This window comes from Cetorhinus maximus, chromosome 5, assembly GCF_964194155.1.
Source record: "Cetorhinus maximus chromosome 5, sCetMax3.hap1.1, whole genome shotgun sequence".
NCBI lineage: Eukaryota > Metazoa > Chordata > Chondrichthyes > Lamniformes > Cetorhinidae > Cetorhinus > Cetorhinus maximus.
The window spans coordinates 43,769,506-43,913,684 of NC_135883.1; the positions used below are offsets into that span (position 1 = coordinate 43,769,506).

Consider the following 144,179-nt stretch of genomic DNA (forward strand, 5'->3'; position numbering starts at 1 on the left):
GTATTTCGCACCATTTATCATTTCAGTCATAGGCTGTGCAGTCAATTTAATTTGAATGCAATGAAAGACTGGAAATGTTTTTCAACCAACGATTATGAACTTAAAATAGGCTAAATTCCAAAATTTCAATCTAAAGCTCAAACACATGGAGAACTGATGAGATCTATGTTCAGCCCCATCAGTCCCAATAAATACAAGGTATGAATGGACAGACAATGGACTGTGCAAAGTGATGGAAAGATGGGATGTGCAATTTATTTGTGAGAAAAACAGCATCTATGTTGGGTCGAATGAAATTTAGATTTTCCTAACTTAAACTCATCTAAAACTCTGCTTCGCCTGTACCCTAACTCACACCATGTCCCATTCAACATCACCCCCCTCCCCTCCCCTAGTGAACATTGACTTATATTGGCTCCTGGTCTGGCAACACCTCGATTTTAAAATTTTCACCCTTGTTTTCAAATCCATCCATAGCTCAGCCCCACCTGTAACGTTCTCTGTATCGTTCTCTATTGCTACAAAATTGAAATATCACCAACAGAAATATTTAGAAGGATAACTTAATTTGTTTCAATTGGATTTTGAAATGATAAATTACAGAACACAATATTTTCCAAAAGAAAATTTCAGGAATGGCGTTTTGACACGGAGGAGGCATGCATCAGAATTATGGTAATTTCTTAACCATATTCGGTTGTGTGTATATAAGGACAATAGTTCAGTAGTGGCCTTGAGATGGCCACTTTTTAAATTTAAGGGAAAAATCTCTGCAATATTCAAATATGCCTGAGAGGATAGGAAGACACCTTTGCCCTCTTCCTCACTAATGTTCCATTGAACTATCATTGCAGCTGTCAGTGCTAGTGCACCTCTTCCCTTTTGTTCCGTAGCACCTCTTCCTCCCTTTCGTTCCATCTGTTTAGAGAAGCATCTGATCACCATTTCAAGCTTTTATAAAGCAACAATGAACAATGTGGGGCAAATTGTGCCTGCATCGCATAACTCCAGCATACAGCGCACTGCTACTTCACCACACTGCTACTGTGTTCCTCAGAGAATTCCCCATTTAATGGAAAAATGTAAACCCAAAATCCTAGGGAGACAAGTACCTGCATGATGTGACAGAAAGATGGGAAGTAGGATTTATTTACGAAGACAGGACAGGATTGTTGGGTCTAATGGAGTTTTATTATCTCTAACTTGAGCCCAACCCACACTTAGCCCCTATCCTCACTCGTGCCAAGTCCCATTCACTGATCACTCCTGTGCTCACTCTCCCACATTGGCTTCCAGTCCATCAATGCCTATCCCTGTGAAGTTCTCTACCTTCCAAGATCTCTTTGCTCATCCAATTCTGGTTTCTTGCACGCCACCGGTCTTCATCACTTCACCTTTGGTGGCCATGCCTTCAGCTGCCAAGGCCCTAAGCTCTGGAATTAACACTGCCCCCCCACCCCGCCAACCTCGTCTCCCACCCACCTCCCCCTCTCCAACAAACCTGTCTTTCGTCCTTTGTGATGTTTCTTAAAACCTAACTCATTAGCCAAACTTTAGGTCACCAATCTTAATATCTCCTTATGTGTCTGTGTCATTTTTTCTGTTAATGCTCCTGTGAAGCACCCTGTAATGTTTTATTATGTTAAAGGCACTATATAAATACAATTTTTTATTGATACTTCAGTGTTCATAATATAACAAGAGTTTTTTTTAGTATAAGAGTGGCTGGATACAAGGTTTCAAATTTGAAATGTAATAGATATTGCTTAGCATTTTAATTTCCTTTGAGCCAAGGGTGAACACTGAACTTATTGGAACAATTGACGTTTACTGCTGTGATGGGATTGTAAAAACAGCAGTGGTTTACTCTCCAAGTCATTTACCTTCCATTCCTTCAGGACACATGCAGGTAAAGGAGTTGAGAAGGTCAGTGCAAGCGCCATTGTTCTGACAGGGGTCGCTGAGACACTCATCCACCTCAATCCCACAGTTATTGCCTAGAAAGAAGCAAAAAGATTCACTTCTTTCGGAATTTGTCAATGGTGACTCACCAGCACAACTGTCAACATGAAGATCAAATAATTACACTGGATTATATACAGAAACATTGCCAGGGCAGGTCAAGGGAATGATTAAAGATGAGTTGCAATCAGTCTTAAGAGGAAAAGCTCAATTGCTTTACGATAATTGCTTAGCAAATAAGCATGTCCCCTCAAATTGTCCAAGGTCATGAAGGTGAGGTTTCCGCCACATAGGAGGGTTGGTGGTAATATGAAAGAAGCAGGGCATGCACTTCAGGCCTTTTAAAATTATAATAAATTCTCTAAGAAGCATGCATCAAACCTACCAACAAAGCCTGGTGCGCAGTAACAGGCAAAAGAATTCAGACCATCTTCACAAATGCTCAGATCACCACAAGGGTCAGTCTCACATTCATCAATGTTGACTTCACAGAAACGTCCTTCTAATCCTGGAAGGCAGAAAAAAGAGAAAAGAATTATCTGGTTTATCTGGAAATTAACAAGTCAAAATATGAATATTACTGAAAAGAGAGGTATGTTTCACCTTGCACTCATCAGGACAAACACAAGAATGCCAAATTTCAAATTTATACCACAGGAGAAAAGCGGTGCTGATTGGTTGGAAATTTGACTCTGATTGGCCAACGCATTGCCATGGAAAAAGCAACAAGGAACTATAGGCTACCTATGCTTCCGGCTAATTCAAAAGTCACAAGACTTGAACATATTCCTTTTGTTTGCAGAGAATGGGTCCCTGTATATACATGTATGCTGCTTCTAGCAAGTCAAAATGTAAACCAAACATCATTGTTCAAATGACAAAATCTAAGAGACTGTAAAAGTAAAATAGTCACTAATAAATAAAATAGCGTATTCAGGAGAAACTTTTTTATCCAGGGAGTGGTTAGAATATAGAACTTTCTACCATGAGGAATAGTTGAGACAAATAGCATGGATGCATTTAAGAGAAAGGCATTGAAGGATATGTTGATAGTATTAGATTAGACGACAATCGTATGGAACATCAACACTGGCACAGATCAGTTGGGGCAAATGGCCTATTCCTGTGCTGTACATTCTATGTAATACCATGTTCCAGAAGGAGGAGTGGTCCACAACCAATCCAACACTATCTTATGTTATGAAGATGTGTTATATAAAATAATAATTTATAATGTCAACAGCTGGTCATGCCTATGTACTGAACTTATAAAAAAATAACACTTTTCCTAAGCAATGGATACCGGCAGCAACAGCAACTATGTTGCATTTGCAAAGGACACAAGCTGTTTTAAATGGAGACCTTATGGAGTTCTTGGAGAGAGGCCACGTGGTCCAGCTGTTGGATGAAAAGATACTGGATTTAGAATAGACAGAGAGAGACTGCCACAGGGAAAACAGCCTTACCCAATCCCTCTTTCTTCTGAAGCTCCTCTCATTGAAGCTAGGCTGTTCGTGATTTGAAAAACCCACCAGAAAACCTCAATGCTGCAAACCAAGGATTCTTAAAGGAGAATTCCAAATCAACATTATTATCTCTAGTGAAAAATCCCAAGAGCGAGCAGCTACCGTGGACTGGGACCTTTCAACTGTAAACCAGCATATGGATACAACGTGAATATTTTTTTTCTTCCGACTTTACTTGTTACTTGCACAAGTTTTTAATATTTAATGATCTGCAGAGTTTTACTCCTTTTTTGCATGCTTGCGGAGCATTATATGTGTGTTGTTTTTGGCATTCACGAGTGGTTGGATATACTTGTATATTTTAAACCTTTTGTGAATGCTTTCTGCATCTTTACCTGAGTGAGTTTTAGCAATAAAACAAACTCTTTCCTTGTTAGGGAAGGAACCTGGCTGGCCTATTTCTTGCACCAAGCTATACACAGTTAAGCATACATTAAATTGGCAAATATCACCTCTCTACTAAATTCAAACTCTTATAACCAACTCAGGAGTGGGACATAGAAAGGAATCAGTTCAACCTTGTTAACCTGGTTGTAATACTTATAGTTCCCAAACATCTCATAATTTGAACAACACTAGTGTATGGCATAAGCTTTTGTTTTATACCTTATCAAAAAGGCCTAGCCTGTCAGTTTGAAGATGCTATTCAAGCTGACAAAATAAACAAAAGTATTAAGCGAGGAAGGTTACCTACCATGAATGCAATGACATCTAAATCCTCCAGGGACATCCTCACACTGTGATCCATTCTGACACAATCCTGCCACACAGAAAGTTACAGGAATTGCACAGATCTCTCCCATGTATCCAGGTTGGCAGATGCATCGAAAACTATTTGTCAGATCTTCACAGTAGATGGTGTTTGTAGGGTCACATGGATTTGACAGACATTCATTTATTTGCACGGAACAGTCAGAACTCTCAAAACCTGTCAAAACAACCATTGTCTATTTAATTTCTGCTCCAATAGAAGTGGGGTGAATGTAGTCTTGATCTTGCCTGGAAACAAGAAGAGTACTCACGTTATCATTTATTTGTACAAGACAGATTACTCATATAGCCTCTCAAAAGATGGGCTCATTTTGCAGCATTTCGAAACAATTTCATTCAGCAGAGTGATTCATAAAAACATGAAAACTTTATGACTTTGGTTAACCAGCATGAGAGAGGCACAAAGCGCAAACAAATCAGGAAAGATTGCAGGAAATCTTTGTTCTCTAGGTACAAGGCTGCTCTATCAGATTAATACCTGGTCACTGATTTAAGAACTGATGCTCTTCTTACTTACGACCACAGCGGTAACACATCACTCAGATTAAAGATTAGCTTTCATACCCCTACCCGCTCTTCACACATTCAGTGTTGGATTATACAATTTCCAAGAACGAACACAACAGGAATGAATGCAAGGGATATTATCGCCCAAACAGGCTTTAGCAAATTCCTCTCTTTGCTACCTAATGGAAACATTAGCCTATTTATTGAAACAGATCAGAGCTTCCGTTAAAATAGCAGAGAGGGGAATTTAGTTAGAGCATTGTTGTGAGAATCATGACATGCTGCAGTTTTTTTTGACTGACATTTCTTTCAGCAAGTGTGAAAATGACTAAAGTGAAATAAAGTTAAAAGAAGTTGGATTTAGCAAACAAATGCATGAAGTACAAATCCGGTGACAAATCACGTACACACGCTGAATGCTCCTTCACATGCATATATACCTTTCAGATGTATATTTTAAACCAGTTTTGAACAGTTTCTTACACCCCTTCCAGTGTTGTACACATATTATTTCCCTTCCATTGCTTATGAATGGGCATTACTTCCCGTCCATTTTTAGTGGGCTTTCAGATAAAACTATTAATGCTGTGCTGACTCATTGCTTAATAATAAAAAACAAGTTAGATGAATGTTTATTATAGCATATAACACAGGTTGTAATGAGTGTCAGGATTTAAAAAACAGTTTTTTAATGTGGGCGTCACTGGCTAGGCCAGCATTTATTGCCCATCTCTAATTGTCCTTGAGAAGGTGGTGGTGAGCTGCCTTCTTGAACCGCTGCAGTCCATGTGGTGTAGATACACCCACAGTGCTGTTAGGGAGGGAGTTTCAGGATTTTGACCCAGCCACAGTGGAGGAATGGCGATATATTTCCAAGTCAGGATGGTGAGTGGCTTGGAGGGTGGTGTTCCAATTTCTTTCTTTGATGACAAAAGTCGTGAGGGTTTAGGGAGTGCTATGGAATGTAACTGAATGTGGTTCATGATGGATCTTTAGTTCAACTTAGAGCACTGACATGTCAAGGAAGGTGTTGGGATAAGAATGAATAACGTAGTTTATAAGATTTGATAGGCATCCTGGAGTTTGCATCCAACCTCTCCGCAACAGAATGGGGTTGGGTAGGGGAGCTTTACAGAACCCTTACTTCAAGTGGCTTGGAGTAGAGTCCCTGGGCAGAATCTTGTATTGGCGTTGAGAGTTCTGATGGTGGGACTGGAAGTGCGCATGACTTCCACGTGGGCCGGGATGGCTGTCCACATGCAATCTTGTGACAGCCAGTCAATTAGATATCCTGAGTCAAGGGGCCTGGCCAATTGCGCAGTGAGGACGGGCAGGAGGTTGACAACCCCACTGTTACCTCACGGGATCAGAGGCCCAGGCACCATATTTAAAAGGCACCCAGGCAGGCATCCTACTCCCTGCAAGCCAGAGCATCAGACTGGCTGTGATCATGGATGTTTTGAAAGAACAACTGCTGCTGCAAACTGCTGATCTGAACCTGGATATCTGCAACTGCTGCTCCAATCGGAGGACAGTAGGACACCAGCCCCATGCTGAGTCCCATGCTGATGATAGGCCTCTGGAAACAGCTGCAAGAATCAGCTGGAGGTGCAGAGAGAGGCAGGAAATGGATCATATGGCAGGGATTCCTGAGACTATGAGCAGCCTCGAGCAAATAGAAGTGAATTCCATCCAAGCCATGTCATGTCTCCGACATGAATGCATGGCTTCTTCCATGGAGAGGCTGGTGACTTTCATGGAGAACCAGATCCAGCAGAACTCTCAGTAACTGCTGGATACGCTCTCGGACCTGCATTCTGATGGGCTCAATACACCTGGAAAGACAGGGCCGAGGCACCTCGACCTTCCTCAAGGTCCCCTTTTCTCCTCCCGGAGTCAGGGGGGTGCTTTCGCACACCAATGGGGAAGAGGAGCACCAGCAATCTGCCTCGGAGGCTTCATCTCAGGGCACTCCAAGTGTGAGCTGCCGCTCCCCCTCCCCTCTGCCTGTGACCCCAGTGCCTCCAGTAGGGTGAGGCCAAAGAGGGTGCACCTGCATCTGTCCTGGAGACCCTCAGCAGGCTGGGGTCCTTGATGCTTTGAACCACCAGGTCGCCAAGGTCATCTGAGGCAACAGGACATGGCACTCAGCAGGTTGTCTCCACCTCAGTTGTGGATGTCAGGGTTATACCAAAGCATAGTGGTAGAAAACGTAGGCAAAAAACTTTCTAATGGTATAAAGGTGGCATGGGTATCCAATCATTGTGACATTGTAAGTTTAGATGTAATTGTACAGTTTTGATCACTTTATTCACGTGTTGAATGGTCATATTGTTGGGACGTTTTCAATCGGGGCAATTAGGATCTTTGCACTTCATTGAACATCAATGATGGCTGATGTCGGGGTAATGGACACACCATTTATTGTGGAGCTGTTAGATATTCACCCAGTTGCTGCATAGCTTATATATCTGATTATGCAGAGAAGACACTAGTTCCAAATGTACAACAGATTTATTCACAATACTTTAAAACATCTTATAAGAACATAGGAAATAGGAGCAGGAGTAGAGCACACAGCCCATCGAGCCTGTTCAACCATTCAATATGATCATGGCTGACCTTGGGCTTCAACTCCATTTACCCGCCCGTTCCCCTTATCGCTTAATTCCCTGAGGGACCAAAAATCTGTCCATCCCAGCCTTGAATATATTCAACAATGGAGCATCCACATCTCTCTGGAGTAGAGAATGCCAAAGATTCACAGCCCCTTGAGTGAAGAAATGTCACCTCATCTCAGTCCTAAATGATCGGCCCCTTACCCTGAGACTGCGTCCCCCATGTTTTAGATTCCCTGACCAGGGGAAACAATCTCTCAGCATCCACCCTATCAAACCCCTTCAGAATTTTATAGTTTTAATGAGATCGCCTCTCATTCTTCTAAATTCCAGAGAATATAAACCCAATTTACTCAGCCTCTCATCACAGGACAACCCTTTCATCCCAGGGACCAATCTAGTGAACCATCACTGTACTGCCTCCAATGCAAGTATATCCTTTCTTAAATGTGGAGACCAAAACTGCACACAATATTCCTGATGTGGTCTCACCAAAACCCTGTACAACTGTACAATCTCAGAGCCCATACAATCTCAGCACTCAGGATTTATACATACACATGGCGTCAGCCAAAGCCTCATAATGTTGGCAAATGTGAAATTGTTCATTTTGGCAGGAAGAATAAAAAAGATCTAAATGGTGAGAGATTGTAGAGCTCCGAGATTCAGAGGGGTCAGGGTGTCCCAGTACATGAATCACAAAAGGTTAGTATGCAGGTACAGCAGTAATTGGGAAAGCTAATAGAATGTTATGATTTATTGTGAAGGGAATTATTAAAAAAGTAGGGAGGTTATGTTTCAATTGTACAGGGTATTGGTGAGACCATATCTGGAGTACTGTGTACAGTATTGGTCTCCTTATTTAAAGAAAGATGTAAATGCATTAGAAGCAGTTCAAGGAAGGTTTACTAGACTAACACCAGGAATGGGCGGGTTGTCTTATGAAGAAAGGCTGGACAGGTTAGGCTTGTATCCATTGGAATTTAGAAGAGTAAGAGGGCACTTAATTGAAACCTTTAAGATCCCGAGGGGTCTTGACAGGGCAGATGTGGAGAGGATGTTTCCTCTTGTGGGAGAAACTAGAACCAGTGGTCACTGTTTAAAAATAAGGGGTCGCTCATTTAAGACAGAGAAGAGGAGAATTTTTTTCTCTCAGTGGGTTGAGAGTCTTTGGAACTCTCTTCCAAAGGTGGTGGAAGCAGAGTCTTTGAATATTTTTAAGGCAGAGCTAAATAGATTCCTGATTAACAATGGGGTGAAAAGTTATCGGCGGTGGGCAGGAATGTGGGGTTAAGGTTACAATCAGATCAGCCATGATCTGATTGAATGGCGGAGCAGGCTTGAGGGACCCAGTGGCCTACTACTGCTCCTAATTCATATGCTCATATGTTCAGATCTTTTCTCTCTGGAAGCTTCTCTATTTAATTAACTTTCTAGTCCCACCCACTGGCTTAAGCAATCAAGTACAGTTACATAGATCATAGAACTGACTAATATAATCGAACATAGATCAATCAAACCAGTGGAGCCTCAGAGGCAGCGGCATATCTGAGCTTCTTGACATGTGGTGCTTTCTATGTTGGACAACATTTGTTAGGTCAGGGGATTGGAACCTCACTGGCAAAACAGCATACGTTGTTCATTCCCTTATTACCCCTCAGAAGTGTTCTCTCAGCATCATTTGCAGCTGAGACAATTCATATCTTGCAGGCAAACACAGAGTTCTTAGCATTAAGGCCTTGCCAGGATTGGAGTGTGTGTGACTGAGTCATATGTGACCTTGTTTCAAATCAGAAGTGTGTGAGGCTTTAAGAGGACCATGCACATGGGTTTGTTCATTCCAAATGCCTGCAGCCTTTTCCCTTCCAGGCGTCAGAGGTCACGTGTCTGCAGGTTTATCTGGAGGGAGTGCCGCATGTGGTGGCACTTACACAGTGACATTTCTTAAGGCAGAAATAAAGAGATTCTGCAGGGGCCTCACCCTGGCTGAAATCAAGATTTACTGACGGTTCCCCCAGGCCTGACTGGCACATCACAACATTGCCCTGGCATCTGCAGCTGGAGCTGCACCATGCTTCACGTCAGGGTCTTCTGATTCTTCCCCTTCATTTCCCCAGCTGGCAATTCCTCACCTCTTTGCTGCACGAGGTTGTATAGGGCACAGCAGACCACAATGATCCAAGAGACTCTGGCACCCACTGCAGTGCTCCACCTGAACGGTCCAGGTAGCAGAACCTTACCTTTAGCAGCCCAATGGTCTGTTCTATTGTTATTCTCATTGAGGCACGGGAGGCACTGTACTTCTCCTCCGCACAGATGTCATGAGCCAGGTTTTCTAAGGATAGTCCCTGTCATCTAGGAGCCATTCCTGCAGTTGCATAGGAGAAGCAAACTGTTGTGGTACCTGAGAGCGAATGAGGATGTACGAGTCATGGGAGCTCCCTGGGAAGCGAGCACATACCAGCAGGGTTCGTTTTCAGTGGTCACTAACCAGCTGCACATTGAGACAGTGAAATCCATTTCGGTTTATGAATGCTGCTGACTATTCCCAAGGAGCTCTCAGTGCCACATGTGTGCAATCAATTGCTCCTTGTACTTGTGGGAATCCAACTTGAGCACTTGTCGAATCCAACATATCTAGCTGCCTGGCTTTCAGCGTCTGTGATGAATCTCACAAAATCATCAGCCTTTTCGAACCCAGAATTACAACCCAGTGGCACAGAAATTCAAGGCCATCGTGTCTTTCAAGGCCACTGGCATAAGGCTGCCTCCCGTTCCATGGGGCTGTAGGTCTTCCTGCAGGAGCTGACATAGGTCAGTAACTGACTGTTGTGACATCCTCAGACGTCTTTGACACTGCTTCTCTGACACCTGCAGGTAGTTACTATGTGTGTTCAGTTATATACGTCATTGCTCAGCATCGCTCTGCCCCTGGCTGCCAGCATCCTAAGCTGCCTGGCTCTCTGCTGCCACTTCTTGTTGTCCTGGTTGTTGCTGCACTTGGCTCTGGGCTGTCCTCAGCGGGTTCCTCTCCTCCTCTACCACAGCATCATAAAGTACTAGGTCTATGAGACACATCCTGAACTGTGGACATAAAGCAGGCAAAGATCAGGTCAGCACAGTCTACTTGGCCCTCCTTCCTGATTTGAGGACTGCGGGCCAATGAGGAGTCCACTGCTGTGCATTGACCTGGTCTCCACCTATCCCACCATGGCCAACTCCCTCCCCAGCCTGGTCTCCAGTGACTTCTTCCAGCTGTTGCAGCTGTCCCTGGACATTCCCACTCTGACTGTAGAGATGCAGGCCATCCCTCTGCACCCTTTCTCAATCACCTATGACCCCTCTATCGCCCTTTCCCTGCCATTGGCGACCCACCATTTTTAAAAATTCGTTTGTGGGATGTGGGTGTTGCTGGCTAGGCCAGCATTTATTGCCCATCCCTAATTGCCCTTGAGAACTGAGTAGCTTGCTAGGCCATTTCAGAGGGCATTTAAGAGTCAACCACTTTGCTGTGGATCTGGAGTCACAGGTAGGCCAGACCAGGTAAGGACGACAGATTTCCTTCCCTAAAGGACATTAGTGAGCCAGATGGGTTCTTATGACAATCGGCAATGGTTTCATGGTCATCATTAGACTTTTAATTCCAGATACTTTATTGAATTCAAATTCTTCCATCTGCCATGGTTGGATTTGAACCTGGATCCCCAGAGCATCTTTGGATTACCAGTCTAGTGACAATACCACTATACCACTGCCTCCCTCCCCCTCCACAAACATCACCCTTGATTAATTGATTGTCAGTCTAGCACTGCCCCCCGCCACCCTGGACCTGTCCCCCATCACTCAGGACCTATCAACCATCATCTTTAACCCTCCCTCTATCACCCTTGACTTGCCCTCAGTTACCCTTGACTCGATCAGACACACCATTGAGCTGCTCTCAATCACCCTTGATCTCCCCTCTATCATGCTTGATCTGCTTCCAGTAGAGATTGACCTGCCCGGTGTTATCCAGCTCCCTCCATCAGTCCCTCACAACCCTTCTTAGGGCCACCATGGCTCGACAATGCCCCCCCTCCCACCTCAGACAGCCATGCCCTGATGCCCCTGAGCAGCTGCCACTCTCCCTGCATGGACAGCTGCCTGAGCTCATTGCAAAAGATCAGTCTCCTCTCCCTGATCCAGAAAAGTTCCCCATGAAGAAAAGCAGCTCCTGCTCACTCTAAATCCACCAGCAAGTCTACCAGTCTGCTGCACGCCACCTTTAATCAGTCGTGAATCAGAAGTCACGTTTCTTGTTTGCTGCCAAATTAGTCTCAACGGTGCAATTTAATCTGGCAACCATATCTTTTAATGAGTATGCATGACATACTAATGTATTAAAAATACGTTCCCTCCACTTGCCATCAAGAACCACAATCCGCTTTTAATCCGCCCCAATTTAATTCCCAACTTTCATCGTCCACACACCTTAGTGCCCCCACCCACTCACCTCATTCCCACTGTCGGGAGCAGGATTGGATTCCACCCCCCCGAGTGTCTAAGGTCTGTGGAATATTTAGATTCTCCATGCCTCCTTTATAATCTTATTAAAAAAATCATGACAATAGCCAGTTGGGCAATAATTTAATACTCCTTCAGAACAGAAGCATTTTTTTCCATCACTAATTCATTTTTGTGGATTCTAGGAAGCTAGATGAGTTGTACAGTTGAAATATAAATGAAATATGGGTGGAGCAGACATCACATACAACCTAATCATACAAAGCAGTGGTACTGTCATTACTTAGTAGGTCAATCACAGATCATGTAACATTCACGCCACACAAGTGCCAGGCAAAGACAATCTCCAACAAGAGAGAATCTAACCATCACCCCTTGACATTCAATGGCATTACCATTGCTGAATCCCTCACTATCAACATCCTGGGGGTTACTATTGACCAGAAACGAAACTGGACTAGCCATATAAATACTGTGGCTACAAGAGCAAGTCAGAAACAAGAATCCTGCAGTGAGTAACTCACCTCCTAACTCCCAAAAGCCTGTCCACCATCTACATGGCTGTGGGTGTGCCTACACCACATGGACTGCAGTGGTTCAAGAAGGCAGCTCACCACCACCTTCTCAAGGGCAATTAGGGATGGCCTAGCCAGTGACACCCATGAGCGAATAAAGAAAATATTTTTATCCTCTGGAATGTTGGTCAATTTTTCTTTCAATGTTTCCCTGTGGTTTTTTTTGTTTATGTAAGAAATGTTCGTACTGGCACATGGAACTACATCTACTTTGGGCATCAAGTTTCAATCTAAAATGCTTACAGGGCAGTTGCAGATGGATAAATTTACGGTAAGGCCCCTCCAGGGCTGCAAAGAGGGAGTGCTATGCTGTCAGAGGTGCTCCCTTTGAATGAGACATTGAACAGAAGTTGAATATTGCTGAAAAAGGAGACATGCTGTCAAAGCTTTTCATATTGCACTTATCAGGACAGAATCACAAGAATACCAAGTCTCAAAGGAAGCAAGTTATACTGTATAAGAAGAGAGTGCTGACTGGTTGGGAAGTGGAGTCTGATTGGCCAAGGCATTGCCATGAAGAATGCACCAGGGAACAGTTAGCCCCCAAACTTTTGTTTAACTTCAAACCAGGCAAGTCAACTCTGATTGCTTGAGATATTGCCATGGGGAATGCAGGAGGGAACAGTTATCCCCCAGGCTTCTGTTTAATTGAAAAAACCCCAATGCCTGGGCATGTTCTTTCTGTTTGCAAAGGACATGACCCTGCATATGAATATATGTAGGTTCTAGCAAGTATGCTTCATTTTCATCCAACTAACATAATTAAAACAGGTTATCTGGTCATTATCTGCTTGTTGTTTGTGGGACCTATATTACAATATTAACCACTGTTATACTTCATTGAGTGAAAAACACTTTTGGGGCATCCTCCAGTTGTTGATGTTATTAATGCGGGAATAGCCCAGTGAACACTGGAGAAGGAGAGATTACCTGTGAGTTGTGAATCATTGCAAGCTGTTGAACAATTTGCATCACTTTGCCATTAGCCTGGTGAGAACAGTAGCTCACCCTCAACATCCGCCATGCATTTCAGAAAATAGACTTTCCACAGAGAGTTACAGCTAATTTTTAATAGTGTTACGACCCACACCCAGGGTGAGATTCCCCAAAGCTGTTGATCCAGATGAGATCCCTCAATTTGTCACCGTCTGGCTGATTTGTCATGCCCCAGGTGAGGAAGGATGAGCTGGCTCCCTCTCTTTATTCAGCGCCTCCCCCTCTGCTGGTCGCAAGAAGATTTAACCTAAAAAGGTTCCTTTTCGTGGATACCTTTCTCCCCAGACCCAACCACTCTGGTTTTGAAGAAGCCAATTTGATCAGACTTCCTTGAGTTAAAGGTAAGAGTAAGAGTAACTACTAAAGGCAGGAAAGGATAAAACACATGCATATATGGTCGTACAGGTTAAAAGTAAGAATTTAGCTTGAAGTAAGTGAATATATATATATGTATCTATATATTAAAAAAAGATATATGGAACAGTTCTTGACTCATGGGGAGTAGGTTGTGGCTGTTGCGATTCGCGATTCCAGCAGAATTGACTCCAGTAGAGGAATTGTTGGATTCGAGGTTCCAGTAGAGTTGACTCCGGTAGACAAATAGTCGGTTTCGAGGTTCCAGTGGTGTTGAATTTGGTAGAGAGGGAGAGAGATCGGGATACCCGCAAATTGGCGATTTGCAGGGGTAGCGTGTGTGGCTGTTACTTCTGAGTCAAACTTCCAGCACTTGCTCTCTCTCAGAACACCCACAACAGACAGACACTGGGGCATCTTTCCAGCTCACTTTTAACCCCTTCTCTGTATATTCCAAGTGGGAAGCAAATTCACAAATCTGACTGGGCATTGATCACAGGATCTCTTGATGAGATGATACTCATCTCCCATTATATCCCATTGTCTCTACCAGAGGGAGCAATTAGTTTCTGGGTGTCTTTAGAAGTACCTTGTCTAGCAACAGGGTTGGGTTCCATTACCTCTTAGGGAGTCACCCTGTAGCATTCCAGCCAGTGGCTTGTGTGCATTTTTAAAAACTCAGATCTTATTTTTAAAGGCCAATATTTCTGGGTGCAATTCAGTGCTTTTCCTTCATTATCATGATAATAGCATAAGGACCCTTGTAATGATTTGTGTTCCTGCAATGCCAATCAGCCATCCTGACCCACAAAGAAAAGAACTGAATCCATGGGGCATCATTCCTTCAGGTAGCAAATTGTTAGAAATATTCTTACATTTCTTTTCTCTCTCCTAATATAATCTTGCATTCTCTGCACCTGATTTGACTCAAATTATTTCCTTCCCCCTCTGTCTCTTTCTCAAACCTTAAATCTCATTGGTTTTTGAAAATAGACTGTTGGTCCCATTGTTCATTAAGATCCCAGATGACCCGTTACTGTTCCCACACCATATCAGTCCTCATTTCCAGTCATTTGTAGCACATAGAAATTTTTAAACTGAAGGGAATAAAAAAAAGTCTAATGGGGCACACTGCAAGATGTGCTCTTGAAAATTACTCTAGAAAATGCTCAGCCAATAATTCAATATAATTTATAGTCATTAAGTAGTACAGAACTTGAGTATTGCTGAAAAAAGAGAAATGTCGAAGCTTTTCATCTTTCACTCATCAAGACACTCTATGAGAATACCAATATTGGTATTCTTGGGAAGTGTCCTGATGAGTGCAAGGTGAAAAGCTTCAACGTGTCTCTTTTTTAAGCAATACTCAACATAATTTGTAGTTCATTTTATGCTTGAGCCTATTCTTATTGAGCAGTTGATTTAGAATGCATGTTGTGATGTGCCTTTAAGGGGTGCACCTTAAATTGCTGCCCATTACTAACCACAAGACAGGATATGATATATCATCCCATGTACACTGTAGACAGAACAGAGCAGCAGTTCTACAAGTAAGATGTCTCCTCATAGCCTTCCAATTACCATTGTAAGTGTATAGTTTTATTCTTCAAATGGAAAACATACAAAATTGTTCTACCAATCCCTGTTGTATGATTGGTACATTTGCACTGATCAGAAGAATGCAACAATGCACAGAACTACTTCTGAACAGCTATTTACATGCAACAGACAGAGGAACCTTGTATCCCACCATTTTGGAATGGATTTGAATGTAGAAGGGGAAGTGCTGAACTACTATGTCCATGGCAGGGATCTACAGCAGCCTGTAGGGCTTATGCTTGCCCAAGATGTAATGCACACATTCTCCCCATAAGCTCACATCCAATGTGAGTCTAAGTATAAAAGAAAGAAAAGACTTGTATTTATATGGCACCTCTCTCACCTTAGGATGTCCTAAAGTGTCCATTGTTTTTCAGAAGGATGGTTACTATTGTAACATAGGAAAAGCTGCAAGCAATTTCTGCACAGCAAACTCCCACAGCTTGAATAATTGAAAATGACTTTACAAATAATTACGCAGAACCATTTACAGGTTTCATTGATATACATGAGTCAGTATTTTAGTAAATTCATATTTTTTTCCGATTTAAAGGCGCTTAATAGATGTCTACCTGTGACTTTGCACCTAAGAATAAAAAGCTTAATTTTAAGAGCCTCTTCGAAGGCACAATTAGAGAGAATTTGTTACGGTAATTAATTTGATCTGGCAGAGTGGCCAGTTTTGAGGGCAGGTCCAGGTTCTACCATAATATTCTTTAAACAGGTGAAAAAATTGTGAATACTCAATTTACACTGAACGTGACCCCAATCTGATTTTTGTTAAAAAAGTGTTAGTTGAGGGATAAATATTATTCAGAATTCCCCTTCTCTTTCTCAATATGTTGATGGAGCAAATACTTTGAGACCCCCCACCCCTACTCCAATTCAATGGGCAGAAGTTCAGGTTGGCTCCACAGGGGGGTGGGAAATGTGCTCTGCCAGGTTAAGGCCCATTCAGTAAAGCTGAACATGATTCCCACTACTTCTGTCTTGAGTTAAGCCTCTAAGGAGTAGTGTAGGAAACAAAAGACAGCAGAGTCAGAGCAGGTCTGGAAGGAGGTTGTTTGAGCGGGGAGCCACGCACAGCACAGGAAAAGAGCAGAGATGGTTGCAGATTTTAGCCATTGTAGTATAATGGTTTACCTGATGGGAGATGCTAATAAATTATGTAGGTTATGATGAACGACTGACATCAGTCAGTCATGTGTTAGACTCTCTCTAAGAGTCTTACAAGAGAGAGAGAGAGAGAGAGAGTGGGAGAGAGAAAGGTTGGAACAGCATGCCCAGGAGCAAAATGACTACCCTGTAACCTGTTTAGATGTAGTACTAATGAACAAGTGTTAGGCAGATACCAGAGTCTGACTACAGTCTACCTAGCAACCAAGTACCATGCCTAGAGTCCTCAGATAGAAAGACCATCTCAGAGCTTGGTGGCAGCAGCGGAGACATTGATGTAAAAAAATACATCGGTGTTATCAAAGGAACCACAGAGTGAAGAAAACTGTGGTAAAGTGGAATGCTATGTGCCTTTAAGAGAATGTCGTTAGTTGACCATGTGACTGTATTGACCAATCGCTACACAGCAGGTAACTGTAAGTCTAGAGTTGGGGGTCATTGAAGAAGCACACATGGTATTAGTGTCCTGTTGACAGTTCCAATAAACTACCAGTGTTTGTTCAGTTAATCGGTCTCTCTGCCTATATTGTTTCAAGCACAAACTAATGTGTTAATATCAAGGGCACAGCTAGCGTTCACCAGACAAAGCGAACCTGATAACCAAAAAACATAAAAAAGCCTTGAAAGCAGCTCGTAGTTATGAATCAATAGAGGGAGGAGGCGAACTGCTGAGAGGTAATGATGACCCTGGTGAGCAATCCCTGCCCCTAACCTGCCCATTTGGCATCTCGAGGGCCTGCAGAGAGGCCAGAAGTTGGAATTATGGAAACGCCATTTCCTTTGCTATTGAGCAGTGTGGGCATTGGCCCCACCCACAAAAAAGCCCACCAAATCAGGCGAAAAGGTAGGAAACTACACACCGGCAGCCATTTTGAGATGCTTGCGTTGTGGCACAAAAAAATCAACATAGGCACCAGGACTGCCCAGCAGGGGGTGCGGAGTGCCCCCAGTGAACATCTCAAGTGTTTCTGAAAATCCGACAACTTTAATCGAGGTAGGAGAAATGAAAGTAATTATGAAACACACTCCATCCAAGGAATTGGAAATCAAGACAAAGATGAAATTACAGAGTTCCTAGGATAAGTTAATTGTCTTAGTCCAGGCTATTGGTCAGTTTATAGTGCAAGTTCAAACACAAGATGATGATTCAATTTCCCAATATTCTTTTACCCAGCAATATCTTTACAGACACATAAACCTGTGAAGAGTTACCACTAGCTTGACACAAAGGCTCCTTGCTTGGGACTGGCACACGTTAAAACTGTTTTCTTCTGTTGAATTCTTGAGCATTCGCTTGATGCTTCTCATACAACTCATATCTCTCCACGAGACACCCAAAATTAACTTCACTTTAAAGTCACTATTGCTTCAGCTACAGAGCAAACATATGATTTCCTTATACTCAGTCTCCCAGTAGCCTTATTGCATTTCTTATCTCAGAGCTGAAAATCCCTGTCTTCACTCTTTCACACAGACTGAACTCTTCCCTGTCTTTCTCTGTGACTTTGTGTCTCTGGGTCACTTGACCATTGTTGCTAGGCAGCAGCCCAGTTTTTATACTTTGTATTCTTTTTTTCCAAAATCACTAGACTTCTAACCCATCTTTTTAACTTCAGAGGTTGTAAAACCTCATTAAAAATATAAATATACATTAACAAACCCAAAAGTCTGACCTTTCAGCCACAGGCCCATCCAGACTTCTAGGTACCAGGGCTCATACCAAACCTACATGAAAATGAAACCCTTTTTTACCTTACTTAACACACAAATATATATATTACACTTAAAAATTATACATTGTTCTTAACATAGGTTTACATAAAATGGCTCATGTGCATCAACATTAAATAGCTGATGTAATGTACATTATAAGAAAGTAGAGTTTACCTGAGTTCTAACTAGTTAACTCTAGGGAGTGTGTAATCATTGTTGCCTTGACGACTTGTCATCAGTGAACTTCACTGACGACAAGTCGTCAAGGCAACAATGATTACACACTCCCTAGAGTTGACTAGTTGGAACCTCCAGTGAGATAAGGAGGAAGGACAAGGGTTTTATTTTCTGTCATTAACCACTGTATAATCTTAAGGGAGATTGAATAATGGAACCGATTTGATAATAATGTGGTTTTTATACCTATTATTGTGAAGCCAGAAGGAATATAATAAACAGCCTGCAAGTTAGTTTGGGGATAATGAGGGAATTGCTGAAGGAAAGCAGCTGAATACTGTGAGATACCAAGGAAAGTGTCCTTGTAAACCATGGATTGAAGAGGCCCCAGCTCTCTTTTGCTAGCTTCCCTGCAAAATGAGGAGACAATGAAAAGAACAGTCAGGTGCCTGATCATTACAGGGTCAAAAGATGGTTATGGGGGAAGCCTGGACTTAGAACATTCAAGATCAACCTAAGGATTCATATATTTATTAGGGACTTATATGATGGGATAGAAAGCCACATATCCAAATTTACTGATGACACAAAGATAGGTGGCATTGCAAGCCATGTAGTTGGATGGAAATGTTACACCATGAAAAGATAATATATAAGTGAATAGGCAGAACTCTGGCAAAATAGGTCACAATTAGGCAAATGTGAGAACATCCACTTTGGACCAAAAATGCTTAGAACTGGGTACTTTCTAAGTGATGAAAATCTAGAAACAGTGTAAGTCAAAAGAGACTTGGGGTTCCAGGTATCTGTCATGAATAGATAAAAAAAAATAAGGAAAAAAGCTGATGGAATGCTGGACTTTATATCTAAAAGATTGGAATATAAGGTGGTAGAAGTCATGCTTCAGCTACACACAGTCTTGGTTGGACCACATCTGTGAGCACCACACCTTAGGCAGGATATATTGGAAAGGGACGGAGTGCAGCATAGATATACCAGAATGATACCTGGATTCCAAGGGTTAAGTTATGAGGGGAGATTAAACAAACAAGGATTGTATTCCCTGGAATTTAGAAGATTGAGGGGTGATTTGATTGAAGTTTTCAAAATATTAAGGGGAATGGATAGGGTAGATGGAGAGAAACTACTCTGCATGATTGGGAATTCTAGTACTAGGGGGCATAGTGTAAAAATTAGAGCCAGACTTCTGAGGTTTGAAATTAGGAATCACTTCTACACACAAAGGGTGGAAGGAGTTTGGAACTCTCTTCCACAAATGGCAATTGATTCTAAATTAATTGTTAATTTTAAAACTGAGATTGATAGATTTTTGTCAACCAAAGGTATTAAGGGATATGGGGCAAAGGTGGGTATATTGAATTAGGCTGCAGGTCAGCTATGATCTTAATGAATGGTGGAACAGGATGAAGGGGCTGAATGGCCTCCTCCTGTTCCTATGCTCCTATCTAGTGTGCTGGTCTGATGCAAGAAAAAGGACACACGGGACCTGCATGTTTACTATGCCGATACATCAATCATAACAGAAGGCAGTAGTGAAATTTGTACTTCCCAAAAAAAGTTACTAACATTTGGCTCTCAGACCTTTTAGTGAATAAGATTAGCTGGAGTGGCTAAAATCTGACAATTCTGAGCAAAGTAATCACTCAATCTACACCTACTCCCATCACTGCAGAAGAAACAGTACCAGGGGTAGTGGATGCAGCACACTAGGTGAGAGGATGGACGCCTATATTGCTGTCTTATGAGGAATGAGTCTTTGGAGTCTTTGAAGTAAAGGACATGTGGTGCATCTCATGTGCCTGTGTGGAATGGGGCTGGGCAAGTTCATGGACAGCAGGACTTAAGGGTACTGAAAGAATAGGTCAAAGTATTGTGGATCCCATCAAAATACAGAGAAGGAAAGGGAAACATGCTTGGTTGTGGGAAAGAGATTTATCAAATAACTAAATTTCATCTCTATTTAATAGTTCATAAAAATAATTTCAGGTCAGCCCTATGGACGCTCTTAGTGCATGCTCTGTGCACGCTGTTCCCAATACTAATCATTCTACAGCTTGGGAGGTGGAAGGCCACTGAACCTCCATTGAGAACTCTTCAGGCGGCCCTGGTGGATGACCACAAGAAGCTAGGAGCTTGCAAAGCCCGGCTGCAGACTGCAACATCTCAGCCTGGATTGAATACTGTGCTCTGCCTAGGACAATGTTAACGGGCATCTGCAGTGCACATACGTCCCCATCCCTTGCACTTCTGTTTTCTGTCGTGAACAAACTTCAAGGCCATAGGACCCAGGTAAGAGACTTTTAGAAGCATGAAAGGGAGTTCTCGCAAAGTCCTGGACAACATTCTTACCTCAAGTAGTTATTGACATCGCTCATCACTTGTTTTTGGACTGCTGTGGCATGTGTGAGGCCACACCTGCAATATTGTATGCAGTTTTGGTCTCCTTATCTGAGGAAGGATGTACTTGCTATAGTAGGAGTGCAGCGAAGGTTTACCCGACTGATTCCTGGGATAGCGGGACTGACAAATGAGGAGAGGTTGAGTCGGTTAGGATGATATTCTCTGGAGTTCAGAAGAGTGAGGGGGGATCTCACAGAAACCTATAAAATTCTAACAAGATTAGACAGGGTAGATTCAGGAAGGATGTTCCCGATGGTGGGGGAGTCCAGATCCAGGGGTCACAGTCTGAGGATATGGGGTAGACCATTTAGGACTGAGATGAGGAGAAATTTCTTCACCTAGAGAGTGGTGAGCCTGTGGAATTCGTTACCACAGAAAGTAGCTGAGGCCAAAAACATTGTATGTTTTCAAGAAGGAGTTAGATATAGTGAAAGGGATCAAAGGATATGGGGAGAAAGCGGGAGCAGGCTATTGAGTTGGATGATCAGCCATGATCACAATGAATGGCGGAGCAGGCTTGAAGGGCTGAATGGCCTACTCCTGCTCCTATTTTCTATGTTTCTATGTTTCTTAGAATCTGACAAGATGATACGTTATCTGGGACTAAACTTTTTTGATCTTCAATATTTCCTCATGGCTGTTAAAAACATATGAACATAAGAAATAGGAGTAGGCATAGGCCATTTGGCGCCTCTAACCTGCTTTGTCATTCAATAAGATTATGACTGATATGATCATGGCCTCAACTCAGGCCAGGGGACACAGTCTCAGGGTAAGGAGCAGGCATTTAGGGCTGAGATGAGGAGGAATTTCTCCACTCAGAGGCTGATGGATCTTTGGAATTCTCTACCCCAGAGGGCTGCAAAGGCTCAGTCAGAGATTGATGGAATTCTAGATATTAAAAATATCAAATAATATGGGGATCGTGTGGGAAAATGACATTGAAATGGAAAGTCAGTCATGATCTAGTTGAATGGTGGGGCAGGCTTGAGGGGCTGAATGGCCTAGTCCTGCTCCTATGTTCTTAACTCAATTTTCCTGCCTGTCCCACATAACCCTTGACACTCCTGTGGATCAAAAATCTGTCTAACTCAGCCTTGAATATATGCAAAGACCCAGACTCCACTGCTCACTAGGGTAGAGAATTCCCAAGCTTAATGACTTTCTGAGCAAGACTTCCCTACTTTTGAACCACGTCTCGCTTGCAATAAAGGACACCATTCCATTTGCCTTCCTAATTACTTGCTGTACCTGCATGCTAAGATTTTGTGGTTCATTTACAAGGACACCCATGCCCCTCTGTACCACAACATTCCACAGTCTCTCTCCATTTAAATAATATTGTGCTTTTCTATTCATCCTGCCAAAGAGCGCAACCTCACATTTTGACTTCATCTGCCAGATTATATTTCACCTGCCAAATTTTTGCCCACTCACTTAACCTATCTATATTCCTGTGCAGACTCTTTGTGTCCTTACAATTTGCTTTCCTACCTATCTTGTGGCATCGGCAGATTTGGCTACAATATACTCGGTTCCTTCATCCAAATCATTAATATTCATTGAAATAGTTGAGGCCCAGCACTATCTTTGCCACCCCACTAGTTGCATTTTGCCAAATCTGAAAAAAACCTGTTCATTCCAACTCTCTGTTTCCTGTTGATTAGCCAAGCCTCTGTCCATGCTAATATATCATCTCTAACACCATGAGCTCCTATATTAGGTGGCAACCTTTCATGTGGCATCTTATTGACTGCCTTTTGGAAATCCAATTACACCATATCCACTGGTTCCCCTTTATCCACTCATTTTGTTACATCCTCAAAGAACTCTAATAAATTTGTCAAATACAATTTCCCTTTCATAAAACCATGTTGACCCTGCATGGTTGTAGCATGATTTCCTAAATATTTTGCTTCTGCTTCCTTAATAATGAATTCAACTTTTTCTCACAGACATATGTTATGCTAACTAGCCTGTAGATTCCTGCTTTTGGTTTCCATTCTTTCCTGATTAGGGGTGTTACATTTGCAGTTTTCCAATCTGCTGGGACCTTTCCAGAATTTAGGAAATTTTAGAAGATCATAATCAATACATCCACCATGACCATAGCTACTTCCTTTAAGACCCCAGGATTCAGGTCATTAGGTCCAGGTGTCTTGTCAGCCTTTAGTCACATTGGTTTGCCTTGCACTTTTTCTCCAGTGATAGTGATTGTTTTAAGTTCCTCCATTTTGCCCTTCATTTTCTACTATTCTTAGGATTCCTTTACCATCTTCTAAGGTGAAGACAGATGCAGTATACTTGCTTAAAGTATCTGCTACTTCCTTGTTTCCCCATTATTAACTCCCCAGTCCCATCCTCTAAGGGGCTAATGTTTACTTTAGCCAGTCTTTTCCTTTTAAATACTTGTAGAAGCTTTTACTGTCTGATTTATACTTCTTGCTAGTTCATTTTCATATTCTAATTCCCCCTATTTTTTGTTCATTTAGTCATCCTTTGCTGTTTTCTAAAATGTTCCCAATCTTCTGGCCTACCACTAATCTTCACAGCATGGTACACCTTTCCTTTCAATATGATATCATCCCTAACTTTCTTAGTTAGCCACTGATGGTTCATCCTTCTTGTAGAGTCTCTGTCAGTGGAATGCACCTTTGTTGAGTGTTGTGAAATATCTCCTTAAATGTCTGCCACTGCTTCTCTGCCATCTTACCTATTAACCTATTTTCCGAGTCTACTTGGCCGACTTTATCTTCATGTTCTTTGCAATGTGCCCTTATTTAAGTTTAAGGCACTGGTTTTGGACCAAGCTTCTCACCTTCAATCCAAATGTAAAGTTATATCATGTTATGTTTCATTTGTGCAAGTCAGTATTTGTATGGCCCATGTACAGGGAAAAGAAAGTTTGGAAACTCCACTGCTCCACTGATTTGCACTGCACTGGAAGCCAGTATGGTCAATGTTGAGTGTTTATTGGGTTGTTTAGCAGCTTAAATAAACTTGTCTCAGAACATGGAATTCAAATGACAGCCTTAACACTTCCCTTCTGCTACTGTATTAATCTTATTTGCCTTGCTTTGTTTTCCTTCGTCAGCTTTTTAAAAATAAAAGCTTGCTTCTTCATTCACTGCACCTCCCACTCTCTGTTCTTGTGCTTCTGGCTTCATTAGCTAATTATGCAGTTGAGGTGATAATTTAATATTTCATGCAGCTTCTTGTGGCGGCAATGCACTTCTTCTAGCAATACATGCTGTTTTCTAGGAATTAGTTTATGAATACCTGGTTTGAGTTTATAATCCTAGCGATGTCTGCTGCTGCTATTAGCTGACAAAAGACTAAGTGTATTTACATTACATTCCTGCAAAGATAATGTGCACATTAACCTGTTTATTTTAAATCATTTAATGCTTCTGCTAAGGTATGATGGGGTAGTGGTTATGTTACTGGAGAACTAATACAGGATACAATATATGCATTGTGTTACTGGACTACTAATGCAGAGGCTTGGATCAATAATAGAAATTTCAAGTTTAAATTTCATCATAGCAGTTTGAGAATTTAAATTCGGTGCTCAAAAATAAAAATAAAATCTGGAAATAAAAAGCTGGCGGCTGTAAAAGTGATCACAACTGTTAGGTTGTCATAAAAACCCAGCTTATTCACTAACTTTTAATACTCTCATCGAACAACAATCCATCAATTTCAGTCGTGAAATTTTCAATTAACCCCCAATCATTTCCTTTAGAGAAGGAAACTTGCTGGCTAACTGAAGTCTGGCCTACATATGACTCCAGTCCCACATCAATGTAATTAACTCTTAACAACCCTCTAAGGTGGTTTAGAAAGTCACTCAATTGTATCAAAAGAGTAACAAGAATTGCAGCATTTCAAGAAGGTTTCCTTCTCAGAACAATCAGGGATGGGCCAAGAAATGCCAATCTTGCCAGCAATGCCCACATCTCAGAATGAATAAAAGCAATAGTGATTATGTAAACATGTCAAGTGTTGGTTGGCTAATATTACCAATGGTCATTTCTAAGCCAGGAAATGTTGGCAAATTGAATTTCTTCTACAATTGGCTTCATCAATTTTCCATTAAAAAATTCCTCCGTGCTTTCTCTTCCCTCTTGAGGAGCCACGGCCCACAAAACTTCACTGGATTGAGAGTCTTCGGGTACAGCAGGAGCAGCCCATTTGGAAAGCTTGACTCAACAGCGACCATACTGGCTTGCAATGCAGTGCAAAACCATTGAGCAGGAACTTTCAAACTTTTTTATCCCCCTGAACAATAGCTGTGTGAATACTGGCTTGCTCAGCTCCAGGCCTCCCCATCCCAACTTCTGAAAGACGGTGTACACTATCCGAAAATATATGGAGGAAAACAGTTATATTCATAAAAAGCTAGAACACAGAAACAGCAGGAGGCCATTCACCCCCTAGAGCCTGTTCTACCGTTCAATTAGTTCATGGCAGATCTGCACCTTAAATCCATCCACCTAGCTTCATTCCAGAATCTTTAATACTCTCACCAAACAACAATACGTCAATTTCAGTTGTGAAATTTTCAATTAACCCCCAGTCTCAGCCACTTTTGGTGTGGGGGGGTGGGGTGGAAGAGAGTTCCAGATTTCCACTATCCTTTGTGTGAAGAAGTCTCTCCTGACATCATTCATAAACAGCCCAACTCTACTGGCCAAATTGTTCTGGGCTCCCCCTCCCGAGAAAATAGATTCCCCGATTTACCCTATTATTTAACCATTTTAAACACCTCAATTAGAGTCGCATGTCCGTGATTCAAAAATGTGAAAAGTTCAAAATTTGTTGGCAAACAGATAGAAATCTGATGAATCAGGCTCCACTTTGGAGAAGCTTTGCTGCACCTTCCTCTATTTGTTTTACAAAACTGGTCAAGTACTTGACTGGGTGATAAGAGCAGTGCTGTTGTCACTCAATTTTAAGAGTTTATTGACAGTAGTTAAAGTCTATAAGGCCTTTGGCCATTACTAATAAAGCTGGTATGGGTCAAGACGAGTTGTATCTGTTGACAAATCTACTACACCAAGAGGGCACTTCAGCCTCATTCATTAATCAGTGAATGTTGTCAGACAAGTATTAAAATTGTTGTGAGGTATAAATATGTATTTCTTTAGTTGATTGGTCTAACATTGAAATGCATTGACAAGGAAAGTTCATTTTATCCCTTCTGAGTAATATCGTTTCCCCCTGTCCCACTTCCCCACCCATCCCCGGCCCATAACAGAGCAATTAGCTGACCAGTGATAATTTTTATGCCTAACTGCTGTCCCCATTGAGTGTAAATTTAGTGAAAACCTTCATTTGTGCTTAACAGTTCTGGCCTGTTTGCATCACAGTTCTTTTCTTTTAACATCCGTTAACAGTGTTGTTGCAAGTCTCAATGATAGCTTGTGAGCAGTGACTCAATCAATTATTCCTGGACAGCACTGCCTGCCCCTTGGTCTGAATTAAATGGCATTAAGAAAGAATGTGAAGGAATCTTCACACAAATGTCTCAAATAGACATATTGCCTTCTTACCCAGGTGCCCTGCAGAGCTCTGCATCATTCCATCAGCCACTGGTCAGCATATCTATGATGCTGGCCTTCATTCAACTTTGCATTTCATTTGCATTGCATTAGTTATGGGAGCTTTGCTAGCTTTTCCAGTTGCAGCTCTCTATTATCTAAGCACACTGTTTCATATCGTTAACATTTCCTCCTCCTTAGTTCATGGAATCTTCATATTTTGATTTATCTTACTGTAGCATTTGGCGTGTGTCTCTATTTGCATTTCATTACTTCCAATAGCCTGTGGCTTATTGCATTGTGCCCAGAAATAGCACATTGCCTCTGAATGTACTACACAAGCCTCAGCACAAATTATCCTCTCATACTGCATTAGCCACAATGCAATGCATCTCTTCCTATTACATTACATCAAGCATAAAGCATTGCTTCATTTTTTTTGGTTTGCTGTACTGGTATCAGCTATATTATGTTCATTTCTCATTGTTTTGAATCAATTATGGTGCATCGTTCTGCTTCTCAACATTGGTCATCATATGTTATTTCAATTTCTCAATGTGTTGCATCAAGCAGAATAGTTCTCAGTGTACTCCATTAGCCTTGGAGCACAGCTGAAAGACTCACTGCACTCTCAGGCACCCATTGATCGCTCTTCATCACTTTATCTGTTGTAAGATGTGTGCACTTCAGCAAGTCTCACAAAGAGGTTCTGAGTCTTGTATAATTTAACAGTAAGCGTTTATTAACTACTAGTAACTATATAATATATATTATATATATATGCATAGTATAAGGTCTAAGCTAGGAGCTGTGTCCATGCTTGTTTCTACACATGCCTCTGTCCAGCACAAGGTTGCCCTCTAGACTGGGGTCACGTGTTCCTTTACATCATAATGTGGGCGGCACTGTACCTAGTCCTTCTAAGCCAAACCCTTATACTACACTTACACTGAGGGTGCACACTTGGTTCTGGAGTTGCATCAATCTTAGTGTTTCATTTTACTCATGTATTTCTTAAGTTATGTTGCTTTCTCATATTCATCAGCTGTGCCATTTAAGCTCTTTACCTTTCGATCCCTTTCAAAACATTTATTTTAGAGATCTTTCCATAGCTGCTCTTCACAGCTACATAAAGCTTTTGTCATCTCCAGACTTCACTATTCTAATGCTCTCTTGGCTGGTTTCCCAATTTCCATGCTTCAAAACTCTGATTTTAAAATTCTCATCCTGGTTTTAAAATCCCTCCATGGCCTTACCCTTCATATCTCTGTCACCTTCTCCGGTCTTATAACCCTCTGAGAACTCAGTGTTCCTCCAACTCTGGCCTCTTTTCCATTGCCCACTCCCTGCTCCACCATTGCTGACATGTTTTTAGCCACCTAGGCCCCAAAGCTTAGGAGTTTCCTCCCTAAAACGTCTCCACCAATCTCACTTCCTTTGATCCCAATTTCAAATCCAGCACTTGGATGGAGTTTTTGGTCACCAGTCTCAAAGTCTCCTTCTCTTTCAGTGTCAATTTTTGATTGTGCTCCCGTAAAATGCCTTGGAGCATTTACCACAATAGGAGTGTCATATTAGTGTTGGTTATTTCGGTTGATAGCTAATGACTTTGACTGTTTAATGCTGAGGCTGGTATCATCAGCTAGTTTTGAACATCAATTAAGTTCTTTCCCTTTGTGTTTCACATCGTCTTAAACAACTATGGTGTCTGGGCTCTAAGCATAATTTGTGCTCAGTATCTCAGTTGGATTTTATGTCTGCTCAAAAACGGGGATGATTTTAACCCTGACAGTCTGGTAGAAATTAAGCAGGTGAGTAGTTAAAAATCACCAAGTTACTTACCCACCAGAGGTTGACCGATTGTCATTTTAACCAACGAAAGTGAAAAGGCAACAAGATCGCCCTCCAAAGGAGTGGAATCCTTTTTAATATATGCATATCCGGTCTCAACAGCACCTTCTGGACCTGACTGCAATTTAACTCAAGAGGTGAGAGCAACACGGTGGACAGTTTTCCACCAGGCCAGCTGAGTGGGGAACAAGATCAGGAATAGGCACATTTTACCTTCTTTTCTTGTTTTCACTTTGTTTGTGGCGGAATGGATCTCCTCTGAACCTACAAGGAAAGCTCAGGCCTCCTGTCATGCCCCTGGTCCCAAACTCAAAACTTCTGCAGGATGGCCATAGCAGTTAGCCCCGCTGGTTACTTGGTCTCATTAGACGGCCCTCATCGCTTCCTGCCAACTCCATACCCAGTGCGATTTAAATGACTGCCCGGTTGTTAAAATATGGTGGACGTCATTTCTGGAGTCGTGTACAAGTCTCTAACTGGCAATGCCGCTCACCCACCCAAAACAGGCCCAGAGTTAAAATTGGGCCCAATATTTTAAGTCTTATTGCACTTTGGGGAGGCGATAGTGTTGTGGTATTGTCGCTGGACTAGTAATCCAGAGACCCAGGGTAATGTTCTGGGGACTCGGGTTCAAATCCCACCACGGCAGATGGTGGAATTTGAATTCAATAATAAAAACCGGGAATGAAATATGATTGTTGCAAAAACCCATCTGGTTCATTAATGTCCTTTAGGGAAGGAAATCTGTCTTCCTTACCTGGTCTGGCCGACACGTGACTCCAGACCCACGGCAATGTGGTTGACTCTTAAATGCCCTCTGAAATGGCCTAGCAAGCCCCTCAGTTGTAAAAAACTGCTACAAAGTCTCAAAAAAGGAATGAAACTGGACGGACCCACCCAGCATCGACCTAGGTACCGGAAACAACAAAAGCAATCGCAGCCCTGTTGACCTTGCAAAGTCCTCCTAACTAATATCTGAGGGCTAGTGCCAAAATTGGGAGAGCTGACTCACAGGCTAGTCAAGCAATGGCCTGACACAGTCATCCTTATGGAATAATACCTTACACATAATGTCCCAGGCTCCACCATCACCATCCTTGGGTACGTCCTGTCCCACCATCAGGACAGGCACAGCAGAGGTTGTGGCACAGTGGCAGCACAGTGGTATACAGTCAGGAGGGAGTTGCCCTGGGAGTCCTCAATATCGGCTCTGGACCCCATGCAGCCTCATGGCATCAGGTCAAACATGGGCAAGGAAACCTCCTGCTGATTACCATGTACCACCCTCCTTCAGTTGATTAATCAGTGCTCCTCCACGTTGAACATCACTTGGAGGAAGCACTGAGGGTGGCAAGGGCGCAGAATGTACTCGGAGTGGGGGACTTCAATGTCCATCACCAAGAGTGGCTTGGTAGCACCACTACTGACCGAGCTGGCCATGTCCTAAATTACATAGCTGCTAGACTGGGTCTGCAGCAAGTGGTGAGGGACCAACAAGAGGGAAAAACATACTTGACCTCATCCTCACCAACCTGCCTGCCGCAAATGCAATTGTCCATAACAGTATCAGTAGGAGGGACCACCGCACAGTCATTGTGGAGACAAAGTGCCGCCTTTGCATTGAAGATACCCTTCATTGTGTTGTGTGGCACTACCACCTTGCTAAACGGGATAAGTTTCAAACACATCTAGCAACTCAAGACTGGGCATCCATGAGGCGCTATGGGCCATTAGCAGCAGCAGAATTGTACTTGAACACAATCTGTAAGCTCATGGCCTGGCATATCTTCCACTCTACCATTACCATCAAACCAGGGGATCAAGCCTGGTTCAATGAAGAGTGCAGGAGGGCATCCCATGAGCAGCTCCAGGCATATCTAAAAATGAGGTGTCAACCTGATGAAGCTATAACACTGGACTACTTGCACATCAAACAGAATAAACAGCAAGTGATAAAGAGAGCTAAGCGCTCCCACAACCAACAGATCAGATTTAAGCTCTGCAGTCCTGCCACTTCCAGTCGTGAATGGTGGTGGACAATTAAACAACTCACTGGAGGAGGATGCTCCATAAATATCCCCATCCTCAATGATGAGGGAGCTCAGCACATCAGTGCAAAAGACAAGGCTGAGGCATTCGCAACAATCTTCAGCCAGAAGTGCCTAGTGGATGATCCATCTCGGCCTCCTCCGGAGGTCCCCAGCATCACGGATTCTAGTCTTCAGCCAACTCGATTCACTCCACGTGATATCAAGAAATGGCTCTTGGCACCAGATACTGCAAAGGCTATGGGCCCTGAAATTATTCCAGCAGCAGTACTGAAGACTTGTGCTCCAGAACTTGCCACACCTCTCGCCATGCTGTTCCAGTACAGCTACAACACTAGCATCTACCCAGCTATGTGGAAAATTGCCCAGGTATGTCCTGTACACAGAAAGCAGGACAAATCCGACCCGGCCAATTACTTCCCCATCAGTCTACTCTCGGTCATCAGTAAAGTAATGGAAGGGGTCATCAACAGTGCTATCAAGCAGCACTTGCTTAGCAATAACCTGCTCACTGATTCATATTTTGGGTTCTGCCAGGGCCATTCAGCTCCCGACCTCATTACAGCCTTGACTCAAACCGAGGCGAGGTGAGAGTGGCTGTCCTTAACATCAAGGCAGCATTTGACCGAGTGTGGCACTAAGGAGTCCTCGCAAAAATGGAGTCAATGGGAATCAAGGGGAAAACTCTCTGCTGATTGGAATCATAATTAGCACAAAGGAAGTTGGTTGTGGTTGTTGGAAGTCAGTCACCTCAGCTCTAGGACATTACTGCAGGAGTTCCTCAGGGTAGTGTCCTAGACCCAACCATCTTCAGCTGCTTCATCAATGACCTTGCTTCCATCATAAGGTCAAAATAACATCAGAAGTGGGGATGTTCACTGATGATTGCAAAATGTTCAGCACCACTCGTGACTCCTCAGACACTGAAGCAGTCCATGTCCGAATGCAACAAGGCCTGGACAATACTCAGGCTTGGGCTGACAAGTAATGTTCGTGCCACACAAGTGTCAGGCAATGACCATCTCCAACAAGACAGAACCTAACCATCACCCCTTGATGTTCAATGGCATTATCATCACTGAATCTCCCACTATCAACATCCTGGGGGTTACCAATAACCTGAAACTGAACTGGACTAGCCATATAAATACTGTGACTACAAGAGCAGGTCAGAGGCTAGGAATCGTGGTATGAGTAACTCGACTTCTGACTCCCCAAAGCCTGTCCACTATCTACAAGGCCCAAGTCAGGAGTGTGATGGAATACTCCCCACTTGCCTGGATGAGTGCAGCTCCCACAATGCTCAAAAAGCTGGACACCATTCAGGACAAAGCAGTCTGCTTGATTGGCACCACATCCACAAACATTCACTCACTCCACCACTGACACACAGTAACAGCAGTATGTACCATCCACAAGATGCACTGCAGGAATTCACCAAGGTTCCTCAGGCAGCACCTACCAAACCCACGACCACTGCCATCTAGAAGGACAAGGGAGCAGATAGATGGGAACACCACCACCTGGTAGCTCCCCGCCAAGTCACTCACCATCCTGACTTGGAAATATATCGCTGTTCCTTCACTGTCGCTGGGTCAAAATCCTAGAACTCCTTCCCTAACAGCACTGTGGGTGTACCTACACCACATGGACTGCAGCAGTTCAAGCAGCTCACCATCTTCAAGGGCAACTAGCGATGGGCAATAAATGCTGGCCCAGCCAGCGAAGCCCACATCCCATGAATGAATAACATAAAACTTCGCTCTTTGTTGCAGGTTTGATTATTTGTTTTTCATTTTAGTCTAACTCACAGAAAGATCTCATAAGCTACTACATTCTATCCACTTTCCTGTATGCTTCAGAAACCTGGACAATAAATAAAGATCCGTAGTAGAAAAGAGGTCTTTGAAATGTAGATGCTAAGACTTATGCTAAAGATTTCACATGCAGATCATAAGACAAATGAAGAGGTGCTTGAAATTGCAGGAACAAAAAGGACTCTAAAAAGTGACACCCAGAAAAAAAAAAGTCAGTATTTTGGCCATTTGATCAGAGCTGAAAAGCTGCAGAGATCTCTTTTAGAGGGCAAAGTGGAGGGCAGCAGAAAGAGGGGTCGACCTAGATGTAGTTGAATGACGGATGTTATAGAGCAGGTGCCGGTAAGCTATGGTGGATGTGTGAGGGTGGCACAGATCAGATGAGCATGATATACCATGACAGCAGATCGCCTGGTAAGAGTAGCTACAAGCAGTGGCAGTAACTAATTCTGCTCCAGTATTGGGTATCTTCTCTTGTAATTATATCTCTGTAAAGCTCTAATGCTCCATTAAGGATTTATATAAACATGGAAACGTAGAAAATAGGAACAGGCGTAGTCTATTTGGCCTTTTGAGCCTGCTCCGCCATTCATCATGATCATGGCTAATCATCCAACTCAATAGCCTGCTCCCGCTTTCTCCCCATATGCTTTGATTCCTTTCGCCCCAAGAGCTGGATCTAACTCCTTCTTGAAAACATACAATGTTTTGGCCTCAACTACTTTCTGTGGTAGCGAATTCCACAGTCTCATCACTCTCTGGGTGAAGAAATTTCTCCTTGTCTCAGTCCTAAATAGTCTACCCCATATCCTCAGACTGTGACCCCTGGTTATGGACTCCCCAACCATCGGGAACATCCTTCCTGCATCTACCCTGTCTAGTCCTGTTAGAATTTTATAGGTTTCTAAGAGATCCCCTCTCATTCTTCTGAACTCCAGCGAATATAATCCTACCCGACTCGATCTCTCCTCATATGTCAGTCCCGCCATCCCAGGAATCAGTCTGGTAAACCTTCGCTGCACTCCCTCTATAGCAAGAACATCCTTCCTCAGATAAGGAGAACAAAACTGCACACAATATTCCCGGTGCAGTCTCACCGAGGCCCTGTATAATTGTAGCAAGACAACCCTGCTCCTGTACTCGAATCCTCTCGCTATGAAGGCCAACATACCATTTGCCTTCTTTACCGCCTGCTGCACCTGCATACTTACCTTCAGCGACTGGTGTACGAGGACACCCAAGTCTCGTTGCACATTCCCCTCTCTCAATATATAGCCATTCGGATAATAATCTGCCTTCCTGTTTTTGCTACCAAAGTGGATAACCTCACATTTATCCACATTATACTGCATCTGCCATGCATTTTCCCACTCACTCAGCTTGTCCAAATCACACTGAAGCATCTCTGCACCCTCCTCACAGCTCACCCTCCCACCCAGCTTTGTGCCATCTGCAAATTTGGAGATATTATATTTAGTTCCCTCATCTAAATCATTAATATATATTATGAATAGCTGGGGTACCAGCACTGATCCCTGCGGTACCCCACTAGTCACTGCCTGCCATTCAGAAAAAGACATGTTTATTCCTACTCTTTGTTTCCTCTCTGCCAACCAGTTTTCTATCCATCTCAATACGCTAACCCCAATCCCATGCTCTTTAATTTTACACGCTAATCTCTTATGTGGGACTTTGTTGAAAGCCTTCTGAAAGTCCAAATAAACCACATCCACTGGCTCTCCTTCATCAACTCTACTAGTTACATCCTCAAAACACTCCAGAAGATTTGTCAAGCATGATTTCCCTATCGTAAATCCATGCTGACTCTGTCCAATTCTGCCACTGTTTTCCAAGTGCTCAGCTATTAAATCTTTTATAATGGGCTTTAGAATTTTCCCCACTACCGACATCAGGCTGACTGGTCCATAATTCCCTGTTTTCTCGCTATCTCCCTTTTTTAAAAGTGGGGTTACATTAGCTACCCTCCAATCTGTAATAGCTGTTCCAGGGTCTATAGAATCTCGAAGATGACCACCAATGCATCCGCTATTTCTAGGGCCACTTCCTTAAGTGCTCTGTGATGTAGATTATCAGGCCCTGGGGATTTATCAGCCTGCAATCCTATCAATTTCACCAACACCATTTCCCTACTAATACTGATTTCTTTCAGTTCCTCCCTCTCACTAAACCCCGTGTTCCCCAACATTTCTGGTATGTTATTTGTGTCCTCCTTTGTGAAGACAGAACCAAAGTATGTATTTAGTTGATCAGCCACTTCTTTGTTCCCCATTATAAATTCCCCTGTTTCTGACTGTATGGGACCTACATTTGTCTTCACCAATCTTTTTCTCTTCATATACCTATAGTATAGACCTATGTCTTAAAGCTTGGTTTGTCCTGCTCAGCTGCAAGGATCGGCTCTTATTTCAGGGATCTCCTGTTGGATGCGTGTCATTTGTTGAATGTTACATTCATGCTTAGTGTTCCAATCGTAAATTTGCAAAGAGACAGCTCTTCCAAGTTAAACAGTGTTTTGAGCTGCCAGCTAGATCGGACTTTTTTTTATTGCTCACTTCTTTCGAGGATGATCTATGTTAGACATTACAATGCTCTTTGGCTCTTATTTTCTTGTTGCACATCTTGATCAGAGGGTGGTTTGTCAGTCACTGCACTATGGCTGTGTGCTTTGCTTGGCTTGGGATCAAGCTCTGGCCTGCACTGTCGGACAATTTGCTGAACCTCAACTCTTGACTGCATATTTCAAGAATGCTCTTAAGCTTCTTGAACATTTCATCGCTTTGGATTAAACGAATTGTGGCTCATTGCTCAAGGTATCTGTTGTGTGTTGCTTTGCATTTCCATGTTACGTATCCAGTTTTGCATGCAGTGTTTTAATTTATAGTATTTAAGAAAAGCACCATGATGGCGATTATCTATTTTTTAAATGTCCGTCATAACATTCTGTGCATCACCAAATCACATCTAACCAATCCTCGTGCTGAACTCGCCACCACGTTCCCTGTGCTGATCAGTTCACTTCCACTGTGGCTCAGTTGGCCGCACTTGCATCTGATCCAGAAGGTCGTGGGTTCAAGTCCCACCACAGGACTTGAGCACAAAAATCCAAGCTGATGCTTCAGTGCTGAACTGTCGGACGTGCTGTCTTTCAGACAAGATGTCAAACCAGGGCTGCATCTGCCCTCTCAGATGGACATAAAAGATCCCATGGAGCAGGGGTGTTATCTCCAGTGGCCTGGTCAATATTTACCCCTCCAGCAACATCAAAAATAGGTTATCTAGTCATTATCACATTGCTTTTTGAGGGAGCTTGCTATGCACAAATTGGCTGCCGCATTTCCTGCATTATAACAGCGACTACACTTCAAAAACTCAAAAATAGCTGGAAAAACTCAGCAAGCCTGACAGCATCTGTGGAGAGGAAGACAGTTAATGTTTCGAGTCCATATGACTCTTCATCAGATGATGATGAGCTCTGATGAAGAGTCATACAGACTCGAAACGTTAACTGTCTTCCTCTCCGCAGATGCTGTCAGACCTGCTGAGTTTTTCCAGCTTTTTTTTGTTTTTGTTTCAGATTTCCAGCATCTGCAGTATTTTGCTTTTACACTTCAAAAAGTACCTCATATACTGTAAAGTGCTTAATACACCCAGTGGGCCTGAACAACACTAGATAAATGAATGTTTTTTCTTCTTTTTCCTATTTTCAATCAGTCTTTCAAATGGGCAGCTGCTGTTTCCAACTTATTAGGTCACGCTCTATTCCCACTGGTGCTAAACATGGAGAGGCCCAACATGTAGCTCTTAAAGGAACCACTATAACAGATGCTGGAACTAGTTAAGTCTCTGTACTTCTGATGCTTTTTGCAGGACCTTAAGGAATGAACCAGCAGTGAGCTGCCCATCACTGGTTCAGCATTTGCAGGTATTTCACATTTGAATATCCTTAACCTTTCCAGAATAACTGTTAGCTTCAACTCCCATACTCTCATCATTGATTCCAACCACCACAGCAACCACTCTCTGAGAATGAACCATACTGCCTGCAACCTTGATGTCTTATTCGACTGAAGGATAAGCTTCTAACCCTATGAACCCCATCAGCAGCAAGAATGACTATATTGCTCTTAATATAAAAATGTTTGGTTGTGCTTTCTAAGATATTTGCATCTCTGTCTGATATTGCTATGGCTAGTGAGGGTGCTATGAGATATGAAGAAAGTGCACCAAATTTGGCATAAAGAGATGGGCCTGGTGTGGCATGGTCAATAATGGAGTTGGAAAGGCCTATTCCAATTACCATGGTGACTTCATGCGATTGCTGTCACTGAGGTAACTGTTTCTAATTCCACAGTATGCTGTTATAATAGAAAAGATCACCAGCCTAAAGATAAACATGGAACATGGCAATTATAATACAAAACAGGCCGTTCGGCCCCACCAGTTTGGGTTGGCATTTATCCTCCACAAGCGCACTTGTCCTAAACCCATGTGCCCACACTTCTCCCCATATCCCACCACTCCCTTTTCCTGAAACCACCCATCTAACCTATTGTTAAACACCATGAGATGGGGGAGGATTTTCAGCCTAATATGGGGGCGAGAATAGGGTCAGGTGGGTGGTTAATTTTATGCTCCTGGACAATGTGCCAGTTTGCTGGCACCAACCTTGCCCAGAGCCATTTTCAGGAAAGCTGGATCAAGGGCAGAAAGACAACCCTTCCACAGCAGTGGGCTGCTTGTTAAGATAATTTTAAAAAACCAAGACGGCCAATGATCAGAATTTGTCAGTCGGTCTCTGGGTCCTCTGGCATCAGGAGCATAGCAGCGGCCTACTGCCAGCAGGCAGGGGAGAGACCGCATTCCAGGCAGCCTTTGGGCTACCCCTCCATCTATCTGATCAAAAGTGCGGCCTGTAAGCCACAACGTGGTCTGGCGACTGTGGCTATTTATTTTCCCCCCTAAGTTTTGAAAGTGCTAATAGGCCGCCTCAAGATGCGTGGTGCCCTCTCTCTCTCTTACCTGCAATGGCAGACTGCAGCTCCTACCATGCTGGAGGGTCTCCTAGTGGCAAAATCCTGCCCCAGGCCTCTGCTTCAGGCACTAACTTCGCTAGTGCAACTTTCAGCCCCACCACCCTCTGTAAAGGAGGTTTCTCCTGAACTCATTTCTCAATCTCTTGTATTTAACACATGTTCAAATTTTTTTCATTCATTTACAAGATGTGGTCGTCGCTGCCTGAGGCAGCCTTTATTGCCCATCCTTAATTGCCCTTGAGAAGGTGGTGGTAAGCTGCCTTCTTGAACCGCTACAGTTCCTGTGGTGTAGAGAGAGAGTTTGAGGATTTTGACCCAGCGACAGTGGCAGAACAGCAATATATTTCCAAGTCAGGATGGTGTGTGACTTGAAGGGGAACTTCCAGGTGGTGATGTTCCCATGCATCTGCTGCCCTTGTCCTTCTAGATGGCAGTGGTCGTGGGTTTGTAAGGTGCTGCCTAAGGAGCCTTGGTGAAATCCTGCAGTGCATCTTGTATTTGGTACACACTGCTGCTACTGTGTGTTGGTGGTGGAGAGAGTGAATGTTTGTGGATGTGGTGCCAATCGAGTGGGCTGCTATGTCCTGGATGGTGGCAAGCTTCTTGAGTGTTGATGGAGCTGCACTCATCCAGGCAAGTGGAGAGAATTCGATCACACTCCTGACTTGGGCCTTGTAGATGGTGGACAGGCTTTGGAGAGTCAGGAGGTGAGTTACTCGTCACAAGATTCCTAGCCTCTGACCTGCTCTTGTAGCCACAGTATTTATATGGCTAGTCCAGTTCGGTTTCTGGTCAATGGTAACCCCCCCCCAGGATGTTTATAGTGGGGGATTTAGCGATGGTAATGCTATTGAATGTGAAGGGGCGATGGTTAGATTCTCTCTTGTTGGGGATGGCCAGTGCCTGGCACTTCTGTGGCATGAATGTTACTTGCCACTTGTTAGCCCAAGCCTGGATGTTGTCCAGGTCTTGCTGCATTTAGACATGGACTGCTTCAGTATCTGAGGAGTCGCAAATGGTACTGAACATTGTACAATCATCAGCAAACATCCCCATTTCTGACCTTATAATGGAAGGAAGGTCATTGATGAAGCAGCTGAAGATGGTTTGGCTTGGACACTAACCTGAGGAACTCCTGCAGTAATGTCCTGGAACTGAGATGATTGACCTCCGACAACCACAACATTCTTTCTTTATGCTTGTTGTGACTCCAACCAGAGGAGGGTTTTCCCCGGTTCCCATTGACTCCAGTTTTTCTAGGGCTTCTTGATGCCACTCTCCGTCAAATGTTGCTTTGATGTCAAGGGCGGTCATTCTCACCTCTGGAGTTCAGCTCATTTGACCATGTTTGAACCAAGGCTGCAATAATGTCAAAAGCTGAGTGACCCTTGCGGAACCCAAACTGAGTGTCAGTGAGCAGGTTATTGCTAAGCAAGTGCTGCTTGATAGCATTGTTGATGACCCCTTCCAGGACTTTACTGATGATCAAGAGTAGACTGATGGGGTGGTAATTGGCCAGGTTGGATTTGTCCTGCTTTTTGTGTGCAGGACATACCTGGGCAATTTTCCACATAGCCGGGTAGATGCCAGTGTTGTAACTGTACTGGACAGCTTGGTTAGGGGTGCAGCAGGTTCTGGAGCACAAGTCTTCGGTACTATTGGTGGAATATTGTCATGCCCCATAGCCTTTGCAGTATCCAGTGCCTTCAGCCGGTTCTTGACATCACGCGGAGTGGATCGAGTTGGCTGAAGACTAGAATCCAGAGGAGGCCGAGATAGATCATCCACTCGGCACTTCTGGCTGAAGATTGTTGCGAATGCTTCAGCCTTGTCTTTTGCACTGATGTGCTGGGCTCCCCCATCATTGAGGATGGGGATATTTGTGGACCCTCCTCCTCCAGTGAGTTGTTTAATTGTCCACCATGCAGAGTACATTCTGTTCCCTTGCCCCTTTCAGTGCTTCCTCCAAATGGATGGTGTTCAACATGGTGGAACATTGATTCATCAGCCAAGGGTGTGGTGGGGGTACATGGCAATAGCAGGTGCTTTCCTTGCACATGTTTGACCGAATGCCATGAGACTTTATGGGGTTCAGAGTCGATGTTGAGGATTCCCAAGCCAACTCCCTCCTGCCTGTATACCACTGTGCTGCCACCTCTGCTGGGGAGAACTGGTTATACCCACGGATGTTGATGGTGGTGTCTGGGACATGATCTGTAAGATATGGTACTGTGAGTGTGACTATGTCAGGCTGTTGCTTGACTAGTCTGTGAGACAGCTCTCTCAATTTTGGAGTAAGGACGACTTTGTGGGCTTGACAGAGCTAAGTTTGCGGTTGTCATTTCTGGTGCCTAAGTCGATGCTTTTTTGGCTTTTTAGTGGTTTGATACAACTGAGTGGCTTGCTAGGCCATTTCAGAGTCAACCACATTACTGCGGATCTGGAATCACATGTAGGCCAGACCAGATTTCCTTCCCTAAAAGGCAATGGTTTCATTATCATCATCATCAGACTTTTAATTACAAATTTTTATTCCACCATCTGCACAGTGGGATTTGAGCCCGGGTCTGTAGAGCATTACCCTGGATCTTTGGATTACCAGTCCAGTAACTATACCACTATGCCACCACCTCCTCCAAGTGTGTAAGAATGAGAGATGGTCCAAGTAAGAAAAATTTAGATGGAATAGAATAATCTACCTCTTGTTTATCTTGCAGCAATGTCAACCTTCTTAATTTAAAAAGGTAACCAGGTCACAAATTAACTCACCAACAAACAAGCCTGGGGCAGAGTTCAGCTCTGAATCCTGGTGTGGAGAAATAGCAATCGTAGTGTCAAGAGATATATAATCTATTGGAAATTTCATGTGGATATTAAAATTAATGTCTTCAAAATTATTAAACACTGCATAGGGTAGACAGAAAAAAGATACACCCACTTGTTCCCATGCTAAAACTCGGGGCCATAAATAGAACACATTGACTAATAAATCCAAATAAGTCTTTAACTAGAGAGTGGTGAGAATTTGGAATTTATTTTCACATGAAGTAGTTGAGGCAAATAATTGGTTATGGTAGCATGGTGGTTATGTTACTACACTCATAATCCAGACATCTGGACTCATGATCCAGAAGTATGAGTTCAAAGCCTGCTATAGCAGCTGGGGGAATTTAAATTCAATTAATTAAATTAAAAAAGCTAGTACAAGTAATGGTGACCATGAAAATACCGGCTTGTCATAAGAACCCATCTGGTTCACTAATGTCCTTTTGGACAGGAAATAAAACATTTTTACAAATTATTAATTGAATTGAAATTCCACCAGCTGCTATGATGTGATTTGAACCCACAGCCCCAGAGTATTAGCCTGGGCCTTTGGAGTACTAGTCCAGTGACATTACCACTGTGTCACCATCTCTCTTCTACAATGCTATGATTACAGATATGATATTCAAGAAAATTAAATGTTCAGGATGCGGGAAGGAAGCCAGAAACAGGGGTGGGAAAGAATTAGAAAGACAAGGGAAGATTTTCTGAACAAGGCAATGGGCAGAGTCACTCGAGCATCTGTTTCCTTTATGGGTTCAGATGCCAACTTGTATGGAGATCACATCTGGAAATTCTCACCTTGCGCCCACTGACTGAACGACTGAATAAAAATATCAAAATACGTCTAAAGTATTCACTCTCTTGTATCACAGGATTACAAGATGTGAGTTTTATGAACAACCCAACACCAGTGTGAATGGTGACAACTCTGCCACGGACTGAATATCTGAAAATATGTCAAGCAGTTTACTTACACATTTTAAAAAAAAATTCTTGTTGAATTGTTAAATATACCTTCAAATGCTACCTTGTGCTAACAGTTTATTTCAGCCACACTGGATCTGAGTTTGTTTCTTAACTCAAACAATGACCACGACCTTGGTGGAGTAAGCCACCATACGATGGCCACCATAATGTGTGTCACGTTATTTGGACATTTTCCCTCACCCTTCAACTCAAAATGTTGCGCCTTTACTTTCTGCAAGTGTGAGCTGATAAGAGAGTGGCAAAGGGCACGGGGAACCTTGGTAAATGATGGGACCAACAGTCTCTCTCTTTAGCCAATGAGATTTAAGGATTGAGAAAGAAACAGTAGAATGATGGAAAAACAAGATTAGGTGAATTGGGGTCAAAGCAGCGACAGAAAGAGAAATTAAGAGAGAGGGAAAGAATAACTGAATTAAGAGCGGGAACCAAAGAGACAGAAAGGAAGTTAAAACAAAATAAGTTTTAAAATTGAGTTTTATAAAATCTCTAACATCAATTTATTACCCGTAGGAATGAGATTGAACTGTTTAAATAATTTCCTTTCTGGGCCGGAGAGGCTGGTTGGTATTGCAGAAACCATTATCACATTAATTATCACTGCAAATCCGGCAAGTCCTTAAAATTATCGGGGAAGCTAAGGGTGAGATGTGGTTTGTGCACAGCAAAAGCTAAAGCAGTGTAAATCAACCAGCAATTCTGTTGACACACAAGTCACAGGGTATCTCATACTTCCCTGACTTGCTTGATAACATGCCATTATTTTTTCCAGGAAGTTTCAGCCCAATCCATCAGTATGTTGCAGCTTCATCAGCTTTGTAAAGTGTTGAATGTCAAGTAAGGGAAGAAACTTTATGTTTCAAGCTTATTCCCGCAATAAGGGGACTACAACAATTCCTCCCTAATCCTTGCTAAAGGATTCCCCAGCTCTAGCCCAGAATCCAGATCTTTCTCTACTTTCTCTTCAGTTGAGGATCACAAGTCCCAGTATGCCTGGGGACTCTGACATAAGCAAAGAGAGCAGAGTAGGGACTAAGAATACACAACTCATTGCCATGGAGATGAGGACAAACATTGACGCAAGTGGAGAGAGGCAGGGGGATTGCGCATATGTAAAAGGTGGTACAAATACACCAACCACAGGACCAGGGTATAGTGCAAAAATGACCCCCACGATAGGGACTGGGGGCAGACAGGAAGGAGGGTTGGCTCCATGCAGCTGAGGGAGCTGGGGTCTCAGAGAAGCCCTGAGAGCCAGTGGAAGCTCTGTGCTGCTAAGGATTGGGGTTTAGGGAAACTCAGGAGCAGTAATTTGCTCAGTTCAGCTGAGAGTTGGAGCTCAGGGAAGCCAAGGAGCAGTGGTGTTCTGCTCAGAACAGCTAGGTAGCTAGGGGTCATGCTTGTGATTAGATGCTGTGCAACCTTCTGAATTCAGTGGGATGCTGTCTCACGAGAAGAAATTGAGCAGTATTTGTGGCCTTCTGAGTTCAAGCACCTATTGTTGAGGGAAATCAGAAGCTATATCCTTGAAAGAGAGGAGCTGAAATTCCTCATGAGGAAAACAGAGTGAAGAACTTTTGTGACTCAGTGATCACTGACATCTAGATGGGTTGTGGGAGCCATCTTGGATGTGCCTACTATTTAATGTGAAGTTTGCAGTGTGTGCAACCAAAGATTGCCTGTTAATTCATGTTTACCTCATATTAATTATGCATCTTAAAATATAAGGTAGATGGTATTGAATGTTTGCTTTGTTGATTCTTGTATAGTAAAAATTCTTTTGTTCCTTTAAAATGATGGAATCTTGTGGCTTTATTCTCTTAGTAACTATGATTTCAATTTTGTTTACTTTAAAAAAAATACTGGCTCCTAACTGAATCATAACAGAATTGGGGATCTGGTCTGGGATCTTAATAAATTGGGAGCTCTTTGCTTGATCTTGAATGCACAGACTCATATGGGTACTGGGATTTGCTAAAGTTAAGGTTAACAGGATCTGATGTTGAATTTTACTATACTTATTGAAAATGATGGTTTTGATAATTGCTATGACTTTTCCGGAGAGGGAAGATTTATCCCTGAGTGATTTGCATCAATTAACCAAGGTTAGGTTAATAGCATTAGCAGAAAAGTTGAAGTTAGAGTTAAAAGCAGGGACTAAAAAAAAAGACATAATTGAGGTCAGAGCATAACATCTGGGATTGGAAGAAGAAGAGCCTAATCCAGGCAGTATACAGGTTGAGTTGGGTAGATTTTAATTGCAGATGAAGCAGCTTGACATAGAAAGAGATAGAGAAAAGTAAAACTCCAACTTGATAAAGAGAAAAATAAATGAAAAAGCTCAAACTTGAAGGAGGGGAAAAAGAAAGAGCACAATGAATGGAAATGTAGAAGCTTGAAATTGAATTCCAGAAAGGTAAGTTAGCAAAGGAAAGAGGAAACATAAGCAGGGAGCTTCAAAGAGAGAAAGAAATTTAACAGTATGAATAGGCTAAAGAAAAGCTTATGTTGCATGATTTAACAGAAGTTGCTCTAGTCAATAAGAATGACAGCATAGAGAATAAAAGTGATATAAAGAAACTAGTATGCTTTCATTGCTTTAAGAGGCATGTAAAATCAAATCGTTAGAAGCTGAATGGTAAATCGGTGACAGTAATAGGGACGCCTAAGGAGTCTTCGGAAAAGACTGTACCAGTGAAGGAAATGTGGTGTTAAAACAATAACAATAGTACAATTGCAAAGTGTTCCCTCAGAACCTACTAGAATGGTGGATATGGCTCAGGATAGTCAAGGAGATTCTTCTCTGGATGCTGAAGAAGTGAGTCAGGTTACTGGGGGTTACACAGGTTTTGTCTCAAAAGGAGAAATATTCTCTTACTCCTACAACAAAACAAGTAAATAAATTAATATTTTGAGACACACTGCGGAGGTTCAGTCATTGATGGTGGCTGATGATACAATTTGTGTTCCAGATGGCTTGATGAAAGAAAAAGTATTAATAGGGAGTATTCATGAGACTCATGAACCTGCTCCCGAGTATCAAGTTAATTTACAAAGAGACTTAGTAAACGGAATTGTTACTGTGAGAATTGTTCTTCATTTACCTATTGAGGGGTAAACTTTGGATCCCAGCACCCGTATGAGTCTGGCTAATGATCTGGCAGGCACAGATGGTAACATGGTGATGACTGTTCCAACAGTTGCTCGCTGTGCTGAACTTACCAAAACTCCCCAAAATTATAGTGGTCAAACTCGAGAAGCTCATTGCCAATAAAAAGCAATTGAAGGAAAAACTGATCAGTGTAGAGATCCAAATTTCACTCACCAAAGATTAATTAGATAATGAAAACCAAGAACTGGTGAGAACCCTTAAACATCAGCCACAGGAAGTAGAGCACTTGAATAAGGATTTGAAATGTCTAAATAATAAACTTGTAAAAGCAAATTCAACAAAGATGGATCTTCAGCTAAAACTTGAGGAGCTTCAAATATCAGAAATCCCTAGTAAGTATCAAGAAAGACACCTTGAACAGGAAATGGAATTGCTGATTAATCGGAACAGTTAGCTGAATGCAGAATTAAAAGCCAAAACTGACCAACTGCTGGAAATTCGTCACGAAAAGAATAGATTTTTTGAACTCCAACACAATCTGGAGAACAAAATGTACAACATGGAACAGCAGATCCAGACTGTAAAAGTAGCTAAGGAAAATTCTGAGAAACAAGTGGAAGACGTAAATTGAAAGAGTCTAAGTCGCAGTCAGCAGCCATGGAGGAAAGATTCTGAAATGAATTGAATGCCCATGTGAAGCTGTCAAACTCCGATAAGGGCTCTGCAGATGACTCTGAAACAAAGGCAGCAGAACTCAGCAGAGCAGTTGCTAAGCTGTGTGAAAAGATCAAAATACCTGAAAAAGAAATGGAAAATAGAAGTAAACCAATATTTTAATGAAATTGTTAAAGCAGTGGAGAAGAAGATTCTGCTTTTGAAGTGTCAGCGGCAAGAATATGAACGTGTGCAGAAGGCTGTGGTACATCTCTTGGCTAAACCAGCAGACAACTCGAGTAAAGTGAGCAAAATTCCCTCAGTGCAGGTTTATTTATCTTGTGTTGATCCAAACAGTGAAACAACAAAACCTGTTCTGAAGAAAATGCTTGAAGATGATAATTTTGCAGCTAGTTGTCAAATCAGGAATAGACAATTTCTTTAACAAACTTAAAGGACCAATCGAAGGCATGCTTCCATCAACAGAGGAGGAGAGTAAGAATTCCCCCCCACCCCCAATGTTCTGCATTAAAGTTGGGAAACCTATGCAAAAGTCATTTGCATCATATAGTGCAAATAATATGCATCCATATATTGAAGAGGGGGAAGCTGCCAGAGTATTGGTTTGTAGTTCCATCATAAAGGTTGAAAAATCGTGGCACAAAATAGAAAAATAGGCCTGAATTTTACCCTTGACGGGCATGCACGACATAAAATTCTGCCCATAAGCTGGTCAAGAAGTTTCTAAAGAAAACTTCAATCACCTTCACTGCATTCGAGTGACCGTGAAAAGATCATGGGAAAAACAATGTGTTTGCTGATGTTCTGTCTAGAGTTTTAAGAAAGGGTGTAGGACAAAATGCAGGCTTTGAGTTGTAATAATTCTATTATGTTTAAATCTGCTAATCCTTCCTGACACAAGTACTTGCTTTTGCTTTGGTTAAACTAGTATTACTCTGGAAATATGATATGTATAATTGTGAAAAATGAAAAAGTTACCTGTGCAGTATGCAATGAGATATTTGTTAGAAGTTTTTTTTATTTGTTCATGGGATGTGGGCATTGCTGACTGGGTCAGAATTTATTGCCCATCCCTAATTGCCCTTGAGAACTGAGTGGCTTGCTGGGCCATTTTCAGAGAGCATTTAAGAGTCAACCACATTGCTGTGGATCTGAAGTCACATGTAGGCCAGACCAGGTAAAAATAGCAGATTCCCTCCCCCAAAGGATATTAGTGAACCAGATGGGTTTATACAACAATCGACAATGGTTTCATGGTCATCATTAGACTTTTAATTCCAGATTTTTACTGAATTTAAATTTCACCATCTGCCATGGTGGGATTTGAACCTGGATCCCCATTACCCTGGGTATGACAATACCACTACACCACCGCCTCCCTGTTTAAAATGATAAGAACCTGTTGCAAAAAAACTATAAAGCTATGGTAAAGAAACCTTCACTACGGTGAAGCTTTCTTTTCCCAGGGGTGGTGTGAGGGAATCTGAGATACTGGGTTTGAGAGATTTCAGGGCACAGCTAAGGACTACAGCTCTCTGCATGCCCTGGGCTCTGGTGCAAGACCAGGGAGCAGGGTAGGGACAGACAGTGAGAGCATCTCCTATCGTCGGTACTTCTCTGGCATGTTGCCATGGAGTTGAGGGCCAACACTGATGCAAATGGAGAGAAGCAGGGGGACAGACTGCACATACATGAAAGATGGCATGGAAACACCAACCACGGGACCAGGGTACGGCACGAAAACAAGCCATTGTGAAAGGGAGTGTGGGGAGCAGATGGAGAGGAGGGCCAGTGCTATGCAGCTGAAGTGCTGCCATTAGCTCCATGCTGCTGAGGGAGATGGGGCTCAGAGAAGCCCAGAGAGCCATTGGTAGCTCTGCACTGCTAAGAATTAGGGCTCAGGGAAGCCCAGGAGTAATATTTGCTCAGTGCAGCTGAAAGTTGGAGTTCAAGGAAACCCAGGAACAGTAACGTCCTGCTCAGAACAGCTAGGTAGCTTGCATCATGATGGTGATTAGATGCTGGAGTGCAGCGTTGTGAATCCAGTAGGACGTGGTCTTTAGAGAAGAGATTGAGCAACCGGAAGGCAAGCAGTCATTGGGGAAATCTGAATTCGAGCACCAACAAGGGAAATCAGAAGCTTTATTCTTGAAAGAGAGCAGCTGAAATTCCTCATGAGGAAAACAGAGTTTAAAAGATTTTTGTGACTCACAGTGATTACTGACATCTGAGTGGGCTGCTGAGGAATTTGTGGGACATGTCTTGGCTGTGTCTACCATTTAATGTGTAGTTTGTGGTGTGTTCAAACATAGCTTGCCTATTAATTCATGTTTACCTCATGTTAATCCTGTACGTTAGAATATAAGGTAGATAACATTGGCTGTTTGCTTTGTTGATTCTTGTATAGCAAAAAATCTTTTGTTTCTTCAAAGCTATGAAATCTTGTGGATTTATTCTCTTTGTTCGTAACTAGGGTTTCAAATTTCATCTATTTTAAACAAAAGCTACTGGTCTATCACTGGATCGGAACAAAATTGAGGGTCTTACCTGGGATTGCGAAAGTATAATAAATACTATCCTATTTTACTTTTAAAAACTCAAGGATATCTGTGTGTGACTTTTACGGCTAAACACTCACTGAACTGGCAAGCATAACCTTTTAGAAAAAGCTGTTACAGTCAAACGAGGTGTGGGAAGAGGGGAGCCATTCAACCCCAGCTCACCTGATCGTGACACTCATTAATAACAACAAACTTATATGTGAGAATCTGATCCTAAAAAACGTGGAGACTTTAAGGCATCTTAAAAGGAGGAGACTGTCTATGTTATAGTAACCGTGGACTTGACTTGGGTCAATTCCCACAAGGTAGTTCCCATCAGGTGGGATTCACACGGAGTGGGCCTGTCATGCGTCTCGCCATTTTCTTCCCAGTCTGAAAGCTCCCATGTTGGAAAATAGGAATATAAGATGGGAGAGTGGGAAGGTTCCCTCCTCTCCTGTGGTGTGTACAGTCAGGAGCATATCTACGGCAGTTATCAGGGCAATGGGTTTGGAAGGAATGTTTTGGTTCAATAAATCAGATACAATTGGCGTTCATTCTATCATAATGTTTTCAACATTACTTTTGAGTTTTTCAGTGCCCTATGTTGAGCTTTCAGCAAAAGGAATAAACAACTAGGCAAAATTGGCAATTGGAAACGTATTTGTTGCACAGTGAACCTGAACTGATCAGTATCATTCTGCTGAAGAAGCAAGATCATCAAAGTGACAGCAGGCAGTTAAAATAATTTATAGAAAGAAAAGTCAGGGCCATCCAAAACACCTATGCCCTTGGCTCAGCTGATGTGGTGTCAGCAGATATTCTGTTCCAGCACTTGACTCCACACCCCCTGCCAACACCAAACTCTAGGCCACAGCCCTTGTGCGGTAGTGATGGAGCACTGCATTATTGGAGGTGCAGTCAATGCAGGCAGGATGTTGAACCAAAGCTCTACCTGCTTGTTCATGTTGGCAATATTTGAAGAAGGGGAGTGGAAATCTGGAATTCTCTCTCCCAAAAAGCCATTGAAGCTGAGGTCAAATGTTGCTTTGCTAGATAAGGGTATTAAATTTAAGGCAGGTAGACAGGATTTAAGACACAGATCAGCCATGATTTAATTAAATGGTGGGACCAGGTATGAGGGAATAAATGACCTGCTCATATTCTGTCCTATGTTTCTAAGAAGTGGGTGTTCAGTCTCCTATGATACCACCCAAAAGCATTATTGTTGCAAGGGATCTTGCTGTTCACAATGCTACCTGCCGAGTTTGACTATTTCAAAGTTTCAACATATAATTCATTGACACGTGAATCACTTTGGAAGCTTTTTGAAAGGCTTGAAATGGCATTTTGCAAATGCAAGTCCTTTTTAAAAAATCTTTAAAGAGGAACTAGGGAACAAAAACAATTTGAAAAGGGTTTCAATATCACATGTTGGACAGCTTGCCGATGGTGACATTTGGGAACGGATCTTATTTCTCTTTGATGTATGTAGATGAATGTAATGTGTGAAATGGTCGCAACTGTTGTGGCAAATAATGTGTTCCAGAGTAACTTGTCTAACTTGAAAAAAAAGGTTGTTTAAATAATCATGTTGTTCTGCATCAGTAGCTGAAAATAACACTCCAACACTCTGCTTGAACTTGCTTCCTAGCGACCGCTGATTTTTGCACAATGCATTGACATTCTTGCTGTCACCTTCCAAAGTCACAGAAACATCCAATTTCTGTCACCAAATTATTTTCCACCTTTCTTTTTGTTGTTGCCATAAATAATATTACAGAAGCCGTAACTTTGTTAGCCTAACCTTTCTAACACTGCAGCACAAAAGAAAGGATTTCAAGCATCTCAAACGTCTGTGCATGTGTTAATGAAGTTAAAAAAAAAAATCCCCATGGAGTGTGGAAGAGATAGCAGCAAGTTTTATCTATGAACCTCTGCAAGGTGCATGGGCCCATTAATATGTAACAGCTCTCCTTCGGGATTTATGCAGTAAATTTCAAAAAAAGAATGGCATTGAAATATGTAATACACACTCAGAAATGGTGCTTTGATGGTCGCACACAAGGCTGCAACGGCAAACTTACTTATCATTCTTGAAATTTGAAGATAATACAGGATGGGCTTTCCAGCTGTATTCACGACAGTGATGCGCCAAAAAATAAAACAAAAAGTTAGCAGGGTATTTATCGCTTGATTTGTTCCTCAGAACACAATAGCTCACCTTGTGCGCAACCACAGGAATACTCGCCAATCATATTGACACATGTTGCCCCATTTTTGCAGGGATCAGAAGCACATTCATCAATGTCTGTTGAGCAGTTCTTGTCTGGAAGGAAAGAAAATGAAACATTAAAACTATAAATCATGTTGAGAAGGAACAGGCAGCTAATGTCGCTTTACAGTCCATGCAACATCAATACAATCTGGTTTTACAAGTTCACGAAATGTCTGTCTACTGGGTGAGAAACACAGCAAGTTGACTCATTCTTTCGCTCTTGCTCTCTGTCTCTCGACACACATTGGAAATCTATTAAGGCTATTGAACTCATTTGGTGCCTTTTAGTTGAAGTGGTTTAACTAGTATGAACTTGTGGGGAGGGACGTTTCTCTTGGCTGCTCAATCCTCAAGCTCAGCAACAGGGAAGTGACAACAAAGGTCATGACTGTTGGTTCTGTTTCACCATCATTCTGCTCTGGACTATCCTGAGCTTTCAGCCATGGCTCTGTGGGTAGCACTCCTGCCTCTGAGTCAGAAGTTTGTGGATTCAAGTCCTACTCCAGGGGGATGAACAGAAAATCTTCACTAACACTCCAGTCAGTAGAGATGAGGGAGTGCTGCAAGAGGTGCCAATATTTGAATGAGACATTAAACCAACAAGACATCAAAGATAAGATGGCAAGTTCTCTGCTTTCCTGGTCACCATTTATCCCTTAATCAGCATCACTAAAACATATGATCTTGTCATTATCACGTTGTTTGTGGGAGTTTGTTGTGTGCAAATTTGCTGTCACATTTCCAACATAACAACAGTCACCACAATTCACGACAGCTGTAGGACATTTCAGGATGTTGAGATTGTGAAAGGCAGGATAGAAATGCAAGTCTGGATTCCTTCATTGTCAATTCTTGAAGCAACATGACTGGACCTTGTAACAAAAACAGAAAATGCTGGAAAAACTCAGCAGGTCTAACAGCATCTGTGGAGAGAAAGACAGAGTAAACATTTCGAGTCCGTATGATTCTTCTTCAGAGCTCCGAAGAGTCATACGGACTCAAAACCTTAACTCTGTTTCACTCTCCACAGATGCTGTCAGACCTGCTGACTTTTTCCAGCATTTTCTGTTTTTGTTTCAGATTTCCAGCATCTTCAGTGTTTTGCTTTTATCTTACTGGACCTTGTGTCTGGATTAGCTGTCCAGGCAATACAACCACTGTAATGATTAAGGAGGATGCATTTTCAGCCTCCCACCTTACATTCCTGTTTGTCAGCCCAAATATGCCTGAAGAAATGCGGTGATGGGGTTTGTGCTGTGTTGTGATCCCAGTTGATGTTACTACTGGACAAGCCAAATCCCAGTGTGGAACCTGGCTTGATAGATCCTAACTTTTATATTTTGTTTAGATACATGGAGAGTGGCTACTGAACAGAGTCACAGGAGACAGCTGATGAATTTTTAACAAAAGAATAAAACATTTATTAAACAAGAAAAGATAAACTATATTACAATACTCCTTCACCCACATCTGTACCTTTACAGATACATACAGATTTGTAAGGATAACAGAAGTTAGAAAAGCTATCTTATACAGATGCCACCCCAAAGAGATGCTATGGATCTTTCATCAACTGCCCCCAGACGCTTGTCACACTGTGAGCTAACCGGTTTCACTGAACTCTGTCTTTCACAAGAGGGTTTCCAATCTCCACTCTCGAAGAACCTGTTCTGGAATCTTCTCCCAAATGACAGTTTCTCTCAGATCCTTTCCACCTCCAGGGTTTCAAACTCTCCTTACAATGTTCCTCTCCCCTGGATTGCCACGTGCATTCCAACAGAACACCACTGCTTCACATGCCCATAATAAAGAGTTACAGGCCTTTGTCTGTCCCCTTGGATTTTCCGGCTTCACATACGCCTACATTGCTCTAAATCTGTGTCCTGGAGCTTTCTTCCCTTTGAGCTTGATGCCTTCCTCTTTGCCCCTTACTTTCACTTCCACAGAACAGGGCCTTTTCCAGATTCCTGTCTTGTCCTTTGACTAGACTGTATTCATGGATCTCCCCTGTTCCATTCCCCTGGATTTGGGGACTTTCTTATTTAGTTTCTGGAGCCTGCTTCTGCAGTTTCCTCTCCTGTCCACCTTCTCCTGGCAGCTGGTTTCAACTTCAGTTTGGGATTTGCTTTCTGCCCCTCTGCTGTCCAGCCTCTCTAGAATCCTGACTTCAACTGAACTGAAACTGCTTTCCTAGTTTTCTCTGTCTCTGTGGGCCCCTCTCTCTGGACCCCTGTTGCTAGGCAACAGCAGTTTTTTCTATCTTGTTTGTTTTAACTCCCCTTCAAAAGTCATAGGCCAGGACTTTTCTGTCGGCGAGTTGGGGGCGGGGCCCGCTCGCCGACACGAAAATGACGTGGGATGACATCGGGCGGAACCCCCAACGTCATCCCGCCCCATTTAAATGTTCAGGAAGGCGGGCGGACAGCGAAATCAGCTGTCCGCCCGCCGGCCTGTCAATGGCCAATTGAGGCCACTGACAGGGTAGCTAACCCAATTAAAGGCCCTGCCCATCCAACCTTAAGGTTGGTGGGCAGGCCAGGAGTCCCAGCGGGCTTCCGAAATAAACATGAAATCTCATCCACTGGCGGGATGAGGTTTCATGTCTGTTAGGTTTAGTCACATTTATTATGATGTCCCATCTCGTGTGGCTTTGTCACATGAGGGGGACATGTTAATAATTTTTTTATTTTTCTATTTTTGATATTTATAAAGCTTTCACCGATCTCCGAGATAGCATTTAGTCTCAGGGAGATGTGCGCTCTTCTGCGCGCAAACGCGAAAGAGCACACTTTGACAGTTGGGGGAATTCCTCTTTCCACCACCCCCCCGCCCCCCCACCCACCCCCGGCACAGGAAGTGCATAGCGCTTCCCACCGGGCAGTCCGCTGGGTGGGCCTTAATTGGCCCGCCCGCCCATCAAGGGCAAAATTCTGCCCATAAAATCTCCATTAAAATCAGATATCTTTTAAAGTGAAACTAAAACTCAACTTCTCCTTTTCTTAACACATAAATACAGAAATACAAATCAAACTTAAATATTAAAGGTATACCTTATTCTTAATACACCCAAATACACACATAACTTACTTAAACGATCTCAATTTCTTAACAGTTGGGAATCCCATACACCAAACATGGATGGAGTGAAGCAGCAATGGGCGATCTTTACTTTTTTTCAGGGGTTTCCTCCTATCCCAGTATGATCTTTGGGATTCAGACTTGCAGCTACCACTCTGTTTTGGTATCTGTTTGCCAGTGTAAAACATGTGACCTTCTCCCCTCACAGTCACACCACAGGAATGCTGTGGATCACAGTTCCTGAAATCTAGCTTAGGTTTTCTCCTATCTGCTTTGTTTCCCAGGGTATGTCCAGCCTCTATCAGACCCTTAAAAAGGAGATTTTCCAGCAAGCCTGTGCCATTTTTGATAGTGGTCCACACAAAATGAACAAACTGACCAACTTCAATTAACTTGCGATTTTAATTTTCACATTTCCAGTATGTGCGTGCTAGGTTTTTATTCAGAAACTTAGATTGAGGGCCAGAGCCCAGACAATATCAAGACTGAAAAGGCTGATGAACCAAGAAGCAAATAGTAATGGTTAGGTGTTATGGATTGTAGAAAGGAAGAAGATTAAGGGAGTTATGGGAATACCATAGTGTCTTTATAACACACGTACATAAAGTACCATAACTTGGCCAAACACATCTATAAAGGGCCAAACATGCAAATAGTTTCATTTGTTAAATAGGCTTTTATTTTTTTGATGGGGAGGGTATTAGTTGATAAATTTGAGACACAGCTGTCTTTCTTCTAAGACTGGTGGTTGTCAAGTCACACAAAGGTCTGTGCCTGCACCCCTACAACCTTTGTATGTGTACTTGACAACTGAGCAAATATGGGTAACTGTTGGCTTTTGGCAATTTTGCCCATATTTTACATTGGCATTATAAATTTCCTAGAATCAGGTTTGCTCCACAAAATATCTTCAGATATACCTTCAGTACTGTAGTGTTCTAAAAGGGCAGCAGCATTGAACTGTTCATTCAGCCATTCCTATATAAATGTACACAGGGAAAGGAGGCCAAAGGATGAGAATTCACGTTATCTCACCTCCCAATCACAAAATGGAAAGTATCGAGGTGGTGTGTGTTGTTCAGGGGCAACAGGTCCACAGCGCATCAGAAGTGCGCTGTGTTCAAGGAACTAATGAAGCACAGAGTCCCTGCTGATCTGCCTTACAATGAAAATACTGACCTCAGGAGTTGCTGGAGGTTCTCTTATAGGCACCAATCTCTGACAAAACCCTTGGCAATAGCTGCACCCCTCCAATTCTGGGCTTCTGTGCTGTAATGGAACTGGATATCAGGTGTTATGTACAATATGCAGCTGATCTGATATTGCCCATTTGGCACCACCCCCAGGGACAAACTTCCACCTCTAAAAGTTAAAAATCTTGGCATACGAACAGTTGAACTGTCAGATTGTCAGAGTTCACTAATGTCCTTTAGGCAGAGACCCTGCTATTGTTGCTCGAACCGGCTGACATGTGACTCTCATGATGACTGCAAGCCATTGAGCTTAAATAAAAAGGACTTACACTTCTCTAGGGCCTCTCAAGACATCACATGCCCAAAGCACTTTCTAACCAATGAAGTCATTTTTGAACTGTAGCCAGTTATCATGTAGGGAAACGTGGCAGCCAATTTGCACAGAACAAGTTCCCACAAAAAGCAGTGAGATTAATGACAAAAAAAAAATTGTTCTGAATGTTGGATAAGTGCTAAATATTGGCTAGCACACTAGGGATAACGAACCTGCTCTTAGTCGTTTGGTAGTACAGAACTTGAGTATTGCTGAAGAAAGTGACAGGTCTAAGCTTTTCGTCTTGTACTCATCAGGACACTTTGCAAGAGAATACCACTATAATTGTATGTGCAGAGAGTGTTGATTGGCTGGCAAGTGACATTGCCATGGAGAATGCACCAGTGATGGTGACTGACAGTTAACTGCCAAGCATTGTTTGAAATTTAAACCAGGCAGCTTGACCCTGATTGGTCAAGGCAGTGTCCTGAGGAATAAGTCATTGAATGGCTGTCACTTATTTTGTTTATCAGAAACAGTCACAACGTGTATACATGTTCTGTGTCTGGAAAGAACAGGGCCCTGTGTATTAATATATGTAGCTCCCAGTACACGCAAATGCGCCAGATTGCGAGCCCAACTGACTCATCGTCAGGGTTCCTGTGCTGCAATGGTACCCAAAATCGTGTGAAATAATGAATTCTGGGGAATGCTTTTAATGGTAATCTGCCTGATGGGTTTAGGCAATGCTAAAGCATGGTCTACAGCTGTCATCTGAGCTTCATGGTTAAATGACAACCCAGAAATCAAGCCACTTTAACTCACCCATCTATTGTTTTTAGTCAGGTCTTAGAATCAGTTCTGTTTTAGTGGAAATATACTTCATGTTATTCAAGAATGGTGACATTTGCTCAGTGTAAGAAATGAGCATCATGTAATGAGTGACAATTTGCAGCTTATTATTCAAAGATTTTATAGCCAGGATGTATTATTTTATTACATTGGATCAAAATATCTTTTCCGACTTTTTTTTTGCAGAGCTGCTTTTTTAAATTAAAATCAGAGTGTGTTTTTTTTCCCTTCACCCTCAGGATGGACAGAAGGAAAAACTAGTTCAAAAATTTCAAATCCCAGTAAAAAACCACTGGCATAGTAATGCTGGAGTTCCATTTTAAGGTATATGAGGCCAGTTCGGACAAGTTTTACTGGTACCCTTCATTTCCAAGTTTTACTGTTTTTTTCCTTTCTGACTAAAACAAAACATTTAATGAGTCTGCAGAGGTTTATGAAACAGGAGCTTTATTGGGACACATCTTACTGCTCTTACTTACATCGTCCATGCGACTATACAAAATAACAAATCACATGATGTTGCATTGCTCCCTACGATAATGTACACACCATATGATTAGCTTATTTACCAGTTAGAATCAACGCATTAACAACCCAATATCCAATTTTGCACATTGTATTACATCTCCCCCCAAGTCTCTGATTCCCATTTCCACATTGTGAAGATCAATCAAACCACAACTTCTAAGCTCTGGTGTGTTGCAGTCCTCAATCTTGCTTTTTCCTGTTACAGCCTCTTTTATTCCTTCTTTCCTTATCTGGACAACTTGTATGTGATTTCTCAAGTCTACCAGAATGGGTCCTCTTTTTTTGAGGGGATCAGGGATTTGAGTCCTGCAGGCAGCATCTCAGACTCTGCTGGGCGGGAGGAGAATTGGTAGATGGCTTAGGTTCACCAGCTAGGTAGTCATCTGGATCAGTGGATGAATGCAACATCTCTGGTCAGTTAGATTGGGTAGATGTCCGCTTCCACTGGGTTGGAAGCTGCTTCCGTATGGCAACTAGTTTACATCTGTTCCATCTCACCTTACCGTTCCCTGTTTGGATGAGGTAGGGCTGTGGGTGCCGTGTTCAACTATTTGCCATATGGAGCTTGGTCTCAGATCCAAACTGGATCTCCTAGTTGGAGGTCTGGTGTCTTGCGTGGCTTGTCATAGTTCCACATTTGGCTGGAACAATATTTGTCCTTTTTCTCCTTCACTTGGTCTAAGCCATCAGCTTGTACTTGCAGTGTGAGTGCGTGTATGACAGTAGGAAGTTGAGTTCTCAGCCTTCTTCCCATGAGGAGTTCACATGATGATGGACCATTTTGGAGTGGACTTGAATGAGAGCTCAGAAGTTGGATGTCATCGTTATTCTTCAGCAAAGCTTTCATTGTACTCACTCCTCTTCCAGCTTCACCGATATTTTAGTGAGCTGGTAGCATGGGCAAATCCATGTAATGCCATGAACTCTTTAAAGTATTCATTGGCAAACTGTGGTCCAGTGTCTGAGATTACAAGTTCTGGGATTCCAGGTGTTACAAATATCTCCTTTAGCGATGTTGTCACTGCTTCAGAAGTGTGACCCTGCAGTTGCTTGATTTTTATCCGTCTGGAGTAATAGTCCACTACGATCAAGAACATCTTACCTCTGTTCAAAGAGGTCCATCCCAAGGCGTTCTCATGGTCATAATGGGAAGGAAGATGGTTCTCTTGTCTTTGATGATGAATAATACTAGTAATATAGTTTGATATCATCTCTTCCAATTATTTTGGGAGACGTGGCCACCAAATGGAAAATCTTGCTCTGGCTTGACATTTTGTGATGCTCAAATGTTCTTGGTGCAAGCATTGCAGTGTGTTGAATCTCAGAACTCTTATAAATCATCAACCACACTAAGGTGTCCACTCTGTTCATAGTGCTGTCCAAGAATGGGATGTGTGGAATGTATCCTGGCCATCCTTTGACCTCGTACTCTCTGACCTGAGCACATTCTTCATCAGATTTCTATGCATCTCTGATTTCATTCAGTCGCTGAATTGCTGTTGGTAGAGTTGTGGTTGTTGTCGATGCAAATCTCTGTTCAGTCTGCCAGTGCACGGGATGCATAGTAAACTGGTCTACATCTTCCATCCATCTGTATCTGATAGAGTGCAGCTCCCAATCCTTTAGAAGATGCATTGGCAGCAATGGTAGTGGGCAGCTCTGGGTCGTAATGAGCTAAAATATCAGGTGTTATCAGCATCCCTTTGATTTTCTCAAAGGACCATGTTGTGCTTCTTCCCAACACAGTGCACATTGTCTTGTGGTAACAGCTTTGGGAATTCAGCTCTGGGGTTTTTGGGCTGATCTCCTCAGCTTCCCAGTTCCTCTACTCTGCAAATCAGATGCAAGTGGGTACAGCTTTCCACCTCAGGGGTGAGTAGCTCTGTTCTGAATCACAATATTTCTGTGATTTCTCTCTCTTGATATTGGGGAGTTGCATTCTGTTGTCCTCGAGATCTATCCCTCCCGGCCAGAATAGCTTTTTGCCCCAGCTATGCCTGTCTCTTTATGGGGTATGTGGAACATTCCTTGTTCCAGTCCTACTCCGGCACCCTCCCACAACTCTTTCTCTGGTACATCGATGATTACTTCGGTGCTGCTTCATGCTCTCGTCGGGGCCTGGAAAAATTTATTAATTTTGCTTCCAATCTCCACCCCTCCATCATTTTCACATGGTCCATCTCTGACACTTCTCTTCCCTTCCTTGACCTCTCTGTCTCAATTTCTGATGATAGACTGTCCACCAATATCCATTACAAGCCTACCGACTTCCACAGCTACCTCGACTACAGCTCCTCACACCCCGCTTCCTGTAAGGACTCCATCCCATTCTCTCAGTTCCTTCGCCTCCGTCGCATCTGTTCTGATGACGCTACCTTCAAAAACAGCTCCTCTGACATGTCCTCCTTCTTCCTTAACCGAGGTTTTCCACCCACGGTCGTTGACAGGGCCCTCAACCGTGTCCGGCCCATATCCCGCGCATCCGCCCTCACGCCTTCTCCTCCCTCCCAGAAACATGATAGGGTCCCCCTTGTCCTCACTTATCACCCCACCAGCCTCCGCATTCAAAGGATCATCCTCCGCCATTTCCGCCAACTCCAGCATGATGCCACCATCAAACACATCTTCCCTTCACCTCCCCTGGCGGCATTCCGTAGGGATCGTTCCCTCCGGGACACCCTGGTCCACTCCTCCATCACCCCCTACTCCTCAACCCCCACTTATGGCACCTCCCCATGCCCACGCAGAAGATGCAACACCTGCCCCTTCACTTCCTCTCTCCTCACCGTCCAAGGGCCCAAACACTCCTTTCAAGTGAAGCAGCATTTCACTTGCATTTCCCCTAACTTAGTCTACTGCATCCGTTGTTCCCAATGCGGTCTCCTCTACATTGGAGAGACCAAACGCAAACTGGGCGACCGCTTTGCAGAACACCTGCGGTCTGTCCGCAAGAAAGACCCAAACCTCCCTGTCGCTTGCCATTTTAACACTCCACCCTGTTCTCTTGCCCACATGTCTGTCCTTGGCTTGCTGCATTGTTCCAGTGAAGCCCAATACAAACTGGAGGAACAGCACCTCATCTTCCGACTAGGCACTTTACAGCCTTCCGGGCTGAATATTGAATTCAACAACTTTAGATCTTAAACTCCCCCTCCCCCCATCCCCACCCCGTTTCTTCCCCCTCCCTTTTTTTTTCAATAATTTATATAGATTCTTCTTTTCCCACCTATTTCCATTATTTTTAAATCTACAACTAATACTTTGTTAGTCTTTCCACCCCACCCCCACTAGAGCTGTACCTTGAGTATCCTGCCAGCCATTCTTAATTATCACTTTTCTTAGATAATATCACCACCTTCAACACCTCTTTGATCCTTTTGTCTGTGACATCTTTTGATTATTTGCTCCTATCACTGCTTGCTTATCCCCACAACCACCCCACCCTCAACTTCTCTCTCCCCCCGCCCCCCACCTTAGACCAGCTTATATTTCACCTTTCTCCTAACTATACTTCAGTTCTGCCGAAGGGTCATGAGGACTCGAAACGTCAACTGTTTTCTTCTCCACCGATGCTGCCAGACCTGCTGAGTTTTTCCACGTAATTCTGTTTTTGTTTTAGCTTTTTGCACACTGGCTGAATAGAGCTTCTCTCTAACCACAGTTCAGCATCAGAAAGAACTGCACCCGTGTCTAGCTTAAAGCGTGACTGGTTTCTCTCTACTAGGATATCAGCACTCTAGTAGCTTCTGCTTGTTTCCTGGATCTCTCCAAGGAAAAGAACCTCAGTATTATGGATATCATCTACTTCATGGATCTTGGTACTTTCTAAAGGCTTCCCTTGGTGTGTATTTTGTACAAACCTCTTGCTACACCACGCAGCCCAGTAGTGACCCTTCTTTCCACATAAAAGGCATTCGGCCTCGTTGGCAGGGCAGTTTTTTTTCCCTGCAGCACCAATTACAGTTAGCTTGGGCTGTTGATGGACGCTCTTCCGGTCTTTCCTGCTTTTTTCCACCAAGTTCTCCATTTTTATATTTGAACATACTCCACTGAGTCAGCTGCTTTTGAGATAGGGTTCTCCTGTCTCCTCTGATCACAGATCAATTTTGTTTTCTGAACTCAACTTGTCTGCTCAGATGATTGCCTTTGCTGTTTAGATTGTCTCTTGCCTTCAAGTGGTGAGACAAGGCTTCATCCAGCACTCCCACAATGGTTCTGTTTCTGATCAGTTCATCTTTCAAGCTGCCATACCTTCAGTCCTCTGCAAGTCTACACAGGTCATTTATGAATGAATCAACACTTTCCCCTTAATGTTGGGTACGCTTATTAAATTTAGCCCATTCATCAATGGTATCAAGTGCTTTGATTGCTTCATTGCACATGGAGTTCTCCTTATCAATACCCTGTGTGATGGAGCTATCATCTGCACAGTCACCCATCGGACATAACAGCATACTAACCTGCTTGTCTTTGCAGCAAAGCCTGATGCGATGCAGTATCTGGAAAATCTCCAATGGTATTTTGGCCATGCTTCTACTTGGTAGAGGCCTGTGACCTTCTCAAAGCTTTCAAGTAATTGTGGGGACTTCTCCATCATCGCTGATCCCATCACTGCCGCCATACAATTTCTTGGTATTGTTTGACTAATGCAAGATAGGTAATAAGTCTGCATGGGTTTATGAAACAGGGGCTTTATTGGGACATATCTCACTTCTCTTTTTTGCATCTTCCACAAGGCTGTACGGGAGACCAAATCATGTGATGTTGCATCACTGGGATAATGTACACCGTATATGGTTAGCATATTAAACAATTAAAATTAACCCAGGAACAACCTAATATCCAACTACGTTACAATCTACGCAAACAACATTCCCTACATTATCTAAGATGCAGCAGAAGGGGCAGTCCTTGCATCATATAGAGCAGGAGAGAGTCCAACTGCTGGAGGACATGGGAACAAAATCCTGATTATTATGTTAAATTAAAGGTTTGGATAGTATTAGGCATATGGAAAACGTTTCTACTTATGGGGGAGACCAAATCGAGGGACCAAAAATGTAATACAATCACTAATAAATCCAATGAAGAATTAAGAAACTTTACCCAGAGAGTGGTTAGAATGTGGAACACAATCCCACAAGGAGGTACTTGAGGTGAATGACAGAGATTTAAGGGGAAGATAAACACGTGAGAAAGGAATAAAAGGTTACGCAGAAAGGATTATGCAGCAGAGAAGGAGGCTAATCGACCCATCACCTAAATGTTATTTCTCTGTGGAACAATCCAGTCAGACCCACTCCCCAACTCTATACCCTTAGCCCTGCAAGTTTATTTCAAGTGCCGAGTCAATTTCCTTTGGAAATCATTAATCGTCTTTGCTTCCCCCACCCTTGCAAGCTCCAGCCCGTGACCATTTACAGCATCAAAAAGATTTTCCTCATATACCCTTACATCTCTTGCCGAAAATCTTAAACCTGTGTTTCCATATCCAATTATCTAATGGAAACACTTTTTCCTTGTCTACCTTTACAATGCAGTCATAACCATGTACATCTCTATCAAATCTCCCCTTTATCATCTTTGCTCCAAGGAGAACACCACCAACTTCTTCAACCTAACCTTGTAGCTAAAATCCCGCAAGACTGGAACCATTCTGATAAATGTCCTCTGCACACTCTCAAGGACCCTCACATTTTCCCTAACGTGTGGTAACCATAACTGGATGCAATACTTTAGTTGTGGTTGCTTTATAAAGGTTCAGCATAATTTCCCTGCCTTTTGTACTCAATGGGCAGGATTTTGCCCTTGGTGGGCGTGCGGGCCCCACAGGCTCGGCGGCGGGCGGACAGAAGACCCCCGCCGCCGAAACGGGGCCTGCCGCCATTTTGAGTGTTATGCGCTTCCTGTGCCGGGGGTGGGGGTGGAGGGGATCCCGAGCTGTCAAAGTGCGTTGTTTCGTGCGAAAGAGCGCACTGCTACCTGAGACTAAGTGATGGCTCAGGGAGATTAGTGACAGTCTGAAAAACTTAAAAAATAGAAAAAGAAAAATATTATTAACATGTCCCCCTCGTGTGACAATGTCACACGAGATGGGACATGTTAATAAATATAACATTACATTTATTAAAGTTTTTAAAAAGGAACATGAAACCTCATCCCGCCAGCAGATGAGGTTTCATGTATTATCAGGAGCTTGCTGGGGCTCCTGGCCTGCCCGCCAGCCTTAAGGTTGGACGAGCAGGTCTTTAATTACTTTAAGTACCCTGTCAATGGCCTCCATTGGCCATTGACAGGTCAGCGGGCGGACAGCTGATTTCGCTGTCCACCCGCCTTCCTGAAAATTTAAAGGGGGTTCCTCCCGACGTCATCCCGCGTCATTTTCCCGTCGGCGAGTGGGCCCCACCCCCAAATCGCCGACGGAAAAATTCTGGCCAATGTCTCTATTTGTGAAGTCCAAGATCCCACATGTTTTGCTTACCACCCCCAATATATCCTACCACTTTCAAAGACCTATGCAGATACACCCCAATATCCCTCTGTTCCGGCACACTTTTCAGAATTGCTATTAATTCGATATCACCTCTCCCATCCTTCTGCCAAAATTGCATCACCTTGCACGCCTCTATATTAAATTGCTTTTTGCCACGTCTGCCCATCTGCAAGCCCATTAATGTCCTGTTGTAGGTGATTTGTAACATCCTCGCTATCTTCCACTCCTCCAAGTTTAGTATCACCAGCAAATTGTGAAATTTTACTGAGTTTTCCAATATCCATGTCATTTATATATATCAAAATTAAATTAGATAAAATGGGGTGGGGCGAGTCTTGAGTGGTGCATAAATTGGTGGCACAGTGGTAATGTCACTGGACTAGTAATCCAGAGGTCCGAGCTAATGCTTAGGGGGACACAGGTTCGAATCCCACCATGGTAGCTGGTGAAATTTAAATTCAATTAATAAACCTGGAATATAAAGCTAGTTTCAATAATGGTGATCAGGATAACTATCATCGATTGTCATAAAAACCCATCTGGTTCACTAATGCCCTTTAGGGAAGGAAATCTGCCATCTCTACCCAGTCAGGCCTACATGGGACTCCAGACCCACAGCAATGTGGTTAACTCTAACTGCCCTCTGAAATGGCCTAGCAAGCCACTCAGTTCAAGGGCAATTAGGGATGGGGAACAAATGCTGGCCTTGTTAGTGATGCCCACATACCATGAAAGAGTAAAGAGGAAAAAAAAATCAGGTTAGATAAGTTGGGCCGAATGTCCTGTTTCTAAGTACCAATAGCAGATCAATGAGTAAAACCCATCCGACAAATATGGTTTCAGATTCCTCACCCCCCCCCCTCCCATTCTTGCATATTATGATTGTGGAGAAGAGGACAGCGGGGTACTCAGTCCATACCTTATGACATTGGTGCAATGTTGGCAAGACATTACAAAATAGCTCGAGCTCATTTTGTTTTATTTTTAATTGAGAAACCTAGGATTAGAAAACCTTGGAGAAAGGTGAATATTTCTGAGAATGTGAGGTAAATAATTAGTGGCTGATTGACACCAAGTTGGGTTAATAAAGGGGAGGGAAAAAGGGAAACTGAGTGAGGTAATGAGATCCATAATTTTGAAAATCATGGGAAAGAAAGACCTTGATATTTACTGGGGAAGGTTTTCAGAGCAGGGAGAGAGGTTACAGGTGGAAAACACAGCAGTCCAGGTTTTCTTGGAGTTTTAAAGTTTAACTCCATGATGCGCTTGCTTTTTTTTTGAACAGATTCCCTGACTGGAATTCAGCCTGATTGACAGGCTTGGCTCCCTGTCAGCTGTGGGACACTCCAGAAAAGGCCACAGCTCAAGAGTGGGCAAGTTTAATAGTTGTTGGGAGGTAGAGATCACCACGGGGGTGGGGGCAGTGGGTGTGTGGTTGGAGACGAGTCAGAGGTAGAGATAGGGTGAGTTTGCGGAGTTGGGGTTGAAGTGGCATTTACAGGTCAGCTTGTTATGTCTGGGGCAACACTGTTGCCCACAAGCAGTGCTGTAATGGCACTTACCAGATGGATCTAGCCCTTCTCGACTCTTTTCACCTGCCAGGTTTCCCGAGGCCAATACGGGTTAAAAATAGAAACATGAAAAAATAGAAAGGGAGATGGGCTATCCAGTTAGAAGGTTTCAATGGTTGACCTGCCTCCTGGTGTTGAACCCTACCTCTGTTCAAATCAGAAGCGGGAAGGGTTGAAACAATTTGGGTTCATGTTTCAAATTTTACACCTTTGAATCTTCCACCTTATCTAAAGTCATCCATTTTGGGGTGGTAGGGGAGGTTAAGGTTTGAATAGGAAATGGTGCAATGGTATGAATATAGGGGACAAATAACATAGCATTTTGCATCCTCAGACAGGCAAGAGGTGAAAGTTCAGTGAAGCATGCACCATAATAATATCAACAGAGAGAAGAAGTGAGAAAGATTGCTCATCAGAGAGAGCGCTTTTTCCTATCCCGGAGTGTGAGGGTGCTCTCAGGTAAATAACAAAGTCCTCCAAACTCTCTCACTCCTGATACCCCACAGAAATATAATCCTGACTATTGTGTTATGATTCCAGCTGATGTTACTACTGGACAAGTCTGATCCCAGGGTGGAACCCAGCTTGATAGATCCTAACACTTATTTTTTGTTTAGAAATGTGGAGAGTGGCTTCTCAACAGAATCATCAGAGTCAGCTGATGAACCTTTAACAGAAGAATAAAACATTTATTAAACAAGGAAGGATGAACTAATTACAAAACCCTTCACCCACAGCTATACCTTTATAGATGTACACAGTTCTGTAAGGATAACAATTTAGAAAAGCTATCTTATACTCTCATGTTCACAAAAAGTACACAGTCCATGTAAACCAATAGGCGACCTGTGGTCAGACATCACACTCTGAAACCAAGTGACAGATGCCACCCTCAACAGATGCTATGGATCCCTCATCATCTCACCCGAGACACTTGCCACACCATGAGCTAGCCCATCTCACTGGCCTCACCCTTGTGTGAACAAGGGTTTCCAATCTCCACTCTCGAGGAACTCGCTTTGGAATCTTCTCTCAAACTACGCTTCTCTCCAAGATGGTCCACCTCCAAGATTTTGAACTCTCCTTCTGAAGCTTCTCTCCCCTGGATCACCATGTGCGTTCAAGCTTGCTTCCACGCACTCTCTCTCTCAGGCTCAGCCATGCCAGCAGAACACCACTGCTTAACATGCCCATAATAAAGAGTTACAGACCTTCGGCTGTCTCCTTGGATCTTCTGGCTTCTCTCAAGCTTATTTTGCTTCAAGTTTGCATCCTGCAGCTTTCTCTCTTTAAGCTTGGAGCCTTTTTTGTGCTCCTTACTCTTAACTTCACTTAACAGGGCCTTTCCCAAAGTTCTGTCCTTGTCCTTTAGCTTAACTTAAAAGGGCTTCTGGGCCTCTTTTTCCTTTAGGACCTGCTCTCTGCAGTTCCCTCTCCCAGACAACTTGGTATCTCCATTGCAATCCGGAACTCACTTGACGTTCACTGTTACTTTAACTTTAGAGCAACTCATCTAAGATTCTTAGACTTATTTTCCTCAGTAGTCTGCTCGTATGTCAGCTATAGAGAGACAAACTGCATAACGACCGACTGAACTCAAATTGCTTTTGGTTTTTTTGTGTCTGTGTGGGGCCTCTCTCTGGACCCTGTTGTTAGGCAACAGCACGGTTTTTTCTTCCTTGCTTGTTTTAACTCCCCTTCAAGAGTTGTAAACCTGATTAAAATGCAGGCATCTTTTTAAGTTAAACTAAAACTCATGTTCTCCCTTTCTTAACACACAAATACAGAAATATACATTAAACTATCTTTACTTCTTAACAATTGCAATGATATTTGTGGCATGCAGTACGATTGATGAAGTGCTGCGCAAAATATCTTGGACAAAGAATATGGCAAACTTCCTCTAAAGTTGTGACGTTTTGATGTCAGTTTGGCAGGAAAATTACGTTTGAATAATTTAATCAATCTGCCTGGATTTGATTCTCTCTTTACAATGGCCTGTTCCTGCTTTCCAGTCAGATCTTTGACAATCGTGGGAAACTCTTATGCACAGACCCCTTTCAGCTACAATATTATATTTTATATTATTATACATCAGAGCAGGAGGCCATTCGCCTATCATGCCTGTGTTGGCTCTTTGAAAGGACTATCCAATTAGTCCCACTCCCCCAGCTCTTTCCCAAATTGTCCAACAAATTTTTCCCCTTCAAGTGTTTATCAAATTTTCATTTGAAAGTTACTAGTGAATCTACTTCCACGCACCTTTGAGGCAGCACGTTCTGGGAGTTGATCTGTTACCTTGCCAACACTGCCACCATAGCCATTTAAGGTTCCAACAACATCTTGCATTTATATAGTACCTTCAGTGCAATAAAACATCCTAAGGCGCTTCACAGCAGCATTATAAAACAAGATATCACACTGAGGAAATATTAGGACGGATGACCAAAAGCTTGGTCAAAGAAACAGGTTTTAAGGAGTGTCTTAAAGGAGGAAAGCAAGGTAGAGAGATGGAGAGGTTTAGGGAGGGAAATACCAGAGCTTGGGACCTAGGGAGCTGAAGGTATGGCCACCAATGGTGGACTAATTAAAATCAGGGATGCTCAAGAGGTCTGAAATCGAAGGGCACAGAGATCTTGGAGGGTTGTGGGGCTGGAGATGTTACAGAGACTGGGAGTATGGTACAGCATGTAACAGAGTCTGTTCCAAGCAATCTTAATCTCTGAATATTAGTATGCAGCCACTAAGATCACTGATTTTTCCTCGGGTATGGTTAAATCGTTAATAGTACCTCTTAAAATAAAATGCAATGATGCATGATTTTGATAAGATGACAGAATTTAAAGAAAAAACGTTAATGCAGCAGGTTATTTTTCCCCAGCTGTCATGTTTTTGAAGCGTTTGTAATTCAGCAATGAACTCCTCAGATGATAACTACATCAAATGAATCAATCGTCAAGCTGAAGTGCCGACTCCGTAGATGTAACTGAAAATTATGAAGAAGAGAGGAAACTGCGACAGCTGAAACATCAATGTCTACTGGTCCAGTAAATCAGAACTCAGGAACTTGAGAAGGTTAGATACGGTTACGTACATATGCCCCAGAACTGAGATGGTAAAACTCTGGCTGAAGGAGCAGTGAATTCTTACAATTACAGTTTGCCTCAAGTTGCAAAGTAAAGGCAGTTGGACCAGCTTTCAACCATCCATGTTCAATGTCAGCAAAATTCAGCTAAATTCCTACTTTCTCTTTTACCACCTCCACTTTCTTTCAATTTTCACCCCTTCTGACAATGATTCCTCCCCAGTTTCTGACCTCTCTGCCACCTCACCCATTCGTCATGTGCGAGCTTCCACAGCGAGATTTTTGACTGTTTCCGGACCCCATCGTAGTTTTACCACACTCACCACTGCGCATGTTTTGGCACCGGTTAGCAGAGAGTGCCCAGGAGTGGGTATCATGTCTGATTCTTCTCTCTCCTGCTTAGAAACACCGGCATTTATAGAGTTCCCATCATTAGTAAGCTGAGATCAGCTAGGTCGGCACAGAGGAGAGCTCATCCATGTCTGTAAACCTCGCCGTTGTACTATGCAGTACATTTACAAACCAAATCAAGAAAAAGATCATTTGCATTTATATAGCAACTTTCATGACCTCAAGACATCCCCAAGTGCTTCATATCCAATGAAGTGCATTTGAAGTGCAGTGTTATAATTTAGGAAGTGCAGCAGCCAATTTGTGCACAGCAAGCTCTCTCAAACTGCAATATGATAATGAATCAGTTCTAGTAATGTTGGGTGAGAAATAAACATTAGGCAGGATACCAGGGAGAACTTTCCTCCTCTTTATCTGAATAACGCCATGGGATCTTTTATATCCACCTGAGGGCAGGTTGGGTTCTCAGTTTAAAGCCTCTTCTGAAAGTCAATCCTTCTGACAGTTCTGACTCCTTCGGTACCACAATGGAGTGCTGGCCTGGGCTTTGCGTTCAAGTGTTTGAAGTATGGCTTGAATCCACAATCTTATAACTGGGAAGTGGGAGAATGTGTCGAATGGGCTTCGCTGTGATGTGCTGCAGTCCAAAGCCCTTTCAACACTCACTATGAAGTTGTATACCTGAACACTGACCACCTGGTGAGGTACAGCAGAGTTGATGTCAGCTGCAGAACAAGAACCCTGGCAAGGAGACAATGGGTGAGATTTTCCATGCCCTTTGGCATCGGGCGTGTTTGGTGGCGTGAGCAGACAATATGGCGAGAAGGCCAAAAATCAGTTTCGTGACGTTGTATAACTAATTTGCAATTGTCTGCTCCGCCCATCAGATGTTGGGAACTTCACTGTAATACATTTGTATATCATTATAAGCCCAGCCCACCAGAATCATCCCCCCAGGCTGGATCATCCAAGCGTGCTGGCGTGATTGCACGCCAACATTCTCCACAACTGAACATATGCAACATGCACCTGATGAGCTGCACTTCGCTCGGGACTTTAAGGTTTGTTTGCCTACCTTGCTTCGAGTAGCACTCAGTCATCTGAGCTAGGATTCGCAGGCAGCGCCACATCACTTTTAGGGGGGCTCATGTTCAGGTCTCTACCTACCAGACCAGTCATGAGGTTTTTCAACAGCTGCAGGGCGAGGGCTTGCTTGGCGAAGGGGGAAGAAGTGGCCTCAGGCAAGGGAAGTGGCTGCAGGGTGAGGGCTGTACTGGGGAAGGGGGGTATCCCAGGGTGTGTGTGGGGGCACAAGTTGATCTGTGTAAGTGACCTCAAGGTGGTGAGGGCTGAGGAGGCAGTTTCCAGAGGAGATGAGGCCAGATGGAGATATGAGGATGTGTGAGAGAGTGAGTGGCAGTGAGTGAGATGCCAGTGAATGTGTGACGGGCTTGAGTGTGTGAGTTTAGAGTGATGAGATGGTTGCCTTACCCTGGCGGCATGGATGAGATCATTCATCCTTTTTCTGCACTGGCTGGCCAACCTCTTGTGTGCAGCATTGGCACCGATCACCACTGCCATCACCTACCAAGCCAGAGTGGTGAAATTGCTGGAATTATTGGGGGGGGCGGGGGTGTTGCTGAGGTGTTGTCTTTTGGATGAGACATTAAACTGAGACTCCTGAGGTGGGTGTAAAATATCCCACAGCACTCTTGGAAGAAAATCCCTGCTCTTCTTCCATGTCCTAGCAAATACATGTACCTCAACCAACATCACTAAATGCAGGTGACCCAATCATTACGACATTGCTGTTCGTGGGAGCTTGCTGTGCACAAATTGGCTGCTGCGTTTCCTACATTGCAACAGTGACGACACTTCAAAACTAAACCATTGACTATTTTGGGTGTCCCAAACTTGTAAAAGGTGCCAGATGAGTGGAAGACCTTTCTTTCTTTCACTGGGACAAGCTACAGATTGCTTTTCCTTTGGTGTCATGCCAATTCAAAGAGTCTCACCTGTGAAGCCCAGGGGGCAAACACATATGTAATCTGCCACCAGATCCAGGCAGGTCGAGTGGTTATCACAAAATCCATAGCTGCAGTCATCAAAGTTAATTTCACAGTTCAGGCCCTCGAACCCTGTGAGAGAGAACACGTTTATTAGATACTTTTTAAAAGCCAGGCATGGCCATACTTCAGCAGAACACTGTCAATTGTCTGCCATTTCATGGCATTTCACTTAACACAAGTCACAGGAAGTTAGGAATACGGTGCCAGGGGTTAGTGGGGGGGGGGGGGGTCATTGCAGAAGACAACACCACCAGGTTTTGCGTTTCAGAGGGAAGGCGGTGCTGCAGGACATGGGGAGCTGAGGTTCTGATCAAGATATTTGATGGGACCTTTTTCTATCACTAGTATTGAGTCAGCAGTGGGTAAAAATCTCTTCTCCGAGTCAGGAGTTGTGGACTCACGGGGAAGAATTTTTTTGTCCCGAGGGCGGGTGCCTACCCGACGAGGGGAAAATCCTCCCCATGGATCCCACTTGAGGGACTTAAGCAAAAAAAATTTAGGCTGACTCTTCAGTGCAGTGGAGGGAACGCTACACTGTTGGAGGTGCTACCTTTTAAACAGGGTCCCTGTCTGTCCTCTCAGACTCAGGTTGGCACAAAATATCCCAGTCATTACCTGTTTTTGAGAGCTTGCTGTGTGCAATTTGGCTGACATGATTATAACTTTGAATACACTTCACAGGGAAGCGCTTTGTTGTTGTAAAGCACTTTGCGACTTCCCGAGATCATGAAAGGCAATTTATAAACTCTAAGGCGCGACAAAACAAAACCCACAACTCATCCTATGTAAATAATTTGCTTTGTGTAAAACTGGAGAAGGATGCTCAATAATAAAATGGTGGTTCGTCCTTCTCTTTTGCTAAAGGATGCAAAAGCCCTTGTGAAGCAACCTCACAGTTATAATGTAGCACTCAGCACAGCCAAATCGCACACAGCAAGGTCCAGTTCATCAACTTTGGTAATGTTGGTTGAGGGGTAAATATTGGCCAGGGCGAACTTCCGTACTCTTCATCGAAACAGTGCCACGGGATCTTTCATGCCCATCTGAGAGGGCCTCAGTTTAAAAAGTAGCACCTCCAACAGTACTGCACTGAAGAGTCAGCCTAAATTTTTTTGCTCAAGTCTCTAGAACAGGAACCATGGATCCACAACTTCTGACTCGGGGCGACAGCATTACCCACTGTGCCACGCCTGACTCAATATTAGTGATAGGAATAGGTCCCATCAAACTTCTTTCTTATCAAAAATACTTGCGCAATGATGATTTGGAAGACTTCAGCAACAATGTGCAGACTGGCCATTACCCTTGTGATACCTCACCATTCCTTCCCTCGACTAATCCCCTCCCCTTCCCCTCTCCAGTTGTGAAAGCTTTGATCATTTTCAGTAATGACTCATGTTGGCTTCTCTGAAGCATGGATTGTCAGCCAGGGAAAGGGAAGGCAAAGCCTGTGCTGCAGCCTTGCACTGAAGTGAAATGCTGCACTTCCCACATTAATGGCACCTCTTTTTGCTACTCCACTAAGCATCAATTTGTTTGAAAGTCTGCACATTCCCCTAACCAGTTAAAAGGCTGCAAAGACTTTTGTCTGGAATAGAATGCTTCATTGCAATTTCCGACATTTTATGCCCTCATAAACCTATTCAGCTGTATGGTCACGCCATCAAATGACTATCATCAGAGCTGTCACAGGGTATGGCAGTGGCAAGCACTTGACTAATGCTAACCCATCAACAGCGTCACTGTGAAGCGCATCCTCATCATTTCTCAAACTCACCATGGAGCCAATTTCGCACCACTCTCTCTGCAATAAAGCTCTTAAATTATCCCAAGTTCATTAATAATGAATAGCAGTTCTCATTCTAATTCAAGAGTTTAATATAAAGAGCCACGTCCTGGAGTTAGGGTAGCAACCAAAAGCACTATCAATATAAATGCCATCATTTAAGTTCAGCTAGAATCAACTGCTGAAGCAGCCCAGTCAGAATGAAAAAAAGAACTGCCCCTTACACTGATGTGGCATCTTGGCTGAGGCAACGGCGAGTGTGCTGGTGGGATCTTTACCACAGATTGAAAAGTCAGTAGGCCTGTTTCAATAAGACTGGCCTTAAAGCTGTGCACAGGCCCCCAAATGACTGGCTTATGTCAGGCAGAAAGTAAGTTTTAATCTGGCCAGTTAAACTCACCCAGTCAATGATTAAGTAGATTACCCAGTGTGGTTAAGCAGGTTTAAAGATTCCACATTGCCACTTTTATATTGGTGGAGTGAACTCCTCAAAAAGTCAAAGTCATTAATTTACATCAATGTAATATTTTTGTCTGCATTCCAAATATTACGCAAGTGCCTTCCGATGGCAATTCAACATTACTGGTCTCAATGAAATATCTGTGCCTGATTGTTAAAAGAAATACTGAATTCTATGTAGCACCTTTAGGGGTTTTAAAGCAGTTTATCGCCAATCTATGACTTTTGAAGTGCCGTCACTCTTGTAATGCAGGAAACACGGCAATCAATTTGCACACAGCAAACTCCCATTATCAGCAATGTGAAAATGCCCAGATAATCTGTTTTAGTATGTTGGCTGAGGGGTGGATATTGGCCAGGACCCTGGGGAAAACACACCCCAGCTCTTGTCCAAAATAATGGTATGGGATGTTTTACATTCACCCGAGGTGCCAGGTGGGGCCTTAGTTGAATGTTTCGTCTGAATGGAGGGTATTTCTGACAGCGCAATGCTCCCCGAGGACTGCACTGCAGTGTCAGGCTGGACTATGTGCTCAAGTCTCTGACTCAGGAGGCAGCCCACTGAGTCACAACTGATACAATAAATGCTGGCTTGTCAATTTAGATTATAGGCTCGAGGTTTTGTTACCACCCTTCCAAACTTCACAATCATCAGGTGCTACATTAGACTGCTTCCAACTCAATACAGTGCTTCCTTGTAGCACTCATACCTCTTCACCCTTGATGTCAAATCTTTTCGTGCCTGTTACAACTGACCTACTCTAAAAGTGATACTAATGAGAAAGGGTTACCTTCTGGGCAAAAGCAATTGTACATATTGAATTCATCTTGAAAGACAGCCCCATCCTGACATGGTTCCGATTCACACTCATTCACCTCCATCTCACAGAATGACCCAGAAAAGCCTGTGGGAAGATAATGCCACACGTTTAGTGTGCAGGTTGTACTGACAGTTCCTCAGTACATGAACATCTAAGCCGTTTGTTAAACATGGATCGAACGTGAATGAACGCAGAAGACTTATTGATTTGAAATTCACAATGACTCTGTATTCATTGTTCTGTGAACCCGAGCTCATCCGAAACTCTGTTGTCCATATCTTAACTTGCACCAGGTCCTATTCATCCAACACCCTTATGATCACTGATCCTACATCAGATCCCAGTCCAGCAATTCAATTCAGCTTCAATTCAAATTTCTCATCCTTCCTTTCAAATTTTTCCGTGGCTTTTCCCCTTCTTATCTGTAACCTCCTTCAGCCCTACAACTCTCCGAAATCTCTACATCTCTCCAACTCTAGCCTCTCATGCATCCTCCACTTGTACATCCCACCATTGATGCCTCTGCCTTTAGCTGCCTGGCGCTCAAACTCAAATTCCTTTCCTAAACTACTCTACTTCACTTTCCTCCTTCAAACCTATCTTTCTTGATGCTTCATTATGCAACCCAGAGTCAATTCTTCTCTGGTAACACTCTTGACAAGTGCCTTGGGATGTGTTATTATGTTAAGGATGTTGTTGTTTTTATTGTGGTTATGTATACCAATGGCAGTGATTCAAATGCACAGCAATATAAACAGCATTAATCTGGCTTGCTTACATATTCCAAACTGATGATTGAATATATGATTTCTATGAACTGAAAGCTTCCACCACAAATACAAAGTAATCTGTAAATAATTAGAATTTCCACATCTGTTACATATCTACTTGGGAGTGGTCAAGCGTCTTTGTGTTTAAAGAGGCTGATAGGGACCAACGGTCTAATTTTACATCTACAAAGAAGGAACCACAAAAAAAAAATCAGAAATGTTTGCTGAAATTTAGCAGTATATTTTATGGCCTGTGTTCTGAATTAATATCTATGGTTAAATAGATGAGAAATTTAATATGAGCACTTTAAGCTGCAGTACACAAATAGCACTGGTTAAGAAAGAGAATTTGGCCTTACTGGTCTATAGCATGACCCTCCATTCCCTTCTCCCTCAAGTGTTTATCTTACTTTACAGATACCACACCAATGTCCCAAACAACATCATTAACACCATCTTAAAGGATCTTGCAAATCTAGTGGGAGGACAAAAGAACAAGTATGAAGCATTCCTCCAAGATGCAGACATGCCAAATAGAGAGGCTACGATAATCTCATCAGCTAAGATGCACAGGACATGTTGTCAGAATGCACAATGTAATATTGACCAACTGGGTGTTCAGAGCTAGGCCAGGGAGCCCGTTCACATCCGAAGGAAACATCTCATAGACAATTGCAAAGGTTCCATGAAGGTCCTGCATTATTAACATCAGTGCGTGGGAAGCAGATGTCTAATCATGACCAAAATGCCAATCCATGATCAAAAATAGTGCCAAGACATTCCAATCAACAAGAGCAGCCACTGGGAGAGGGCCAGAGTGGGAACAGCAGAGCCAGTGCACGAGAGGGCCGCGCAAGAGCAGCTGCTTGACCCAACAACCCACCACCACCTCTAACGGCTCAAAACCGATGTCCTCACCGTGGGAGAGCTTGGAAGGCTAAGACAGGGCTCAAAGGCCAACTGTGAACCCAACAGTCAACACTGACATCTCAGATAAACCCAACAATCTGCAAGGAAGAATCATTCTCAACACAACAGATTGCCAATGATGATGACTATCTAACTTTCCCTTAAATACAACTATTCACCTCAACTACTTCCTGTAGTGGCAAGTGCCATGTTCTTATCACTGTCTGTGAGAAGAGCTTATCCTGAATTCCTATTGTAGTCAATAGTGGAGATCTTATATTTATGGTCCCTAGTTTTAGATGGCCTGACATGTGGACACATACCCTTAAAGTTCACCCCATATATTTCATTAAAAAAAAAAATCTCCTTCACTGAAGAAGGAAGCAAACACATCACTGAAATAAAATCAGAATCAATCTCATCATCTTCATAAACAAGTGTCTATACAGCACCTTGAACACAGGACAATATCCCAAGGTGCCTCATGGATGTTGAACCAAGGAAAGGTGCATTAGGAGTATTTTATCAAAAGCTTGGTCAAAAATGCAGGGTTTAAAGGAGGCGATGATGTGAAGTGGTTTAGTAAAGGAATTCAAGAACATGGGACCTAGATGGCTGAAGGCACAGTCGTTAATTGTAGGGCAGTGGCTTGGGGGGAGGGGGCAGGGAGAGGTGGGAGAATGGGAGAAATAGGGGGAGGGGGCTAAGAGGTTAGATCAAGAGACATAGAATCTGAAAGCAGGGCAGTGGCTGGAGGGTGTAGCCCCTGTTGGGAGGGGGAAGGTCATAAAAGGGTTTAAAAATTTGTCCAATATATTGCAGTCTTTGAGTGACCATTTGGATTGCCCACCTATCTCAATATACAACCCGCCAAAACACCATGAGTAGATGCAATCTCTCAAAAGTCACAAAAAACATTACTTGCGGGCTTATCCATACAATCGTCAAATTCCTCCAGTAATGATTACCCATACAACAACAACATAATTTATATAGTGCCTTTAATATAATGAAGCATCCCAAGGCACTTCATAAGAGCATTATGAAACAAAGTACGACACCAAGTCATGTAAGGAGATACAAGGCCAAAAGCTTGATCAAAGAGATAGGTTTTATGAGGCTTTTTAAAGGAGGAAAGATTAGTGGAGGGGCATACACAGAGAATTCCAGAGTTTAGGGCCTAGGCAACTGAAGGCATACAGACATCTCTCTTTCCCAGAGACCTCAGAATTCCACCTTGGACAATTCAAACAGACCTTGCGATCCTAACATGTATCAATCTCCTGCAGCAGTATTAAAAACACAAAAGATTCAACCAACACCTTTCAGGCTGCAGCAGGGCCAAAATGGATCCTAAAACTGCTTCCACATAAAGGCAAACAGACCAGGTAAAATGGCTGCCTTCACATATTTGAAAATATTCAGTCACCTGAACATCTCTGATTTGATGGACTCCTGGAGGTTTCATCACATGACTTCTGATCCCTAACTTCCCCGCCCCTGCACTCCCACTATTGGTTGCTCAAGATGCACCGCTCTTCCAGCCCAATTGCTAAGTGAGCGGCTCTTTATTATCCAATTGGATGTTTCTTGACTGTCAATAAAACTGCCTTTTACCCAACTCCAATTCTAAATAATAAAAAGGTTAAAATAAATACTCTTTAAAAAAATCTCCCTATGATTTTTTTTCCAGACTTGTTTACAACATTGCCCAGGAGACAAATCCTTAATTCCTGGGGAATCCAGGACAGTCCCAGAGGGCTGACAACCTCATAACACGACAATCTGACATATTTGACAATCAGGACAATTTTTTAAAAAATGTCACGCTAGCGGAGTTAAGTCACAGATTTACACATTGAAAGTAAGTTGATGTAAAACATCAAGGAGAAGTAACTTTAAATTCCACCTTGGAAATCTAATGTAGAAACTCCTGAGAAAGAAAGAACATGCATTTTTATAGTGGCCTGTCAGGATGTTCCCCCTTAGTGCTTTACAGCCATCGATTTACTTCTGAATTATAGTCACTGTTGTAACATAGGAAATGCAGCAATTAGTTTGCACATAGGAAGGTCCCACACACAGCAATATGATAATGACTGGATGATCTCTCTATTTTTAAGCAAAGTTACCTGAGGGATATTGGGAAAAATTCCTCTCCTCTTCATCCATATAGTGCCTTTTACATCCAACTGAGAGGGTGAATAGGGCCTTGGTTTAAAGTCTCTCCAAAACAGAACTGCCTGAATTCTCATGGCGTCTCCTTTAAAAATGGCACAAGGGTGTGAAAGTCTCACCCCACCCCCTCCCCCATTTCTTACAGGTCCCATTTTCATTGGTAGGGAAAAGGGGCCAGGGTGTGACTCACACATGAGTGTGAGTCAGAAGGCTGTAGTTTCAAGCCCCACTCTGGAGTTATAATCTAGGTTGACATTCCATTGTAGTACTGTACTGTTGGAGATGTTGGGCAGTATTTTGCTGTCGAGTCGGGAAATTTCCTGACCCGCCTTATAAAAAGTGCCCTATCAGAACCACTTTTCGCTTGGGGGGGCAGGGGGTGTTCAAACCCCCCCCACCCCCAGAACTCAGCAGGGTCATCTGATCTCAGTGTTCAGTTCAGATAGACCTCTCTTTTTGCTGTAGCAAGGGCCTTAACTCGCAGTATGGGAGTTACAAATTTTTAGAACAGACGTAAATGTTCCTGCAGGGCAGATAAAGTTTATAGAACTGTAAGGGTGTGAGGTTATTTAAATTGCAGTCCTTTAAAAATTAAATTAAACAGGCTGTCTGTGTCAGTGAGAGTTAGACAAATTCTGTTCTAGCTGTTATAATATCTTTGTTGTCATTCCCCAAAAGGTTATCATTATGCATTTATGAATGCTTGGCTGCATTTCCACAAGCTATAATTATCTCAGCGGGGTGGGGTTGGGGGGTTCTAAGTCCACAGCTCAAAGAGTTATTAAACTACTAGCTTTCTTTTATGTGGGGTAATGAATAGAAGTTTGTTTGTTTTATAAGGCATTAAGCACTTGAGGAGATTTAAAATTTTGAATGGGCTTTTGTGAATGGGAGTGTTTTTTTTAATATAGTGAAATCATAATACATATTTAGACCTTTATTTCGTTTTATATTCACATGGCTCCTGAGGTATGTCCGTGGAAGATATAAAGGCCAAAGGTGGTGGGTGGAAGGCATGAGTTGGCATGGGTTGGCATTAAGTTGACATGGGGGCTATAAGGGGCATGGGGGGGTGGGTGGGGAGCATGAATTTGCATGAACCGTATGAGGGGCCATCGGGGATGGCATGCAGGGTAGATGGAAATGGTGATGTGGTGTGAGGGGTGAGGGCTAGAGGGCCTGAAATCTAACAAAACAATTGGGATGAAGTCCTAGAAAACCGAGACGAACCTTTTAACCAACCAGCCTCAGCACTCTGCCACCCCTGTGATTGCCTCCAATCTGCTTCTGGGGGCGGGCGGTTTGACTGTATTCCACACCCACACCCCCCACCAAGGGAAAACTGGGTCTGACAGGGCACTTTTTACCAAGGTGGGTCAGGGAATTTCCCGACCCGACAGCAAAATACCACCCAACATCTCCAACTGTACAGTACTACAACAGAATGTCAGCCTAGATTATAACCCCAGAGTGAGGCTTGAAACTACAACCTTCTGTCTCAGAGGTGAGAGTGCTACCAACCAAGCCAAGGTTAACACTTGATCCATCCGTTTTGCTGTTATTTTATTGCAAGTGCCAACCTGTTGGCTTTGAACTACATTCAACAGTGGAAGAACCTCGGGGTCAATGAGCAGGAATTGAAAACCTTTTGGCATATGGATATCAGGTGGGATCATAAAAATAAGAGTGGTGATTATGGGCATCGAAGGATTGCAGGGCATCAGAGAAAATTCAGTGTTTTGCTATTCTTGCTGAAGGAGCTTTAAAAATAAAGTTATTAATGCAGTTTGTTAGCTGTTGACTGAATTTCATTGATTAAGCTAGTGACTGAATGTAATAATTAATTAAGTTCTTGGCTAAATGTAATAACTCATTTATTTACTAACTGCCTTTGAAGATCTTCATACCGAATCCATTTTATAAATTAATGAGTTGCTCTTTGCAATTAACAATGGAGCTCATGCCTCAATTTATCAATTTAGAACTGACAACATCCAGCTCTATTTCACCACCGCTATCTCTATATTATCAGGCTGCCTGTCTGACATCCAGTACTGGATGAGCAGAAATTCCCTCCAATTAAATACTAGGAAGTCTGAAGTCGCTGTCTTTGGTCCCCGCCACAAACTCTGCTCACTCGCCACTGATTCCACCCCGTTCCCTGGCAACTGTCTGAGGATGAGTCAGTCTGTCTGCAACCTTGGTGTGGCATTTGACACCGAGATGAGCTTTCGAATACATATCACTGTCATCACTAAGACTGCCTATTTCCACCTCCATTACATTGGCTGGCTCTATCTTCCATCAGCTAAATCTGCCACTGAAATTGTCATCCACGTCTTTGTTACCTTCATATTTGACAATCCCAGTGCTCGCCCAACCAGCCTCCCCCTCAAATACTGGAGGTCATCCAAAACTCTGCTGCCCCTGTCCTAACTCAATGCCAGACACCATTCACCTTATCATACCTGTCCTCCCTGACAAACTTAAATAAAAGCAAAATACCGTGGATGCTGGAAATCTGAAAGGAAACAGAAAATGCTGGAAAAGCTCAGCAGGTTTGACAGCATCTGCGGAGAGAGAAACAAAGTTAACATTTTGAATCCTCATGACTCTTCTTCAGAGCTCTCCATCCCTAATTGCCCTTGAGAAGGTGGTGGTGAGCTGCCTACATGAACCGCCGCAGTCCATGTGGTGTAGGTACACCCACAGTGCTGTTAGGGAGGGAGTTCCAGGATTTTGACCCAGTGAAGCGAAGGAATGGTAATATATTTCCAAGGCAGGGTGGTGAGTGGCTTAGAGGGGAACTTACAGGTGGCGGTGTTCCCATGCATCTGCTGCCCTTGTACTTCTAAATGATTTGTGGATTTGGAAGGTACTGTCTAAGGGGCCTTGGTGAGTTTCTGGAGTGCATTTTGTAGATGGTATACACTGCTGCCACTGTTTGTCAGTGGTGAAGGGAGTGAATGTTCGTGGATGGGGTGCCAATCAAGCGAGCTGCTTCGTCCTGGATGGTGTCAAGCTTCTCGAGTGTTGTGGGAGCTGCAGTCATCCAGGCAAGCGGAGAGAATTCCATCACACTCCTGATTTGTGTCTTGTACATGGTGGACAGGCTTTGGGGAGTCAGGATGTGAGTTACCCATTGCAGGATTCCTAGCCTCTGACCTGCTCTTGCAGCCACAGTATTTATATGACTAGTCCAGTTGAGTTTCTGGTCAATGGTAACCCCCAGGATGTTGATAGTTTTGGTTTCAATGCTGGTAATGCCATTGGATATCAAGGGGCGATGGTTATATTCTCTCTTGTTGGAGGGTCATTTTCTGGCACTTGTGTGGCATGAATATTATTTTCCACTTGTCAGCCCAAGCCTGGATATTGTCCAGGTCTTGTTGCATTTGTACATGGACTGCTTCAATATCTGGGAAGTCACGAATGGTGCTGAACATTGTGCAATCATCAGCGAACATCCCCACTTATGACCTTATGATGGAAGGAAGGTCATTGATGAAGCAGCTGAAGCTGGTTGGGCCTAGGACACTACCCTGAGGACACTACCCTGAGTAGCTTTTGCAGCGATGCTCTGGAACTGAGATGATTGATCTACAACAACCACAATCATCTTCCTTTGTGCTAGGTTTGACTCCAACCAGCGGAGCGTTTCCCCCTGATTCCCATTCCAGTTTTGCTAGGGCTCCTTGATGTCACACTCAGTCAAATGCTGTCTTGATGTCAAAGGCAGTCACTCTCACTAACTCAAGACATCAGGTTATGACTAGCTTGAATTTTGAAAAGCTGGCAAAAGAGAAGGCAATATTAAGGATAGTTACAAAAAAATAACTTGCAAGGTTATAACTAATGGCAAGGTGGATCCAGCCTCGAGAGTGTACATCCTTTGCTATGTGGGAACTCCAGGAGGCTTCCTGTGCCCTGGATAACCATTTGTGCAGGAAGTATCTCAGTTACAGCAGTTTGAGCTCCGGGTTTCTGAACTTGAGCAGCAACTGGTGCCACTGCAGTACATCCATGAGGTTGAGAGCTTCACGGATAGCACATTTATAAATGCGGTCACCCCATAGCTTAAGTATATGCATGGACAGAAAGAGTGGGTGACCACCAGATAGCCAAGTAGAAACAAGCAGATAGTGCAGGAGTCCCCTGAATGCATCCCACTCTCCAACCTGTATTCAGTTCTGATGAGAGTGATGGGTCAGCTTGGGGGAGCCCGCCAGAGCCAAATCCATGCCACCACAGGTGGCTCAGCTTTACAGGGGGTACAAGAAAGACTGGACAAGCAATAATGATAGGTAAGTCAATATTTAGGGGAATAGGAAAGGGGCTTCTGCAGCCACAGATATGAATCCAGGATGGTATGCTGCCTCCCTGTTGCCAGAGTCAAGAATGTCATTGAATGGCTACACAGCACCTTGGTGGTGGGGGTGGGTGGGGGTGGGGGTGGTGGCAAGTGATGGTGAATGCAGTCATAGTACACATTGGTATGGATGATAGAGGGATGTGGTCCTGCAGTCTGAATTTAGGGAGCTAGGTAGGAAATTACCAAACAGCACCTCCAAAGTAATAATCTTCACATTACTCCCAGTGCCACGTACAAGTCAATATAAAAATAGGAGGATGAAGCAGGTGAATGTGTGGCTGGAAAGAAGGAAGAGCTTTAGATTCTTGGGCACAGGGACTGGCTCTGGGGAGATGGGGCCTGTATAGGCTGGACAGGTTGCACATAAATAGAGCTGGGACTGTGTTCCTTGCAGGGTAATTTGCTGGTGCTATTGGGAGGATTTAAATTAACTTGGCAGGGGTGTGGGAACCAGGAGGAATTATCAGCGAGGAATACCAAGATGCACAGAACACTAGGAGAGATAGATAGCTCTAGAATAGGGAATAGTAAGTTGTTTGGTGGGGTGAGAGAAAGGGAGAAAGCAACAAAGTCTAAAACAGGATTAATGTGTATGTATGGGAATGCATGGGGTGTGGTTAATAAGATTGGCAAATTACAGGTGTAGATTGTCATGTGGAAATATGATGTGTGGCTACAACAGAGGCCTGGCTCAAGGAAGTGCAGGGCTTGGTGTTTAGGAAAAATAGGAAATGAAGAAAGTGGGGAGGGCTGGTGGTATTGAGTGAGGAGAGCATTGCAGTGCTGGAGAAAGAGGATGTCCCAAAGGGTCTTGGAGAGAATCTATTTGAATAGAGCTAAGGAACAACAACGACACAATTACATTGCTCGGTGCTCCATTAGCCACCAACTAGTACAAAAGATGTAGAGGAACAAACTTTCAAGTCAATCACAGAGGGGTGCAAGAATTGTAGAGTGGTTATAATGGGGGATTTTAATAATCCCGATATAGACTGGGATAGTAGTAGTGTAAGGGGCTAAGAGGGGCAAGAGTTCCCAGTGTGTGTTCAGGAAAATTTTCTACAGCAGCATGTTTCCAGTCCAATGAGAAGGGAGGCACTGCTGGGCCTGGATCTTGGGATTGAGGTAGACGAAGTGGATCAAGTGTCAGGAGAACATTTAGGGGACAGTGATCATTGTATCATAAGGTTTAGGTTGGCTATGGAAAAGGACACAGAACAACCTAGAACAAGAATAATTAACTGGGGGAAAGCCAACTTCAATGAGGTAGCAATGGGTCTGGGCCGATTAAATTGGAATCATAACTTCGCAGGAAAAACAGTAGCTGAACAATGGGCTAACTTCAAAGAAGTGATAGTTCAGGTACAGTCAAGGTGTATTCCCTCGAAGAGGAAAGGTAGGGCAAATAAATCCATGGCTCCCTGGATGATGAAAGAGATAGAGAATAATGTGAAGAAGAAAAAATGTGTTTATGATAGATGTCAGGCGGATAATACATGAAGAACCAGGCCGAATATAGAAGGTTCAGAGGGGAAGTGAAAAGGCAAATAAGAGAAGCAAAGAGGGCATGTGAAAAGAGACTGACAACTAACATAACAGAGAATTCCAAATACTTCTATAGACAATTAAATAGTAAAAAGGTTGTAAAAGGAGAAGTAGGGCCGATTAGGGACCACAAGGGGGATCTACACATGGAGGCAGAGGGCATGGCTGAGGTATTAAATGAATACTTTGCATCTGGCTTTACCAAGGAAGGAGATGCTACCAAGGCCGTGGTGAAAGAGAAGGTAATTAAGACACCAAATGGATTTAAAATTGTTAAGGAGGAGGTATTAGATAGGCTATCTGCACTTAAAAATTGATAAAGCACCTGGGCCTGATGAGATGCATTCAAGGATACTGAGGGAAGTGAGAGTGGAAATTGCAGAGGAGCTGACCATAATTTTCCAGTCTTCCTTAGACTCAGGGGTGGTGCCAGAAGACTGGAGAATTGCAAATGTTAGGCCCTTGTTCAAAAAAGGGCACAAAGATAAGCCCGGCAACTACAGGCCAGTCAGTTTAACTCTGGTGGTGAGGAAACTTCTATAAACAATGATTCAGTTAAAATTAATAATCACATAGACAAATTAGGGTTAATTAAGGAAAGCCAACGCAGATTTGTTGAGGGAAAATAGCGGCACAGATTCACTATCCTCTGAGAGAAGAAATTCCTCCTCATCTCTGTCTTAAATGGGTGACCCATTACTCTGAGATTATGCCCTCTGGTCCCAGACTCTCCCACAAGGGGAAACCACATCTCATCCTGTCACATGACACATCCTGTCAAGCCCCCTAAAAATCTTATATGTTTCAATTAGGTCACCTCTCATTCTTCTAAACTCCAATGGGTACAGGCCCAACCTACTTAACCTCTCCGCATAAGAATAGCCCTCCATATCCGGGACCAACCTAGTGAACCTTCTCTGGACTGTCTCCAATGCCAATATATCTTTCCTTAGATAGGGGGACCAAAATTGTTCACAGTATCCTAGGTGTGGTCTAACTAATGCCTTGTATAGTTTTAGCAAGACTTCCCTATTTTTATACTCCATTCCCTTTGAAATAAAGGCCAACATTCCATTTGCCTTCCCTATTATCTGCTGAACTTGTATGCTAGCTTTTTGTGATTCATGCACGAGGACCCCCAAATCCCTCTGTGCTGCAGCTTTCTGCAGTCTTTCTCCATTTAAATAATACTCAACTCCTCTATTCTTCTTGCCAAAGTGCATAACCTCACATTTTCCCACATTATATTCCATCTGCCAAGTTTTTGCCCACTCATGTAACTTATATCCCTTTATAAACTCTTTGTGTTATCCTCACCACTTGCCTTCCCATCTATTTTTGTGTCACCTGCAAACTTGGCGATAGTACATTCACTTCCCTCATCCAAGTCATTAAGATATAGTGTAAATAATTGAGGCCCCAGCACCAATCCCAGTGGCACTCCACCAGTTACAGGCTGCCATCCTGAAAATGCTCCCCTTATCCCAACTCTCTGTCTTCTATTAGTTAGCCAGTCCTCTAGCCATGCTAATCTACTACCCCCAACACCATGGGCTCTTATCTTATTAAGTAGCCTTATGTGTGGTAACTTATCTAACCTCTTTTGGAAATCCAAATATATTACATCTATTGGTTCTCCTTTATCTATCCTGCTTGTTACCTCCTCAGAGAATTCTCATAAATTTGTAAGGCATGATTTCCCTTTCATAAAGCCATGCTGACTCTGCTTGATTATTTTACATATTTCTAAATGCTCTGCTATTACATCCTTTATAATAGACTCTAACATTTTCCCAATGACAGATGTTAAGCTAACTGGTCTATAGTTACCTGTTTTTTGCCTTCCTCCCTTTTTGAATAAGGGTGTTACATTGGCAGTTTTCCAATCCTCTGACCCCTTTCCAGAATCTAAGGATTCTTAGAAGATTACTATGGGCTGAATTTTGCCCCTGATGTCATCCCGCCCCATTTAAATCTTCAGGAAGGCGGGGGCACAGCGAGATTAGCTGTCCACCCGCCGACCCGTCAATGGCCAATTGAGGCCATTGACAGGGTAGTTAAATCAATTAAAGGACCTGCCCACCCAACCTTAAGGTTGGTGGGCAGGCCAGGAGCCCCGGTGGGCTTCTGAAAAGACATGAAACCTCATCCACCAGCGGGATGAGGTTTCATGTAGGGTTTAAAAAACTTTAATAAAGTTTTAGTGAAATTTATTAACATGTCCCATCTCGTGTGACACTGTCACATAAGGGGGACATGTTAAGGATTTTTTTATTTTTCTATTTTTAAAGTTTGAAAAACTTTCAGTGATCTCCCTGAGGCAGCACTTAGCCTCTGGGAGATGTGCGCTCTTTCGTGTGCATGCATGAAAGAGCGCACTCTCACATTTGGGGAATACCCCCCCGCCCGCACAGGAAGCGCATTGCGCTTCCCGGCAGACGTCATGCTGGGCGGGCCTTAATTGGCCCACCCACTTAAAATGGCAGTGGGGCCTGCTTCCCTGGCGGGGATCGGCTCCCCGCCCGCTGGAGATTGGTTCAGGCCCGCCCGCCCGACAGGCAGAAAGTTCTGCCCTATAAGTGCATCCACTATCTCTGTAGCTACTTCCTTTGATGTCCTAGGATGCAACCCATCAGGTCCAGGGGACATATCGGCCTTTAGGACCATTTTTCTCTAGTGATAGTTGTTGTATTTGTTTCCTTGCCCCCTACCACCCCCCCCCCCACTTTTTGCCCCTTGATTATTTAGTATTTTTGGATGCTATTAGTGTCTTCTACTGTGAAGACTGGTGCAAATTATTTATTCAACTCCTCTGCTTTTTCCTGGTTCCCCATTATTATTTCCACAGCTTCATTCTCTCAGGAGCCTATGTTCACTTTGGCCTCTCTCTTCCTTTTTATGTAGTGTCTTATACACGTGCCACATAATCTCCTAGCGCTTGTACTCTATGCCCCTATTAATAAAGTCTAGAAACAGAGAGTACTAATAAATAGTTGTCTTTCAGACTGGAGGAAGGTTGTAGTAGAGTTCCCCGGGGATCAGTGTTGGGGCCCTTGCTCTTCCTGATATATGTTGATGACCTAGATATTGGTGTGCAGCAGACAACTTCAAAATTTGCAGATGATACAAAACTTGGAAACATTGTGAACTGTGAGGAGGATAGTGCAGAACTTCAAAAGGACATAGCTGGGCAGACAAATGGCAGATGAGCTTCAATGTAAAAAAGTGTGAAGGAATTCATTTTCATAGGAAGAAAATGGAGGGATAATATAAAATAAAGGGTACAACTCTAAAGGGGTAAAGGAGCCGAGGGGCCTGGATGTATACATGCATGAGTCACTGAAGATCGCAGGACAGGTTGAGAGGGCAGTTAATAAAGCATACAGTATCCTAGGCTTTACGCATAGCATATAAGAGCAAGGACATTATGTGGCACGTGTATAGGACACCAGTTTGGCCTCAGCTGGAGTTTTGTGTCCAGCTCTGGGCACCACACTTTAGGAAAGATGTGAAGGGATTAGAGAGAGTGCAGAAAAGATTCACAAAAATGGTTCCAGAGATGAGGAACTTCAGTTATAAAGATAGATTGGAGAAGTTCGGACTGTTTTCCTTGGAGAAGAGAAGGCTGAGAGGAGATTCATCAAAGGTATTCAAGATCTGGAGTTGTCTGGACAGGGGAGTTAGGGAGAAGCTGTTCCCACTTACGAAAGAATCGAGAATGAGAGGGCTCAGGATTGGCTAAAGAAGCAAAAGTGATAGGAGAAAAATCTTTTTCACGCAGCAAGTGGTTAGGGTCTGGATTGCACCGCCTGAGAATGTGGTGAAGGCAGGTTCAATCGAGGTATTAAAAAGTGAATTAGACTGCTAACTGAAGAAGAAGAATGTACAGAGCTATGGGGAGAAGGTGGGAGACTGACATTAGATGAATTGCTCAGTCGGGGAGCCGCTGCGGACACTGTGGGCTGAATGGCCTCCTCTTGCACTGGAACAATTTTGTGATTCTGTGACTCTGTGATATATAGTGCCTTTCACAACCACAGGACATCCTAAAGCACTTTATGTTCAATGGTCCTTAGAAAGGATGAGTTAAAGCATTAACAATGGGGCTCTGCCAGAAACACTAACACTTTTTTTTCCAGAGCTTCCCACACAATCCTGACATTACGACACCATCTATTTTTGAGGCAGAGAGTATAATGATCGACAGCACAGCACAACATTCCTGGAGGCTTCCGGAAGATGTCACATGTGTTTTTGCTTTCATAAACTGAAGTTAGGGTTGAAGGAAAATAAATCAGCACTCGAATTAGATCAGTAGCACTGGTTTTGAGGGAAGAGTTTGACATAGCTTGTTATGTTAATTAGTTTGACATTCCTTGGGTTAGAGGGGGCAAAGCATAAGAGTCATTATAGTTTCCAAAAATAACTGCTAGAATTAAGTATTTCTGGACAGAAAAAGCATTGAAAAAAAACCCATTTACATTTCTATAGCGCCATTCATGGCCTCAAAACATCCGAAAATATTTTACACCCAAATCAGTGGCAAGGATTCCATTATTTTTCCTACCACCGATCTTTAACTGACTGGCCCCTGGAAATATCTTATCTTCCTTCTTAAAAATGGGTAAAATGTTAGCAAATCACCAGTTCTTTAGAATTACGGCCAGGATTTTCCATGCCCGCCAGCACCAGGTGTGTTCGGTGGTGTGAGCAGACAAGATGGTACAACGGGCTTTACGACGGCTTGAAACCAGTCACTTGTCCGCTCGGCCCACCATCCTCCGCCATCGGATGTCGGGATCCTCATTGTAATACATTTACATATCATTATTAGGCCTGTCCACCATGTTTCACAACAGCACATAAGCAATGTGCCCCTGGCGGGCTGCAATTTGCTCAGGACTTCAAGGTTTGTTTGCCTATCTTGCTTCGGGCAGCACTCGCAGTCATGAGTGCCAGGCTTCACAGACAGCACCACATCACTTTTAGGGGGGCTCACTGCAGGTCTCTACCTACCAAACCAGCCATATGGGGGCTGCTTTTCAATGGCTGCAGAGCTGGGTCTTGCATGGGGATGGGGGAGAAGTGGCCTCAGGCAATGGAAGAGGCTGCAGGGTGAGGGCTGTACTGGGGAATGGGGGTATCCCAGAGTGTGTGTGAGGACACATGTTGATCTGTTCAAGTGGCCTCAAAATGGTGAGGGCTGAGGAGGCAGTCTCCAGAGCAGATGAGGCCAGATGGAGATGTGAGGGTGTGTGTGAGAGAATGAGTGGTGATGTCCCTTGAGCTGGCAGTGATTGGGATGCCAGTGAATGTGTGATGGGCTTGAGTGTATGAGTTAAGAGTGCTAAGATGGTTACCCGTACCCTGGCTGCACGGATGAGATCATTTATCCTCTATCTGCATTAGATGACCAACCTCTTCTGTGCGGCATTGGCACTGACCACCACTGCTACCACCTCCCAAGCATGGTTGGTCACACCGCTGCCCATCCTGCAGCCAGAGTGGGGGTAGAGGACATCATGGCAGGCCTCCACAGCATCCAAAAGGCATTCCAGTGACACGTCACGAAACCTGGGGGATGCAGTATTTTTGCCTTTCGTGGACATCTTCCCTGCAGTAGTCGTGGGCTGGAAGCACTGAGGTGTGTGCATGTGGCTGGGCTTTAAATATGGCACCCGGTGTGATGAAGCAGTGAGGTGATGGCGTGGTGGGTGAATGAGAGCACGTCCGCCATGGAAACAGCGTGTTTCCCGGGAACGCATAAATAATGTGGCGGGTTTGGAACAATATAGCGTGAAAACCCGCCGTTGCGGCCAGCGGGTAAACATTGTTTTACCCGCCCACTACTGCACTTAGTGCAAATCTGGGATGATTCCGCCCTACATCATTTTCTGACAAGTTATCAAGTACATTCAATAGTGTCTCTACTACCTCTTTTCTGTTACTTCTAAAAGGCATGGATACAATCAATCCACCTGATCCATTTCCCTACTGCTGAAGTAAAATAATTATTTTATTTTATTTTCAAGATTGTGATATGGGATCTTTTACATCTATCGGAGAGAATAGAGGGGGCCTCAGTTTAACATCTCATTGGAAAGACAGCACCTTCGACAGTGTTGCACTCCCTCAGGGTGGAAACAGCTACCCAGTGCCGAAAGAGGATGAATGATCTCCATTCCACCAGGATAAGTCACCCTTCTCATCACTCTCAACTCACACACTCACCAACCCATCACATATCCACAGCGATCTCACACCTCAAGGGACAACACCACTAACTCTCACACACACCATCACATGTCCATCAGGCTCATACCCTCTCGAGATCATGTCGTCATCCTGCCAATGGCTCCAATCTCCACACAGACATTCCAAGCAGTGCCATGTATTCTGCTCACACTCTCTCCATCTGTTTTCATGCAGGAGAAGCTGGCTCACAGCAGCAGGAAGAAGTCGCAGACTGGGGGTGGAGTGGCCCACATTAGGCTCCTCACTCACTTTGAGGAGTGTGCCATCGCGCTGACCAGTGAGGACATGGGCCATGCCTGTGGCGACGGTGAGGTCGGCGGTGAACACGCACGTAAGGATCCAGTACCACATCATCCCTCTCCCAACGCAAATGTGAGTGCTCTCTCTTTCCTACTTCTGACTCTGCTGATATGCACTGCTTACCTCTACTGTGGTTCACAGGGAGCTTTGCCAAGTGACCGACACCCTCAGCCAGCCAGGCCCCCAGCTCCATCCAGGTCCTCAGCTCCAGCCAAGAGGACACCTCCGCCATTGAAGAGCTGGGAATAAGCAGTCTGGAAGACCCATCACATCACTTACCCACACCCTTGACCAGCGCAGAAACACACACCTCAGTGGGACCTAGATCTAGAGCAGACTTGGGTTCACAATCTGGTGTCCGCAGCAGAAGGAGGCAGGTTCAACCGAGCTCCCCAGCACTCGGAGGACTGCTGGGGAAGAGGCATCTGTGAGGTCCGAGTCAGATGATGAGCCTCTGGATTCGGCCTTCCAATGCATTCTGGAGATTCAGCAGAAGGCGGGGGAACATTTCATAGATCTGTTGGAAGCCCTCAACAGAATGACACGCAAGTCAGAGGGGTGCATCCGCCTGCTCTCTGATGAAGTGGTGCCCACATGTGCGTGTATGGGGGTCTCCATCAGAAGAATGGTGGATGCCATGGAGACCCTGGTCCAGCATTTCTTGATCCATGCAGACCTACACTCCATCACGGTAGCCGTGGGTGAGTTCCTGCAGTGGCAATGAGAGAGGAAATGGGACACCTCAATGTCCCCCTAGGTGCTCCTTCCCCTCAAGGAGTCAGGCTGGGGCCCTCAGAAGGCAGCTGGACACCCTGGGTCATCGACTCAGGAATCTCAGAGGCCGTCCTCTCCCTCTGATTCCCCTTTGGCTGTGACCCCCTCAACCTCATCTTCTGTGGCTGCACAGGGAGCAGCTGGCCCACAGGAGGACAGCAAAGCAAGCCAGGGCCCTCAAGGCCTCAGCTTTCCAGGCGACCCATGCCGAAGTCATCAGAGGCAACAGGGTCAGCCATTGCACAGGCTGTCTCCACCCCTGCTGTGGATGTCAGGGCAGCAGCTGGAAGTCTAATGCCTTCAAAAGTTAAGAGATTCTGATCACAGTTGGTTGCACAGGTGAACACATTTTGTTACTTTACAATCTGAAAATACATTCACTTTAATTAATAATGCGTAATGGTGTTTTTTCAACTTCATTGACAGGCTTCACAAGTCTTCCTACTGCAACCCCTCTGCTGTCCACACCTCCTCCCCCCACCCCCCAACTAGCGGTTCAGCTTCATGCAGTCGGCCCACGAGTGATTCTGGAGAGAGAAGTTTGTGTGTGGCAGGGCCTTTCGGAGCCTTGTGCAAGCACTCTCCCACACACACGGAACCTTGCCGCATCACACTCATCTCAATATCCTGAACAATTTCAATGCTGCCTGCTGGGGTTCTCTTTCAGTTGTCCATCTGAGCTGACCTGCATCTCCGCCCACCCACTGATCACACTCCCATGCAGCAACTGATCTCACCCACCACGACACTCATTTCAATTTCAATTTAGCCAGCATGGTGGTGCTACAGTTATTCTTGCACTCCCTTGTCCTTTCCCCTCTACAGTCACTCATTTCCTTTCCCCTATCACTGTCGACGCCTCCTCCCCCCAGCATCACCTTCCACCTCCCCTCCATCGCCTACCAGCCACAACCCTTTCCTTCGGGGATGACCTGGTGAACGTGCATGTTCCCTTTCTTCCCGAAATCCCACACCCATCAACATTCACCTCCCCGACCTCATACTTCCCACCACCAGGGTCCGTATCTGCCTCCAAGTCCCCAGCAACCACCCTCACCGTCCCTCTACCAATACTGCCATGCCTGGCCCTCCCACCCTTCTGCCTCACTCTGTCCTCAATCATTCTCACCATTCCCTCTTACCAAGCCCACACAGTTCGCTCCCAGGTGTCAGTCATGGACTCAACAGAGCCTTCCCTTGCACGTTCAACTGGATTTCCCCCCTCTGGACTCCTTCCCCACCTTGGAACTCCTTCCTCTCCCCAGTCCCCCAACACCCCCCTTGGTCCTTCCCCCCTCCTGACTCCTTCCTCTACCATTACTCCTTCCCTTCTCCGGACTCATTCCTCCACCCGGACTTCCTCCTCCCTTGGAGTCCTTCACTCCCCCCCACCCGCCCCCCCTCCCCACCGACTCCCTCCTCCCCCTGGACTCCTTCCCCTCTCCGGACTCCTTCATACCCCCAGACTCCTTTCTCCCTCAGACTCCTTCCCTTTCTGGACTCTTTCCCCCCTCTGAGCTCTTTCCCTTATACCTTTACCGCCTCTTACACCTACCTCCCCAGTTGCCATCTTCTCCCCCGATGCCACCTCTTCCCCCTGTATTCTCTCCCCCCTCTCAATCTCATCCCCCGACACCTTCATTACCCCCACCCAACCTCAAACCACGATACCTTTGTTCCCCTCCCCCCAAACCTCACCCCATCCTTCACCTCTTTGTCTCCCAGTCAATCCTAGACCTCCCTCTCCTACCCCCGGTACATCTTCCTCTCTCAAACACAGCTGGACCTTCGTCTCCACCCCCTCGACCATCATCCATTGTAAGCAGACCCTCAAAGATGACTTTCCACCATCCGTGAGCTGCTTTGCGGCAGAAGCATGTCCATCATTCCTCCAGGACCCCGTTGCTGTTGGGCTCCAGCATCTTCTGCTCCTCGGATGTCCACGATGTGTTAAGTCCCAGCTTCTGCATTTCACACATGTCAAGGCATGTTCTGCACTGCCGTGTTTTCCCACCAACGTGGGAGGACGATCCAGCATGGGGGATGATTCTGGCGGGATGGGCTTATAATGATACACAGATGTATAACAATGAGGTTCCTGACCTCCAACGGCAGGAAAAATGGCCCACCATTGATGGGCAGAGCAGATGATTGCAAAGTGGTTCCATGACATCGTGAAACAGATTGTTGGCTTTCTTGCCATATTGTCCGCTCACGCTGCCGAACACACCTGACGTCAGTGGACATGGAAAATTCCGCCCCTGTTTTGCATTGGAGGTTTGTCATTTGTGGTTTTGTGCTTCAGCCTTTAGAGTGGCCCTTAAACATTACTTTCTGACTCAGAAGGGAGAGTCCTGTTCGATGAGCCATCGCTGACAAAGTGCAGTTGGTGTCATTTGAACACACTGGTAAGTATTGCACAGAAGCAGATGGGCAAAGACACTAAAACAGGTAAGGAGGCTTCAGGCAGTGCTCACCCCAAACCGCCAGTAGAAATTACAGTGACGCTATATTTTACTCCTAGAGAGAAACCAAGGACTGGGAAGGCAGGAAGAAGGAACGATTCCTTCTTTTCTTGATAGAGCTGATGGCCCCCATGAGCAAGACCAGTCACCTTTTATCTTACTGCTTTTTCTAGGTTATCTTCCTCAGTTGAACTCACACCAGCTCTCAGTTGGCAAGTCTCTATAAAGATCCCTCAATGCTGCACTGGAATGCCTGCCCAGATTTTCCACTTAAGTGCTGATGTGAGACCTGAACCTACACCCTTTTGACTCACAGGCACGAGTGCTACCAACTGAGCCACAGCTGACAAGGTAAGGGTGAAACATCTAATCCTTGGCATCACCACACTGCTGAAAACAGGCAGCGAGAGCAGCAGTGAGCGACTGCCTCTTAAAGCAGTTCTCCTCCTTCTTGTCTGAAATTTCAGACGAGTTTGAACAATGGTGGTGGTGCAGACCATCAATACTCTGTGCCTGAAATACCCATGAAAGCACTCAGCGATGATGAACTACCATTGTTGAATATCTGTCAATGCAGCAAGATAAGAGATAGAGAACAGCATGGACATGCAGAAACTAATTGGGAAGTGCATGATTTGCAGCAACAACTTGCATCTATTTAGTGTTGTCGGGAGTTGGGTACTATTTGGCAGGTCTTAATGAGGTCTTCTCGATCTTACGTAGGTTCGCTGTATGGATTTATTAACTCCAAGAGTTATGTACATATAGACAGTAAAGGGTTCAAGCCAGGAGCTGTCTCCATGCTTGCTCGTGCACACGGCTCTGTCCAACACTAGACTGACCCCAAGGTCTGGGTCATGTGTTCTCTTACATCACCGTGTGGGTGGTACTGTACTCAGTCCCACATTAACCCTATATGTGCCAGACCCCTATACTACATTTAGTACCCTGAATAGAAAAAACAATATCACAAGGTGCTCCACAGAAACTTGAGGGAAAAGCAACACTAAGGCAAAAGAAAGATAGGATAAGGAAGGGTGACCAAAAGCTTGGTCTGAGAGGTGTTTGGAGACCATTAAGGACTGAATAGGAGGCACAGGGAATTTCCTGGGTGGCTAAGAGCAACTGGATCTACTGCTATAGAGCCAAGTATGTTCAGACTAATGATAGTGTAATTCACGAACAGGCTCAGACTTAGCAACATGGCTGTGGTTGAGATGTGCTGTCTGATCGATCAAACAAAACTTAGACAACCTACCACTCAAAACTACACATTCTTGGACAGTCTGCGTCATCACTGCTGTCAGCTTATCGAGGTGGGAGATTCCTTCCAGGCACAGATTAGGATTCAGTCACATTGCTAAACGCTGTTATCATATGGAGGTAACTGATCCCCTGTTCCGTCAGGCATCTAGCTCCACAAAGGTTCACATTGCTCAGGCTGATGAACTAGCCACTGTAGGTAGACAAGGAGATGTCCTGCACTCACTGCGGATTCTTTGCTTTCAGAGACCATGCTTCCTTTCACTTGTGCCGAGGTAAGTGCTGCTGAACTAAGTGTCAATCTACTGGTCATGTGCTTCACCACACATGTACTCCTCGCAATTCCCACTGACCTGTCTGAACACAAACCCATGGCCTCCAGGCATCTCAGAATCTATCCTTCACACTTGCCTGGTGCCCTTTTGTCTGTGCATTAAGGCCGACCATAATCATTTTTTAAGTTTGTCCCTCAGTTCCTCAAAAGTGACAATCACAAGATGTTACTCCTGTGACAATGGTTTGAGTAACAAAAGTCACCATTGAGACCGTGAACTTGACATATCTTGAAAGGACTCGGTGAGTCAGCAGCATAGAATGACCAGGGTACCAAGAAGTGAAAAAAGAACATCAAGCAATAGGAATTGAAGAATAAAAATTCAGTCAGCATTTTCAGAGTCAGAATCCAATGAGTCAGTCTTGATGACACATGACTAACCCAACAGTAACTTGAAACATTTCCAAACAGTGATCCAAATTAGCACAGAATCTGGCTCATTTATTCAGAGAAAAGTAATTGTTTTATTATAATGAAAGAGAGGGCAAATTTCCTCCAGTTTAATTTGAGGAGCGAGTGGCTTCATTAACCTTTCAAAGACTTCAGTATCACTTACTGCTGTGAAATCCATTCCATTTACTTCAAGGGTACAATAAATTAAGAAATATTTTATGGTTCCGTGTATTTTTTTTCTAATCAATTGGCACTGTGACCAGGAGCAAAAGAGTAAATCTTCCTTAATATGTTGGACTATATTATTGAAAATTTATGGGGAGAAATTAGAAAGAGGCACTGAAGAGGCTGAGCAGTTATTGAGCACCCACTCAGATATTGTGCCACAGATCAGAACTCGGGGATACAGTGCAATCTGGCAGAAATCCACCTTGTGGGGCTGGGTGGAGATTCCATGTGTTACAAACATGTGTTTCATAATAAGTGCACAAAGAGTCAAAGTATCCCCAGATGTAACAATCCAATAAATGCAAAAACTCAAAGCTTCACATCAAGAGTCATCCACCTGCCATCACCTTAACATAGCACTCTCTATTTCCCAGCCTGGTCTATTATTTTTCACTGCCACCCACCTTCCTCTTCTAATTTAGAGTCCTCCCCAGTGTCCTGGTCACAATTTATCCCTCAACCACAACACCGGTCAGGTGACCTAGTTATTATCACAGTGCTGTTTATGGGAGTTTGCTGTGCACAAATTGACTTCCACGTTTCCTCCATTGTAAGAGTGTCGACACTTTAAAAATGGCTGCAAAGTCCTTTAGGACATACTGAGTGGCAAAAGGCTGCATATAAATGCAAGTCTTTATTTTAAAATGCAAACAGAAAATGCTAGATATACTCAGAAGGTCAGGCAGCATCTGTGGGGAGAGAAACAGGGTTAATATTTCAGGTCATTAATCTTTCATCTAAAACATTGGACAACTTTGTGGAGGCGATGGGGCTGTCGCCTGCCAGCTGGAGAGCCAATGAGAGACTCACGTTCCCTCCTCTGGGCAAGGCCCACCAAAACACGAGCCAATCAGGCAGCTGAGAGGCCACCAGCAAGCCTTCCCCAGGATCAGGACCCTGGAGGCAGGAAGTCCTGCCCAAGAACTGCCAGCCAATCAGAGGTTGGCACCCCTTTTGCTCAGCTGTGTCATAGGCGAGCCGGTGGCTGCTGCTGGAATGACAGTCGCTGAAGGTCCAGGATTGCGAAACAACCCAGGCCAGAGGTGAGTGATGGCAGGTGGGTGGGATCATGGAGTAAGGGGTGTAGATGGGTCGGCAGCAAGGGCAGTGGGTGGCTCTCAGTGGGTGTCTTCCCTCCCCCCACTCGCCACTTCCTAATGCCGGGTCCCTCAATCAGCCACTGAGTGCCTTTGAAGGAGGACCCCCTCAGAGAGATGACAAGCAGCCGACACAGGTTTACTTGTCATGCTCCCTGCAGGACAAGCTCCCCGTCTGCAACTCGGTTATTACCAGCGGCAGTGAGATGAAGCCCTGAAGGGAACATTAATTGTCCATTTAGGGGATTCAATTGATGGCAGGGCAGAAAGGCTAACCACAGGTCTTCCCACCATGGACTTAATCATGGTGGAGGCAGGAAGGTGGCAGGGTGCTCACCCACCACCCTCCCACTTGATTAAATGCCCTCCCCTCCCTCCAAACACACCACAAGAGAGGGCATTGGATTCCGCCCATGAACTCTGTTTCCCTCTCCGCAGATGCTGCCAAAGCTTTTATTTCAGATTTTCAACATCCTAGGTATTTTATTTGTCTTCCTTTCTTTGCTTCTATTGCCTGGTCTGATATGCTACCCCCACCCATTGCCTTCTTCCTACTTGGCCTGGAGTCTGGGACACTGATGTCCATTGTCATCAACCCCCACCAGCCTTGTCCTCCACTCTGTTCTGTGGCAATTGAAAACTTCAGTCTCAGCTCTTTAAAGGATTATAACCCCAGAGACTGGTAAAGGTTACTCCATCATTGGTCTAATTCCACCAATCAGAGAGCAGACCAGGTATCTTAAAGGAATGAGGCCAAGGAGGATGAAAGATTGTTGATGTCGCCAAGCAGGAAAAGAACGGACCTCATGGACTAACTCCAATAACCTCCTGTTAATTAGGTCTCTGTCGGTGACTCTGGTTAAGTTGCTCAATCGTCTGGAAAATGGCTCTTGCAGTTGATCCTTTCTTCTTGAAATGATCTATGTGCCTACTGGGAATGTTAGGTGCTAAGCTAGAGAGAACAAACAATTCTGTTACTTGCCCAGGACATCTGACTGAGGTGTTTGAGATGATTAAAGCACTTGAGAGGATAGACAGGGAGTTCAGAACAAGGAGCATAACCTTAAAATTAGTGCTAGACCATCTGGAGGGTGATGTCAGGAAGCATTTGCTTCACACAAAAACTAGTGGAAACCTGGAACTCCCTCTCCCCCAAAAAGGGGGCCAATTGAAAATTTCAAAACTGAGAATGATAGATTTTTGTTAGACAAGGGTATTAAGGGTTATGGAATGAAGGTGGGGATGTGGAGTTAAGACACAAATCAACCGCCAATTCATTGAATATCACAACAGGCTTGAATGGCTGAATGACTTATTCCTGTTCCTACAACAGTGCTCCAGATTATCTTACACGGAAAGTCTTTTTCAATTCGTACTGCTGCTAACTTTTACCTTGGGCGTGACAGAGGATTTCTGCAGAAATTGGAATTCTAATGCTGAACAGTCCTGGAAAACTCCAGAGCGTAGCAGAATATTCTGCAGGCCATTGGGTAGAAATTCTTTGGGCGATTGGTTCTGACAGATGACCACCAATTCTCTGGCATTGCTGCTGATGCCAATTCCAACGTTGCAATGGGAGATTGATGAGAAAAAACATGGGGCAGAATTTTGCCCTCGTCGGGCAGGCTCGGCGGGTGCAAGCGGGAGTGATCGGGCCGCGATTTCACGCTGGCGGGCCAATTAAAGCACATCCAGATTGAACGCTAACTGCAGAACGTCCGAGATGGGGTGGGCGGGGGCAGGGACCTGTTGTCTGCCGGGTGCAATGGCGACCCGGCGGCCGGTTCAAAAACAGCGCAGGCAGCCCCAGGGAGGCTGCCCATGTCAGAGTTGCTGCAGCGACATGGCTGCAAACAAAGATGTAGAGACCAGGCGGGAAGTGAGGCTGGGCTCTTGCCGCCGCCCCCATCTCCGTTTTTCCGGTGAGTGCTTCGCTGCCGTCCTGGAGGAGGTGGCTGCCAGGAGGGACAACCTTGTCCCCAGAGATGGGAGGAGGAGGCTACCGCACCTCACAAAAAGGGCATTGGAGGAGGTGGCAGCCCGGGTGAGTAGCCACGATGTGGTATGGTGCACCTGGGTGCAGTGCCAGAAGTGCTTTAACGACCTGCTGCACTCAGGAAGGGTGAGAACCATGTTGAATTGGTTTGGGCTGGCCATTCCCCCGTGGAGCTCGGGGGGGTGTTATGAGTGCCAACTGTCAATGACGTCGGAGTTGGCCAAGGGGGTGAGCCCTGGCTGCTTCAACTGAGTGCTTTGTGCTTCGAGGGCCACGACTTGGATGTGAAGGTGCTCCTCAGATGGGGTGGCCAGGCTGTAATGGTGCTGCAGGTACAGGGTGCACTAATCAATGCTCTTCTGTCCTTTCAGGAGAAGACATCCCATAACAGTATTGAGAGGTCACGGACTGGCGGAGGACCCTCATACCTCAGTAGCCCCTCCACATATGAGCAGAAGGCCTTGGAGCTTGAGAAGTGCCATGCACCTTGGTCAACCGGCCACACAGAGGCTACGGTGTCAGAAGAAGGTAAGAGTGCAGTGCACAGAGGTGAGAGTTTCAGATGCTGCAAACAATCTTGTGTAGTCTCATCATTAATGGGAGCCTGCAGACTGGATTTCTCATTGATCATTGAAAGATGATGGCACCATGATGCAGATCCCCATTGTCTCACCAGGGTGCCTGGCATGCAGAGTGACATGCACATGCACAGGCTCTGACCTCAGATGGTCAGTGCCAGTGTGGGAGATGGATGGGGAACCCAGTGTCCCAGCTAGGTGCCCATCCATCAATGGTGAGCAGGGAGGTCCACAGCGGCCTCACGTTAACGCATGAGCTGCTTGCCATCTCTACGGGCTCCTCTCAGGGCGCTCTGGATGATGGCAGCAGCTCCTCCGCCCCTCTGCCAGTGACCGTGGCATCTAATGAGGTTGCAGCGACTGGGGAGATGCCTGCTGTGGCACTGGCCGCTCCCTCCAAGACAGGGCCATCACAGGCTCCACTGGCCAGAGGACGACCACCAAGGTCATCAAGGCCAACAGGACTGCAGAGTCAGCAGGCTGTCTCCAATGCTGGTGCCAGTGATGGGGGAGCACCTAGATGTAGTACCCGTAAATGTAAGTTTAAAGCAACTTAAGTACAAGAGGGTCTGGTCATGGGTGATATTTTGTTCCCCCATTTTGTTTTACGTTTTTTAATGGTGTGACCAATAACACCAGATATTGTTCTGTTCAACAATCTGTGAGTTCCAACATTAAATTACATTTGCTTTTGTGTTATTGGCCTGAGTATGCTTCATTTGTTTTGTAGGTATGCTGGGGGGTATTGTAGTGCTCCCCTGAATGGTCGATGTATCAGAAGCGAATCTTCAGAAGACCTATGGTCCTTTCTATCACTGCCCTTGTGGAGGCATGACTCCTATTATAACGCTGCTCTGCCTCTGTTCTTGGGTGGCGGAGAGGCATCATAAGCCACCTTTAAAGGGATAGCCCTTGTCATCCAGCAGCCACCCATCCAGTGGGACTGGGGCATTGAAGAGCTTCGGCATCTGTGAGTGTCTGAGGATGTAGACGTCATGGGAGCTGCCTGGGTACCTTGCACAGACTTGCAGAATCTGCATCCTGTGGTCACACACTATCTGCACGTTCATGGAGTGGAATCCCTTCCTGTGGATGAAGGCACCCGGCTGACCCACTGGCACCTTGATGGCCACATGTGTGCAGTTAATTGCACCCTGGAGAGGCGGAACCTCCTTCAGCATTGCACCTCAGACATATTGAGGTAGCTGCATCACCGTCTGTAAACGCTGGCAGTAGGATAGTGATGTCTTCTGCAGCCCCTTCCGTCTTGGACTACATGCTGGCCCTGTGCCCCTTGTGCCTGCGCCTCTCCTCCTGCAGGTTCCTCCCCTGGGAGCTGCATTGAGACACCTGGCCCTCTCTCCCTTCTGCCCCTCTCTTCCTCCTTAGAGAAAGTGCCACCAGAGGAGACCACAACCCCCATCACCACAGTAACAGAAGGCTGTCTGATACCTGGAAATTTCCGCATGGTCTGAATTCTCCAGAGTTAGCAAGGAATCCTGAAATTAAGACTGGAAATGCTAACAATGAAGCCCCAAATTGAGATGAAGCTGCCAAGTACCAATAAGTCACCAGCAGCAAACTATCTACCAAACTCCTCACTACTCACACTGGCAATGCTACTGACCCTTTTTATCCCGCCCTTGAATGAGGTTTTTGAAATTGTGGGCTGCCCGCTTGTCCGTTTTGCCCGTGTGAGCGCAAAATCACATGGGCAATGGAAAATCGACATAAGTTGGCTTTTTAATGTCCTTAAGTGGCCTCTTAATTAATGGAGGGCACGGCTCTGACACCTATTCACACCTGCTGACCAAAATATTGCGCACATGCGATGTCATCGCACGCTATTTTACGCCCGATTGGGTCAGGCATGTCCCCGCCCGGGGGATGTAAAATTCTGCCCATGTTGATGATAACTCTAAGGAAGAGGATGAAGATAATGATGCATTCAAACATATTATATTGGTCACAAGGACTTTTAGTCCTGTGATCTGATAGTTGTGGTCTCCTTTAACTGTCCAGTAGTAGATAGTGCTTGCACTTCAACAATATTTGGAATAGATTGCATGAAGTGTTATCTTGATTCACTAAGTAGTGAGGAGTGACACGAGGTTATAGTAGAAAAATACTGTTTGCTTTAGGTTTTGAGACGACAATACATTGAGATCACCAAAGAGAGTTGTAATTCCATGTAAAATGGCTGGAGTCAGCCACTTTATAAATACTGATGCTTTCTCTAGTGATACACCTTTGCTGTTGAGTAAACCTTCTATGAAAAAGGCACAATGAAATTTGACATGGAGCATGATAAGGCAATTTTTTTTCCGGAAGCCAGTGGATCTGTAATTACCCAGTCAGGGCATTGTTCTATCCCCTTAACAAATCCCGATGTTTCTTATCTGTGTTCGGCAAGTATTAATGACATCATGTGATAACAATCAGAGAGAGAAAGAGGAGTCATATTTGACTACAAACATTAACTCTATTTCTCTTTCCACAGATGCTCCCAGGCCTGCTGAGTATTTCCAGAACTTCTTGTTTTTATTTCTGTTTTCTAGCACCTGCAGTATTTTTTCTTGACCAGGAGGGAAATGGAAGGCAATGAAATGAACAAGGTAAGGAGATAAACGGAAAGCTCGTCAGAGAGAAGAGCACAACTTATTCAAGAATAGGCATTCCTGGAAGAGAGGTGGCAGTGGATTAAACACTAAAAAAAAGCAAAATCCTGCAGATGCTGGAAATCTGAAATAGAGACAGAAAGTGCCGGAGAAACTCGGCAGGTTTGGCAGCATCTGTGGAGAGAGAAACAGAGTTAACGTTTGGAGTCAAGAGAAAAAAGCAAATTGCCTTAAAGTTATGTAGACAATTTGCTCACCCTATTTGTCAAAGTTTAAAAATCCTGCTAAAAGGTACAGCTGTGGTTGATGAAGAGGTGAAAAAGAGATTATTGGGAATTGTGAAATCTGCAAAAAAACATATCGGATGAGGCCACTATGTCCTAATCTTAGCTTTCCATTGGCAGATAATTTTAACGAGGTAGTTGCCGTGGATCTATGTGGACCAGATTTAGTCCTTCTATAATAATACTTAGTAAAGACAAAAAATACTTAGTAAAGACAAAAGGGTCATTATAGAGCAAATCATGGAGAAATAGATAAGGACAGGAAAAGTTTAAATAGAGGAGCTTGAATAGATTAATAATGATTAAAGGCCACAGAGTGATGTTGGCACAGAACTAGAATCAGAAACTCTCATAATCATGAAGTTTTGGCTGTTGCCAAGAATCCTAGGAATAAACTAACAAGAGAAGCAAAACAAAGGAAATTGGATGGTTGGAAAGAGTTTAGAATTTATTCTGAGGTACCCTAGGCACCATGCTTTGTCACATAGGTGGGCTGGTGCTGGGAAAGTCCTTGCAGATGGGATTTATAAGGTTAAAGCAAGGCAGTATCTCGAGGATTTGAAGAGTGATTGGGTGATACAGATGTTAGAATGGACATTCCTACAGGTAAAAAAGCAATCTTGAAATTTGTTTTAGCTCTTTTGCTCACATGTTCAGGGGAGTGTTGATCAATTGACATAAAAGCCACAGTTCTACAGGGTGGTACCATTCAGAGAAAAGTGTTTCTGAAACTGCCCAGCAGTGCACCAAAGCACTAACTAAAAGTGTGCTGCAGCACTAACCAGCATTTCACCAAAACACTAACCAATAATATACCAAAGCACTAGCCAACAGCGCAGCAATGCACTCACAAACAACGTACCAAAGTACTAACAGTGTACCAAAGCATTCACCAACAGTGTACTGTAGCACTAACCAAAAGTGCACTGTAACACTAACCAACCATGCACCAAAGCACTAACCAACAATGTACCAAAGCACTAACCAGTGCATTAAAGCACTAGTGAACAATGTGCCAATGCACCAACCAACAGTTCACCAATACACTCACCAACAGTGTCCCAAAGCACTAAGCAAGAGTGTACCAAAGCCCTAATCTACAGTGCACCAATGCACTCAACAACAGTGTACCAACACACTCATCAATAGTGTACCAAAGCACTCACCAACAGTGTACCAAAGCACTCACCAGCAGTGTACCAAAGCACTCACCAACAGTGTGCCAAGGCACTCACCAAGTGTATCAAAGCAATCACCAACAGTGTACCTATGCTCTCACCAACAGTGTACCAAAGCACTAAGCAAGAGTGTAACATAGCACTAACTAAGTGTACCAAAGCGCCCACCAGTGTACCAATGCACTCACCAACAGTGCACCAACGCACTCACCAGCAGTGTACCAAAGCACTCACCAACAATGTACCAAAGGACTTCCGAACAGCGCACCAACGCACGCACCAAGAGTGTGCCAAAACACTCACCAAGAGTGTACTGAGGCATTCTCCAACGGTGTACCAACGCACTCACCAACAGCGTACCAATGCACTCACTAACAATGTACCAATGCACTCACCAGTGGTGTACCAGCACATTCATCAACAGTGCACAATGGCACTAAGTAATATAGTGTATCACAGTGATACGCTCAGATGAACACCACATCTGCGCTATGATATTTTCATTTTCCATTCCCACAGGTTTCTAGGCTGGGATTTTCATTTGGCACTAAGTATGTGGCAGATTTGTAACATGGGCTTGAGCAGAATTTGAATTGGGTTTAGAATGTCCAAACACATTACACGTGGAGCTTTTCCAGTCAGCAGCAGGAAGAGACTGCCATGGTAGAAGTCAACTGTAGGCTCTACCTGGCTGAGCTTCAGATGGCTGCTCAATAACAGGCCCACTGAACCTGTAAAATTAATAAGTCTTTCAGCTCATTTACCACAACACTTTTAATTAATCAATAGTTAGCCCAGAGGTTCGCACCATCTGTGTACGTAAATAATCTACACTAGTATTTACCTCTTAGCAAAATCTCTACCAGAAGGACATTAATCACCTGCAGTCTGCACTGGGGAAATTCTGTTGCAGTTGCTAAGACAGAGTGTCCGCCATCAATTTGAAGCTATTCTAAGCTTGTGCATGCATTGTCCAATTGTCCTGTCTAAAGCCACTTACAATCCTGGAACAATTTATTTTTGATAAGCTGGTGTACATGGTTCCAATAGCAGATGAAATTACTCATTTTTTTTGTTTTCCCAGCTGATAGGATTTCAATTTATCTTAATTAACTTCTCTCACATTTGATTTTTTTCATTCTCAGCACAGGTTGGCTTTGCCTGCTCAGTGCTTTATCTGCAGCTTCATCTGCACAGCTAATAAATGACACCTCCAGCTCCACAATCAATTAACTATTGTGGGAGGAGGTGAGTCGATAGCTTGAGTGCACGTTAGACGAGAGCAGAAAACAACAACCCTGAAATTCTGCATGAGATTTCTCTTGTCATAGCTCCAGCAAGAGACTTGAGCGAGCCCAGAGGCGAAAAATGTAAAAGGTTCATGAAGGCTTTAAAAATAATTCAGCAACTTAAATACAGGGGTCCAGTGGATTCTTGTTGAAGTTACACCGGGAGACTGACAAATATTTTTAGGGATAACTTTCTTGAAGCAATGATTGGAGTGAGGGGCCTAACGTGGGCCACTCCACCTCCACCCCCGCCCCGGTCTGGGACCTCTTCTTGCTGCTCTGAGCCAGCTTCTCCTGCATGAAAACATATGGAGAGAGTGTGAGCAGGACACATGGCACTGCATGGAATGTTTGTGTGGTGAGTGGAGCCATGGGCTGGATGAAGAAGCGAGCTCGAGAGGATATGAGCCTGATGGAGATGTGAGGGTGTGTGTGAGAGTTAGTGGTGTTGTCCCTTGAGGTGTGAAATCCCTGTGGATGTGTGAAGGGTTTGTGAGTGTGTTGGTTGAGAGTGATGAGAAGAGTGACTTACCCTAGCAGAACAGATGAGACCATTAATCCTGTAGCGGCACTGGGTGGCTCGCCTCTTTTGCAGGGCATTGGCGCTGACCGCCACTGCCACCACCTCCCATGTAGGATTGGTGATGCTGCTGCTCCCTCCTGTGGCCAGAGCGGGGGTAGAGGACATCATGGTGGGCCTCCACAGTGTCTCTAAAAGGCATTCGAGGGACGTGTCATTAAACCAGGGCTGCAATCTTCTTGCCTTTCGGGGCCATGACTTCTGTGCAGCAGTCGTGGGCTGGAAGCACTGAGAGGTGTGCGCGTGGCTGCACTTTAAATATGGCGCCTGGCGTGATGAAGCGGCGAGGTGATGGTGTGGTGGGTGAATGAAAGCCCACCAGCCATGGAAATGCCATGTTTCCCGGGAATGCATAATTAATGTGGCAGGTATGGGACATTGTCCATCTGAGCTGACCCACCCACCCAATGATCACACTCCCATGCAGCACCTGATCTCACCCACCATGACTGTCGTTTCACTTTCAATTTAGACAGCACGGCCTGGATTTGCTTTTTTGTCAGCTCCCCCATCTTCTCCCACCACAGTTGACCCCCCCCCCCACCCCCCCTGTCGGCATCACCTTCCACCTCCCCTCCGTGACCTACAGCCACAACCTTTCTCCTTCGGGTTTGTCCAGGTGAGCATGCACATTCCCTTCCTTCCCGAAAATCCCGCCCCTGTACACATTCACCTCCCCGGCCTCCTCTTTCCCACCCTAGGGTCTGTGTCTGGTTCCAAGTCCCCACCAACCACCCTTGCCGTCTCTTCTGACGCTACCATCGAACCCTCACCCTCCCACCCTACTGCCTCACTCTGCCCTCAGTCATTCTCACCATCCCCTCATACCACACCCACCTCAGTTCGCTACCCAGGAGGCAGTCATGGATCCATCAGGCCCCTCCCTTGAACATTCACCTGGACATCTCCCTCTCCGGACCCCTTCCTCCCTGGGACCCCTAACCCCCTCGGGACCCACCATTGCAGCACTAAGTGCAAATCTGGGATGATTCCGAACTTTGAAATTTTCTGGGAATGCTGAAATGGCAAAGCACTCTTTGTAATCTATTTCAACCCCACTATTATTCCACATGCTCTTTGAAAAAAATCCATGGTAAGAATAACAAATTAAGTTATTCACAATTCTTAGCAGGATAACTAGGCAGTGCGAGAATGGCCCTTTCTCCAGGCTTCATTGGGGGAGGGCGTTTGGGGTTAGGGGTGGGGGCTGGAACTTTTCCGCTTGGCTTGTAATGTGACAGAGTCAATATCAGACACTGCTTGTAGAACCTTCATCCAGAAAATAACATTTTGGGATACAGTAAATGGGTAACTTGAGACATGATGTGTGGTGAGTGTAGCTTACCTGGGAGGAACAGTTGACTTGGGACCAATAGTTCCCCAAGCTCTCTACCACTTGGGATTTTCCTTGCCTCACATCTGGATCTCCTGTTTACTAATTATTGGTCATTGGTTGTCACGATTAGTCATCAACTTAGCAATGTTGTATCATCAGGATAATAGAAGGCAAACCCCCAAAGTGACTCTGATCTTCTTTTCATTTGCTGATTCCTATATTCTGATGGGGCAGAATTTTCAGGTCGGCGTGCAGGCACACACCTGACTTACTCGAGCGTCAAATAGCGCGTGATGACATCCGGCGAGCGTCCTAACATCATCCCACGCTCTCACAATATTCCGGTCAGTGGGTACACTTCCCACTTTTGGCGTGCTCGCCAACAATTAAGAGGGCAATTAAGCCCATTAAAGTTGTAAGTGTCCCCAATTTTTAGCGGTCCGTCCAACCTGATGGTTGGTGGACGGGTGAATCGGCCAGGTGGCCTTTCTTTGCATTTTCCATGAAACCTCATCCAAGGACAGGATGAGGTTTCCGTTATTAATTTGAAAATAATAAAATCCTATGGGCAGGATTTTTATAATGTACATGTTCAGGTGACTGTCTGTGATGCTTGGACGTTTTTGTTTTGATTTCAAAATCTTTATTTAATACTTTTGAAGTCTTCAGCTCCCTGAGGCAGCTCTCTCCCTACAGGGAGTTTTCATTCCGCGTTCACCCGCGCCCACGCTTACGTCAGCGCCCGCCCTCCTCCTGCCCCCACGCTGGCAGCACTGAGCATTTCAACGCACGCTTCACCCCGTTAATTGGCTAACCAGGGTGAAATCGCAGTCGGGCGCCGATCACGGTCGACGGTTCATTCCTCAGCTGCTCCCGGACCCGCCGATCGCACGCACCCGCCAACCTAAAAATTCTGCCCATGTTGTCTAATTTCCATCCCATTAAAAACGCTGGGATAAAAATTGTATAAGTTCTATAACGGGTGGGCAATTCACTCTGTCACTTTACTGTGAAATTAAAAATTACGCCCAGTGTATCACTGCCTGGCACAAAAACTAAGCCGTAACATAGTTGAAATAGTAATGTCTATGTTACTATAATGAATTTAAATAAATTAACAGCACCAATGACAATATAAACTTAATATAGTGCCAGAGTGTTTCACAGAAGGAAAATGGACGTGAAGTGTTACTGGAAGTGTTGGGATGAATGGTTCAAAAGATGCATTTTCAAGAGACTTCTAAAAGGTGGAAAAGAAATAACAAAGTGGAAGGATTTAGGGAGGAAGTTGGAGAGTAGGGAGCAGAAACCTGAAGGTTCTCCAAAGGTGAACTGAAGGACAGGGGATGGGAGAAAGTGTAGAAGGGAGATTGTTCCATCATTGACAGTGTGGCTTTTGGAATGGGTATTCCATTAATGATTTTTTCCTTTATGCTAAACACCTTGGGAACCCTGCTCATATTAACTTGTCAACACCATCAAGCCATTTGACAAGCTCTGGCACCCATGTAATCTTAAACAGGCTATTATCACACGGTCTTCCAAAAATTATTTCTAGTTTCCTTTCAAATTGCTCTCTCAACGTTGCACTTTATGTATCAACTTAGAGATTCCCGCGGGCTCTGCCCTCTCATCAGCTCTGCTCCTTCTACATATCAATAACCTATTCCACTCATCTTCCAGCTCTATCCATTCTTCTGCTGATTTTCCAATCTGCATTCATCAACTTACCTCAAATTGAACACCTTCAGTGAAGACAACTTTCAGTTATCTCTCAGTTCAGTATCTAAGTCATAATATTTTGACTGCCTGTGTCCTTCAGCCACACACAATAAAAGTCTACATTCCCTCCATTTTTCAGGGCTGCAGACTCTACAAATTTAACACTGGTCCAACTACTACATTTTTGGTTTACCTTCGAAATCTCAGAACTCCTAAGATTTTCTTCTATCTATAGAATTTCTAAGCCTAACTATGTCCTCTAACCTCAAATGGAAGACCCACATCACTTCCAATGTTAAAGCTGGCATCAAGAAGCTCTGTTTATATTTTCAACACAAGCACTATTTTTATTTCCCACATCAACACAATGTATTTCATGTCAAAGTCTATCCAAGAATTGAATAATGCTCCAATATCAGTGAAGGAAATTCTTTCTCATGCCTGAACAGGATACAATAAAAAGCTGTGGTCTCATTTGTAAGCTCCAGCCTATTTACCATCAGAAATGTCCTTGTCCATTTCTATCAATGATACTATAGGCATCGATGCTCTTTCCCCCTCTCGTTCCCAAGCTCCAAGAGCTAGAGTTTTTCTTTTGGGCGGAATCAGAAAACTGAGCTCAAAATGTGTATGAAATTGCAATGGTTCGGTTGCATTTCGATGCATCTACCATCGTTCCTTCACTGTTGCTGGGTCAAAACACTGGAACTCCCTCTCTAACAGCCCCGTGGGTGTGCCTACACTACATGGACTGCAGTGGTTCAAGAAGGCAACTCACCACCACCTTCTCAAGGAGCAATTAAGGATAGGCAATAAATGCTGGCTTAGCCAGCGACGCCCACATCCTGTGAAAGACTGAAAACACCCCAAAAAAGCCCGTCCATTGGCAACTGGTCAAGCAGGTTTAAAATACTGTTAAAGATTTAGAACATAGGTGTGCACAATACTGGCTTCTGTAGATTTTCATCCACTAAGGGTATCAGGGGTGTGAGAAAATGTGGTCAGATGGTGTTGAACTGAATGGCAGAAATGCTCGAGGGCTTTGATGGCCTGTTCCTGTTCATATGTTGCTTTCGACTATGCAAGAGGGCAGAAAAAACACAAATTAGAAGGAAGGAAATTGCATTTTCAAGCTGGTCTAATCTCAGCATTCCAACGTCTGATTGTCCAGAAACTTTCCAAGAGTGAAAAACCACTCAAGAAGATACCTCACCAGCGCCTTCTCAAGGGCAATTAGAAATGGGGAATAAATGCTGGCCCAGCCAGCAATGCCCACATCTGATTGAAGAATTTTAAAAACCCATAAAAATGCCTTTATATAAATCCTGGACATAATTTTTTCATGAATCCATGCATTTAAGCAGCATAATCAAATATAATCCTTTCCTTTATTTTGCTGTCCATTAAATGGTATTCTGTGACGCGTATATCACATATCATATCTAGGCCAGACCAGGTAAGGATAGCTGATTTCCTTCCCCAAAAGGACATTAAGTGAACCAGGTCAATCTTTATGACAATCAACAATAATTTCATGGTCACCATTACTGGAGACTAGCTTTATATTCCAGATTTATTAATTGAAATTAAATTCCAGTAGCTACCATGGAGGGATCTGAACTCATGCCCCCAGAGTATTAGCCTGAGCCTCTGGATTACCAATCTAGCGACATTACCACTATGCCATCCATCCCCCACCTTAATAACTTCATTGGTGTACAGTCAATATTTTTTGATATGATAAAGACTTTTGCAAGATGTGCATTCTTGCCTGTGTACCTGAGAAAATGATTGAAATTTGAAGAGCCTTCCTGAAACAGCGCAACTGGTGGAACTAGCACTTTCAGCCTGAGCCTGGGGATAGTTTTGTGGATGAAGTCTGATTCGGGTAAACTGAATCATGAGCCAGCCCAAAGGACAATGAAAAACACCAACTCATGTACATTTAAGGTCCCCCAATTCGTTCAGCTCGCTCACCTGACTGGTTTGGGATTGGGTGCAAAACTGAGGGAAACGCCACCAGCAAATATTTTTTCTGCTCTCTTGCCAAAATCTATACAGTTTTTCTTGGAATTTGAAAATGTGGAATTGCCTCAGTCTTTCAAAACTTCTCCTATGGCTCTTTGAACCCAAGTTCAACTAACCACTCGCCCAGAATTCACATTATCTTCTCAAAAGCTTTTATCTAATCCTGGTTGTCAATAGCAAGCCTTGTTGCTTCTCATTCTTGTTAAAGAAAAATAGATAATGTTAAAGGGGATGAATTTTTGCTTCAGCGCTTTTGGCATACACAGTTAGAAAATAGCACATAGCACATGTCAGAAAATTGCCAATATAATCATTGTTAAGAGATGGAAAATCATTGATTTGGGTACTAATCTCATGATGTGCACTGACAACATGGACCAAATGCACAAAATCAAAACAAATTGCAGCTTAAAAATGACGTCTGGTAGAACTACAATGAGAAAGATGAGACCTTACACCATTTAATAAATTCATATAGCCCATAAAGATTTGTTAAGCAACATGCATCAATACACCACTAAAATTATTTGTACCTTTGTAACTAATTAATTTATGTTGTTGGGAAAACCATATCTTCACAAATTGGATCTTTCCTTTAAAATTTGGAAGGACATTGCATTACTTGGACACTTGGATCTTTTTTACAACAGGGTCATAAATTCACCTTTGGACTGGGAACAACAATGTCTTTTCCAGGAAATCACCTGACCAGCATGGTACTTGAGTGGGGGAGAGCTGTGTGCTTGTTTGCATTGCAATTACTTTAATTGATGGGAAAATAATAAACTGGTTTGAAGGCAAAAAGTCTAGAGATTTACTAGAAATCACGCGGCAGGGATGAGCTGTAAGCTTTGGGCTTGAGTTATCGTAAAGAGATATGACGGATAGTACATGACATTCCTATGGTTGGATATGTAGGGATACGGAAAACTCAAATACGGATAAACCAACAGTTTTACTGGTCAGGTCTGCAGAAGGACGTGATGCAGTTTTGTAAAACATGCCAGATGTTGGGAAAAGCACAACATACAATCAAACCGGCACCCTTAATTCCCATACCAGTTTTTGAGGAGCTGTTTAGTGGGGTGTTAGTAGAGTGTGTGGGACCGTTACCAAAAAAAACAAAGCAGGACACCAGTATCTCCTTACTATTATGGATATGGCAACTCGATTTCCAGAGGACATCCCATTAAGAACAATTATAGCTAAGGTGGTGGTAGAGAAGCTAACCCAATATTTCACACGATATGGATTACTGATAGATCCAGTTGAATCAAGATTCCAATTTTATGTCTAAAATTTTTCAAAGCATAATGAGTAGTTTGGACATAAAACAGTTCAAACCCACAGCATATCATCCAGATACAGGGAGCTTTAGAGAGGTATCACCAAACTCTCAAAACAATGATTAAAGCATATTTTCATGGATATCCCAATGATTGGGACAAAGGACTGGATTTTCTTTTATTTGCTACCAGAGATTCACCAAATGAATCTACTGGTTTTAGCCCCTTTGAATTATTTAATGGACATGAGATAAGAGGTCCCCTGAAATTAATCAAAGAAAAGTTTTTGGGCAGAGAAATGAAACCTCTATGTTACATTATGTGTTCATATTCCAGGAATGGCTCATAGGAGCCTCAAAAAGTGAATCAAGAACATCTTATATGAAGGGATGTGCAGATAGGCAAGCTGTGACCCGAACATTACAACCAGGGGGGATGAAGTGTTAGTGTTTTTGCCTTTACAGGGGGAACCGTTGAAAGCACAGTTCAGTGGTCCATACATGGTAATTAAGAGGGTTGGTAAAGTAAATTATTTGATAGACACCCCAGATCGCAGGAAAAAGAATTGGCTGTGTCTTATCAACATGTTAAAACAATACCATCGTAGGGAGGAGGTTAAGGAAGAGCACCTATTTCAGGTAGGAAGAACAGTGAAGGACAAAAGCGACAGTGAGAGTGAGGCAGAAGGACATTTAGACTGTTCACAAATTGAACCTCCCACTATATGGTTAGCTAACACTGAAATATTAGGACAATTAGGCACTGTGGGCAGAATTTTGAGTTCGGCGGGCGGCCGCAATCGGCAAGCCCAGGAGCGGCCAGGAAAGGTGCCACTGCCCGTGATCAGCCCCCAACCGTGATTTCACACTGGAAGGCCAATTAAGGCCCACTGAGCGTGAATGGTGCTCCCCAATGGTCGGGAAGAGGCAGGGGCTTCGAGGTCCAATGGCGACCCAGTGGCTGGTTTAAAATCGGCACCGTCAGGCCCTGGGAGGCTGCCAGTGATGAAGATATCTTCGGTGTTGTCAACAGGAGATTTTAAATTATGGATTCGAATGTGGCGGCTGATGCCAAGCAGGAGGGCAGGTCAAATGGGCACTCGGACCCCCCCCAGTTTTCTGATGAGTGCCTCACAATCCTTCTGGAGGAGGTGGTTGCCAGGAGGGACACCCTTGTCCCCAGGGATGGAATGAGGAGGCCACCGCAACTTACAAAAAGGGCTTGGGCGGAGGTGGCAGCACTGGTCAGCAGCCATGATGTCGTGCAATGCACCTAGGTCCAGTGCCACAAGAGGTTAACGACCTGCTGTGCTCAGGAAGGGTGAGTACCGTGTTGGCACAGATCAGTGTGGCGAAGTGTTAAGGTCTGGCCGTCCCCCGTGGAGCTCAGGTTAGAGTCTGAGTGCCAACTGTCAATGACACCAGAGCTGTCCAAGGAGGTGAGCCCTGGCTGCTTGGACTGAATGCCTTGCGGCTCAAGGGCCAAGACTGGGATGTGCCCTGCAAGGTGCTCTTCAAGTGGGGGAATCTTTTCTGGTCTTCAACCTCAGACCAGTAAACATAAACAAAACATTGCACAACAGAAGATCACCTGTGACCAGTCCCTCTTGTGCTCGTGGTGCCTTAAACTTACGTTTACGGGTGCTAGGTCTAGGTGTCCCCCTCTCGCTGGTACCGGCATTGGAGACAGCCTGCTCACTCTGCTGTCCTGTTGGCCTTGATTATCTTGGCAGTCGTCCTCTGGCCAGTGGAGCCTGTGCTGGCCCCGCCTGGGAGGGAGCGGCCAGTGCCACAGCTGGAATTTCCCAAGTTGCCGCAGCCTCATCAGATGCCACGATCACTGGCAGAGGGGCGGAGGAGCTGCTGCTGTCATCCAGCGCACCCTGGATGAACTGTGGAGCTCTGAACTCTCAAGTACATTGGACTCTTGGGGAACCCTGGACACTCTGGGGGTGCTCTGGGCTCTTGGGTACACAGGGGAGCTGTGGACTCTGGGGCACACTTGGGGCTCTCTAGGTTCTGGGGCACACTTTTGGGGGGTTGGCCAGGCTGCAATGGTGCTGCAGGTAGAGAGGGGACTAATCCAGGCTCCTCTGTCCTTTCAGGAGAAGACGGCCCATAACAACAATGAAAGGTCGCAGGCAGGTGGAGCCACCCCCAAACCTCCTAAACCTATCCAGATTCGAGCAGGACGCCTTGGAACTGGAGAGGCGCCATGCACCTTGGTCAACTGGCCGTGGAGAGGCTGGGGTGTCAGACGAAGGTAAGAGTGCAGTGCACAGCGGTGAGAGTTTTGGATGGTGAAAACATTCTTGTGTAGTCTCATCATTGATGTGAGCCTCAAAACTGGAATCCCCATTGATCATTGAGAGACGATGGCACCATGATTCAGATCTCCATGGTCTCACCAGGGTGCCTGGCATGCACAGTAATAGTGTGATGACTTAAACTAATGACACTTCGTTTTTCTCCCTTAGGTTTGCCACCATGCACTCAATTGCAGGACCCCGAAGACCCGCCCCTGACGCCAGAGGCCTGCCAGTCTCCAGATATACCTTTGTCACAGCCGCTCTCTGAACCAGGAACCAGCGCAGCTACCAGCACCTTGGTGGGCGTTAGATCTTCAGCTAGAATGTCGGTGCACAGCAATGTGGGTACCTCACATTCGCTTGAGGTGCAGGCGGAGGCATAGTGCCCAGGGCACCGGCAGTAAGAGGACTGCTGGAGACCAGGATGACGCTGAGTCGAAGGCAGATGATGAGCCTCTGGAGTTGTCCATTAGGTGGCAGATGCTGGATGTCCAGCGAGCTGTGTGCGAGGATCTGGCGGAGACCCATAAGGGTATTCGTGCCATGGTCTCTGATGTGGAGAAGTCCCTGCGGAGCATCAGCAATGGACTGACCCTCATAGCCAAGTGCAGAGCCTCCTCCATGGAGAGAGTAGTGACTCTCCATGAACAGGAACAGAATCAGGGTTTCCTGGGGTTGCTTCGGGCCTGCAAGCTCTCACTCAGGCACTGACCTCAGGTGGTCAGTGTCCGTGTCTGAGATGGATGAGGCACCCAGTATCCCAGCTAGGTGCCCGTCCATCAATGGTGAGCAGGAAAGTCCAGAGCTACCTCACATTGGTGCACGAGCTGCCTGTCATCTCTGCGGGTTCCTCTCAGGGTGCTCTGGATGACGGCAGCAGCTCCTCCGCCCCTCTGCCAGTGACAATGGCATTTGATGAGGCTGTGGCAACTTGGGAGATTCCAGCCATGGCACTGACCGCTCCCTCCCAGGCAGGGCCAGCACAGGCTCCACTGGCCAGAGGACACCTGCCAAGGTCATCAAGGCCAACAGGACAGCAGAGTGAGCAGGCTGTCTCCAGGCACCATGAGCACAAGAGGGACAGGTCACGGGTGATCTTCTGTTGTGCAACCCAGTAGCCGTCCATCCTGTTGGGCTGGAGCACTGAAGAGCCTCAACACCTGGCAGTGTCTCAGGATGTAAGTGTCATGGTAGCTGTCAGTGTACCTTGCACAGACTTGCAGAATCTGCGTCCTGTGGTCACACACTATCTGCACGTTAATGGAGTGAAATCCCTTCCTGTTGACGAAGGCACCCGGTGACCCGCTGGCACTTTGATGGCCACATGTGTGCAGTCGGTGGTACCCTCGATGCAGGGGAACCCAGCAATTGCTGCAAAGCCTCTGGCTCGCTCAGCCTGGCTGGCCTCGTCTGTACGGAAATGAGTGAAAGTCAATACCTGCCTGAACAGAGCTCCTGTCACCAGCTTGACGCAACTGTGGACAGCTGATTTGGACACTCCACACAGGTTCCCCACTGACCTCTGGAAAGAGCTGGAGTCATGGAAGTTGAGGACCACTGTGACCTTCAGAGCCATTGGCATGGGGTGTCCACCCACACAGTTGGAGCTGATCTCAGGCCCGATCATCTGACAAATGGAGGTCACTGTCTCCCTTGAGAGGTAGAGCCTCCTTCGGCATTGCATGTCGGACATATTGAGGTAGTTGCACCGCCGCCTATAAACCCTGGCAGCGGGATAGTGGCATCTTCTGCAGCCCCTTCCGCCTTGTACTTCCTACTGGCTCTGGACCCCTTGTGCCTGCGCTTCTCCTCCCACAGATCCCTCCCCTGGAGGCTGCATTGGGACACCTGGCCTCCTCTCCCTTCTGCTCCTCTCTTCCTCCTCAGAGGAGGTGCCTCCAGTGGAGACCACAATCCCCATTACCAGAGAAACAGAAGGCTGTCTGATACCTGGAAGGGTCCACATGGTTTGAATTCTCCGACACCAAGGAATCGTGGAAATGCTAACAATGAAGCCCCAAACAGAGATGATGCTGCCATATACCAATAATCCACCAGCAGCAAACTGTCTACCAAACTCCTCACTACTCACACTGGCAATGCTGCTGATCCTTTTTATCTCACCTGTGGATAAGGTTTGTGAAAGTGTGGGCCGCCCGCCTGCCTGTTTTGCCCATGCTATGAACGCAAAATCACACGGACAATGAAAAATTGGCATCAGTTGCCTTTTTAATGGCCTTAAGTGGCCTCTTAATTAATGGCGAGCGCGGATCCGGCACCCGGGCATGCCCACTGATCATAATATCGTGCAAGCGCCTGATGACATTGGAACGTGTGCCTGCCTGCTCAGCAAAAGGTCCTGCCCCGTATTTTCATACTTAGAGGGAGGGCAACAAGAGGGTCTAGTGAGGTTACTTACAGAATTTAAAGGAATCTGTAGGGATAAACTAAGGTGTACCTATAAAGCAACATCCTTATCTTTTAAGTCCAGAGAAACAAGCTCAAGTGACAGCAGAAATTCAGTATGTGTTAGAAAATCATCTAATCGAACCTAGTTAAAGCTGTTGGAATTCTCCAGTAGTATTAGTGCCTAAACATGATAGGTCAACCAGATTCTGCATACACGATTGAAAGGTTAATGTAGTAACAAAAATGGATTCCTACCCAATCCCTCGTTTAGAAGATTGTATTGATAGGGTTGGCAGTTCCACGTTCCTTACTAAAATAGATTTGTTGAAAGGAAACTGGCAAGTACCTTTAATGTTAAGGAGATATTGTCTTTTGTCATGCCAAATGGGCTATACAAATGCCGAGTAATGCCATTGGGACTAAAAAATGCTGCAGCACTTTCCAAAGACTAATGAATCAGGTTGTAGCTAATGTTCTTAACTGTGTAATTTATTTGGACAATGTATTGGTTTATAGCAACACGTGGAAAGATCATGTGAAACAATTGGAGGCCCTGTTTACAGTTGGCAGATCTAGTAATAAACCTTGCCAAGAGTGAGTTCGCAAAAGAGTGAGTAAATTATCTAGGGCATGTCATAGGGCAGGGACAAGTCTTGCCAAGAACAGCGAAGGTACAGGCTTTGATGGAATTCCCTGTCCCTAAAACTAAATGAGAAATCATGAGATTTTTAGGATGTGCTGCTTCTATCGTAAATTTGTGCCAAACTTCAGCACAATATCGGCTCCACTAATGGATTTAATGCAAAAGAAGGTAAAGGTGCTATGGTCAAGAGAGTGCCAGACAGCTTTTGAGAAGCTGAAGGTGATCCTTACTAATGAACCAGTTTTAGCCCCCCAAAATTTCGCTAAACTCTTCAAGATGGCAATCGATGCTTATGACTTGCGAGTAGGTGCGGTCTTATTGCAGCAAGATGGATCGGGCATAAAGTGGGGTACTATTCTAGAAAAAAATTAAATTAGCATCAAAAGAGATACTTTATGAAAGAAAAGGAAGCCATGGGATTGTTACTGGTTCTTAAACATTTTGAGGTATATATTCACCATGGCTGCAAAGAAACATTAGCATATACTGACCATAATCCCATGGTCTTTGTGGAAAAATTTAAGACTCAGAATGACAAACTGATCCGATGGAGCTTGCTAATAAAGCCTTATAACTTAAAGATTATTCATGTTGCTGGAAAGGATAATATAATTGATGTATAATCAAGAATGTAATTTTTTGTGGAATTATCTGGAAAGCAAGAAAGTCAGAGAGTACAGGCTCTGTATAAGGGATGAATGACTGAGTGAGTGCACATTTAAATTTTGTTTATACATTGTATATGTCTCTCCTGTACACTTTGTAATGAAACACATTTGGAAATGGTGTTTCATTTCTTAAGGGCGGAGGTGTTGGGAAAACCATATCTTCACAAATTGGATATTTCTTTTAAAATTTGGAAGGACACTGCATTATTTGGACACTTGTATCTTTTTTACAAAAAGGTCATAAATTCACCTTTGGACTGGGAACAACAATGTCTTCTCCAGGAAATCACCTGACCAGCATGGTACTTGAAGGGGGAAGAGCTGTGTGCTAGTTTGCATTGCAATTACTTAATTGATGGGAAAACAATAAATTGATTTGAAGGCAAAAAGGCTAGTGATTTACTAGAAATCACATGACAGGAATGAGCTTTAATCTTTGGACTTGTGTTTTTGAGTTCAGTTGGGACTGAACTGAGAAAGTAAAAGGGCAGCTCAGCCTGCCTTCCTGCCTTGCCTGGAATAAAGTAGTGGCAGTATCCAGCTAAGAATCCAGAGCTCAGTGGAGCTTATCTGTTTTTTGGACACCTGAGAGGCTGAGAAGAGGGAGTGACCAAGCTATATTCTCCACCATGCCAAAGCTCCATTGGTGAGAACCTCCAGACATCTACTGGGACTCATGTCTTCACATGAGGGAGCTCCAGATCAACAGTGTTGAGACCCTTCAAACTTTATCCTTTATTTTATAAAGCCTATCTCTAAAGCCCATCTCTGAAGAGAGATCCTATCTGTTTGTCCTTTGTTTGTGTGAGTGTGCTGGGTTTTTTTTTAAAAAGGGATGATAGTTATACATCCAGAGTAGAATTGTGTGTGAACCAGTTCTTGCAACTTGTTTTAAAAAAGAAGTTTTATTTCATAATAAATCAATAATTCTGAGTTTACTGAAAGAAGCGTGGTTAAAGTCTATTTTATTTTAGGTCTAACAGTAGTGAAGATAAATAATTGGCCATATTGGTGAGTGAATTAAACTTTTAAAATAACGGAGCGACCAGCGGAGTAGTGGGGCTAGATAAACTGTGCACTCCTCCCATCCCAGTTGTAACAATGTCATTTAAATGCCTGAAATTCATTTTATTTCCATTTCTATTCATGACTTGTTAATGTATTTTCCAATACAATGCACCAAGAATAAAGAACTGATGACAAGTAGCATAATGGATGATAAAATGTGGACCATAGCTGAGATAAAGGAATTTTATATTTCTAGAACAGTACCTTAATACATATGACAAGGCAACATGCCTAGAGCATGCATGTTAGAACAAAAATCTTGACATGTTTAAAAGAAAACAGAGAAATTGATTGGCAAAGGTAAATAAAATAAACCATAACTGCTGGAAATCTGAACTTAAGCTAAAACATGGCTGGAAAAGTGTTTCAGTCAGCTCCTGAGAGAGAAAGATTGGTTAGCATTTTGGATGTGCTCCCTCTTCAAGTAGATCATGGGCAAAGATTTGAATGGCCAAAGTAGGCAGAACTATCCTACCCAGCATTCAAAAATGGAAATTACCCTTACCCGACTTCCTCTGCACAAGATCTTGAGGTGCAATATTAATGAGTAAGGGTTGCTTACTAAAGAATACCGTTGCTTAGAAATCCACATTCAAAATAAATTAAAGTGGAATGTACAAAGTCAACAACTGCTTCCAAGACATCCAAGGTGCTTAGGTTCATGAAACAGAACTTCCATCACTCTGGAAATGCAGACAGACCACACTTTGAGTATAGCATAGCCAACTGGGACCCATATACTGCTAAAAATATTACACTCCTTGACAAGCTTCGATGCCAGGCAGCTCACTTTGTTACAAACAATTACTCACGAGATACCAGTTGGTCACGTTGCCATGCTGGCACAGTCTCCAGAACTGAAGAAAGGCCTATAGGTTGATATGTCTCTATAACATTTTGAATGAACCATGAAATCTTTATAAGCCATACATCAAGTCCAAAAGTGATGGTGCTCGAAGAGTTCACGACCAACAGCTCCGACTGTACACATCCCCACATGCTTCCTTTTCTAACTCCATTTTCCCACGAACAACCCCCCACAAACCTTAACCTCCAGCCCCTCTGAGGACTCACTGAAAGAAAATCTGTTGAACTTTTTAAATTAAAGCAGCCATCAACTACATTCATTGTACACCTTCTGTAAAAATTCCCTAATAGAAGATTACGGAGGGAAACCTTACCAAATACCACGTACCAAGGAATTACAAAGGAACAGGTAACTAAACTGTTGGTGTGGCACAGCATTGGTCCAGAGTGTGGGGAGAAGATAGGATGAGACCCGGGTAGATCAAGCAGCCTTTTAATATCTTCAGCACTCCAAGCAGGCAGATACTACTATATTGAGTAGGGGATCGCCAATAAATAACAGTCATGCAGTGCCCTCAAATATCAGCTGACAAAGTATCAGTTGGCTGAATATAAACCATCTCAGCCACTCAATTTAAGAGAAGAAAAATCTTGATTTGCTTCAAAGGATAGTGAGTTTTTACAAGGGAAAGGAATTCCTATAGGATACCCACCGCTATCCCAAACTCACCCAGGATTCAGTAGGTAAGGAGATTTACTAGGAAGTCAATAATGAACGACTTTAATTATGAAGAGAAAATAGCTGAGGCACTTTTCCAGGATTGCTACTCAACAAGGTTAAGAGGAGATCTGAGGGCTGATTAAAAATTAAAGGGTTTCGATAAGGTGTAGGGGAAAGTTATTTTCACATTCCTTTCTCATCAAAGGTTGAAACTCGGCAGTATTAACTACAAGCACTTACTCAGCATCCCACACGTGGCAGTCCCTGGAAAGGAATCCTGTTCTATTTTGAGTTAAGGCCAACTGCACTCAGCTACAACTACCAATATATATTACATTTGCCAATTTTTATTTGATATGCACAATGTGACCTTAGTGCTTAAAGACATGATCCTAACCACCTCTGTCATCTCTCAATCAAACATGATCCCAGTATCCCCATTACAGGTAGTTGCTCCCAGACAACAGCACACTCAGTGCATCCACTAACGCCATGATCTCCTCATATGTCCTGCAGGCTCCTATTACTCCTAAACACACTCGGGAGCACCAGGGGTATACACTTGGTGTATGGGGCTCTTCCCTTCCTCCTCACCACCCCTCCCTCATTACTGTCAATGAGTCCTAAAGAAAGGATAGAACAAAGAGACAAAAGCACAGTTAGAAACAGAGACCCCAATGATAGGCGTGTATGAAAAAGAGAGCAGGAAATTAAAAGACAGAGGGTACCATGAGCAAAAATCAAGAAATGGAGAAACATTTACAGAAAGTAACACTCGTCTAGGAGAAAAGCCAGAAGAGATTAATTTAAAAAAATATTTTTTTTAAATTAGTACAGTAATAAAAATAGATATTGCACCATGATTTTTAAAAAAAAAATTATGCTATTTGACAATCAAACCTAATTAAAAACATTTGGGAACTGGTAAGTCACCAAAGAAATGAACTTATCAAGATTTAAATTCCTTGTCTAACATTAATGTAGCTTCAGGTTAAAAAGGTTTGTAATAACGAAGTTTGAGGATATAATGGCAAAGCTCATTCAGTGAAAGTGGTTCAAATCTCTGGGACAAGATCCAACATGTTTTATTTATTGCTCAGAAGTTATCGGTCAGTCTTGGTTGCAGAGCCATTTATCGTACTTAAGTGCTGGCAGTGACATTTCCACGTATACACATGTACGCATATACAGATAAATGCTTAAAAGGGGAGATGGTGCAACTGGACTTCACAGAGCTAGCTGCAGGCAAATAGGATCTGGGAAGGAAATCTCTCCTTTACATTCTCGTAACATGCCCGATGTTAGCATTGTAGTCTACTAACTTTATAATCTTCCGGTTATAACATTACAAAAATACTTTATATCAGAAGTATTTGTGCACAGTACAGTTTGTTGTGAACCAAGGACTTCAAAATCATGACATCTTACAGCACAGGAGGCGGCCATTTGGCCCATGATGCCTGTACTGGCTCTTTGAAAGAGCTCTCCAATTAATCCCAGCATCTTTCCCCATAAAAGGGGCACATAGCTAATTATAGACAGATACGATTGAATGTGCTTCCAACACCCATTCCAGGCATGTGTTCTAACAACAACAACTTGTGTCCCAAAGACACTTCACAGGAGCATTATCGGACAATATTTAATATGAGCCACTAAAAAGGCGTATTAGGATATGTACCAAAAGCTTGAACAAAGAGGTAATTTTAAGCAACATCTTAAAGAGAGGAGAGAATTAAGAGGTTAGGGGTGGGGGGAGAAGGTAGAATTCCATAGATTGGGGCCGAGGCATTTGAAGAGATGGCTACCAGTATTGGAGGGATGCAGAGTTTTCAGAGAGTTGTACAGACAGAGGGAAGGGTTGCACTATGCAGGGATTTGGACAAAAAGATGAAAATTTTAATTTTGAGGCATTGCTGGACCTGGTGCCAGTGTAGCCTCGCCCTGAGCCAGTTAAAGGCCCAATGCTTGTTGAATGTCTGTGGTGCAAACTGGCAAAAACAGGAGCAGCTCTCCTCTGACTTTTACACCCCACCCCCTCCCTCCCCAGTAAAATCTAGCTCATGGTAACTTAGCGAGGCTTGGCCTCTGTGGGAACTTCCAGGTTGCTGTGAACGTGCAGCTGTACAGCTTAGACGGGGCCGTGCTGGAACAGCTGGAGTGTGGAGGAGGCCTGCTTTGCCAGTTTGCACCACAGACATTTAACAAGCATTGTGCCTTTAACAGGCGAAGGGCGAGACTACACTGACACCTGGTCCAGCAACGCCTCAAAATTAAAATTGTCATCCTTTTGTTCAAATCCCTCCACAGTGCAACCCTTCCCTCTATCTCTACAACCCTCTGAAATCTCTGCATTCCTACAATTCCGGAAGCCGTGTCTTCAGTTACCTCGGCCCCAAGGCACGGGACAGGGCAAGATTTTGAGGTCGTCCGGCAGGCGCAGCAGGCAGGCCCAGGAGCAGCTGCGAAACGGTCCGCCGCCCGCAATCGGGCCCCAAACACAAAACGCGGCTCCGCACTGGCCAGGAAGGGCTGAGTGGGGGCGTTGGGCCTGTTGGACGCCGGGTCCAATAGTTTAAAAGCAGCCCAGGCAGCCTCAAGAAGGCTGCCATGGAAGAGCGTCTCCTGTACTTGCGCAATGGAGTCAAGTGTGGCTGGACACGGCAGGCAGGATGGCATGGCGGGTGGGCACTGGGCCCCCCACTTTTTTGATGAGTGCTTTGCCATCCTCTTGGAGGAGGTGGCTGCCAGGAGGCATACCCTTGTCCCCAGGGTTGAGAGGAGGAGGCCACTGCACCTCACCAAGAGGGCGTCGGAGGAGGTGGCAGCCCGGGTGAGCAGCCATGATGTGGTGGGGGGGCTGCTGGTCCAGTGCCCAAAGCGTCTCAATGACCTGCGGCGCTCAGGAAGGGTTTGTACGCATTGGCATGGGTCAGTGTGCTGAAGTGTTAAGGTATGGACGTCCCCACTGTGGACCTCAGGGATGCCAGAGTCTGAGTGCCAGCTGTCAGCAACACCGGAGCTGACCAAGTGGGTGAGCCCTGGCTGCTTAGACTGGGTGCCTTGAGGCTCGAGGACCACAACTTGGATGTGCCCTGTGAGGTGTTCCTCAGCTGGGGTTGGCCAGGCTGCAATGGTGCTGTAGGTACAGAGTGGACTAATCAATGCTCATCTGTTGCTTCAGCAGAAGACAACCCACAACAATATTGAAAGGTCACGGATCGGCAGAGGTCCCGCTAGCCTCCTAATCCTTTCCAGATGCGAGCAAGACGCCCTGGAACTTGAGAGCTGGCACACTACCCGTGCAACCGGGCTTGGAGAGGCTGGGGTGTCAATGGTAAGAGTGCAGTGCACAGAGGTGAGACTTTTGGGGTTGTGCAAACATTCTAGTGTAGTCTTTTATTGATGTGAGCCTCGAACCTGGAATCCCCATTGATTATTGAAAGACGATGGCACCGTGATGCAATTTCCATTGTCTCACCAGGATGCCTGGCATGCACAGTGACAGTGTGATGACTTAAACTAATGAAATGTCCTTATTCTCCTTTTTAGGTCCGCCAGCAGGCATGAACTCATGACCCTGAAGGGCCACCCCTGACACTGGAGGACCACTGAGCTTCGGTTGCATCTGCATTATACCCGCTCTCTAAAGCAGGCATCAGCGCAGATACCAGCACCTTGATGGGCATTAGGGCAGCAGCTAGTATCTCGGTGCACATTGGTGAGGGCACCTCAAACTCGCTTGAGGTGCAGGCGGAGGCATAAAGTGCCCAGGATGCCAGCAGTCGGAGGACTGCTGGGGACCAGGGCAATGCTCAGTCGAAGACTGATGAAGAGACTCTGGAGTCATCCATTAGGTGGCAGATGCTGGATGTACGGGAGGATCTGGTGGAGATCCATGAGGGTATGCATGCCATGGTCTCCATGATGGAGGAGTCCTTGTGGAGCATCAGAAATGCATTGACTCTCATGGCTGAGAGCACTGCCTCCTCCATTGAGAGAGTGAGACTCTCATGGAAAGGCAGCTCGAAGGACAGAATCAGGGGTTACTGGTATTGCACTTGGACCTGTAAGCCCTCACACAGGCATTGACCTCTGGTGGTTAATGTCCATGTCTGAGATGAATGAAGCACCCAGTATCCCAGCTAGCCCGTCCATCAATGGTGAGCAGGGAGGTCCAGAGCGACCTCACATTGGCGCATGAGCTGCCTGTCATCTCTATGGGCTCCTCTCAGGGTGCTGTGCCCCTCTGCCAGTGACCATGGCATCTGATGAGGCTGCGGCGACTGGGGAGATGTCAGCCATGGCACTGGCCGCTCCTTCCCAGGCAGGGTCAGCACAGGCTCCACTGGCCAGAGGATGGCTACCAAGGTCATCAAGGCCAACAAGACAGCAGAGTCAGCAGGCTGTCTCCAATGCCAGTGCCAGTGAGCGGGGAGCACCTAGATGTAGCACTCGCAAATGTAAGTTAAACGCACCATGAGCACAAGAGGGACAGGTCACGGGTGATTTTATATTCATTTATGTTTACTTTATGTATACTGGTCTGGGAATGAAGACCAGAGAAGTTTATGTAAATATTATTGAACTGTCAGAATGAGATAAATTGTGTTTTTGTCATCATGGGCTGATTATGCTTCACCTTTTTATTTCATTGGTGCCGGGTACGCCAGTATGTAGTGCAGGACGTAGGTGGCTCTGAACTTTATTGCACGGGCAGAGTGTTCTTTGTGTTCAAATAAAAGGGTCATTTCAGACATCAGGGATGGAGGTGGCAGCCCTGGCAAGCAGTTGAAGCTGATCTTTGGCAGCCTAGCTGAAGGAGTGTTGGATCAAGGCATCCCTGGTGTCCCTGCCTCCCTGCAGGTTACCGAGGTCTGCCTCCACACACTTAGCATTCTCCTCACCATGCTCCTCTTCTGACTCACTACTGGACTCATCCCCTGTGAACTGTGTAGCTGCTTCAAGATCCTCTTCCTTCAGTGGGTCCTCCCTTGCCAGTGCCAGATTGTGGAGAGCGCAGCATGCAACCACTATCAGTGACACCCGCTCTGGGGGGAATTGTAGTGCTCCCCCTGAATGGTCCAGGCATTGGAAGTGCATCCTGAGAAGACCTATGGTCCTCTCTACCACCGCCCTTGTGGAGGCATGGCTCGTATTGTAACGTTTCTCTGCTTCTGTTCTTGGGTGGTGGAGAGGCGTCATGAGCCACCTCTTCAACGGATAGCCCTTGTCAACCTGCAGCCATCCATCCAGTCAAGCTGGAGCACTGAAGAGCCTCAGCACCTAGGAGTTTCTCAGGATGTTAGCGTCATAGGAGCTGCCAAGGTACCAGGCTTGCAGAATCTGTATCCTGTAGTCACACACTATCTGCACGTTCATGGAGTGGAATCCCTTCCTGTTGATGAAGGCTCCCGGCTGACCCGCTGGCGCCTTGATGGCCACATGTGTGCAATCGATTGCACCCGGGACGCGGGGGAATCCAGCAATCACTGCAAAGACTCTTGTTCACTCAGCCTGGCTGGCCTCATCCGTATGATAAAGAATAAAGGTCAGTACCTGCCTGAACAGACCTTCTGTCACCAGCTTGATCCAACTGTGGACAGCTGATTGGGAGACTCCACAAAGATCCCCCACTGACCTCTGGAAATAGCTGGAGGCATAGAAGTTGAGGGCCACTGTGACCTTCAGAGCCACTGGCATGGGGTGTCCACCCACACAGTCAGAGCTGATCTCAGGCCCAATCATCTGGCAAATGGAGGCCACCCTTGAGAGGTGAAGCCTCCTTCAGCATTACACCTCAGGCATATTGAGGTAGCTGCATCGCTGCCTGTAAACCCTGGCAGCAGGATAGTGGCATCTTCTGCAGCCCATTCCACCTTGGGCTTCCTGCTGGCCCTGCGCCCCTTGTGCCTGCACCTCGCCTCCCACAGGTTCCTCCCCTGGAAGCTGCAATGGGACACCTGGCCTCTTCTCCCTTCTGCCCCTCTCTTCCTCCTCAGAGGAGGTGCGTCCAGCAGAGACCACGATCCCCATTATCAGGGTAACGCAAGACTGTGATTCTTCGAAGGGTCCACATGGTCTGAATCCTCCGGGGACCTTACATACACCAAGGAGTCCTGAAATGAAGCCTGGAAATAGTAAGAATGAAGCCCCAAACAGAGATGAAGCTGCCAAGTACCAATAAGCAACCAGCAGCAAATTATCTCCAAAACTCCTCATTATTCACACTGGTAATGCTGCTGACCCTTTTTATCCCGCCCGTGGATGAGGTTTTGAAAATGTCAGCTGGCCACCTGCCCGTTTTGCCTGTGTGATGAGCACAAAATCACACGGGCAAGGAAAAATCACAGTCAATTGGACTGTTAAGGGCCTTAAGTGGCCTCTTAATTAATAGAGGGCGCGTCTCCAGCACTTGCACATGCCCACCCACCGAAATATTGCGCGAGTGTGCGATGACATCGGTACGCTCGCCTGATGTCATCGAATACAATTTTATGCCTGTTCGGGTCCTTCCCATGGAATCTGGAAGAGGGGACAGGCTGAGGGACGAGGCTGGACGAGAGGGAAACTAGGGGAGTGGGGTGAGTACGGAGTAGGGTGAGTCTGAAGGGGTGAGAATCTGGGGGTGAATTTAGGGAGTGGGGTGGGTGTGTCTGTAAGGGATGGGGTTGGGTAGATGGAGGCGGTATGGTGAGGGAATTTGTAGAGCGTGAGGAGAGTTGGGAGGAGGCGGGGTCCTTGTGGGCAGTGGGTTTCTATGATATGGGCAGCCTTATGGAAATATATTTGTTAAATAAATCAGCCTGTTTATTCTTAAGTGGTCTTATCTTACTGAAATACTCAGCAGACTACCTTCCAGAAGATTAAAGAAGTACACTTGTGGTAATATCATATCCAGGTCATTTTCCGGGGGGGGGCGGGGGGGTGTGGGGGGCGGTGTTATTGTTTTGTTCGCCTCCCAGGTTGCATATCATTTGATGACATATTGGGCCATAAAGGTAAACTTCTGGTCACAAGGGACAAGGGTCCACTTACATGAGAACCCACTGATGTTGAGGGAATACAGACCTGAAATATTTAACAATCTCTCGACCTACCTATCATCTCATCCATCTATTAATTATATCTACCTAATTTGGCTTATTAACATACATACTAAACATTTATTAATCTATCAATATTCAGTTAACCAACCTCTCTATTTATCTATATAACATTTTATTTTTAATTTTCCACCTATCTGAATTTACTGATCTATATTGTCACCTTAAGTTATACCCATCAACTGGACGACACATTTGCCATTCATTAACGTAGCTCATAGACTCCGCCATCTTTACCTCTTAACCTATATAACTACATAAATGCAGAATTAAGTTCTGCCAGTAGTCTGTGGTATATTGGATCAAAACCTGCCACTTTATTTAAGTAATTAAATTTCTGATTTATTGTAAAAGACTGGGTAATTATCTTCTTTTATAGCCACAAGCGGTTGCAATCCTAATGCTGTGTATATCTATATTAATCCAATTACTCAGTGTCGCGATTAGTATCACATCTATTTGTGAAGATCTCCAAAATGGAGAAACCTAGCTGCCTATCAACCTACCCAAAAAATTACTCTACCTAGCAAACTCTGTATTTACCTGTCAGGTTAGCTCATCAATTTCTCTACATATCTATATTTTGACCTGCCTGCATACCCATCAACATACCTATTTATCTACTGATTTATGTATCTATAATGATTTACCATGCCCATCTATTGATCTAACTATCTATTGATAAACTTCTATTTGTCCAGTCATCCATAATTCCTTTGCCAAACTGTAAAATAAATACCGATCAGTGGTAAATAGCTTGTCTGCCTATATTAGCTTAGTTTAAAATGATATATACCATCTATCTTTTGATCATCTATCTATCTATTGAAGAAATCTATTGCGATAAATAACTAACCTGATGTTCATTTATCCATACGTGACCACATTTCTACCCATCTGTCCATCCATCGAACATTCAGCAGTTTGTATATTGAATACTTTTTTCATTTTATCCTGATCAACAAAGCCAGCATCAGTGAGTACTTCTATGGTGGATTAAATAAGGTACCAATGGTGTTTTATAAAATAATTCCTTCAGTCCAATTAACAACCAAATGAACAGCATTGATTAAAATGACCTTGGGGGTTGGGGGGGGGGGGGGGGGGGACATGAAACAAGACAAAATTCCATTTCAATATTCCTTAAGTAAAACTTCCAAAATATTGCTTGCTTATTTGTTGAGATACATTTTCTGCTTTTATGCACCAAATTTAGGTTCGTAGAATGAGCTCCGATATCTACACATACAAAATGGCATGAAGCTTTATCTCTTTCTTGGTTACCAGAGTTTTCATTCAGTTCTCTGTCTTACACCAGAGAAAACCTGTCAGTTCAGCTAAGCGATTACACACTTGTGACCAATAATAGGTGGCTGCATAATTATTCAGCATTATTCTTTTTAAAAGCAGCAATTTGTAGTTGCTTGGCAACCAAAGTACAAAGGATGCCTAATTTTTAAAGATACCACCAATGATTAATTAGTAATTATCAGTACAATGTGATCATATGGCAGCGTGTTTGAACAGTTGAGAAATATCACTAGCAATGAAAAACTGTTGTAGGTTTTGTTGATACTTGTGTTCTTCTTGTACAAGCACAAAACACTTTCCCTTTGAAACCCAGTATTTTAATAATAGGACAGCCTCAGCAAAAACAGTCGTTGGCTAAATTCACACACGATTGCACAGCCAATTCCCTATTTATCCGGAACAATGCCACCAGCAAGACTGCATGGTTCACTATCATGACTGTCTCACACAAGCAAAGTACATACTGACATACTTCCTTTGAAAAAGAAAAGCAATTACCAGCTGTCTATCTGCAAAGGAGTAATGCAGTGTGGCTGTGTAAACTCACTCTACTGGAAAGCAATAACACAGTGCTACAAAGAATTCATTTGTTTAAAAACATCTGCAGTAAAAAGGCAGCTATCGTACATAGAACCATAGATACACACTCCATCAAAACGTGCTGCACATATACTCACAGGCTAACTGCTCATTAATTGACCTTATATTGATGCAATAATGTACGAAAATGTGCCCAAAAGAATATCGTGTTTTAATGGTAGTATTTTTAAAAAGCACATTGAATGAACCGATATGATAACAGACAAAATGCAGGCATGACAGCATAATACACAAACGTTGTGGGCACAAGTCTCACTCCAAATGCTTAAGTGCAAAACCTAGGCTGACGCTTCGGTGCTGTACTGGGGGAGTGCTGCACTGTCAGGGATGCTGTCTTTCAGATGAGACGTGAAGCTGAGGTCCTGTCTGCAGGGGATAGAAGACTTTCCAATTTACTATTAGAAAAGCAGTTCCCTCCTGGCCAAAACTTATCCCTCAACTAACATCAGGAACAGATTACCTGGTCATTATTTCATTGCTATTTGTGGGAGCTTGCGGTGTGCAAATTGGCTGCTGTGTTTCCTACGTTACAGCCGTGTGTACACTTCAAAAGTTCTTTGGCTGTGAAGCACTTTGGGACATCCTGGGGTCATGTAAAATGTCAGAAAAATGCAAGTTCTTCCTCTTAACAACAAGAAAAGCTGGCACCTTATGGTGAACTACACTTGAGCTGTCAAGCCAATGAAGATATTTTCTGCATGACAATCACATAGGTATTCCCCCCCAATTTTCAGGCATTCAACTACATCTGCTGTAGCAATTTTCTAACTTGCTGCATGTTTTTTGTTCTTATGGAGTTTCTCAGCAGTACATCTGTATGCTTCATTATATACAACTACTTAAATAAATCAAGGAATATTGAGGACAATGCTCAAAATTTTCAGTTTTAGCAGAACAGCAGGATATTCAGTCTTTAGATCTTCTACTTTTTCTGTCACATATCAGTGGCTTTCTTGAGTGTGACAGTTACTACATTTCTAAATATTAGTTTATATAGCTACTATAAGCTAAATTGTCAAACCCTACAGCACATATTGCATCTGTTCTGCTCCCGCTCTTTACACTCGAGTTATGTGTATGTGGCTATGTAACAACGTAAGCTTTAACTCCTTTATTGAAATGTCTTAAGCAGAATCTGTTCATAAATTATGGAGGATAATACTGAATTTCAATGAATACTACAATGAATATGCCTCAGTCATCTTACAGGAAGCTTGTAGATCCTTGGGCTCGTGTCTTCAATCGTTTAATAAAGGATCTGTGGGAACGAAGTAATTTAAAGGAAAAAAAAGGTTATATAAGAGTTGGTTATTTTATTGCATTTAGATCTTGTGCTTCTTTAAAAGGAGGAGGCATGGCAGAGGAACAGGGCACAACAGGGTTTGTGCCACCAAGAATTTCACTGCACTGCCTGAAAGTGTCGTAGAAGCAGATTCAATAATAACTTTCAAAAGGATATGGGATACAAATCTGCAAGAAGAAAAAAAGTGCTTGGCTATGAGGAAAGAGTGGGGGAGTGGGTCTAATCGAATAGCTCTTTTAAAGAGCCAGTACAGGTATGATAAGCCAAATGGCTTCCATCTGTGCTGTCAGATTTGTATTATTTCCAGGTGGATTATTCCAGTTTCCAGGTTAACGGCTTTGTAACCTTGCAGAACCACATATTAATTTATGCATCCAGGCATTGTTGGACTCTGATCTTTGCTCTTCTTTTGCATGGCTAACATTGAATCTGAATGGAAGTTCAAGGGGAACCTTTCATTTCTATGACCCCAGCACAGATTTACATGTGCTCCTTAACGCATATTATTAACAAGGCTAAGACACTCATCAACCAGTCCTTAACATGCAGTTTTCTCTTTTGTGACTCTCCTTACACACATTTCAGGCTGTAAGCAAAACTGGAATGACAAGTAATGGCAGCAGAAAAGACCGTTGGAGCTTTTCTCAGTTGTTTAGTCGCATCTACTTTTTCATTGTTGTCACTTCCCAGAGTGAAAGATATCCCCATTGTTCTCTGAGCACAGTAGTTCAGGTTAGGCTAGATACTTTTTTGTACTGCATTGTAGCGGAGAGTAATGGCGTGTGGGACTCTTGGCAGTGTGACCAGCAATAAGCTGAGGTATTCAAGCTACTAGCCCATTATATGATCTGAAAAGTAATTTTTCTTATTTATTGCGGATCGAGCTTCACCGCTATTCAAAATGCTGAAAGACATAGATTGAAAATGATGGGCTTAACGTAAATTGAGGTTGCTGAACAAGTGGTGTAGGCATAAAGCTGGGAGAAAAGTCAGGTGAAAGATTGGAATGATTTTTCCTCTCCACAGCAGTAATGAAAACCAGCTAAAATGCCAGCTGAAAAAGCAAACTGACTGCATATCTTGCTTTGAATAGGATTAAGGATTATAACAGCAAGTATAGATGCAGATGATCAAATAGTCTATGGAACATGGTTGCTCCTGACCTCGCAGGATCAGGGAAATATAGCAGGAATGCAGCTTGTCAAGTTGAATGATGTCTACTGCAATGCTGGATGCTCCTCCGGCAGGTTTCACTTGACTAACTAAAGGGGTCAGGGATAAAAGTCAAGAGTTTTCTCATCTTGGAAGTTTTAACTGTAGTTATTCAATTGTCTCCAGGGATCAATTAAATTAGAGAGAGGTTGTAATGGTGCAAATTGAACTCAATCTGCAGGAAAGAGGGAGTTCAATGAACCAAACAGCCTTTTGTTCTTGCACACGTTCTAACGTTCTCTTAATGTGGATTCAGCTGAGACTAAGAGAAAGTTATATCAAGCCATTTATAATGAGAATGTCAGAAGAATGTTTGACTGTAGTGCATTTACAGGCTCAACCACAGTTCACTAGGAAAATTAAAAGATGTCAAAGAATAATTCTTCCTTCTAATTCTGCACCACAATCTATGGGTCAGCTTTTTAAAACAATTGCTCTCCAGATGTGGGCAACTCTGCCAATACAACATTTATTTAGTTCCAGGCTACTCCTGTGGTCATTAAGAGTCAGCCACATTGTGTGGAATTGAAGTCACATGTAGGCCAGTTTGGCTCAGGGTGCCCTGAGAATATTAGTGAACCAACTGGGAATTTATAATAACCCAGGAGCTTTCACAGAAAGTTTTTTCTGGGAGTACCTGCTAAATTGCCATGGCGGGATCATGAACTCGTGACCTCTGGGTTGCTCCAGCCACTGAACAATTGTATAAGACCAAACTGTCATAAAATATCATTGAGCTGAACTGGAGAAATAGCAGCAGAATAGAGCAGTTCAGAAGTTGCAATGTGTCGCAGCTTGTCTCAAGGTGGCTATGTGCACAGGAGAGCCATAATCACAGTCGGCTTCACAAAATGGAGATTAGACATAGAGGACAAAATGAAAGTTAAGAAAAAAATTGACAGAGAAATAAATATTAACAGTGGGCCAGATTTAAATTTCAACATACCCTGGCTCAGTTGGTAGCACTCTTGCCTCTGAGTCACATGATTATGGGTTCAAGTCCTATGTGAGCACAATTCAATGCTGACCCTCCATAACAGGAAAAAGTAAAATTATTTTTTGTTCGGAATATTAAATTTTTAATACCTCTAAGAACAATTCTTTAACTGCAGAACAGTTTCAACTGTTGTCTTTCTGGACCAGAGAAATTGGTTAACAGTGCAGAAACATAAATCTCACCATCAAAAACACATTTATGCTGTTAAGTGCCAACCCTAGCTTTGTGCAGTGAGTTTAGTGGGCAATTAAATTAAACTCACCTTTATTTTAGTAGCAAATTCTGGGCTAATAATATGGAAGACATTTAAAAGAATGGAATTAATAGGAAAATGTAAACAGTATACAAGAGGAAAATGCATGTTATTTTACAGTCCCATGTTTTACAAGACAGTAAATTTGAAGTATCTTTGTGGCCTCTGTAACTCTTTAGTTTTCTTCCAGCTTATAAACAATGGTTTAACGCTGGCTGAACAAGTTACATTGCAGCTTTGTGCAGTTCAAGTGTGGTGACCTCAAGGTGGTCTCGCGCCATTTGCCAAAACTCAGTCACACTCAGATCAATAACTTGCGTTCTGTGAACCAATGTCTTGTGGAAACTGTGGCACGTCAATACAAAACCTGCAGGAGAACTGGGCTCTCAGACTACAAAACCATGTGAGGCTTCTGCTCAGGTTCCAGGACACAAAACCTAAATGACTGGTTAGATTAAAAGTTGGAGAAATGAGAGCTGAATGGCACCAACAGCCTTCACCTTATTCTGGAGCATCCGGTGTACAACACTGCATACTAATTACTAAAAAAGACCTTGGAAAAGGGTCTGATGATAGTGTCAGACCAGCAGCTCATCAAGGGAGCACCAATATAATGGAAGGCGAGCGTGGAGCTTGTTCAAGTAGGTCAGCCAGGGCTAGGAAATAAGGCAGCAACTAAAATCCCAATCATGTTAGCAACCGAGCTAAGTACTACAAGGGCTGACCTACTTTTAACATTGTGATAATCTGCATTCTTTTAATTACTACAAGCCTCTTATCTAACAACATAAATACTGACAGGTTACATCAGTCACTGAGCTGAAGTAATTTGTGTCAGACTATTTTCCTGTGTTGAAGGAGCCATAAAAATGTTCCATGTTATTTACGGCACTGTTACTACAATCAAACTAATAAAGCAATCTGATTCAGGGCAATCAGGCCAGATCCTTCTCATCCTAGGTCCAAGTTTGTTTTACTTTATGCAATGCAATTTATTCTTAAGTAGCTTGATAGGGTAATGAGTGCAAATTTGACTTTGAAAATGTTAAAACTCAGTGTCCATTCTCATCAATGCCGTAGTTATGAACCAGTGAATTTTAATTGGGAGGTTGATACCATGGTGAGTATTGGCCTGTTGTATGTCTACAGAAAGGTTACAATGATACCTGATCCTGTGACCTGCTCCAGTCTTACACTGCCTTGAGATCTCTGAGCTCCCCCAATTCTAGCTCCTTGCACAGACCAGGAGACTGCTTTGCGGAACGCCTCTGTTCAGTCCACAAGCATGACCCTGGGCTTCCAGTGGCCTGGCATTTTAATTTGCCACCTTGCTTTCACGCTGACATCTCAGTCCTTGACCTAATGCGCTGTTCCAGTGCAGCTCAACGTAAGCTGCAGGAACAGCATCTCAAATTTCAATTAGGCACTTTACAGCCTTCTGGACTCTCGAGTTCAACAATTTCAAATCGCAAACTGTGCACCCGCCCGCGCCCCCCCTGCATTTCTTTCCCTTTTCTTTGCATGTTTCAGCTTATCTCTTATTTTTGCTTCCAGTCTGCAGCACACCTGCTCTAGGCACATCTTTTGTTCCTTTGTTTCTCTTCTGGCCCCATCTCCATTCCCTTTGGCCCTGGGAGAATAGCTCTTCTGTGATTCAAACTCTCCTGTCTTTCATCCTATCACAATCCCTCCTTTTGTCCCATCCCTTGCACAAAACTTATTAAACCTCTAACTTTTCCCGGCTCTGATGAAAGGTTATTAATCTGAAAGATTGACTGGGATCTTCCGTTCTGGAATCTAGATTTGATGGTGGGCGCAGAAGTGGGAGTCTTTTCCACTTGGGGGCGGGATGGCTGAGCACATGCGATGCCACGCTGTTCAGTTCATTATATATGCATCTGCAAAGAGCTTGCCAATTCTGGTGGCGGGGGCGGGCAGGAAGTTGCTGTCCCCACCATTACCTCATGGGGCCATAGGTCGGGGCGCCATGTTTAAAGGGCACCCAGGCAGCCTGCGCTATCCCTTCCACCTTTGCCCCGCCATTGCTCCACCTTTCCCCACTAATCCTTCCTCTCTTCCTTGGTCACCACCCCCACGCAACTTGCACTGCCACCACCCGGTCTCAAGTTTAGGCTGGCATTAACAGACACTCCCCAAAGAGGGCAATGCAGTGGCAACTCACCGTTAAACATGGAAGGAGTCTGTCTTGCCAGGTGCACAGCACTTAAGTGCAGTTGTACAAGTGAATACTCTAAATTCTCGCTGGTGGCGAACTTAATTTGGAAGGAGAACTTAATTCCAGCGAGCTGGCCTTTTAATGAGCATGCAGGACCTTCTAATGCTTGCAAAAGGGCTTCCCAACATTGTTAGTCAGGAAGTGGGACCCGCCTATAAAGTCCCGGGAACTTAATTACTAAAGTTTACCCTGCCGTCGGGAAACTGATTTTTGGCCTCACACCAAATTAAGTTCCCTGGCCTGCCAAGCTTCCTGCTGTTGGCGGGACTGGGAGGATTCCACCCATTCACTCTGCTTCTCTCTACAAATGCTGCCTGACCTGCTGAGTATTTCCAGCATTTTCTGTTTTTATTTCAGATTTCCAGCATCCACAGTATTCTGCTATTCGATGGGAGGTTGAATGGCACTGTGTCAACAATCATCATGGTGTTACTTCCCTAATTAGCAGTCCTGATTTTCTGCACCGTGTGTATTGGACAATTAATGAGCAAATCCAGCGAGTTCTTACAGTTAACTGCAGCTTGCTTATGTAAAGCAACTGCGGAGTGGCATAAATCAACTGTTAAATTCTAGAGATTTGCAAGAGAGGATTTATCTTTTAATCCTCTGCACTTGCTGGGTGATTTGCACAATAATAACAGCATGTATCATTCATTTTCCAGCAAGATCTGACCCCTTAAAGTAAATACTACCATTTTCCTCCCTTTGCGCACCAGAAATTCAGCCGCAGAGCCCTATAAGATTTGTACATTTTAATGACATAGTGAAATTATCATACATTCAGAAATACTGCAAGGGTTAAAGACATGGGGCAGAATTTCACCCTTGTTGGGCGGGGGTCAATCAGGGAGCCGACCGCCGCCCGCAATTGGGGCCGGAAGGCAATGTCATGCTGGTGGGTCAATTAAGGCCCACCCAGCGTGAAACGTGAGCAGCAGCGCTCAGCGCTGCCTGTGCGGGCGGTGGGGAGTGCGAGCCAGGCGCCCATGACCTTCGCGCACACGCGCGAGTGCCATTTGCAAATCTTCCTGAGGCACAGAGCTGCCTCAGGGAGGGAGGTGAATTGATTTTTTTTAAAAATTAACGATTTTATAAATGTTATAAAACATGTCCCCTCAACATGAGCAGGGACATGTTATTAATGGAAAAATAAAGTTTTTATTTTATTTTTAATTGCTTTTGGAAACCTCATCCCGCTCGTGGCCTTTTCGCCTGCCTGCCAACCGTAAAGTTGGATGGGCAGCGAAATATTTCTTTTAATTAACTTTTTAATGGGCTTACTAGGCCTTTTAATTGTTGGCGGGCGCGCTGACCGATGTCATCGTGGGTCATTTTACGCTCAGTCAGGTTGGACGCACGCCCACCCGCTGAGCTAAAAATTTTACCCATACACCTAATATAGTTCTTCACTCATTATCTACCACTTTTTCTTCCACTGTCTCAAATTTAGTGACTCATGCTTGGGTGTCAATCTATAGGATTGGTGGCCTCTAATTGCTCAATCAAGAAAGGCACTTATTCTCATTTCTTGGCCATTCTGTATGGGGGCATCACAATTCTCATTCATTTATTATTGTAGCAGGGGTCACAGGCAACTCACACGCACTTAAAGAGCAGACCCCAAGGTTTCAAAGAGCACAAGATGGGGCAAGACAGACATCAGATCTGGAGGCTTCAAACAGCCCTATAGAAAAGGGGCGAGACTGAGAGTCAACCCAGAGGCTTCAAAGAGTGGGAGAGAGGACGAGACAGAGAGCGGACCTGGAGACTACCTGCTGGTGGTGGAGTTCAGTCTGTGCTCTGGCCGCATTCGGAGACAGTCACAGTATGATGTCATAGGGATCCAGGTAAGTGATTGGTTGGTGAGTTTTTTGTTTGTTTACTTGTTTATCTTTTATAAACTGGTACAATTTATTGGTAAGTGTAAGGTTTTATTAGTAGTGAGGTTTTGTAGCAGCAGTAGTAAAGCTTATCAGGTAAAATAGGGATTATTAATTAATTAATTAAAAAGTAATAAATTAATTAACACACAATAAAGACGGCAGGGCAGGTGACGTGTTGCGACTGCTGCATATGGGACTTCCTGGATACTGGTGTGTTCCAGGGCAAACATGTCTGCAGTAAGTGTCAGTAGTTTGAGGAACTTTGGCTTATAGTCATTGAGCTAGAGACAAAACTGCAGACACTGTGATGCATCAGGGAGGGTGAAAGTTAACTGGACACTTTATTCCAGGAGGCAGTCACAACCCTTCGGATAGTGCCTTCCGATTTGGTCAGTGGTCAGGGAGGATGTGATAGCGAGTCAGGCAGGGAAGGTGATCCAGCAGGGAGTGATGGAGGAGCCGCAGCCCCTGACTTTTTCCAATCGGTATGAGGCACTTGCGGATCAGGAGAAGTACTGCAAGATGGATGACCAGACTGGCCATGACACAATGGTGAAGGATGCCATTCAAGTGGGGGGAATGAAGAGGAATGTGATAGTGATAGGAGACAGTATAGTCAGGGAGATAGATATTGTTCCTAGCAGCCATGACCAGGAGCTCTGAAGGTTGTATTGCCTGCCTGGTGCCAGGGTAAGGACATCTACTCATGGCTAGAGACGAACTTGTAGTAGCAGGGGAGGATCCAGTTGTCATGGTCCATTTGGGAACCAAAGACATAGGTAGAACCAGGAATGATGTTCTGCTAAGAGAATTTGAGGAGCTTCAGATCCAAATTAAAATGCAGAACATCAAAGGTATTCAAAAAATAAAAGCAAAATACTGCGGATGCTGGAAATCTGAAACAAAAACAGAAAATGCTGGAAAAACTCATCAGGTCTAGCAGCATTTGGGGAGAGAGAAACAGAGTTAATGTTTCAAGTCCGTATGACTCTTCTTCCGAGCTGAAGAGAAGTAGAAATGTGATGAAATTTATGCTTCACCTGCTCCACCCCCTTAAACAGCATAAATTTCATCACATTTCCACTTCTCTTCAGCTCTGAAGAAGAGTCATACGGACTTGAAACGTTAAGCCTGTTTCTCTCTCCCCAGATGCTGTTGACATGCTGAGTTTTTTCAGCATTTTCTGTTTTTGTATCAAAGCTAAACATCTCTGGATTGTTACCTGAGCCATGCATCAATTGGCATAGGGTCAAGCAGATTAGAGATATAAACACAGGGCTCAAAGAGTGGTGTGGGAAGAAGGGGGTTTTGATTCATGGGGCACTGGCATCAGTACATAAGGAACAGTGAGCCATTGGGAGGGGCTCCACTTGAACCAGGTTGGGACCTGTGCCCTGGCCAATCATACAACTAGGGCTGTGGGCAGGGCTATAAAATAACAGAGTGGGACGTAGAGTTCGGGTGAAGGGAGATTTACAAATCCAAATAGAAAGGTTGAGGTATCGGAGCAGTATAGTAATGCAGGTAAAGACAAGCGGAACGGGACAGACCGGGACAGGGAGTTTAACAAAAATTGTACATCAATGAATAAGGTCACTGCAGGGAGTAGAAGTAAGAAAATTAAATTCAAAGTTCTTTATCTGAATGCACAAAGCATCTGCAATAAGATAAACTAGTGGCACAAATAGAGGTAAATGATTCAGATCTAATCACCAATACAGAGACATGGTTACAAGGTGGTCAAGGTTGGGAAATAAATATTCCAGGGTACACAATATTTCAGAAAGACAGACGAAATAGCAAAGGAGGAGGGATAGCCCTGAGAGTAAAGGATGACATAAGAACTTTGAGAGGAAGGAACTGCCCTCAGAAGATCATGAAGTAGAATCAGTATGGGTAGAAATTAGAAATAGCAGGAGTCAGAAGACACTGGTGGAAATAGTTGATAGACCCCCTAACAGTAGTTGTACCACTGGACAGAGTGTTAAACAAAAAGTCAATCCAGCTTGTACCCAAGGTAATGTAATAATTGTGGCAGACATTAATCTTCATGTAGACTGGAACAATCAGATTGGCAAGACTGGTCGAGAAGATGAGTTTGTGGAATGTTTCCATGTCTGTTTCTTGGAGCAATACATTGTGGAACCGATTAGGGTTGAAGATATCTTAGATCCAGTATTGTGTAATGAAGTAGGGCATTTAATAAACTGGGAAATAGTGATCATAATACAACTGAATTCCAGATTAAACTTGAAAGTGACATACTCCAATCACAAACAAAAATCTTAAATTTAACAAAGCCAATTACGTAGGTATGAAGGGAGAATTGGCTACGGTTAATTGGGTAAACAGTCTGAAAGGTATGGCTGTAAATTAACAATGGTTAACATTCAAAGAAACAATTAAAAATGTCCAACAAAACATGTTCCATTGAAAAACAAAAACTCAACAATAAAGATCCATCCGTGGCTCACTCAGGAAGTTAGGGAAAGTATGAGATTAAAAGAAGAGGTTTACAATATTACAAAAAACAGTAACAAGTCTGAGGATTGGGAGTGTTTTGGAAAACAGCAAAGGGGAACCAACAAGTTGATAAAAGGAAAAAAAATAGAATGACAGGAAACTAGCCAGAAATATAAAAATAGATTGTAAGACCTTTTATAAGTATTCTAAGGAAGAGTGTTGCTAAAGTAAATATTGGTCCGTTAGAATCGGAGAAATGATCATGGGGAATAAGAAAATGGTAGAGGCACTGAACACATATTTTGTGCCTGTCTTCCAGTAGAAGACACGAGTTTCATTCCAGAAGTAGGCAGTAAACTAGGGGCTAAAAAGAGTGAGAAATTAGGGAAATTAATACCAACAGAAAAAAAGTATTGGGGAAGCTTATCCCCAGGGCCTGATGGCCTACATCCTAGGGTTCTAGAGGAGATAGGTGCAGGGGTAGTGGATGTGCTGGCTGTTATTTTCCAGAATTCATTAGATTCGGGAACAGTCCAATCAGATTGGAAGTTGGCAAATGTAACTTCACTTTTCAAGAAAGGGGGGAGTAATAAAACAGGGAACTATAGGCCAATTGGTCTAACATCAATCGTTGGGAAAATTCTGGAATCGATTATTAAGGACGTGTTAATAATGCACTTAGGCTAGCACAGTATGATTAGAACAAGCCGACATGGTTTTACTAAAGCGAAATCCTGTTTGACAAATTTATTGTATTTTTTGAGGATGTAGCTAGTAAAGTTAAGACATGGAGTTGGAGGTAATATATTAATGTGGATAGAGAATAGGTTAACAGATAGGAAGCAGAGAGTAGGGATAAATTAGACTTTTTCAAGTTGACAGGCAGTGAATAGTGGAGTACCACAAGGGTCAGTGCTGTGGCCTCAGCTGCATACAATCTATATTGATGACTTAGATGAAGAGACAGAGAGTATTGTATCTAAGTTTGCTGATGATACATAGCTAGGTGGAAAGGTAAGCTGGGTGGAGGACACAGAGAGGCTGCACAAAGATATAGGCAGGTTAAGTGAGTGAGCAACGAGATAGCAGATGGATAATAATGTAGGGAAGTGTGAAGTTATTCATTTTGGTCAAAAGAATAGAAGAGCTGATTTTTTTTGAAAGGTGAGAAACTTGTAAGTGTTGATGTTCAAAGAGACTTGGGTACTGGTACAAGGAGTGCAGGAAGTTGGTGATCAGGTTCAACAAGCAATTAGGAAGGCAAATGGCATGTAAGCCTTTATTGCAAGGAGATTAAAATAAGAGGTTTACAATATTACAAAAAAACAGTAACAAGTCTGAGGATTGGGAGTGTTCTAGGAAACAGCGAAGGGGAACCAACAAGCTGATAAAAAGGAAAAAAATAATAAAATATGACAGGAATCCAGCCAACAATTGTAAGTGTAAGTATTTTATAAATACTTTAAGGAAGAGTGTTGCTAAGGCAAACATTGGTTCATTAGAATCAGAGACAGGAGAAATGATCTTGGGGAATGAGGAAATGGCAGAAGCACCGAACTCTTACTAGAATTGTACAGGGTTTTGGTGAGACCACATCAGGAATACTGTGTGCTATTTTGGTCTCCGCATATAAGAAAGGATATGCTTGCAGGCAGAACTGCGAAGGTTCACTAAATTGGTTCCGGGGATGAGGGGGATGTCCAATGATGAGAGGCTGAGTAAATTGTGATTATATTCTTCATAATTTAGAAAGAGAGGCAAATTCATTGAACCTACAAAATTCTGAAGGGGTTTGATAGGGCGGACCCTGAGAGATTCTTTCCACTGGTCAGGGAATCTAAAACACGAGTCTCTGGATAAAGGGGCTGATCATTTAGGACTGAGTTGAGGAGCAATTACTTCTTTCAAAAGGCTGTGAATCTTTGGAATTCTCTACCCCAGAGGGTTGTGATTATCCATCGTTGAATACATTTTAGGCTGAGATAGATAATTTTTTGGTTTCTCAGGGGATTAAGGGATATGGGGAGTGGGCGGGAAAATGGAGTTGAAGCCCAAGACCAGCCATGATCGTATTGAATGGTGGAGCAGGCTCAATGGGCCGTGAGGTTCACTGTTATGACCCAGCAGTTGGTAAAGCGGAGTTATTTAAAAACTCCAGAGGGAAACTTTAAACAACTGTCATAACCTATAATTTTAAGTGGTATGTTTGACATGCAGCTCTAAATTCAGCAATCAGACCATGAGTTCTCGAGAGGTTTTTACATTAAACTACATGAAACATTTTATTAAGTTACAACACATTAAACACATACGCATGGCTACAAATTACTACTATAATAACTTTTAACAAATTCCCAGACTAATCTCCATTAAGGCAACAGCAACCCATAGACTTTACCTGATACCAGGCAAAGCATTTCCGCCTTACGAATTCAAAATGAGGCTCCTCTCATTTTGGTTCCTGTGGAGACAGTTGTAGGCTTACAGCTACTTTGATCTTACATTGCCTCTACCCTGCACACACAAAACTGCTGTCTATTATACCTAGCACAGTTAATAGAATGCAAATTCTCATTGTATCACCAGCCCCTTTGAACTTCACCTCTTCTAACAATAAAAGCCCTTTCATAGCAGCAATTTTATTAGTAATATAAACATTGCTTGGTCTCTGCTAGCTAGGTGCCAGATTTCACTCACCTTCTTGAATGCTCTATTTAACAAAATGCAAAAGCACTCTACCTCTCTTACACCTCAAAACTAGTATACATCAAAGCACCCAGACTAGCTGGCTTTAATCCAATTAAGACCCACCCACAGCCTAAACCCCTATTTTAAAAGATAAATAATTTCCAATAATATATACATTAATAGCTTCATGACATTCACTCCCACTCCTATTTCTTGTGTTCTAGCTGTTGACCATTTATCTTGACTGCTTTCCCATCATTCTTTCCTCCAATCTTCATAACTTTTGTCTTTTTTACATTAATTTTCGTTCTACAATCTTTCATCATTTCATTCATTCTATCTGTTAGTATCTGTCGATCTTTTGCTGCGGTCATCTGCAAATCTCACAACCTTCACCAATTGACCTCCTTTTTGTACTTCATCTAATACTTCTTTTATCATAACTAGATGTTAAAGAGCAATGGCGATGATAGAGATATTTTCTCACCCCATGACTGAGATTGATAGATTTTCGTTAGGTAAGACTATTGAAGGTTATGGAGCCAAGGTGGGTGGATGGCGGTAAGATACATATTAGTCATGATCTAATTGAATGGTGAAGATGGTCGATGGGCTGAATGCCTCCTCCTGTTTCTATGCTCCTATGCCACAAGGTCAACTGTCTGATAGCTCTAAGTTTAGTAAGTAGTCGTGATCTGCTTAAAGGCTGGTCCCCTGCTTATTTCTCCACACCTCGCGATCTTGCGCTTTCCTCATCCATTGCTTATAGGAACCTCCCATTCCCAATTTCAAGTTGTCTAACATCATAGTTTTCTTTCTCCCCTTTTGGATGACATTCCTCTAATCTTCCTTCAGTTACCTCCTTCAGCAGGTTCTCATGCTTTTAAACATGTTCAATCCAATCTTGTTGCCTTTTCTTGATTATATTTACTAAAGACTGTTCCTCCTCCATCATCCTGAGAACTTCTTTATTGCTCTTGTGTTCTCTCCAACTGACCAGCTCCATCCTTCTCCAGGGCCATATTTCACAACTTTCTAGTCCAAGGATGTCCACTTTTCTCAAGATCCACATTTCAGCCACATACAACAACACTCCAAATCTTTGCTCATTCTTTTAAGATATCTACTCATTCCTATGTTGAGCAGTTCTTTCTGTTTTGAGAATGCATTCTTTGCCATTGAAATTCTAGCTCTGATTTGTAACCATCTTCTGATAAGATGCTTCCCAGGTACTTAAATTGCAATACCTGTTCCAAGCCAGGTCGGAAGGTAACCTGTGGCGAGGGCACAGGAAGGCTTCAAAAAGATATAGACAGGTTAACTGAGTGTGAAACAAGATGGCAGATGGAGTATAATGTGGAACAGTGTGAAGTTATTCACTTTGGTCATAAGAATAGAAATGTAGAGTATTATTTAAAAGGTGTGAAATTTGTAGGTGTTAATATCCAAAGAGACTTGGGTGTACTCATCTAAGGAGCACTAATAATTAACATACGGGTAAAACAAGCAATTAGGAAGGCAAATGGCATGTTGGCCTTTATTAAAAGGGGTTGGAGTACAGGAATAAAGAAATCTTGCTAGATTTATACAGGGTTTTGGTGAGACCACATCTGGAGTACTGTGTGCAGTTTTGCTCTCCACATTTAAGAAAATATATACTTGTATTGTGGGCAGTACAGAGAAGGTTCATTAAATTGGTCTCGAGGGTGAGGGGTTTGACCTATGATGAGAGGCTGAGTAAATTGGGGTTATATTCTCTGGTGTTTAGGAGAATGAGAGGTGATCTCATTGAAATGTATAAAATTCTGTAGGGGCTAGGTAGGGTAGATGCTTAGAGATCGTTTCCACTGGTCAGGGAATCTGAAACACGGGGGCACTGTCTCAGGATAAGGGACCAATCATTTAGGACTGAGATGATGAGAAACTACTTCACTCAAAGGGTTGTGAATCTTGGAATTCTCTGGCCCAGATGGTATGGGTGCCCCATCATTGAATACATTTAAGGCTGGGATAGGCAGATTTTTGGTCTCTCAGGGAATGAAGGGATATGGGGAGCAGGTAGGAAAGTGGATTGAAGCCCAAGATCAGCCATGGCCATACTGAATGGTGGAGCAGGCTTGATGGGCTACACGGTCTACACCTGCTCTTATTTCTTGTGTTGTGTTCTGGGCAGGCACATCAAACGACTAGACCAATGCATCTGCACCTGCTTTGGGGTGCAGGACTGACAGAAAGTGACTATTCTGTGCAATGTTCATTTTGCTTGTGTAAATACTTCTTTATTAATCATAAGTGGGGTTATTGAACACAGCAGGAAAGGCTGAGCAGGCTGGGCTCCTTTTTTTCCTCAAGGAAAGAGAAGGCTGAGGGGTGGCCTGAAAGAGGTCTTGAAAATGATGAAGGGGTTTGATGAGGTATATGTCAAGATTATATTTCCACTTGTAGAGGAGTCCAACACTAGGGGGTCATAAATATAAGATAGTCACTATTAAATCCAATGGGGATTTCAGGAAAAGCACATTTAGCCTGAGTGTGCTGAGAATGTGGAACTAGCTACCATACAGAATAATTGAAGTGAATAGCATTGGTGTGTTTAAGGGGAAGCTAGATAAGCACATGAGGGAGAAAGAATAGATTATGCTGATGGGGTTAAATAATATAGAGTGGAAGGAGGCTCACATGGAGTGCAGAAACTGGCAGAGACAAGTTGGGCCAAATGGCCTGTTTCTATGCTGTACATTCTGTGTAATTCTATGTAATAAAAGAAAAGATGATCAAATGTCCTATTTACCATGATAGTGATCTCGCCCAAAATTAAACCAAATGATTGAATAAAACAAAACTCCTGAGCACTCAAATATTATTGAATGTGTTTCCACCAGTAGTAACCCTTAGATTCTAATTAACAATGCCAATGACTTTGCAGTGAAATTACCATCTTTATAAATGTGTTATAACATTTGAAAAGTATAATTTATCAAATTGTGATAAAAAACCTTTGTAGTTTGCAGTTACCCACTGCTAAGCTATGCTTCCCTCTACTCAACAGGCTTTTCAGCTTTTTTTTCTCTGTACGCAGCTATTGCAAACAAATTAAAAAGCAAATAGGCTTGAATGCCCAGCCATATCTTGGTGCAACGCCCTCTCTTAAGTATGTGTGTTCTGGTAAGATAAGATGTTGTCAATGAATCACTGAAAAAGTCATCGTAATCCGTTCATGTCAAATACTGCTGAACTCAGGATTTAACCACCCTTTATTGCAAGCCAAGGGTCATTCTCGGGTTATGACAAGACAGAAGCAATGCAAAGTCATTAACACATCCCGTGGCGGCAATGGGAGAGACTGCCACAATAGAATTATTATAGGCAAGCGGTTACCTGAATGAAAATGCTGCCTGGCAGTGGCCTTATTTTTCAGCTGTGAGATGTGATGCTTAGTGAATCACAGCTGGAAATATCTCTACAATTTTTGGTTCCCTCTTTTCACTCAAATATAT

The 144,179-nt window shown here is 43.9% G+C and overlaps 1 protein-coding gene across 1 annotated transcript; it reads right to left on the reverse strand.

Annotated features, from left to right (window-relative positions):
* Nucleotides 1-1,875: 1,875 nt before the first annotated feature.
* On the reverse strand, nt 1,876-72,289 carry LOC144681102 (uncharacterized). Its single transcript, XM_078542833.1, has 6 exons — nt 72,199-72,289; nt 69,109-69,231; nt 49,576-49,680; nt 4,183-4,416; nt 2,348-2,470; nt 1,876-1,997 (listed from the first exon to the last, which is right to left on the reverse strand). The coding sequence occupies exons 1-6, from the start codon at nt 72,287-72,289 to the stop codon at nt 1,876-1,878; spliced, it is 798 nt and encodes a 265-aa protein (XP_078398959.1).
* Between the last annotated feature and the right edge of the window lie 71,890 nt (nt 72,290-144,179).

Coding starts and splice junctions, on each gene's coding strand:
- LOC144681102 (XM_078542833.1), bottom strand. CDS start 72,289: ATGGAGGTGAATGAGTGTGAATCGGAACCATGTCAGGATGGGGCTGTC. Junction 2,471..4,182: donor TAGATGTCATTGCATTCATG/GTAGGTAACCTT, acceptor TCTGCCTTCCAG/GATTAGAAGGACGTTTCTGT. Junction 1,998..2,347: donor CTGCGCACCAGGCTTTGTTG/GTAGGTTTGATG, acceptor GCTTCTTTCTAG/GCAATAACTGTGGGATTGAG.